Consider the following 101,482-nt stretch of genomic DNA (forward strand, 5'->3'; position numbering starts at 1 on the left):
CTCTATGCATTTTGCATAGTGTAGAAAGCGTTAATTATAATGCACCGCATACAAATTTTTCTCACGAGAGTGTGCTTTAACATTGGGTAAATTTTTATCTAAATATAAGACTACATAAATTGAAATTATATGTGTTACTCTTGTTTCGAGACAAGTTAATCTTTTTTAATTTGATGGAAAAAAATATGAATCATAAACCTCATGTTAATATTGTATTACTTTTATAATGCACAAAATTGCAATAAGATTAAATACATCAAGAATATTTTCAATCTTGTTATTAATAGTCCGAGCGTGAAACGCATCGTATCAAATCGCAAATTTTGAAAATTCGTCAAGTTATTTTATGGTGCAAAGTTAACACTGTAAATATTGCTTTCTTATCTTTCGGTATTTTAAAGTATTCGCAAAATTCGTTTTGGCGCGTTATAACGACGTTCGTTCGCCAACTGCCGCAATCGACGGCTCTACGTCAGAAATTTAAGAGGAACATCGACGAGAGAGAGCGAGAGAGAGAGAAGGAGAGTTAAACCAAGAGATGACTATGCTCGGCGATGAGTAAGGGTGAACGGAGAGGAGCATCGGCAGAGGGTAGTAGGAGTCGAGGGAGGAAAGGAAATGGCGCCGGTGATGGTAGCGCGGGGAAGGAGACGGGGTAGAGAGGAGAGACGAGAGGGGGAGGTTTTCCAGCTCGACGGAGCCAATTCAGACCCGGAATTTATCCTATCAATTTCCGCTCGGTGGAGTGGCAAAGAGCTCGACGCGGCTCTCGGCTCGCCATTCGCTATATTAACGCCGCGGAACTCGCCGCTTCTCCGCCGCGCGGATCCGCGCGGAAATACTCCACGTCTTTTCTACATCCGGAACCAACGATGATTTTTGCACATAATTTCAAGAACAATACTTTGAAGAATGTTTTTTTTCAAATAAAATTTTATTTTTTCTTTGATTAAAGATTAATTATGTTTTGATAATAACCTTTTCTTAATCGTTTGATCAATCGTAATTCTTATTCTACAAAAAAAAAAGGAATTTTTCATTTTCTCGAATTTACGATTGTTTTTAGATACTTTGAAAAACATTTTTAAAAGTTTTTATTATAACACGTCTGTTTTTAAAATAATTTTTTATCTTTTTATACTTTTTTTTACATCATTTAAATAAACGCATTTTACATGGCTGGCACCGTATCTTCCAACTTACAAGCTTGGTTGTATCTCTTGGGTATGTTATCTTATCATACATTTGCACATACTTTGTGCTATCCTATGTAATGTGTGATTAGTATACGATGATTTATCAAAAGATTGCGTGTTATAATCGATAAATACACGATTTTCCAGGCTAACATACTATCATTACAGCATCCTTGAAAATCGGTTAAAATGCGACTATCGACATCTGAAAACTCGTTTGTGCTTCTTATTATCGATATTATTATTGATTCAACGTAATTAGCCAAAATAAGTGTTTCGACAAATGCTGGACGATACGGAAATATTATAGCAGACATGCAATGAAATAGAGATAAATCATGTATTTAAGTTTAATGGAAAGAGAAAAAAATTTCGCACGTTGTCAAATTTGAAGACACACGTATTCTTTCCTTATTATTTTCTTATCGTAATTGCGACGATCGTCGAGCGGAGTATGGATAAAAAGATGGGTTATTCGAAGGCAGTAGGAAGAGAGGACGAGAAGAGAGACAGAGAGGACGAGGCAGGCAGAGATGCGCAGTAGGAGGTGGAGGAGGAGAAGGAGGAGGAGGAGGAGGAGTTGGATAGGACGGACCTCTTTAGGTTTATCGGAGCAAATAATGCAGCAGGCAGGGAGAACCCAGCCGGGTTTTCCATGCGGAAGACCAGCGAACCGATCACATTGATCTTTGCCAAAAACAATACCCGGCCCGCCTTTGAATTCCACTGGCAAAATACGGGCGCTAGGTGAGTCACCGGGTACGTATACATACGGCCGAGGGCACGCATGAGGTGACACGTCTACAGGCGTGTGTCACACGGAGGCCCGTGCATGCGCTCCTTACGTATGTATAAGTAGTATACACGTGTATATACAGCTGAGCTTCGTCGACGTACACGAGCGGGTTTATAAACACGCACGACGCGACGTACGGGGTGTCCCCACCGGATGTATACACCAATTTGTAAAACTACAAAAGTTAAACGGATGCACTTGTAATCCTAAGCGGCGGGTAAATAACAAATCAATGTTGGATCACGAAAAAGTGAGTAACATTTTAGTTCGCCAAACGTCTTTTGTCTTTGTATTTCGCACAAATACACGTACAAGGCTATGGCAGAAAGAAGATTTCGTTGCTGCAATTGTACGATATGAGAGAGAGAGAGAGAGAGAGAGAGAGACTCTTGGCGAAAATAATATTTAAATAACATTGCGCGCAGCGAAAAGACGAGGTTGTATTTTGAATAAACACGCGTGCCCCGAAGCCGTCCGGTAAACGTTCCATTTGTAACGCGTCAACATAAAAATCCGCGAATTTGACGTGTCTGGTGGAGAAAAATCAGTCGGTAAATTTACAGGCAAACAGGCTACAAAGCGAAAAGCAAGTTCAGGCTTCTCGTCAAAATACATTCGGCAACAAGGCATCAATTTCCAATCGGCGCTGTTCAATCCGGCCGTCGTGTGTAACGTACGGAGGCAAGCAGCCTGGATGCGAGCAACCGGAAAAAAATTGATAATGGATTAATAACTGCCGTCCAATTCCAAACCCGTTAATTATTTTCAGCTGTACAAGGGCTCCCCGAAGGATTGACAGGTCGACGCACGCAAAACGAACACAGATGACTGCGTGTAATTGAAAAAAAACGGTTAATTTTCAAGTTTGCTCTGTAATATCCGAGGCGATTTTCTAGATGGGTAGTTACCTTCGATAGAAACATGTGTAAAGATTCTAATATTTTGTTACGTTTTTCGTTTGATACATTTTTCAAAGTTTTTTTTTTTTTAAACAATACTTAAACACTAGTGTATTTTTAAATATTAATCTACCAGTCGAACTAATTGTAAGACCAAGTACGATGTAGAATCCTGTCCTGGTATCCCGATATCGACACGAGAAACTCTCTCTCTCTCTCTCTCTCCCTCTCTCTCTGACACAAAGTCAGTGAGCACTTTGTTCGCGCAAACAATCGATTTCTCGATCATAACCACATGAGCACATACAGGTTTCGGTCGCCGCGCGCCGGTCGCGTACCCCTCTCCGCCTCGCTTCGTTTGGCCACTTAAAAATCCGTATAATAATTCGTCGCGCGGTTCAGGGGGACGATGCCGGAGGATGAGGAAAACGAGAGGGGCAAAGCGAGCCGAGCTCCGCTCCGCCAACGAGGTCCCTTTTTTATGAATATTCGAACACGCGCCAATAAATTCGAATGAGCACGGCGAAAGGGTCGCCAGACGTTCAAGTGGTAGTCCGCTCGCAGTCGATAGGTTCGTTTTGGTCGGTCTAGTAGGGCCCTGTTGCCCCCAAAGGGTGGCAATGCGGTGTGGTGACGGTGCCACGACGTTTCTCCTTGACATGCGTATATTTGTAAATATGCAATGCATGCATGCGTGCGCGCACGTATATTTATATTCAAAGACAGAGAGATAGAGAGAGAGAGAGAGAGAGAGATCAAGTATCTCTAAGGAAGTGTGTGACCTCCTTCTGTACGGAGCTCGGAGGAGCCATATCGCCTGAAATGGCGTTGCTCCTGTCAACCATCCCGGCTGAATTCGTGCTCCTTATCCAACGGCGAAGGAAGAGATGAAACGGGACAACTGCGCCGATCTCCGCATTCCCTCCTTCTCCGCGTCGGAATTTCGTCCTTCCTTACAAGTTATTCAAATTTACTGCTCGAACGCAGCTTTCGGCTGGCTGACGTCAACACGACGAAAGGACGAGACTTGCCCTGTAAATTTCTGGACTGAAACTCGGAATCCTTGGAATCGTGCCTCGAGAAGCTTTCGAGACGATTTAAGAGACATCGTGGATTTAGTCCACGACATTTTGAAATAGCAAAGTAGTACTTTTATCCTGTTTCGTAATATAGTTTAGCTAGATACAATTTTGTTAAGTATACACAAGTTGCGAAATTGTTAAGATGTCGGCTAATCGCTCGACCCATAGAGCTTTCCGTCCCTCTTGCCTTTCGATGCGAATGTTGTGGAAAATCATTTGCGATTGTTCTTCTTTCGGCGTCGAGTGGACCGGGGACGTGCACAAATCCTTCTGTCTCGGCCGAAATACCAGAATACGAAGGGTGTATTTGCGCGGGGGAGGCAGATACGGAGGAAGGAGGCCGACGTTGAGTTGCTGTATATGGAAAGTGAAAGAGACACACACAAGCGTCTCTCTCGCTGGCTAATGCAGAACGGTGAAATATTCATCAGTCTGGGCTGCCTGCCTTGGTGGCGCGGGCCAGCCCACCCTTTATATTTCGTAATTACCCTCCCAGACCCGTCCTACCACCTCAAGCCAGCCTCCCCAACTGCTTCCTCCACCTCCGTCTCCATCATCACCAGCCAGGTACTATCCCCCCCCGCTTCGCCCCGCTTCGAATCCCTCCGCTCTCGTCATCGCCGTCAAACTCGTCGTAGTCTCGGGCCGCCTCACCATCCTCTCGGCCCTCTTTCGACCCACCACCACTCCTCTTCTCTTCTATATCGGAGCTTCCATTTCCAATCCCCGCTTTTCCGTCACCTCCGCCAATCGGGCAGCGTTCTAATTTCCGCGCCAACGGCACGGAAGCAAACCTTCGGAGTAAACTCGGGACGAATGCGTCCGGCTAGATTGTCGATTATGGTTTTCTTATGCGACGGATGTCTATAATTTATCATTTTATGTAAAATAACCAAGTACGTGAATAATCATTCAAATCACATCGTTTCACATTAAGAGTAGCAATTTAATAAGAATTTCCTCGTGCATATCCGGAAAGAAATTTTTGCTAGTAGCAAAAACTACCGCCGATGATCCAACAATTATTCGACAGTCGATCCAACATTGGAGTGATATTTTCTCGTAGCCACGATTTACCAGCACTTTGTCATGAATTTACACCATCGTCGACAACGCTCTTCCGTCTTTCATTGGTGATGGCGGTTCAAAATACTTGCCGAAAGGCGGTTCGACAAAGGCGTAATATCGTGCACGGTAGCACAGTCGATCGAGGCGCCCATATATCCCGGGCAACGGCCGGAGGTCTAAATATTTATACGCTAATGCCTATGCGTCGGTTCGAACATCAAAGACGAGGCTGCTCGATCCCTCCTGCATAGTTCGTAAAAATAAATTCCCGTCGATCCGTGTGCCCTGCGCTCTATACCTTCTGCTCCGATCCTCGTCGACGACCCCCAACGCGATGACAACAAGCGCGCCCGTCGTCGTCGTCGTCGTCGACATCGTCTTCGTGTTCCCTGCGCGCGAGGTCGAGAAGGGTTCGAAAAGTCGAAGGGGACCTAGACCCCAAACCTGTCCTCGCTGTTCCAGCGCCTATCCACCGCAGGTCTGATACGCACGCGAAAACACAAGTTGTGTGTCACGAGCAAACACTAGACGCGAGTACACGGGAGCGACAGAGGAAGGAGGCGAGAGAACAAAGAAGTCGGAGAAGAGAAAAAGTCGTGAGAGAGGAACCTCGAAGCTGGCGAAGCGAGATTCAGTGAGACGTTAAAGTAAACAGCGAGTCACACACGCAGTCACACGTCGAGCCCCGCGGCCGTTTTCTGGCCGTCTCCTTCCTTTCCCGACACGTTCCCGTCGTCTTACATTCTTGTAGAAAGCCCTCCTGAGACGTAGGGTTCACCTATTTCTGAAGGAGCGCTGCGGGAGAAAGCGATGTATATCCGATTGACATATATCACCAGCATTAAGCGAATATGTTATTTTATGAGATTGCTGATTGTCTCACGTATTATATCGACATCTCCCGTTGAGGAAAATGTCAATGTAAAATTTATATTACACATTTTCGGTGTATATGCTAGTTAAAAAATTTCGCGCTCTACAAAAAGCATATAATTGACTCTTCAAATCTTCAACTTATTTTACCAGCATACAAAGACACGCGAGTACAGAGTAAAGAAAATACACTCACAAGTTTGTGGTAGACGAGAAAGCTGAACATTGGACTAAAAACCATGATTGGTTGGTAAAAGAAAGAGAGAGAGAGAGAAAATTAGTCGCCGGGAAACATCTCGAGACGCATCGATGCGCGTCCACAATGTCACGAGTTGGACAAAATGATCCAAAGAAGGTAGGTGTGGGTGGCCCTTTTTCGCACAGCTATGCGATTTATAAAATATGGGAGCACAATGGGTCGATGGGGCCAAGGTAATTCTGTTATCGCGGTCCGCTAAGCGCCCGGACACAATGTGTCCCGGCTTGGGCTTCGTCTTTCTCAATGTCTAGCGACCGTTTCTGCTCCTACTTTGGCCCACCCTCCTTCTTCGCGGTCATGAACGTCCAAATATTTGCTCGAAATCCATATCCCTGTGGTGGTCCCTCCTCTCTTACCCTCGAGAAAGAGAGAAAGAGACGACAGCGCTTTATTATTCCGGAATAATCGTGGCGCGCTTCATCGGGCGCATCGGCTCGGAATCGGGAAACCTCAAATTTGTTTTGGGTATTGTGTCGCGGCCGATGCTTTTCTTTCCAGCGCCTTCGAATGACGAGTCTTCTCCTCTCTTAAAACGGTCCAACGCGAGCACACGTCAGGTCAACGAAACGCTCGGTCGGGATAGCGTAGCGCTCGTTAACGTTCTTGTGCTTGTCTAACCAAACGTAAAATCCTCTCTTCTCGATATTTTTTTAGATTTTTCTTTCCAACATTCATGATCTCCAGCTTCGAAAGAATTTCGATGAAGTAGCTATGCTGAAGCAAGCGATCGAGTTTCATAAACTATACGTACACTCTTGTTGAATGGAAATGATTGTAAATTTTACATTATATTATTTTAAGTTACAAGAAAAAAAAGGTTGCATTTTTCATATTAAATTTTTATAGTATACACATGCCATCTCATCTGTGAAAGAGTTAAAGAATTTTTCAAAGATTCATAGGTGCCGTGTTTACAACAATGTCGATAACTGTATTTACGTATCTTACGATAACTATGCTACGTACTTTTGTGGAATGTGCGCAGCAAGTGTCTCTATAAGGTTTTTTTTGTAGAAAACTAGCATTATCTCGACCTTTTCAATAGGACAGTACGCGTTTGTGCATTATCTCTCTTCCACACCGGTCGTTCGCCCTCGATACGTGGTATTTCGCAAATTGCGGACTTGTCACGCATGAAAACGACGTAGCCGCCGCATAATCTTGTAGGTGGAGTATATCGTGCCACGCTGATACGTCCGATCAAATATTCATCGGCGAGGACGGGGTACGTGGCTTTCGTTGTCAACGGGAATCTTGCACTTGACACGCGACGAGGAAGTACGTCCCCGTTCCCTTCTCCCGAAGAGGCGAGAAGGGAATAAGAGGAGCGGGTCTACACTGAGAGAAAAAATTGTAGTGGTGGCAACACTACAAGGGAACAACCATAAATTTTGTTAATAGAATTATAATATATAGTTAAGTGAACAATATTATAGTTATCGCAACTAAGTTAATGGTTAACAGAACAAATAAAAAGTAGTTGCAATATGCCATATTATAATATAGTTATTACAACTACTGTTTATTAGTTCTTTTAACCATGAACTTAGTTGCAATAACTATAATATATAGTTCACTTAACTATATATTATAATTCTATTAACAAAATTTGTATGGTTGTTCCCTTGCCATCACTATAATTTTTTCTCTTATTGTCAGTGTAGTCGGAATAAAAACGAGCTGCTAAAACTAGTTGGGACAATACGTTGGGACAAGCGTTAAAAAAGATTTGAAATGTAAGAGTGTATACAATATTTACAAAAGATTTATTCATTTTGTTCATGCTAAGACAATTGAAATATTTATTTACGTTTGTTAAGCTTCCGACTTTTTATCATTCCTATATCCTACGTCCTAATTAAAGGTGACAACGCTAATATTTTTATAAGCAGCAATTGATGACAAGTGTTACAAAATACCCATTTGCGAGAGCATCGCAATATTCCTTATAACCCTCCGCGACGCAACATCATGATCAGCATGACGTACCATCTTCGATGGAATATCGATATCCGACAATACCACGTATGAATTCTCTTTCTTCCTCAGTCTTTCAATTCGTATGAACCAAAAGCCGCCAATATTGGCAGTATTTACGAAAAAGCGAAACCTCTTTGTAAAAGGAAGATTAATAAAACCAGCTCATCCTCGGAGCGAAGCCGATGGGTTGCCCGCCATGAATTCGATGTTTCCGCTGACGCAGTAAAAACCGGATCGTATTGCAAGGTGCGTTTTTCATGACGTCGAGAGTATCGCATCGGAACCCCATGCTATATTCCGGGGACTGGAGTATTGATTTTTGGATGACAATTGAGTCGTTACTTCGATTGTCTTCTGATATAGGTAACGATAGATTGAATAGAATTATTAATTAAGTATTCGTGGGCTCTCATAAAATCCAGATTAATTTAATTCTATTCAAAGAGCAATTTAATTTTGCTCGAAAGTCTCATTGTTACAAAAATTATTAGACCACGACATGTTAACAAGATAATATAACTCGTGATACTTAATTTATTTGTAAAGGGAATAAATGTCTAATTACAATTGTATTTTCATTTTATTGTATCTCTTATATTTAGATATCTTTCGTATTTTTACTTTCAAATGTATATATCGGATAATTGAATTCAAACAGAATACACACAACTATATTATAAATTTTGACTACAGTTTTATGCGTATCAAATTCTAATCGTATGCTATAAAAAAAATCTGGAAATCAAAATTTTTGCGCATTTTATTTCTCGAACAACATTAGGAAATAAACGATGTCTTTCGGAATGTATCAAATGTAACAAGCATGTAAAGATATGAGGACTGAACCGATCATCCCCGGTTCGGTGTGTATGCGTTGTGTGTCTGTGTGTGTGTATGTGAAAATGGCTGAGGAAATTAAAAGACGTTTACCGGAAAGTGGTCGCCTAATGTCTTCGAATAAATCGATTGGTTATTTGCTCAAGCGAAATCGTATCACGGCTCGTCATTCAATAAAAACAAGACGGGCGGGGGAGCGATAAACTACTTAAGGCCACTCGATACCGCCGCCGCCGCTGACTCACGACGCTCGGGAAGAAGAGAAAAGCGGTAGAAACTTACAAGGAGGAAACGTAACGACGTAAGGATAACCTCAACATCGCCCCATTAATCGCACTGTAATTTGAGCCCATTATCCGAATTCGATTCATAACCAGCTAGAATTGAAGCTCACCTCTAGCCGTCTTTTAAATTTTTTCAAAGTTATCTTTACAAGTTTAGAAAGAGAGAAAAAAAAACTATAGGAGCACATTCATACAATTATATCGAGATTCTTGCGAGACTATTTTCAATAAATACGAGACAAACGACAATTCGTGTGCAACATGTTTTCTCGTTTTCCCATTGAATTCTGTATCTTCATCTCGTTACGTTGAAAACGCGTACAACACGCGTAGCGGCGCCGGCGCACGCATGCACAAACAGACTCGACGCGACACAATAAAGAAGAAATCATTAAATATGCACCTCGCGTCATTTGGGAACGCGAGTCATTATTCCACCCGCTGTCTCCTACGCTGCTTCAAGTCCATCCAGCAGAACTACCTTCATTTCATCGAACACGATGATCCTATCCTCGAGGAGTAAAAGTGAAAAGCAAGGGAGCACATCACTTTTTTTTTCATTGGCGAAAGCAAAAGATAGAGTGGAGCAGAATTTGAAATGTCTTACGTAATCAACCATTTCGTTGTTAATCCTAAATAGATACGGAATATTTAATTCGCGTAAAGACAGGCAAAATTACGACGGGATAAAGTATCATTTTTATCGTTAAATCTATGTAAATGTAAGAAACTCGCAAAAAAACGTACCAAGATAAAACTGATAAAAAAAAAAGCGGATTCGTTGTATTTATTTAGATATTAAGCGCCGAACGAAAATCCAATTGAGTTTACTTGGAAATTGTGCGTCGAAAAAAATAGATTAACCGATTTTACAGTTCAGTTCAGGTTATATTTACGCTATATCGCGATTTGTGCCGATGAATCCTGTCATAGATTGCGCAGCGAAATAAATAAACGTAGTAATTACATTTATTTGTAAGCTGGTGACTGGCAATTTAGTAAATCCGGCGAATATTTTTTCGCCTGGGCAAAATGTCGAATTTCCGGGGTGACCACCGAGTTTTCAACGGCCCGGCCGGTTGGTACGCGCGGCATAAAATAATTAAAACTAAAAATACATCGTTGCAATTCTTGATATATTTTCGACAAAAAGCCAGCGCGCATCCGGAAGTGGAGTTTTCGTTCTAATTACATCTCGCTTTGTACTTGGTTAAATTTCATGAGCAACTATAACTGGAAAAACATTGTTATCTGTCCTTTGCGCGGAATCAAACGAGCACAGATCAAATGCTCGTGACTCCAATTTGCTGAATAAAAATGTATGAAATTAATTATCGAATATCGCTAGGTAATAAAAATATTTTTTTTTATTTTATAAAATGTAAAAATGTAAGAGAATCATTCGGAATTATTTATATGTGCCTTTCCGCTCGAAACTCAACATTTACAGCATACTCCTCAATTATGAATCCTTTGATTTAAATATCAAATTTCCCAGGCATATAATTTATGTCGCTTCGTAATATATATATTAAAAAAAATAATCTAATTCATTTGTGCGACGTGAACGTATGAGGATTTTATCGAAAGTAACAAGACACAATCGACGACGAATTTGATCGCGAGGACTTTTTTCGTCTTATAAAAGACGACGACGCGATCATCACTCTCATCCTCCCGAGTCCTCCTCCTATTTTCGAGACGAACGTTTCTCGCCAACGGAAAACGTGAGGATCTTCTCTCGCGATTTACCTCGTAAATTCCTACAAATATATTCGCCGGTCGTGCATCGACTCGCGGCGGGGCGGCACGGCGCTGGTCGGTCGCGGCGAGCCGGCATTCGAATGAAATGATGCGCAGGTAAGAAGCGCGATTCTTTTCTCGTTCGTCTGGCCGTGTGCGATCGTAAACGAGCCTTCCCTCCCGATCGTGTGCGCGCAAGTCGCGTCGTTTCTCGTCCCATCCAAGAGCAGACGTATACTCGCTCGATCGCGAGATAAACGAGTACTCTTGACTTTCGCAAAAGTCGAAGCCTTCTCTCGACTCCGCGTAGTCCGCGTATATCCGGCGAATAAGATGCCCGTCGTCTTTTCGTCATCCAGGCATATCATCGTACCTTGGGAGCATAAACGGAGAAGCGGGGCGTGAGAAGAGAGGAAAAAGATTTCCCGAAGCGAGCGAGCGAGCGAGCGACGTCATAATAGTCCCCGACACGAATGGTGGACGGAGAACGGCGGCAGGGGAAGACGGGAAAGAAGTGCGGGCGCACCGATCATTAAATTGTTCCGGCTATGGTTAACACTAGGAAGAGGCGGCCGCAGCGTGGGAGGCGTACTTCCCTTCCGCGATTGGTCAATTAACAAGTGCATTAGAAAATAATGAGGCTTCTCGTTGCTGCTGCCCTCGTGCGCGCGGATGCCTCTGAGCTCGCAGTCGCGTACACGCGTATGTACGCGGTGCCAAGTGTGCGGCAAGGGCCATACATGTATGCGTGCTGCGTCTCCTACGTACGCACGATACGGTGTGTTGTACGCGGGCACTCGGGCGCTCGGGCGCTCGTTTGTTCATAGGCGCCTCCGTGCGCTTCTTCGCGTTAATTAAGGGAAATTTGTCGGGAACGCGGCTCACAACAATTATCTCTACGCGCTGCTTGTTGCCGTTACGGATATTGCCGTCGAGAACACTCTCGGTTGTTTTCTATGATCGATGATAAGGACGGAGATACGGAGATAAAGGCTTCTTATCGTAGCTATGCAAGGTATGCCAACCTATGCCAACCTATGCCAACCCAGGTAATCAAATGATCCAAACGCTTTCGTCGTACAACAGAGATTGTGTAGCTATTGGAACAACTACGTTTCTCTTTATCCTTCTGCAGGTCGATACTTTAGACGATTCTGATGGAATTTCGAGTGTCCGTGTTATTCTTTAAAAAGATTAAAGGACATTGTATCTTGAAAGAATCGGGGAAAGCCTCATGAAATATCCTAAATGAGCAAAGGAAAATTTTCTCTTTGACTTTTCTCTCTACGATAAAAATACAATGCAATATATTTATATACGCTCACATAAAATATCAATCAAAAATTGCAACATGGGTCACACTCTCTTGAGGAAGTCTGAGTTTCACGTCACGCGTTTGACGTCACGTCGATTGCGAGTCGCGAAATATGCGGTGTGATTCGTTAACGCGATGCTGCACGTGTAATATGACGTGACGTGACATTGATGTACGCCCACATGCAGCTCGCGTTGAAATATTGACGTGCCAGAGCGTCTCGGAGTGATCGCATCGTTTAAGACACGAGACATCGCGGCAAGTAATATATCAAAAATAAATGATAAAATTGATCGAACGATAAGCTATCGTTCTGTAGCATTTATTGTACAACGAATAAAAAATAAACAGATTATTCTATTCCATTATATACAATACATATAAAATGCTTTTCTTTACTGATTAAGTGTTGTACTATAACAAATGTTGCGTCTGAAAATGAACATCTTGTGCACGAACACGAGCGAGACCGGACACGGCAGCTTTCGCGCAACTGCCAAGTATTTTCTCGCGACGCGCGCGGTCGATGTATAATTTGTTTTCCTTTTATACGCGATGTCTAACCATTATCGAGTCTCCACCGTCCCCCGCTACCTCTGCTGCTACGCGATCAACGCCAACGGTTTACCGGTCTCGCGGGATCGCCGTGAGAATTTTAAGGCGCGCGCTCGACGTGCCCGTCTTTAGGAGTTCAACTTTTTCCCGGGACCGAGGCTTCTCGGATGAGCAGCGTGAACGCGACGTTTGATCTTGAGATGCATGCTAATGGAATACCCGATGCTGGTTGCCGCGAAGCGTGCGGCGTTGCGCTCCGTATGCTGCGTCGGTGCATCGGATAAAACCTTAACTGTATTTATAGCGTTGTTCGACGTTCCGTAATTTGTATTTTTTTAATTACAAATACAAATATTTGCATTTTAAAAGTCTAATCACTGTAATTATAAGGAACATTTTCCAATTTTTTTATACGCGGAAAAGAGATTATGTTTACATTTTTTTTTTTTTAGTAAAAACTAAAAAACTGATTAATTTCAAATTTTGTACGTTTATTTCATGTATATTCAACAATGCGTAAAATAATCGTATCTAAAACTTTAAACACGTTTTTCTCAAAATTGCATTTTCAAAATCTGCGTGCATATCTAGTGAAATTGTGTCACACGTGCCGTTGAAGTTTCGAAAAGTGCAGTTAATATTAATCGCGATAAGTGAGCGGTAACAAGGAAAAATAAGTTTTTGCAATATGTCCCGTCCGCGCGTTTCTACCTGCATTACGACTTGGGGTGGCGGATAAAAATAGCACGGGTACTGAAATAATTATACGCCATGATTGCGATCTCCGGACCCGGATGGAGGACGATTAGCGTGTGTGCGAACATGTGTCCCCATGTATACGCGGTTGATCGTTATTAATATTCTACGAATGGCGCTCCCTGCCATTCCTTTGCGTCCCGAGGAATATATAAGCGGCATATTCTACCTGGTCTTCCATCACGACGTTACAAATTCTACGGGAGAGTTCTCGATGATTTACAGAAAACTATAAAATACGATTCGAGAGATCTCGTCTCATCCGTCTCGAAGATTCATGCGATTTTCACGCTTAATGAATAAACGCGGATTTGCATGTTTATGCGTCATCAGTGTCTGCAGAAATTAAGATTGAGATTCTTTATACACGAATTTATCATTCTACACATTGCACCTTAAAATAAAGTATACTTTAGCCGGAAAGTTTCATGGCGATGAAATGTTTAAATGTCTTGAAACAAGTTGTTCCTCTCTGATCGCGAGAAAGTATAATTTTTGCATAATTTGCTGCACGGTGGAAATTGATGGATACTTTTATCTTGCCAAAGTGCTTTGTTGAACTTGTTGAGCTGAAAAAAAGGAACATGCGAAGAAAAATTGGAACGAGTAACAAATCAGCTTCATTGCACCTTGCAATCGAGTTTAATACAACGCAATTGTCGACGATTGTCTTTGACTTGGTTTCCTTTTCGGGAAATTTTGGGATTTTTCAAGTCAAAGGATTGTTGAAAATTTAACATCGATACGAGGTATCGATGTCGTGGAAAATGAAAAGTGCTTACGATTAAAGTTTTCGCGCGGTCGCGCGGCTCGAAATAGTTCTCTCTCTCTCTCTATCTTCTTCTCGGCCTTTATGTTCTATTTAACGCTGTGGAGCAACATCGATCAACCCCACAGGACAGTTTGCTTGGCGTCCAAGGGCCAGGCACCATCACGATCGTACACAATAGACTTGGTAGATCCGTGAATAACGGATCGCTCCATCAAAAATTCCGTTTGCTCTGTATCACGCCGCGCGGTATAGCCGGTGTTCTCTTTTCCATACCCCCGCGTAGGACAGCCGTCTTCCGAGCGACATTGCGTGTTTTGCGTCGAGTATCTTTACGACTTCTTGCCGACACCGTTAGCCATGATGCATTAGTTATAATCTTTTTTTTTTTAGAAATACTGAAGAAATGCATGAAAAGGCTCGCGCGGCTTTATATTTCGCGATAAAATAAAGCAACGGAGCTAATTTAAAAGATTCTGACTGGAAAGTATCGAAAAATCAAACGACGTCTATTGACTCTAAACATGCGAAAAAGTTGCAAAATGACGTCGCCGTGAGATACTCCGTAACGAGACTCGTTCGAGCATCCACGGGTCGTGGGTAAGGAAAAGCAGAAAAATGTGACGAGCGTGAAAAAAGGAAATTACCCGCTAGCGCGGCGGAAGCTTCGTCGGCGACAGGGGCGCAAAAGGCAGAGCGCGCGGAATTAAAGGTGAACGACGGAGGTGTGCCTATGTATGTTTAATCGCGATCGAGTATTCCGTTTGGAGAGGGTACGCGAAGAGAAAGAGAGAGAGAGGGCCCCCTCGGACGTGGGGTTGGCGAACGTGTGGAAAGTCCGCGGCGCGGTCCGTACATCCTGCGGGCCGATATATAATTTTCTCCCTCGCGCTTCCCTTTACATCGTTCCTCCCTCCCCCGCAGATACCACGCCTCGAGCGGCGTCCCTATAAAATGTTGCTCACCTTATAAAATTTCACCGCGAAGAGGACACGTACTTATGAATTACCGGGTGCGACCGCGCGATCGCTCAAATTACATAGAGCGGCGGCAGCCCGCTCTTAACTGCCCCGCGACGACCAAGAGAGGCCCTCGTAAAACATAGGTGATGAAAGCGTTCCTCTTCCTTCTCCCCCCATCACGTATTTATTTTTTTTTTTTCCTTCTTTTCCCTTCCTTACTTCGTAAACGGCGGAAATGGGAAAACAGCATTGCAAGGCGAATCGTATGATCGTCGAATTGAATAATCTCTTGTTAAATTATTATATCCGTTCGCCGCACGCCACTTACATTTCGTTATTCTTAAAGGAAGCAGATCTTCGATCGATAAATCGTGTCAATTCTCCGATTCTGAGATTTATTTTATTCGATCGAGTGGGACATTTCAATTGTTTCGTATCGTATAAAATCACGAAACGGTGTGGCTGTTCGATCGAAAGATTGTAGCGCCACGAATAATGTTGATTTAGTTGCCGTGTTGTCAGCAACGCGGAGTTGAGCCTAACGTGCGCCATGCAACATTAATGTCCCTCTTTGGATTACACACCGCACTTCGGCGACGTGTCACGCGTAGAACAGAAAGCCCGTAAGGCAGAGAGCAGAGGGTTGGTCTCGACAATTGGTCTAAAGCCAACCCCTAAACACGGCTTACATCTTTTTTACGTTATATATTTTATCTCTCTCGTATAAAAAAGATTATTTAATTCATTAATTTAGCCATCATATTTTATTGCAAAATTTCATGTCTCCACTAATCATTAAATTTCATGCCTACCAACTGAGAGTTGTTGAAAAAAAAGTTTTACACGTACCTAATGTGTAATAAAAATAAAAGCTTCACATTTCTCCATAATATATAAAATATGTATTTTATTACTGATTCATCAGTGTTTTAATTCCGATTCTAACCTAGGGAGTGAAATGTCTCGAGCCCATTAACCACGATCAATCACCCTCCACGCCGTCGCGGCGTCCGTCGGCACGGTTAAGATTTGAGAGTTTTGTTAAAGAAATGGAGGTGCTTACAGAGAAATGTGTTCACGTCGCCGCGTGGCGATATCGGAGCGCTGAATAAATACTTCTCGTGGGTCGAAACGGTGTAAGCTTTTTAAGACATGTACTTCGTGACACGTGACTAATCGCGAGAGACCGTACGAAGACCTCGCAAGGAATAAACCAGCTACAAAGAAAAGAAAAAACACTGCTCGTCCCAAACGAGTTTCCATCACACTGAGACATCGTGTCGCGACTCGGTAACGTTATCGTGCAAAAGTCAGAGTCAGAGGTATTCCGAAGCTCAATCACAGTTCACAGTTACAGTAATGTACAACATTTGCAAAAAAAAATAAAAGCTTTTCACGCGCAATTTTAGTTAAATTCTATAAATGTGCGACATACTCGCGCACGGATTTCTCGTCGTCGTTTTCTCCGAAGCGATCGCAATGATAATCGTTGGCGCTGATCCGTGAGAGGATTTTAAGTTTTAAAGACGTGGAAGAAAGTGCACGAATCAGGCTACGATCAAAGTATTTTATTCAGGGCGTTTGACGAGGGGGAAATTTTCTTGCCTCGCGAAAAGTCGGGAGCGGGAGTCAAGAAGCCGCGAGAACGTCGTATTGGCAACGAGTCGATATCCATTATAAATGCGTGTGATTCTTTCCGCGCGTGATTCTTGCCGAAGATTAAGCTCGTTGAATCCTCTCAGTGCTAGGTGATTCACTCGCAGCCATGAGAAATTCACGAGGCACGTTGAGCGGGGCGCGACTCCGCTCCGGGATAAAGAAAGGTCAGGTACAAGGTTTCGTACGAACGTGTCTGCGCTTTTACCACTACCATAATCTACGGATTTAAAAAAAAAAAAAAAAAAAATCAAACCAAAATCCATTGGAAAAGTTCATATTGCGGAGGTCGGTTTGTTGTTTTCCACAAAGAAATTTTCTACCTACAATGAAAAATTCATAGATTAATCGAATGATTGGGCACCAAACCATAATAGATTAAGATTTGACACGTTTCGTAATGGATGAAACAAACGAGAATGAAAAAAAGAATTAAAAAAAAAATAAAAGTATTTAAACCAGTATTCCAGTATATACCAGTATTTAAACCAGCAGATTTTTATAAACGATTTTTTAACTGCACGACCGAAGCCACGAATCGTATTCGCACCGGGGAAAAAAAATAATGTAGCAATACATGAAAGGGAACCGCTGATGCGCATGTAACGGCATTTTTCGTTTCACTTAACGTTTAACTAAATTCGACGTACTGCAAAATTGTCCCATGATATTTAATTTAATCCAATCACGCTTTATAACCCAAGAATAAAGCGTAACGACTCAGCGATAAAATGCACTTCGTTAATAGCGATAACGAAATAATAATTCTATCTTTGCTCGTGCAATTTTGCACCACAATGCATTTGTGAAAATACAAATTTAATTAATTTTTTTATTAATTATTATTTATTATCATTTTTCTACTGTTTGTTAGTTTTGTTATTCAATTACTTATTATTATTAATAAATTTCTATCGTTACGTGTAGTAAACTCGCAACAAAGCTATGTTACGCGAACCGTTATGGCGCATAATACTACCAATTTTAGATTTTGCAATTTGTTCTCTTCATCCCTCCGACCCATCCGAAACGTAAACTATCAACGAAACGAGGCAAGAAGACGCATTAATAATACGTCGGTCATTCCACCAAGACCGACAGGACAGTGTTAGGAACCACATTTTTCAAGTCATGCCCGTTAATGCAACGAACAAGGGGCTGAATCCGGATCCCAATGGTGTATGCATCGAGGGGCATTGATAGTGCCTTGAACAAAATTAATTCGATCACTCATTAATTCTTAATAATCATTGATGGACGTCCTTCATTGTCACATATTGTTTTGCATGATTATCGCAAAGTCAATGAAAAAAGATGCTTGTTAATTTTTTCATTGGAAAATATTACAGTGCCACATTTATACCATTCATCTTTTTGCGAATAATGTGACAGTACCTATTCGAAAATTATAGTTTGCGCCTAAATAAATATATCCTACTCTTATTGGATTTCCCTTTTCATCGGAGGACTTTTCATCATGCGCCTCGTGCAGCATCCATAGTCGTACTTGGGAATACAATTGACAACGATCCAGCAAGGTGTAGATTCAAGGATAGCGTTCTCTCCATTTCTTTCCATGCCTTCCACAAGGGCGTGTGACAAGTGACGTCATCACGTGACCCAACATACAACGTGATGGAACGACAGAAAAATTTACACGCTGGGAGAGTCCGTAATGGGATATAGTCTCGATTATAATGAAAATTCTAATCATTTTCGCGTAACTATCGTAACGTAGTATCGAAACACTACAAAATTTTTCATGCTAATATACAATACTCGCCAAATATCATTGCTATGATAACTATTGGTATTTTTCACAACCCGTTTACAATGTATAGCAATTAATGAAACACATCTATCGATTGAACAATTCGTATATCAATTAAAAATTTCTGGTATCATTCTATTCGCTACTCGTAATCGCAATTAACATCCTATTTTTTCCATAATTTAGAATTTCAATTCACGCAAATAATTTTACGTGTCTTGAATAAATTTCGAAAGTATATTGGCTTCTAACGACGATGATCGATGAAGAATATAATCTTGCACAAGGTATTGTTTCGTTGATCCCAGTTTGGCTGACGCTCCCGAAGCATTCAAGAAAGAAAATAAAGAAAAAAGAGAAGGGAAGGGAGAGGGGAAGAGAGAGAAAACAGCCGCGCCTCGTTGGTCGCATCATGAAATGGAGATCACGAGTGATCGCAACGTTCCTTTGCGGACACTGTCATTGTTTCAAGTTGAGGCAAGGTCTGGAAAGGGAGGGAGAGAGGAGAAGGAGGGAAAGAAGAGAGAGAGAGAGAGAGAGAGAGAGAAATTGCTATGATCCGGATCGATCGAAACCTCTATAATCATCCCAGTACGAAACAATGACGTTTGCAAGGCGCGCGAGAGCGTTGTGCGTTCATGAATATTCAACGAATATCCCAGCTTGGACAGAACGTGTTGTATAAATAATATAATTGAGTTATATAGTTTCGACATTGTCGCCACTCTTCTATTACTAGAACATTAAAGTGTACTCCAAACAGAATAGTGGCTAATAGTGGCGATATAGAATGCAAGGTTAACCATTTATATCAATCACTGAATCAAAAGAAATTAAAAATTAAAATATGTTAATAATTCCACATCTAACAACAATATAATAATAAGTGACAATATATTTAACGTTATATTTTAGTATTAAGGGGTAAAAAACGAGAGAGAGAAGAGAGAGAGAGAGAAATCTGTCGAGAAACAGAACGACGTTAACGAGGTTGCCATCTTGATAAAGTCGGCGTCAAAAATTAAAACTTGAAAGCAAACGAATTTCCGCGAACCTTTGACGCCGCGTCGTGCCCGCGTTCTGGCATTTATTTCACGCATTTTTTCCTGCGACGCTTTTCTCGCTTCTTCCGCGGCGAGAAATTAACGAGGGAATATTACATTTTCAAAGGATCCCGCGACCAGGAGACCGTGCGGTGACGCACTGAAGAAGATGAGAAAAGAAAGGAATTCGAGCAAAACTGTAGCCGCTTTATTCGTGCCATGAATCTATTCGAAAATCTTGCGGAAATCTTGACGATAAAGACGATAACGACTTCGTTAACATGCGTTAAACAAAAGCAAGCTTGCATGTTCTCGTTTAAATTTTAAGTTTGCGATATACATAAAGTGAAGTGAAGCTTACGATCCTTTTGAAGGAAAAGCATCTTAAAACTTTCACAATTATTTCTACAGTGCGTTTAAAAAAGTGTATATAAATATCGTTTTTAATCATGATTTTTTGTATGTTAATGTGTTTGATAACGCAGTTTAAATTTCACCAGTTACTCTGTTAATCTTTATATGCAGTCGTTATGCAGACTACATTGAAAACGAGAGAATTAATTTTTAAAAAAACATTCGCACACACGTGCGAACGCACGGAATAAAAGAGTAAAACGAAGAGGATATAGGTGATGGGCCCAATCACGCGCGGGCCACTGTTGGAAAAGCAATCCACGTGGCGCCGACGTCATACCAACGAGGCCCACGAGGGCGAGTCGACAATCGACATGTCCAATTTACATGTGAATCACGCGCTTCACGGCCAGCTTGTCCATATTCCTTCGCGTAGCGCTTCGACGTTAACAAAATTCCCGGACCGATCGTAAATCGTGGCTACGGCTGGACGGTCCGCAATTTTCGGGTGACACCGCCTCCCCCTCTTCACTCTCTCTCTCTCTTTCTTTCTCTTTCATTCTGACTACGCCATTGTACGCGTGTGAGGGACTGAAAAACGCGGTAGTGTGTGTGGTAGTTCGTCCAGGTGATTACGCTGTCGCTCGGGGCCCGTTCCGGCCGCAATCTCCCCGCCTCCGTCGCTCCCCCGGTCGTCATTTCAAACACACACACACACACACACACACACACACACACACGCGCGCGCACGCACACACACACACGCACGCACACGCACACACGCACGCACACGCACACGCACACGCACACAGCCAAGAAACCATGAACACACGCATCGCACACGTATCGTACACATATAAGCGTGACGAAGAATTGACTGGGGCCACCTTATGTCCTCAAACCACGAAGACGAGAGAAACGTGGCCAAGGGGACGACCGGAGTGTGAGGCGAACGTAGAGGAAGGAGAAAGAGGGCCTCATCTCGCAGCAATCGCTTTAGTCACGCCAACGCGCGCTCGCTGCCTCTCGCTTTAATCAGGTGTTAAATACGAGCATCGTTGCACATCTCGAGAATATTCCCACTACCTTTCGAGGAAGGCATCGAGAGAGAGAGAAGAGAGATGCTTTTCTCGCTTCGTCTCCTCTCCATTTCACTATTCTCTTTTCGTACCTTTCTCTTCACTGGTTCTAACGCTTCTGTACGCTTTCCAGGATAATCGTGATAATGACCACAGTGAGTGAGAGTGACACAAGAGAGCCTAAAGCCTGGTCGTCCACACGACAGGTGGGCCAGGGTAAACCGCTTGTTAATCGGCCAAAAACCAAGTCTCGAAGGGACAATCTTGAACGTCCGGTTGTTAGGTCGATCGGTGAACGCTCGTAACGGGAAGGAAGCGATAAAGACGACCGGCCCGAGACTCTCTAAATGGACAGCATCGTTGACAGCAACGCAGTCCATGGTGAACAAAGCAGCGGTGTGACATCGCTGAAATTTGTGTGCATTTTTTTTTTTATTGAAAATCGGTGCTCCGAAAACACAAGGCTGAACAGTTGCGCGTGCGTAAACGACGATTGATAATAACGATCGTTTGCAATGTTTCCATAAACAAAAATTTGACTACTTGATCTAAATTCCATATTGCACACGTTCGTCGCGTAATGCAACACTGTGCAATGATCCCGAGAAAAAACAATTGCAGATCATCCATCGGTGGCTGATCGCGAGAGTGATTAGATCGGAGCTTGTATAAGTACTCAAAGTGGGTGTCGCGAATGTATGACACGCGAGATCATGTAACACAAAGTTACATAGGAGGTGGTGAGTGGTCTGGCCCAAGGCGCCTCGACGAGACAAGAAGGAAAGACGCCCCGCGGCGATCGACTCGTCCGAGTTCGATCATCGACGCGCCAAGACGGGAAAGGAGAGAGGGGAGAGGAGAGGAGGGAGGACGAACAAGTATACACGCGGAGGTGCACGGCGAGGAAAGGTGAGGAAGAGGAAGGAGTCAGTCAGCCAGTCAGCCAGTCAGTCAGCCACCCAGTCCACCAGTCAACCAGCCAGTCCGTCAGTCAAGCCGTCGTGGCTCGTTCTCCGTCACTCGTTCGCTCACTTACTCGCTCGCTACTCGGTGTGTTAATTAGTTAAGGTTGTTGGTCGGGGACTAAATTACACCTCCGGAGCTACTCAAAGGAAGCAATTACTGGTGGCGCAACCCCGGAGGGGGAGTCGTGAGGCTCGCGAGAAGGTGCAACGCGAGCGTGATGAAGCGAGATGGAGAAGAGAGGACGAGAACGTAAGAGACCGCGCGCGGTAGAAGGAGAGACAAACTAGCGAGCGAGCGAACGAACGAACGAACGAACGAACGAACGAACGAGCCGACCAACCAGTCAGCTATTGTCGAGCTATCTAGCTAGCGCGGCTCGATGAGCTGCCAGTGCAGAAGTGCTTGCCGTCTCTGCTTCTGCTACCGCCGGTAACGCCGCGTAGCACGATGTTTTCCTGTCGATCCGTCTTGATGCGCGCGCGGCACATGTGACTCGCTCGTTCTACCCCCCCCTCTCTCTCTCTCTCTCTCTCTCTCTCTCTCTCTCTCTCATCGTGACCACTTTTCTGTTCAACGACCTGCCAACCCTTCTTCTTCGTCGTCGTTGTCGTCGTCTTCCTCTTCTACTCGTTTCCTCTAAATCACCCACCCGGCTGCTCGGCTTGTGCAGCGTTCTCGTTTGAGTACACACCGCAACCAACATAACACTACCCTACCGCAAGTCCCGTATAACATTATGGAAAATGAGGTCATATCGCGTCGATGGAAGTAACTTTGCATCGTGATAAGAGAAGATTTTATAACGGCTCAATATTTAAAAACGTTAATTATAACAAAGCACAAAAAGCCAAGAGATTTTTTTTTTTTTAGTTGCCAACAATGCATAATTCATTTTCTCGATCAATGTGTTACTTTACCGAATTAAATCGAGGATTATGTGAAAGATGGATGTTATTTCTACATTTTCATTAAAATGTCATGTATCAAAGAAATGTTCTTTGAGAACGTTCTTTGAGAAGTGTATTTTGATTTGAAAGTAAGGTGATTCTACGAGATTTTTTCCGCGCGTTCCATAATGGTCGTGCACACAGCAAACGACCAAATATAAAAAGAAGAAACGAAGAATTTCCGGGGATTTATTACAGGGCATGCCGCGATGCCTCGATTGAAGCCGAGCAAGATGATACCCAATCAGCTTCACTATGCTCTTTCGCGCTCGATCGATGCGCTGCGAGCACACACGTACACACACATACTCATACAAACGTGCCCAAACAATAAAAGTCGAGTATTTCTCTTCACTCTGTTACGAGAGCGTGTCCTTACCATATCCTTGGATTACGCCTGTTTTTCCATCTGTCGCGATTCATCCTTAATTCATAATTATAAGGTTTATACGTTGGCGTTGATTGTAGATTATAGTTATTTTGCCGATTTCATCTCTTGCCGTGGTTATTAATAAAGCGTAACTGTTGTAATATAAATTGATTATACGCCAAACATGGCCAAACGGAATATTCTGAAATCTTCAGAACAATCTAAAAGTGATGAGATTTCGGAATCGACTGGTGTGTCATTGTGTTAATTATTAGAATTATATATTGACACAACACATTATTTTCAGTTAAACATCTATATTTATGAAGAAATTCAATAGAGAAATATACATATAGGTATTCAAACAGTCGCGAAGGCTACTACAAGACGAGCGGTCCAGCCATGTACTGGGCGTCGAAGAGAAGAGACATTTTCTTGGACGAAGGAACTCGGAGAATCGAGAAATGCGATACGGGCTGCACGATGGCTTCAGATATTTCGTGGTAACTGCAAACCCCATGTGGTAGCACACCGGCCGGTCGTGGCCTCCAAGTGAACAACTTCCACTCGTGCGCGGTGGTTTCGAGACCGAATGCAACGTCGGAGTTCCTAGAAGCTTGGGCCTTTAAGGACCGACCGTCCCTCTCGCCTTTCTTCTCTCTCTCCTCTCTCTCTCTCTCTCTCTACCTCTCGTTCCCGCTCTCAGGATACAATGCGTGTTCCGCTTTCGGAATCCTGCCGTTCCTCGACTTACTCGGAGAGGTCCTTTTCGTTGCCGCATATTTTCCATGCATCCTCGTAGGCTCGCCTCCGAAATAATAAGACGAATTTCTAACGTTTCTAACTCAAATATTGAATTTCGAGGTTTGCAGTGTACTTTAAAAGAAATTAATATATATTTATTATTCTGGCAATTATCGACTGTCAAATTTCACAGAGTGTTAATGCAACACACGTACTTAATGATTTCTTTCGCATTTCAAGTTGAATCATAAGTAAAACGATAAAAAGAATCTCTTAAATATTCTTGGGTACACCTCTCAATTGTGGCAGATACCTTCTTGGGCGTTGTTTTCAATCGTCGATAAAAAAAAAGGGGGAAAGAGAACGACGAAGGCCAGGAGTAGAAACAATGTGGAAGACTTGATTTGTTCCGACGCGACGCCTGTTCGCGGAGCGCGACGCTTTAGATTATGCCCGGAAGACTTTTCTTTCCCGTGATGTGCCCGCCAGCACCATTTCATTTCTTCTTGTACGAAAATGCACGCACGACACGATTCGCGTGGCGCATGGGACATGCGTATTTATCGTGGCCTCGAGCGAAAGTCTCCAGCCAAGTGCATCAACGGCATCTATCTACGGCGCCACATTGGCGACCGCCTGCCATAACTCGAGGCGACTCCGACTCCAGCAACTTGGACGACCACGTCAACCACGATGAGGACACGGCAGCGTCGCCGTCGCCGCGCGCCGTCGGGGGACTTGGTGGCGCATTGTATAAGAAGAGCGACACGCCTCTTTCTTCTTTATCCCTTAGACGAGAGTGTCGCGGAAAGCGCGAATGACAATCGTGCGCGCGCGCGCGCAGAAAAGCTAGCTCAAGGGAATATTAAAAACGCTCTATAGAACACGGTGGATAGGCGGTGGCAGGAACGCTGATGGCATCCGCCGTCTACCCTCACGTGAGCGTAATGAGTAACAAGCCCCACGGATGTATGTCATCATCTCGCTCGGAGATTCCTGCATATAAGAATATAAAAGGGAACGGAGTCTAAGCTATTTAGATGAAAAGTGGAAATGATCGTATTGCAGAAATGAATATTTTCATTTCCTTCATTTCCGTAAATTGTTCCGTTTCTTCTTTTTCGTATCACTTTTATTCTCTTATTCTACTTTCTCTGCACAAATACATGTTTGTTTCTCGTATAAATGTATTTTTTTTTTGTGTATAAGAGCAGCTGCATTTTATTTTTCCGTTAATTACTAGGTAATTATGCGCAGTGTCATTCGACGCATTAATTACGACGCCCCGTTCAGAAGACTTTGATTTCTACGTACGGTCGATCCTCGAGGGATCAACAAACATCGATCTTCGAGAAAGCTGCCCGTTATGGTCATGGAGCCACGACACGTGTTGCGACGCACTCGACATCGACCGCGCGCGCACTCGTTGTCGAATCGTGACGGCGAGAAAACGCTGATTTATTTTACCAGACTTTTACGGTCGCGATGCGATTGTCACGATAATTCCCATTGATAAAATCCCATCTCCTATGTGCGCGTATCGTATATACGCTTGAAACATGTTTTGGAGAATAGAATAATAATATTAATGAGGGCGTAATGCATCGTACGTGTTATCTCTATTATGAAAGATAAAAAGTTAATGCTAGAAGTAATTATAATGAAAAGTGTAAAATTTCTAATTCCAGATACACGCAACGGCTATCAAAAACAGAACAGTAATTACTACAGCTTGTACCTTTCATTTTTTCAATATGTCATGAATATACCCGACATTCACGGTCGACGCTTTGTCGCGGTTTCGTGGGCACGATAGTGGAGATTTAACGGAATCTGTTGTACGTTTTCACAGGCTATAACCGCAACGAAGCTGAAAATTACATGCAGCCATAATATTTGTTTATAACGGTAATCAATTTCTAATATATTTACGTTTGAAATTGTTGTTCATTTGAACGTTAGAGATCTTGAAGAATAATATTACAAAAGATCAGGATACGTCCTTGACGCTCGGATCGCAGGAGAGCTTTGGATCTTGAATTCCCTCACGACGTGCTTACGCAGAGAAAGATCGAGATGAGAGTAAGCGAGCGAGGCGTAGGCAAAGCAGCCGTAATAATGGACGAGAAAACGAGACACGGGACGGGTCGGCTCGGTGACGCGGGCGACAGAGAGAGAGAGAGAAAGAGAGATAGAGAGAGAGAGGGAGAAAGAGAGAAAGCGAGGGAGAAAGAGGAATACTCGATGGCGAACAGAGACGAACAAGGCATGGCACAGCGTGGCATGGCAGGGCATGGCAGGGCAGGGCAGGGCAGGGCACAGCGGACACAGGGCCCCGAGGGCTTCTGCGCCGCACGTTCGGTAACGCCGAGCGCCGAGGAGCGGCGGCGGCGGCGGCGGCGAGCGAACGACAGGAAGCAGCAGCGACAAACCGGGCGAGCGAACCGCGCCGCCGCGCCGCGCCGCGCCGCGCCGGAGCGGAATGAAGAGTAGTAGAGAGAACGGAATGGAGCGGAGCTGAAGAGAGTCGAGCGAGCCGTTGGTTGCGGAGGCGACGTGGCTCCGGTCGTGTTTTATTTACTTAAGACCAGTAGCGAGCTCGGCGCAGGTAGAATTCCACAGCTGGAATCTTAATAAGGGTGGCCAGGGGTTCTCCCCTGGTCGCTTCATCTTTTCTCGACTGCACTTTCGTCTTCCTCGTCGACGTGCTGCGTCGCGCTGCTTTTCAACCTACCAAACTATCACTATTTAGAATTGCTACTACAAATACAAATTAGAAAAAGAAGAAAGTAAAGATACAATGGTAAGTATCTTTGAAAAGTCCATGTTGTAAAAAAACTCTGAAATTAATGTTTGTACAAGTTTTAGAGATGAGATAAAAGTTTAAAGATATGAAAATAACTACCGCATCAGAGTACAAGTTGTTTATGACAAAAGTAACAACATTTAAATAACTGGAATGTTGTTTAAAGATGAAAACACAGATACCGTCAACTACGAATAAAGCGACTATTCGCTCATTGGCACGCTTCGTTCGGGCGAAAGATAAAGATTATCGAGCGGAAGTCTAAGCTGAACACACTCGCAGCTGCCACGGGACTAGAATCTAACCAGCGAGTTTTATTTTTGGCTAGCGAGGCGCAACGCTTGGGCATCTAGTAATGTTCCTAGGAAGCCTGGAAGAAGAGGAAAGAGAAATTTAACACCAAACACGCGATAAGAGTGGATTCGGCTGTTTATATAATGACGCTCGTGGATAAACGTGTGTCGTTGCGTGTTATCTCATGAAATTTATATCCAACGAGTGGTAATCGCGTTACTCGGAAAGCCATGTTTTCCGTATTAGTTTGATAAAAGTCTAACGCTTTGATAAAAGTCAGAGCTATCGTATAAAATCACGCTCGCTTGGATTTTGAGAAATTTCGTCTAATTACTCCCCCCCCTCCTCTCCGTTTCTCCTCCTTAATGTAAAATTAATGGCTACTGTCCTTGAGCGTTCATCCATAGACGATTATGGACGCACCCCCCAGGAATAATTAAGCCTAACCGGCTGAGCTCGTGCACCGGAAGTGCGTGAAATCATAGTAGTGGCTGCTACGTGTCGATATTTTCACGGATATTAGATATTCGCATCTGTTATCCGAGTAATGTATAAAACAAATTAAGGCATGTGCTTATTAGGCACTCTCTTAAATCTTTATGCTTTATAATTACGCACATGAAACGAACGCACATGACAAACGAACGTAGAACAATTAGACGAATTAGAGAATCAGCAAACATAACCTATGAAAAACATTATATTGAAATTTACACACGTTTTATTTGCGCGAAATTCTAATTATTATTGTCGAGGAAGAAATTGCATCTAAAACCACTACGAGAAGAAAGAGCGATGCGAAATAGAGAGAAGAAGAGGAAACGTTGCCCGTGGCCGTACCGGTGAAATTATTGCGTCCGCCTAACTAATCCATACCGCAACGTATGCAACCCCTCAACCCCTCTGCGTGCGTGGAGTGCGTGCTACAGTCGAGTGTACCATCACGCGCGAGCTCATATAACGGGTGACTCTTGTACGCTTGTCGAAAGTACAATAGTGTCGTACATGATATCCGAACGGCTGTGAAAAAATTGCCGTTTTTGTTTCGCTTGCGGAATGATCGATGACAACTTAAAGTGTGCGAAAATAGAATTTCTTTACACAGATCACTGATCACTGATCTATTTGCATAAATTTAGAATGTCGATTAACTTATATATCATCACGGCAAAATATCCAAATATCGAATTTCCAGCCGTATCCGTTTAAAACAATGAGAAATGTGCAACGTTATATCATATCTCTCGAGATAGAATTCAAGGCAACGACCATCAAACGCAATCACAGTACGTTACATATACGGCGACACACATGAATCTCATATCGTGCACGTGCTGCGAGACTGTGTAATTTCGAGTCAGTCTGTACATGGCGCGATGCATACGCGCGCGCAAGTGGCGGCGAGAACAGCGCACAGAGATGCACACACGCGTGCGCACGTGCATCACGGCACGCACGTGCTAAATTGCGGGGCGCGGTTGAGCGTTGCAACACGGCGAGAGACGAGAACGACGACTGCAATTCGTTCGCGGATTTTCCTGCCGGAAACGCATCTCTCTCGCGTACGCTCGCGGATGAGAATAATGAATAAAAGGCGGAAGAGAGAATAGCAACGCGCAACGCCACGAAGATGCCTCGTAATTACGTTAATATTTGGCCACGGCCAAAAATGAAGGTTTTTGCAATTCTATATTTACAACATGCACCCTCCTCTCTACTTCATATTTCATATTTGAAAATAAAAAGCATTTATTGCCGTCGCAAAACGCGGGTGTTCTCTTGCCTTCTTCTTGTCGTGCGACATTAAAACTGGTAATCTATGAACTGGTAATCTATGTCTCGTCCATGTAAAACATACCGTTATATAGTAGAGTTTTTCTAGCAATATCATCATTAACGTAATTCGTCATGAAGATAATAAAAGAACATTGCAATTTTATTCTGCGAAATAAAAAGTCACTAGCGGCTTTCAAGCGCGATGCATCATCTAGCGCTGGATACTTTTAGATATAAAACAATGCTAAGGACAATAATTATCATACGCTGTGATCTTGCCAAATGTAACTCTACGTGTGTGTATGTTGTGTACGTGTATGTAACGCTGACATTAATATTATTGGGTTAACTATCACTTCGGGCCTGTAATAGTAGCTAATTCGGTAATGATACGTCTCGACACGAAAGCTAGAGATACGTTCTCTCGACGAGCTTCGTTCCGTCAATTCTTGAGAATACGACTCCGATTTTGATTTAAAAGTTTACAACGCCTCAGAAAGCCCACATATTATTATACATATAAAAGATATTACAACACAGTAATTGGATACACGCATGCATGTCATTATTGACAAAGGAGCATTCCAAGTAAAGATTTATCGCTCTGATAAAAAATTTTCAAAACATCTCAGAAGCAGGAAGTCGACGACCGACATGTCAGACGAACGATTCGTGCGTGTACGCTCGTATGCGCAGGGGTTGAAACGATTATCCGATATATAGTTGTAACCCTCTCCGGACGCTCTCTCTCTCTCTCTCTCTCTCTGTCTCATCGTTATATAAAATCTACTGTAACAGTAGTAGGAATAGAGGCGAGGGTACGCGCAGAATCGGGGTTGTGAGAAGGGCAAGATCTCGCATAATGTCTGTGTAACACACCCTGCTCATCACGCGCCACTTGCTTCCCTCCTGTTTGAATTCCCCTTCCGCCCCCATATCGAAACCGAAGCGACCCCAGAAAACCTACTGGCCCTGAACAGACCCTGCTGCGGTGGAATAACGCATCTCTCGTCTCTCTCTCTCTCTTTCTCCCCCTCGTTGCCATCTCGTACGTCTTTCTCTCTCATCCACTCGCATTCCTGTCTCGTTCCGTCTTACTCCCGCTCGTTATTAGTTCGCCGACTCGCACATGCGAGTTATGTTTATATTATGATATTAATAGAGAGTAATACGTGGCCTCCATCACCAGCGGTAGCACTCGTCGCAGCAGGTTGTTTGCCGGTTCTAAGAGGGCGCTCAGGGCCGTATAAACGAGTTCGCGGCACAACACGCTGATTGGTCACGGTGCAAAATGCGCGAAACCTATTAGTCGACAGATATTAACGTCTATGCAAAATTCTATCTATTTTTATATTACATTTAGAGATTTAAATGTTGAGAAAATTTCTACTAAACATAGTGGCCTTGAAAAATATAATTTGAAGATTTACTTAACGATCTGCTTACGTCATTCGGATTATTCTCAGATATAACATTACAAATAAATAAATATGCTTTGAACAATTGGAAAAAGATTCATGACAAACCGACGCCGCGACGTATCTCTACTGCGGTAAGTATTAGATATAAATTGTAGAAGAAGGTGTGACGCGGATAGGCGATAGGATTAATTGTGCGTTTTGTAGGGCGAGATAACAAGGAAAAGGAATAGAAAAAGGAAAAAAGTGAAACCTGTCTTCCGCTATAAATTATACGTGAGGGGCCCGAGCAAAGTTGACCTGTTGGTCGATGCATCTCCGGGCCACGAGAGCACAGGCCTATCATTTCGCCAGTTCGGTACGCGAAATTTTTGGCTTCGGAAGGACGACGAGGGAGAAAACACACGTTGAGAATTAGAGAGGATATCGTTTAAGTGGTCGGCGAAAAAGGGAGACTACCAGGAATTTGCTGTCCGTCCGACTATAGCCAGCCTTCCTCTTTCCGACCCGGCCTATGGCTGGGTATCCAATTCGAAAAGGGCTACCCCCTCGGGACCCGCATCTCGTTACGCGAAACATCGTGTAATTAGCACGTCGTTGCGATCCCGCTATATGTACATATATATGTATAGGGGCTCGTAAACGAATGATCCGCTAAGGATAGCGGTAGCTGTCCTCGATCCAGGATTTAATGCGACCTACGAATGCCAGTAGCGTAGAGCTGCTTTACACAATTCTCTCTTTCAAATCGTCACTGATTTCCTAATCGCACACATACACCGTAATTTTAATTCGTACAAAGTAAGATGGCTTTAACTTGTATAAACTTAATTTTCAATTATTAATTTTGTTGTGATACGATTTATAAAAAAAAAAAGATAATAAAAACTCGAAAGCCAGAGTACTGATATATTATACAATCGGTAGTTATATCATTCGAATAAAATGAACAAAAAGTCGATACTAATCTCACGTTCTATCAGCATTGCGCGGCATAAGCAAGCACGTTGACGCGTAGAATTAGAATAGAAAAAGAGAAACAAAATAATAACCACACGATGTATAACGCACAATGTATAACGCGAAATTTGACCGCTATTGTTTAAACGATATCGAATTACTGCCCCATCGCCGCCGCCGCGATGCGATCAACACAATGGAACTTTTCGTATTTCGTGGTTCGCGCACACCTCTCCTCTGTCGACCGCCGCCGCCGTTGCCGCGCCCCTCTCTCGCTCTCTTTGTGCCGCGTCAAATTCGATATCGAGTTATTTTTCAGCGTGATTACATTAATTGCCCCGGCGATACTGGCGCGCCTCTGATCACAGGCGCGATCGCTGTAATGTCGTTGGGCCGGTTATTCAGCCGAGAACGCGCGAGGTGTTTCTATTTTCAAAGATTAACGCGATTACGTTCCGTTGCAGTTTCGTCTAGCGGGTCCGTAACTATCGTTTCGCGCCTCTCGTTTTCTCTCTCTTTGGTCCCTCCTCCCCTCCCCTCCTCCCCTCCCCTCTTTAGCTCGTTATATTTCATTAACGCCGCCGCATCCTCGATCCGACGAGAATCGATTTAAAAAAAAAAAAGAAAAAAAACGAAAGATCATCATGGATGATTAAATATTTCTAGCACATTTTTCATTTTTACGTCGAAAGCAGTTCTTTGTGGTTTATATTTACATCATTCTCAGCAATTAATATCGTGCGCGATACTACATCCCGTTAACAATGCAGCGCAAGTCACTCTTGCTAATAAAGTAAATTAATCTTACAGTTGAAATCAGCAACTGCGCTCGCAACTTTTTTGTACATCTAGGCTCGAGGTACGCGGAGGTATCGTAATTACAGATTCGATAGAGATTTTATACCAATTAAGGATGCGGTGGAACAGGCATTCGATCTCATCAGAAATCGTGATGGAGAGATGTCAAAATATATGAGACGTTTGACATTTTTAATTAAGATAGCATGAAGAAAATGCAACAGGCTGTCGATTCATCTCTCCTCGAGCACAGCGTTCATCGCTCCACGCATACTGGCACGCACTTCCAATTTCTCGCGCATTCCTCTAGATAACGACGCGAGACCGCAAATTTATACGAAATCACTCTCCGTCTTTTCAATATCCTTTTCGATTGCGAAAGAAATATCTGAATATACGATTTCCGGTAGAAATCAGAGTTTGCCTGTTTCTGTAGTAGAAAATTAGAAAACCCATGCCCATCCGCTACGTGGCCTCCACGTAATAAAACGCGACATTCGTCTTGATTCTAAAATCTCTAATGACGGATGCGTACAACTCGTTAGATCAATCGCCCCGCCGACCATTTGCCGTTCGCTCTTTCCTCTATGCTCTCTTACTCACCGAGCATAATATTTATATCTGTAACGCTCTCCCTTTCTATCCACCGCAAAATACAAGTAGTTCCACACCGTTATCGCTACCGCCACCGCCACCGCCATCGTCATCACCACCACCACCACCACCATTACCACCATCATCATCATCCTCATCATCGTCACCGTCATCATCCGCTCAATCTATCTTGGTGACGATGAGCTGGTTCCTCCGAGCGGAGTCGTGTTGATGCTAAGCTAAGCGAAGGTTCGCTCTTTGATCTTCTGCTTCCTATATATAAACACGAGAGTGCGAGCGGGAAGAAACGTGCCTGCGTGCGCGCGTACATGTTAGGACAACGAGGAGGGAGGATGTGCGATGTACGTGCAATGCGTCGGGGAAGCGGAAAGAGAGAAAGAGCGCGAAGAGATGGCCTCCGTTACATCGTATCTTCTGCGTGGGGTCCGACTGTATTCCCCCACATCCATTATCAGCATACGTTACTTAGGAACACATCATACGAACGTGCTCCTGGCAGCCACCTCCTTGTGTCGTACTCCTCTTTCTGTCTCTCTCTCTCTCTCTTTCTCTTCGTATCTAGGACCGACCGGCTGTCGTAAACATCGCCCAACGTGGAAGCGTCATGCGCATGTAGCCGCTGCTCTTACTGGACGCTGATACCGTCAGTAAAGCAGACCCGTAGGGAAATGATAAATCGTTCGAAGAAGACATACCATCTAAGAGAATCTAGTCTATGCGCCGCGCGCATAAACTACGCTTCTCATCACGCTAAAAGCGTAGAGATGCTTTGTTACTCGCTGTCGAAGATTGCGTGGAATGTCGAATCACGAGATACGTTTTCAAATGAAAGAAAAAATGCGATTTTGCCAAACAATCTCACTCTTTACATTGTTATTGTACGCTATCGATAAAACTAGTAAAATACGATTATTGAGAGTTTGAAGACAGACGGTGGAAAATACAATGAATGGTTTCTAAACAAAAACCATCACAAAAAGCTGTGAACAATGGATCCCGAGAACGGAGTAGAATACAGCGCAGCGTTGTTTGGCGCGCACCGTTAATAAAGAGAAAAATAATAATGCGATAATGAAATGGCGTGGCGCCAGTTTATAGGACATTCGTGTACACGTGTGCACATTTACGTTTGCGATATACAATTTGAATTACAAATCTACTATCATGAAGTTTCCAAACAAGCGGATATATTTTTCACACATTTTTTTTCTTTTTCTTCCACAATTTATCAAAGAAATGATTTTATTATAGAATTAGAGAAAAAGTTATCGAAAAAGAGTGCCGACTATGCATCGTCTAGACGAAGAGAAAAACAGCGAGAAGATTTGCAATTGAGCGTAAAAAAAATAGATACGTGGCGATATTATCTAGCTGTGAGAGGTTTTTCGAACAGAAAAACAAATAAAGATGGATATAAAAGAAAGAGAAAGAACAACCGCTAAGAAAAAGCAACGCGACTTTGTCATCTCTGAATGTAACCGCAAACTCGTGTTGATGTCCTCTGTGTTATTTTGCATTCGAAAGAATTTCAGTAGAGTTCTTCCTCGCTTCATAGATAAGAAGCAAAAAGAGAAAAAGAGAGAGAAAGAGAGAGAGAGATGCAAAAGCAACGTTAAACTTTCGCATACTTTATTGCAACAATTCATCGAGTAAGTAAAATCTGTTCAAAGAAAATTGATTATTAAAACTTTCTCATGTCTTTATTTTGTATCTCGTATGTCCAATATTTAACTAAGAAAAAATGTTTATTTATATAAATTTAACTGTAGCACAGAGTGCTGGAAAGAGAGGAAGAAAGAGCAACATATATATGTCACAAAAATGTAAAATTAGAAATTTAAATTAAGAATTACGAGTATCGCTACGCCAAATGAGATTTTTGCGTGAATAATTGTATCACCTCACAGAATTAAGCCCTATCAGAATTATTTGTCCAATCGGATAATCTTCATGCGAGATAAGATCGAGGGAAAGAATAATGAAACAAAAAAAAAAGGGATAAAGCCAGACGTGAAGATCCGACTATACCGCCTGTCCGGGTTTTGCCCTGTGGCGCCGATTAGGCCGCAATTAGGTCGACATTGTTATGTTAATGGCGGCCGGCTAGAGGGGATAATATTAGGGTGAGCCGTGGGGAATGATGTTATAATATTTCAACACCAGTACCCCGGGGTCGACGGCGCTCAATTGATAAATCATTTCGTAAGTGGCGGGGTGCGATATTATATTCATATTCGACAGAGAAGAGGGCTAGTCATCTGACGAAACGAGTTGATCGGACACCCCAATTCTATTTATCGGGGCGCCCATTCACGGATCATAGATCATGGATCGTCGCGGATAATCGCAATGTGTAGCTACCGACGAATGGGCCAACATTGACACACAATGATTTCCGCCCTAACTCCGTTGTGACTACTCTCTCTCTCTCTCTTTCTCTTTGACCCGGTCGAGATCAAGTGGAAGTCAATGATTTAGGGTGCGAGCAGCCCGCCAACGCGTAATTCGTGATAGCTCTGTGTAAACATGAAAAGCGGAAGTTGTCTACAAGGGGTCACTTCTCCGTATCATCTTATCTAACATATCCATCTTTCGACAAATAAGGGAAAATAGCCGAAACGAAAGGATCGATCAAACTCTTTTTAATACGCGCGTATATTAGAATATCGAACTTGTGGCAAGCACATTATATTCTTATAAACAAAAGAATTTGGCATTTGGATGAAAAAAATATATACGATGTCTAAGTTTGATTAATAAAAACATAATGTCATGATCAAAATTGAAAAAAGATGCAAGGCTTCAATCAATTCTATTAATTATCGTTTTTTGTATCTTCGTAATGACAGCTGTCTTGTAAGCGGTTTATCGACGTGCCGATTGTTGTAAGACCAAGTATCATGCTACATTCAGAGAAGCATATTCTACACGGTGTATAACAGGTGGAACAATCCATTTGAAGCCAGCGCACGTGACTATTTCGGCGTTAAACGAGACACAGGTATGGTAGCTGCGTGACGATTCACCCCCGCGCGCGTGCAATAGTGGTTTATATTGCGGCTAGAACATAAGCGGGAGGTGGGGGGAGCGCGATAGACAACCGCATGCAATTGATGGGGTGCAAACAGGGTCGACCGCGCCCGACAAGCCTCTCTCTCCTCTATAACGGCTATATTACGCGGACGTTATATTTATTTAATACATGGGGTGGGTCCGCGTGCAGCGCGCAGTCGAGTATTATACGAGTTATTATTTCTGCTTGTGGCTTAGGAAAGCGCCCTCCCTCTCTCCATCGACCATCGACGAATCGCAGTTCTATTGTGCCCGTTTAAACGACTATTGGGGTGAACATGATACTTCTCACAGTCGGTTGGATACGAGGGAAGAATGATTTAGTCAGATTAGGACGGACAGTCCCCGCTAATGCTCACGGCACCACCGTGAAAATCCGTGCGGACGATGAATGAGCGGAAACGATGAATGCGGGTGGGAATCGTGCAAGTAAACGGATTCAATAAGTAAAATGGTGGGGTAAACTGATACGAATGGTAGATAACATCGGATAAATGAACAAAAAATAAGCGAATATATATACTGAAATATGTATTATATATATATATTAATAATGTGCGTGTGTGTGGTGTACACATACACACACAAATATCTCCGAAGATAAAAACATAAAATTTTTTTTTCCAAGTTTGACGGGAATTTCATTTTAGATCTTAAAAAAGCATTGATGATACTCGGCTATAAAATAACCAGTGGCGCGGACCAGCGGTTGGAATGCACTGCGAAGTGGATAGAAGCTCGTAACTGCAGTAGAGATTGCACTTAGAGGCTCTTACACGCAGGCCGATGGAGAAAACCGCGCTCGGCACTCGACCACCCACATGGCCGGACGTTACGCGTCGGTTTAGGCAATGTCGATTGATTTTGTAGGGTCGGACGCGATACTTCTCACAGCCCACGAGGATCGTCAGATTAGACTAATGCACCCTTCCCATCGGGAGTGCATGTGTTTCGCCAGCTCTAGTGGCCTCTCGTTCTATTATGACCCGGCGAACCGATGCCAGGGTTAAGTAAGAGTCCATCGACTCTTGGACAAAGCCCCCGACCGCATTACAACCGAGAAGCGCTTCGCGTACGTATACTTTTAATCCTCTAACTACATACGTGGGTCTACACCGTTTCAGAGTAAAATGTAACTGTGAAACAGTCAGATCTGTTTATTTGCCACCCCTTTAAAAAAAGTAGATAAGACAAAGAACTCTTCGATGCTCCAAAGCCGAAAGAATAATGTATTACCGAATGACGCGTATGTAAAGTCTCGCATGGACGTGTTAAATCTATATGCGACTTTTTTCTGTAGCAACTTTACTGATTATTTATGAAAAAAATGTTTTTGGTCAAAGACAATCAATCAAATATAATAAAATCTGTTCACATGTAGTTCACGTAGCAGCAAATTGACAGAAACAGAACAGCTCTACACACAGCAATTTAATGCAAATTGGCAACAGAAATCAAGCAGAATCTGTTGTCAATCTGCTACTAAGTTAATTTGGGTTTAGGTTTAGGTTTAGGTTATGTTTAGGCAGGCTCTGACGGAAGAACACAAGTTTAATGCGGACATAGCTGCTACTAATCTGGCATACTACGGACATTTCGCTGACAAAGAGATAAATAACATAAGAAAGCTGACAATAACACGCATTTATTTTATGTATGAAAATTTTTTGCGAATTACTGCTGCTGTCTATTCTATTACCGTAATGAAACAGAATCATCAATACTGTGCTGTGCAACTATATCTTATAGATCTCTCAGCCACATTATTTATTCTGCAGATTACATTAGAGAGATAACAATAATCCTTTTAGTTGAGGCAACCATATATGAAAATATTCTAACTGAATGCTATTTATTATGAGAACTATATGAGAGCTTGTAAGAACCGCATATCTAAAACAACTGAATGCAATATCAGTGTAATTTAAATTTACATACATTCCTTTTTGAAACATAGAGAATATTGTTATGACAAACATAGCAATTTTTTTCGTGTACTTTTTTCATAATTAATAATATTTAACCCTTTAAATACGATGAGTGACCATAGTCACCCGCTATTTTGCAAACAGCATGACGCGATCCGTACCATGTGCCCTATCCGTGTTTCAAATATTATACAGTACAGAGTAATATTATTAAATATTATTGTTCAATGTTATTCAAAAAGCATCGTCAAAGCAACTTTTAGGAGTAAGATGTAAATCCGACCGCTGACAATTGTCCGCGTGCAATGTACACATTTTTGGCGCGGCATCTCGTACAGCGGGTGCGTCTTGGCGGAGAAGACGCTCTTAACGAAAAAGTTAACAATGTTTAAAAAAAATGCTAAATCAAAAATTAAAAATTGGATCAAAAAAGCGGAAAAATGTTTTCGGTCCAATTACAGTTCCAGTCCATTAGCTTGCACAATATTTCAATTTCGGTTTTAGTCCGACTAAAATAACGGTCTGATTATCGGTTTCAGTTTCGATCCGGTCCGATTCTAAGAAGACTACTACAACATTTATCATACGACAAATTTTTCAAGCATGTTACTTGGCTGCAGGACAGATAAGTTATCGAGTCCCTAAAAATCTTCTATACAGCCAATCAGCACGCTTGAAAAATTCATCGTACGTACGTATACATACGTCGTACTTGCGTCAAAATGGGTATTGCTAAAGATGATCGAGCTTACCTGAAACAGAAAACGAGAAGAAAGATTAGTAAAACGGAAAATAAAATAATCGCAGGAATGAAAAATGAAATTAAGCACGAACAATAGTGCCGTGTTTAATCACTGATGGAAAATATGATTAATCGTGTGTGTATTTTTTTCTCAAATTTGTGTCTTGCGTTACCTTGAAACTAGATAATTTAAATTAAACACATTTCATATTCACAGAATAAATATATGTACTTTATTTCTATACATCACGTATCTTACATAATTTTTTTAATTATAAAATTGTATGACAGAAGATTGTATTAAGAAAAAAATAGACTACTAGATCAGTAATAAAATTAATAATTCATAAAATTTAAACGAGGTTCGCATAAACTATTTATTCATATGTCGTATGTATAAAATGTCCCGATTGAAGCAATTGGGAGTGCGCGAGACGCGTCATATTTTATCGCGGTCATTACAGAGGGTGCCGCCGCTCCTCCTTCCCTTCCGCTCGCATTCATGAACTAACGCTGGGGCGTCCCTTCGAAACGCGAGGCACAACGTGGCGAGAGAGAAAGAGAGAGAGAGAGAGAGAGAGAGAGGAGGGAGGGAGAGAGAGGAGACGCAGGAATTCATTACACGATATAATAAAACGCGCCAAAACGCCAGTTAGCCTCGATAAAAGTCAATGGCGTAGAATAGCGCGATATCGGCAGGCTAGGGATTTTTATAACGAGGCGATTCACTACCGTAGGAATCCGTTTATCGGCACTCGAAAAATTATGCGATCAGCTATTAAACTCAGCGCAACGAAGCGCGTTATATCGTCCAATGCTAATTAACGACGCGAAATTGATTTCGCCGTGATTCGAGCGTGATTCTAGAGGAGACGATCATCAGAGTAGTATCCGCGTTCGCGTTCGCCGACGCTGCAGATAAAAATTCATGGATATTTCGGTGAAGCGACGAGCGAACACGCGCGCGCGCGCGCGCGCGCGCCAAATGGTGTCGCTGATCGAATCGTTAATCAGCGCCGACGTCCTTTCGCGGAAACGCGCGGCCGGCGTAACGATTTAACGCGATTGCCGTTCGTTACATCGCGCGCAGCTGGCGACAAAAAATCACGCCGCACGCAGCTAGCGCGAAAGAGCGCAAATACTTTTCCGCTTCGTCTCGCGATTCGTACAGTGGGCGGCAATTAACCTTAGGAATATAAGTGCGTATACCTTAATTTACAGTCGGAATTGATCCTGGCGCGCAGGAAGTTTAATTTCCGGTCGATTTTTGTTCTCCAACGGTGTTCTTCAAGCCAGTGAGTAATTAATCCATTTGATGAATAACATTTCCAACTAAACGAGAATTTCTTCGGCGTATTACGGCGGCGCGGCGCGACGCGGCGTATAGTATCCAAGATATTAGTGTATCGCGATCCACTTATTATTATAGTTGCCACTGCGCTATTTGTCGACGTGAATAACTCAAAGATATTATCCATCGTCTTTCTTCAATTAACAAGTCAACTGCTTCGTTCTAATTTTATCGAATAACACCATGGTCTGTTATACAACTATAAGGAAACCGAAAATCCGTTAACGCGCCAATATTCGATGAAAACTGAGTTATCGTCACAAAGGAGACACGAACGCGGCACTTGGGCGTCCAATAAGTATGTCGTAGCCGACGCTTTCTGCGCCCGTTTGCGGCCGATATATATAGGGCGCAACATGAACTAACGCAATAACGACAGCGAAAGCGACTAAAGCGCGGCAGAAGCTCCATAATTACGGAGCACGGCAATCAAATTGGGAACACGCGTAAAGAGAAATGCGCGAAAGCGAGAGACGGGGAAGATAATTGCTCTCGTGGCAGAGCGTCGACCGGTGCAACGGTTGATAAGGGTAACCGCTTATCGTGGATTTCTCCCGTTTAAAGGTGTTTGACAAAGGAGAGAATGAGATGTGGAGAGAAAAAAACCCCGGTAGCTGAAGAAAAAGAGAGAGATAGATATCAGAATCTAGGTGGAACAACGTGAATGTATATTGTTCATAAATTAAGTATATAAAACCGTCGCGGTGTCGGCCTCTTTGATGCCAGATAGGCGGCAAACGCGTTTCCTCTATTTACAAGGCATGCCTGCCAGCTCGCGATGATGGAGGGAGAAAGAGAGAGAGAGAGAGACAGACAGAGTAAGCGGTCGTGTTGAGAGGTGAGGGCACGCGATAAGGTGCACTGATTAAGCATTAAGAATTAACACAAGCCTGCGCATACATTTCTCTCCGCTCTACGCTGTGTTCAGAGTTCACTCCGATTGGGGTATTCTCTCGCACGTATTCCTCAATACTTGATTTACTAAGTATTTGCTATCATGGACTGGTAAATCTTCAGAATAATTACGAATTTTTCAAATATATATTATAATATATCGAATCGAAATATCGACGTTATCATATTCGTTCTACACCAAACTACTACGAGTTTGTTGTAAACTATACCGGTACAACAACTTGCTGGAAAACATATAAGGAATTTCCCTGGTGCGGTCGACTTTATAAGGCACCTAAGTTACATTGCTGCTGTTGCTTCGCTAAAAGATTTATGCTTCTTGCATATATAATATTTGCGTTCACGCAGCATGCCCAATACGGTAGCGACGGTGACGGCAATGGTCTCCATATATCGGATAACGTGACGCTGCTATCGTTATCGTTCCCGAGATTTAAAACGTGTATCTTTTTTCGCTGGATAATCGATATGTCTAAAATCGTGTGGGCGGCGGCGAGTTACATAAATGATACTGTAATAAGCGTTTCAGGGTATGTCCGACGCTTATGTCAGATCCGCGACCGATAAGCACGTGCGCTTCCCGAGCGAGCTCACGTGAATCTAAGAATGCACGATATATGTGAGAGATGCAGTAAGAATTTTACCAAGGTTATAAGAAAGATCGCGAAAATTTCAGTATGTGTTGCACACGCATGTGAAATGAGGTATTACCTGCGAGAAAATTCAAATACAAAAAGTAATATTTAAATGTATATTTGTTAAATATTTAAGCAGGACTAATAAACTAAATAACACTAATAAACGCGATGATTTTTTCATTTGTGACTCGAAGAATACTGCGTAACGTCCCGTAAATATCTTGTTAATCCCGCACCATGTCGATTCGTAAAGAACGTTGCGTCAGCAAGAACCCTTAAAATTACCGACGATCTTCAATCGTGATGCGTTTAGTCGTCACTGACGATAGACGATAGGCAATTTTTTCTTACGCGTTGCGCATCGATAATCCGCCCTCTTGATACAGGGCGTCGCGAATATAAGGGCGCGTCTATATACCGAAAGAGCGGCAATTTGGCTCGACGACTGCCGCCAATTATCGACGAAGACCACGACGACAACGATGACGACGGCGGCAGTGGCAGCAGCAGCAGCAGCGGCGGCGACGACAGCAGCCACGTGGAATCTCGATCGTTAGGGCTGTTAACGAGTTCGTGCTGGCACGTGACACGAGTAGCCTCGTGGTCTCGAGATCTCTCCGCCACGGTGCCACGCGACGACGGCGATGCTCTTTACTTCGAGAGAAGAGCAACGTCGCGTTGCCGCAGTGAGAACCACTGGTTGGCACGTCCGGTGGGGACCGGCTCTCTCGGCGTAGGGACGAAGGAGAGACGGTAAAGGTGGTGAAGGTGTGGAGGACGGAGAAGAAGGCAGCAGAGACTGAGAAGGACGGAAGATCGGGGGAAAGGCAGCGGGAGAGAAACGACGCAGGACTGTGTTTGAATTTCTATGAGCCCGTTGCTTGTTTGAACGAATTGTGTGAAAATTCGACAATATTTTTCTATTTACGGGATGACTTGGAAGTGGAAGGCGCGATTCCTCATGAATGATCATACGGCAATCGTTTCCCTAACGTGTATGCGATAATGGAAATCTTTGAGATGAAATCAGTATAATTTGAATTTGATTTTTGATACTGCAGATGAAAAGAATTACGTCAATCTCAAATGTAAAAAGCCTTTTTAACTCTATCGATATAAATTCAATACAATTTCAATGAGTCGATTCCGATATTATTATTGGAATCACGACTCATTGAAATTATATTATCAATTAAAAATGTAATATTTAACATTTAAGAGAATTAAGAGAACAAAGGATTTTTGTCACATGTCAATTCTACAATTCTACAATTCGAGAATGAAAGTGACTGATGTAGAGTCAAGTGTTTTTTTTTATTCCTCGCCTCAGCTCTTATTTTCTCTTTCGGAGTATAATGAATGTACGCCGTATTCCGGAGCAAAAATCTCCGGGAGCGGTTCTCATAAATGGATACGCGAATCTCGTGAAATAATTCAGCGAGACTAACGCGACTTCTCATTAATCTTCTCTCGCGAGATCCATTCCCCTCGCGTCGAATCGGCCAGCACGGTCGCGCACATGCACCATACACACTTGGTCGTCCCTGAACACGAAGCGCAGCGTGCGTAGGGCAGCCGAAGAAAGAGATGCGAAGCGTGCATCGCGCCGATGGATCGAGGATCGAGGATCGAGGAGACGAAGCAGCAGACAAAGAGGGAACGCCACGGCAAGAAGGGAGACAGCGTATAGTAGTAGACAAGGCTGATAGATCATGTCGTGAGGGTCGGTGGAGGGCGTCCAAGCAACCGCGTCGGTAACGAGGAACGGCAGCGTCGTCGGCGGCAACAGAGGCGACACCCACTATACTCACACAGCCATACAGATATATGTATGTACATATATGCAGATGTACAATTTCCCTCTCTTTCCTTACGTCTCTTTCTCGGTCGTTATCCCTCTCTCTCTCTTTCGGTCCTGACCATCCTCCTCAAGCGGCCTCTCTAACCATATTTCTCTGTACGTTATTCTCCTCTTCGGCGCCATCTCTCTCCTTTTCTCCCATTCCTCCTCTATCCTCTCCTCTCCTGTCCTTTCCTCTCTTCCGCCGATCTCTCTTCACGTCTCCCTATCTCTCGCGTACTCCTCTCTCGGTTACAATGTTGCCGCGTCGGGTGCGCGCGGCATCATCGCTGGCTGCGTTCGTTCTCCGAGGCTTTGCACGGCAGGCGCAGGGACGTATTATGCGAACGTGTGCAACCCGTTATGCGCTTCGCGGATCCGTCCACCGCCGCTTCTCTCTCCCTCCCTCCCTCCCTCCCGCCTTCCCTCGATTCGCGACGCGAGCGCGCGCCTAATTCAATTCGCTCAGTCGGGCAGATAGATGTGCGCCACTTCCATCTCTCCCTATCGAAACTGACGATCACTTCGTAAAATCCGATTGCAATGGACATTAGAGGATACTCGTACGGAAATCGCGTCATTCGATTTTCAAACGCGCATTCTGCTTTAAGGAAACAAATGGAAAACGAGCCGATGAAAACGTCGTTACCGATGTGTAATGCTAGTTTGCTAACTAATCACCAAATGCAAATGCGTCACGTTGCAACAAGAAGCGCTTGTAATGCATTGAGTAATTGCCAAATAGTTATACATCGTGTCTGCATCATCTTAAATATCTCGCGGTTGTGTATAGAGAGTTAGATGTATGTGTGCTTCCACTTCGTAAGTTTGTTGGAACGCGAAACCACATTATTCGGCTCGATAAATAAATCCGAGGTTTATTTGAGCTCGTCTGGTCGACGATAAAGCAAAGGAAACGCAATAATTCGTCACATGTATCTCGCATCCTATTTTTAATCGTCGATATTAGACGCGTCACACGTTGCATAGTGTCACATTTATTTTATATTTCACAAGGAATCGTTCTACGTGGAATGTATAAAATCGATTTGGCGAGAACGTAATGCGCGGTTCTTTGCACGTACGACGACGCTAGATCGGATTCTCGTTGGATTCAAGTGGGTCGTGCTAGAGCTTCATCGGCGCTGCAGTGCTTCGCGTAATCGCGAGACGCCTCGCTGCGCTGCCGAGAGAGAGGCGAGCAGCCGAGACGAGACGAGACGAGACGAGACGAAACGAAACGAGACGAGACGAAGGGAAGAAAAGGGAGAAAGGGAAGGGAAGGGAAGGAAGGTGAGGTGTGGTGAGGTGAGGTGAGGTGAGGTGAGGTGAGGTGAGGTGAGGTGAGGTGAGGTGAGGCAAGGTGAGGTGAGGTAAGGTAAGGTAAGGTGACGTGAGGTAAAGGGAGGTGAGATGGGGTGAGGGAAGGAAAGATGGGATGAGGTTAGGTGAGGTGAGGTGAGGTGAGGTGAGGTGAGGCGAGACGAGGCGTGGGCGCGCAAAATTGGGAGAATACCACGACGCGCGGCGCAACGCGGCTCGTCCTGCGCGGAGAGACGAACGCAGAAAAGGTGGTCCGCGTGCGCGAGCTTCGTGTCGATGCAGCTTTCATGGCGAAGCCATCGTTGATAGATCAGATGACCAGCAGCTTTAGTCTGTTTTATATATATATATATACACAAAATATATATAGTTTAGAGACTCCTTCGTTTTCTTTAAATTACAAAGACAGGTTCTATGCACAAGATTGAAAACTTTAAAAATGTATGGCGTCTACAATTTGTACAAAAATAAGCTCAACCTCAGTCTTCACGGAATGAGTCTAACTACTGACAATGAGAGAAAGTGCGCCATGGCACCTCACTCTTGTGACACAAGCAGTCATACCTCTCCTTTTCTTATACACATCCCTGACCGCGAAAATTTCTCATGTGGATTGAAAATGGTACTATTTCTGCGCAGCTATAGATATGACACGGTACGAACGAGTGCTTTTCCACGCTACTGGATGATGGATGAGTGCGTACACGCCGCCGTCGTTAGATAAGGAGCTACGAGTGATTGCGATACGCGGTTCTACTTTACTAAGAGTGTGCACGCGGCAATTGCCGCGCGGCGCAGTTGCCGCGGCAACGAAAGCAGTTTTACCTCCTTTTCTTCCTCCTCTTCATCTTCTTCCTCCTTTTCATCTTCCGTCTCCCAACGCGGTGTTGTTACCACTTATCGCAAAAACTGATCCAACTCGCGGGTTGCAGCCACGCGAGTCGCTTTGCGGAATATACTATGAGGCGGCGTCGGCGGCGGCGGCGGCGGTCGCCTTTTAAAGAACACGCGAATATTCGAATGAGAGAAACTTATAATCGTTATAAGTTTTTGAAATGTATCAAATAAATACTTTTGTTTTAGATACATTTTCATGTCTGCGTCGCTTGGAGAATGAATTTTATAATCTGACGCAGTAGAAACTTATTCTCTTTAAATTTATGACAACCTCTTAAGTAAGAGTAATTAATTTTCATAGTATTCAGGAGACGGAAGTTGATTTTGAGAAGGCATCGCTCCAAAGCACTAGAGACATCGTACGTTCATTTTAGCGACCGGTGGATCTGGCTTGGGGAAACGAACGGAGGTCCGATTACGATCGGATTCGGGGAAAGAGCGTCGTGAAACTGGCTCGGTACGGATCCGGGCACAACCCGTGTGTGTGGACGCAGGAAATACAATATTTATGTTGATGCTGCGCACGTCGGGCTCGGTATTTAAGTTGTGTAAATCCAATATAAACGCCAAACCTGTAATAAATAACTTCTCGGCTAGCCGAGGGGAAAAATTCGGGGATGAAGAAGAGGCGAGAGAAAGAGGAGACGCGCGTCAAAGTGTAAGGAGGAAGAACAGATTCTACAATGAGAAAAGAAGAGAGAGTGAAGGAGAGAAAAGGACAGGGATACAGCGAGGCGATGGGAAGAGGTTATATTATACCTGCCTTGAGGCTTTCAGCCTTCGCCTTCGAGAACAAGATGAGAAAGTACGGACCTCGCTCGGTCTCGCTCTTCCACACGTTTCGTGTGGACAAGGACAATGGTGGGCATGGAGAGGAGAAGTAGGAGGAACGTCGAGGTATCCTCCGAAAAGGGGCGGAGGAGTTTTGACCCTGCGCTAACGGGACCCCTCCTCGCTTCTTTCTCGCTCGTAACGCGAATCCCTCGACCCTCGGACCAAATAATAGTCCTCGGAGTCGACTCGATGCCCACATGGAAACGAGGAGACATCTACGCTCGCCTTGAAAGCGAGTGAGTGAGTGAATGTGTGTAGGGGGAAGAAGGACTACTAGAAGCTCTTCGTCACTCTCTCTCTCTCTTTCTCTCTTCTTTTCGCCAGCTTCTCAGCTTCTCCTCGCTCACTCCCTTCCTTCTTAGCCAGTTAAATTTCCGTGTTACGCAAGGAGAAATCGCAAGACAGGTGCATAGACAAGGTCAGCGACGAACAAGGGGGTCTCGGGAAATCAAACAAATTTAAGTTGGCATGGTGAACATCCGCAACTGATAAGAGTAGGCTCATCAAAATTTTTTTCCTTTTCCAAAAGAAATGGATTAGTTAAGCTATAAGGAAATGTAATTCTCATAATTATAGAAACATTTAATAAAAGATTTCTATATCACGTGATGGTTGGTGTGTATGCATATATGCGCGCCTGCATGCGTGTGTATGCATACGTGCGCGTATGTGTATGCACGTACTATCAATAAATGAAATGCATATCGTATTACGTATTTTGTGTAAAATTGCGAGTCATATACGTGTCATCGAAACTCGTAGTAGTCAAATTCACATTTAAACAAATGCATTTATTTGTTACCTATAACAAACAATTTTAGGTCAACAATCCTCAGAATGAAAAAAGAACCAAGATTTTGCATTCGGAAGAATTGTCGTATAGAAAGCAGCGCATGTCAGGGCTCCTCTTTGGCGCAATGATCGCGAATTCTAGACATCATTGTCAGTCGAGGTCGAGCATGGAGAGCGAAAGATTGCGAGAAGCGGGGTGTGGCGTGCAAAGCGCAATTACGTGAAAGTGTATGCCCTCGGTACCGATGAAAACGAGCTGTCGCGCGCGTCCGAGATCGTCTACCCCTACGGAATACGACTATACATTCCCCGGGAGCGGAGTGTCGCCGGATGATCGCCGCTCCTAACACGAACGAACAAGAGCCGAAGCTACAATAATACGCCCACGACCGTTTTCTCGAGTCGGCCAGCCGCGGCGACTAAGCGTTTCGAGGCGTCGTACTCGCGAATAGTCGGCATTCAAGTTGCGCCTCCGTCCTCTCCACGCGCGCGTGCGTTCGCACACCGGCGAAACTCGATTTTCGCATTGTTTGATGTCGCCCTTCGGCAGGCGGCACGATAATGGAAATACGTGTAATTGCACTGTTCATACTTGTAATTCAATTCCGCATTGTGCATTCTGTGGCAGATAAGCCGCACTCGGAAGATCACAGATTAATCTGACGATGCTAGATGTTGCTCCGAACGAACAAAAAAAAAAAAAGAGACTAGCGATAGAAATGCACAAAAAATCGCGAGCGAATGAAACGCGAACGGACGTAAAAGGTGGTGCGATGTATGATGTAAATAATTACAACACAATATCCAACTTGAACAAGTACAATGATTCACGCAGATTTATAAAAAGACACAAGCTACTTCGGTTAACCTACTTTGAACTGATAAATGATCAGAGCATGTAAAAGTGCATACTTGAAATTGTCACATAATCGCGATGGTTTCGCCACACATATCTCGCGGCTAACAATACAATCACAACTGTAAGCAAATGGAGCGATTCTTCTCCGAGCGAATGGCCGACCGTGGAGAGGAGTGTAATAATGTTGCGCCCGCTGACTATCGAAGGCGTTTCGCGCTCGCTTTGCAGCACTGATATACAAGCTGGACCCTAGTATATAGGGACTACCCGTCGGTAATTACCCGTCGTAAATCGTGCCGTTCACCGAGGTCGCTCCCTCAAGTAACAAGGCGGCCAACTTTGAAGACAACACAGGAGGAACTAAACTTGGCTACCTTTAGATGACCGTGACTCTGTCGGCAGAAGCTACGTGAAAGAAGAAGCGAGTTGGCAGCAAACTGCGCAAGTATCAGAAAGCTCTACAGTACACTGTACGAGCTCTTTAGTACTGCACGATCGCGTGTTAAATCTTTCAGTATATGTAGCTACATTGTTGCTGATCATCAGATTTCACTGATGATCGTCAAACTATTAGTGGTTGTTTTTATCGAAACCGCTTTATCGGGACACGAAGTATGCATACATGGAGAGATTATTTTTTCAATGCGAAAGAAACTGAATATATAATGCGAGCACGTTTCAACCGTCGCGTTTCGTCGGCGTCGCGCAATTACGGCCTGTTAATGGCACGGTGTTATGGCGTCACACGATTTCGTAGCACGTATAGACGGTTATAACGAAAAGTGCGAAGGTACCAAAGTTACAAGAGGATAAAAGGATGCATGCTTCAAGCTTTTACGGACGAACGCGCCAGTGAAGTGCGAAAAGAGATAGGGATACGATGGATGGACAGAGGGGCGAAGGAAAAAGAGCAGGGAGGAGGAGGAGGAGGCGGAGGAGAAGAGCTCTGAAGGAACATACGCATTATCTAAATGCGCGACACTCTGTGCGCTCTATGCAACCACCTCGTCTCTATGCACCGAGCTACCATGCTCCCTCTCTGGGTCTTTCCCTGTGTCTCTCTCATAGTCATCTCCACTGCTCCCTCCTCCGCTTTCTCTTTCTCTCTCTCTCTCTCTCTCCTGATCTTGTCTTTTTCCTTCTCTGTCTTTTGTTCGCCAAGTGTCGCATATTCCGAGTGCTGTCCAACGATTGTCAAGAGGGCAATCTTCGGCTCCTCGGTACTCGGCCTCGACGAGGCGGCGGTGGCAGCTTCTTCCAGGGAAGAACGTTTTTAAACGAAAGGGATAAAGCATTTCACGCCAAGGACGTTACGTATCAGATGGTATCCCGTGAACCGTAAAGCGTGGCAGAGAAATCGCGATTATAAAACTCGCAGTTGCTAGTGCGTACAGCATTCTTCGAGTGCTTCAAACGGAATAGGATAAATCAGTTCGGCTTAATGTCTCGTACGATGATCTAACTAAATTTGTTCCACCGTCTATTGGGCTCAGTCTGTTGGCTGTTTATAGGAACAACTAATCTCGCGGTTAATTAACTTTTAATTTTAATTAACTTAGCAGTTTGAAGTACGTGACCGACGGGGCTAGATTTAATTTGCCAAAGGCATTCCACCTGTCGCTCTACACCTGTCTGTATTCGAGCCGATGGAACACTTCAGTGCTAATAATCCTTCAGATTTTTGTCAGTATTTGGAAAAAAATTGGATTTCTTAGAAAAAAATTACTCGATAGCATAGCTCGTGAATTGCAGATGCATTTAATTAATCGATTTATTGTAACGTTCAGAAACTATCAGTCAATCGCTCAGCATATCGCTTATCGATTTGCATGGCGGTAGATCGTCATTGATATTTACTGTTGTAGATCCTATGTCCGCCATGAAATAAATAATTTGTAAATATAACGCGTGGCTAATGGCGTCATAAAAACTATAGGAATATCGATCACTGACAAAAATGAATCACTTAAACAGGTAGAGAATAAATCATCTAATGAAACTATTGGATTATGAATCGATATTAACGACATTCATGCCGCAGAATGAACATTGTTAAATGTGCATGTATTCGTGCGTGTTGTTAATAAAGGCGACGCGCTTCTTCCAGGTACTTATAATTTTTCGACGAGACGGTTGAGACATTGATTGCCCCTTTTGGCCGGGCTATAATTAACGTAGAAATATTCGATGCTTTCGATGGCAGATCAACGACGGCGCAGAAGGTGTCGAAATCGACGGAGGTGCGATATACGACATTGCAGCTGCGAGCTGCAACTGGTCAAGAGCCCGGCCTGCAAGGCAGAATATCATCGGCGAATTCGACGAACGATCGCTCGTAAATTACTACACCAGCGGCCCCACGGTACACGCGTGCGCGCGCGCGCGCGCGCGCGCGGTTCGTACCGAAAAACGCAAACTACGAATTCTTGAGGTGCATCAGCAACGTAGTCAGAGTCCCGGTCGTTTTTCTTTCCTTTTTCTCTCTTTTCACTCCTCATTTTTTTTTCCTTACTTTTTCTCTCTCTCTCTCTCAAACGGAGGAGGCTCGTTGCCGAGAGAAGAAAGTCGGAACATCGTGGCCACGGCCTACGGCATCGGAATTCCGAGACTATGGGTGGGAATTCATAAAATTTTCGTTCGACGTTTAACGATGACGCGCGCGCGTCGCTGTTTTTCGTGCGCATAAAATATGCCCAGGTCGTAGCACTCTTGATTCCTTCAATCCTCGTTCTTTAATGTTCCCGTTCGAGGTTTAAACGATTTTATATTCGAGTTCTTCGAATCAAATCCTCGACGATGCGTTAGTTGTGTTATGAAGAATAAATTCGATGACCGATATATATCGGCAAAAGTGAGAATGGAGCGTCGCGTTTCATGTTAAACGTGCGGCAAGAGAACGCGGATCAAAGAGGCGAAAAAGGAGTAAGCAGCGCGAAGAGCTAGTGCAAGCGAGAGGGTGGCGAGAGGTGCAAAGGAGACGAGAGGAGCGCGTTCTAGAGAGAGAAAGAGAGAGAGAGACAATGACACCACACCGCGGTGGCTGGTTAGGGGAATGCAAATAACAGGAGGCGCCGATGTTTTCGAGCTGGCTAGTAAGCCCGGGAGGGGAGCCTGAGCGTGTGTTTCACCGATGGTTAGCGTCAAATATTTGGTGCGTGCGCGAGGTATGGCAACGCCGCGCGCGTATTGAGAGAGCGAGAGAGTGAATGAGTAAGTAAGGGAGAAAGAGAGAGATCCTCCTCTTCCTCCTCCTCTTTGGTGTTCCACCACTACCATCGGCACCTTCCCCGCCGTCACCGGCGTCACCACCACCGTCACCATCGCCACCACCGGCCGCCACCTCATGCCTCCACTGCCTTTTCCTCCTCTTCGTCGTCGTCGTCCAACGACATCAACGACGACGACGACGACGACGACGACGACGACGACGGCGACAATGATGATACGCGCAACGCGCGATAACGTCACGCGCCCCATGAAAACTAATTAATTAGTTACTTTTCTAGCGCCAGGCGCTAACCAACAGCGAGAGAAAGATAGAGAAAGAGGAGACGCAAGTGCACGAGATAACTTCCGAGGTGATATGTAGACTGGAACTCGAGATAGACTAGAGACTTTTCGGACGAACGAGTCGCGCGACTACGCTACGACTCGGTTAACGAGCAAGCTCTCAGCGAGGAAGGTTTAACGAACTGCTCCAAGTTTGGCGCAGAGAGGCCGCGAGAAGAGAACGAACGTCTGGTCGCCGTAAGAGAGATTCGTTTTTGACTAAAATATTATCCATGAATGCGCGCTGCGGCTATTCTACAAGACTCGCGAGAATGATCGGATCACAACTGATTTTTCTAGAAGAAGCAAAAGAAAACTTGTAAAAAAAGATCAGAGAGTATCCGATGCCATTATCAGAAACTCTCAAAACTTATTGAAGGCTCGATTAGCAGTATATTTCGATCGAAATCCAATTAGTGCAAATATTGATTTAACATGAGCATTATTACGATGTGTACGTGACGTGAGATGAGGAGAACGTTCATCTTCCCTGACAGACGCTTGAGGACACGTATTAAGGAATAACATCGAAACATCGAGAATTTTCTCATTTATGTAGACTAAGCTCCCGTAGAAAAGTTCCATCGTCGAGCGTTGCGTGCTCCTTTGTAGCCGTGAACTCTTTAGGACTCAGCCCCTCCTTAGACAATTTGCCGGTCGCCTCCATAAGCGGACGCGCGGTAAGCCCGCTGGCGTAGTCGACTCGTTTCCTGTCGTTAACGCATTAAGGGTTCACAGACGGGGAGAATACCTTTTGTCGTCGCGACGGATTAGGAGAATCTCATTGATTTCGCGGGAACCAACTTGATTTCGATCTGCTCTTTCGATCCTCCTTTTCACCGCAGGAATTCCCAACGATGACAGTTAAGACTTTATTATCGTTATCGATAACAGAAAAATGTGACTTACCATGCTGATAAAAATTCCTTTGGTGTGGTGTCTAGAAAGTTATCTAAAACTTTTCCGTCTTTGAGTCGTCTATTCCGATAAGCCGACGCCCGCGCACATGCGCAAGGGAGATTGACAAAAATAAAGACGCGAGCGAAGAAGCATAGTGCGATGAGACCCAAAGGACCAGTAATACGAACAAATTGCGAGGGACACTGAGACCATTAAAGGAGCGAAAGCGGCAAAAATACGAGCGAGCGCATCTCCTTTCCTGTGTGTGTGTGTGTGTGTGTGTGTAGGTCTCGTGATGAGTTCTTCTTGTTTCACAAACAATCCGCATCGTTTATCGTTTCCGCTTCATTTCGATAAAATGCGTGAGATACAAAGAACAAACATAAATTATATGTCTACATACCGATATCGAGATGTTTATTAAAAGATTGCGATTATGTAACATTAACGAAAGTATCGCGCATTAATGCAATAATCGTTTATGCTTTGTAAAGAAAATAAAATAAAAAAATGCCGTGACTGGGAGACCGTCCTAAGACCTGCTACATGCGCAAAATGTAATATGAGATATGTATATAGTCGTGGAGTAGTAATAGTATATCCCAGTAGATATAAATTTCAGTCTTGTTCGTAACAAACATGACTGGATTTTATTATTAATTTTCCTATTAACTTAATTGTTATATACTAACTTGAGATTTTACAATAACATGATAGCATAACAAATTATTTCTAATAAAATTCATACAAATAAAAAGAAAATAAATATTTTTTTCTATAATCACATAAACTCGCGAATACATCGTTGCTATATTTATATAAATAAAAGCTATTAAATGCTTGTATTTTTTTTTTTACAAACTCTTTAGTTTTCGGGGCGCAATAAACATCGCGGGCAGATTTATCATTTGATGTGTTAGCGAGGCGCGCGAGATAACGCCGAAACGAGAGCCCTTCGTCGATATAAATCTCGGGTCTCATTACGAATACGTATATAATGCATCTCGCGCTTATCGATATTGATTTATTCGTAACTCGCCTCTTCGTTTTAACGTCTCGTTAATCTTCCCACTCTGATTACCGCCGGGTCGTGACTCGCCACAGCCAAGATTGGCCGTTCTTCGGCCATTCTCAACGCAGAGGAACACGCTGTGTGTTGCTGCCCTCCTACACGGAGAAGCAGCTCGCCTTAAATCACCACCGTCCGATAATTGAGGGGGTCCTTGCGCCGCAACGGCACCTCGTTCCGGGCGCACCCCGCGAAATTGGGAGAACGAGCCGTGAGCCGCGCCCTTGTCCCGCCCTCCGTGCGTCGGCGCCGAGCTTCCGTGATGCCGTCGACGTCGGATCATCCTCGACTGCCGAGGACCGCGATGAAATTTTTACGCAAGGAATAGACGCGCGTCGCCGCGGATTTCGAAGCTTTGCGATGTCGAAGAGGGCGAAGGAACGCATTGCAATTTTGCGACAATGACTTACTTTGTCAAACGTCCTTCGTCGCGCCTAGTATTACGCTTTTGCCTATTGGAAAAAATTATCCATATCTCGTGACACTTGTCAAGATCAACGGAAGGAAATTTCGATCTATTATATTATTGCAAATGCAAATCGAGATAAAAATTTTGACACATATATTTAAAACAACATAAACATACGCGCGCGTATATTTCTGGCTTAAACAGCGTATATTTTCACGAACGGAAGAATTAACATTCCCAGGTGCGTCTAAGATGATACTTGACTCAAACGTACTACGGCACGAGTAATTCTAGGTAGGATTTTCTCGCTTGTCAGACGGCAGTGAATTAACCAACGCGTGCAACGTGTAAGCGATTATCTCGCCAACAGCCAGCGAGCCTGGAAGCTATCCGGATAACAGGCCAACCGTGCGTATCCGTTTAGCTTCTCTTGCTTATGTAAATGGCAACATTTACATGCGATGTTTGTTAAAACCAGCCATCTTCAATTTATTGTCAACGAAAAACCAGTTCGTTATAAAAATATACTGTTTATCTATAAATATTATTATTGTTCACATTTATGTTGATTCAACTATTCCGTTTGACTCTCGCTTTCTACATTCCTCTTGACTTCGTCATTTGCAGTTATTTTAAACAGAATTTTTCATCAACGCAAAAGAAAAAAACCATAACATTGACCGCGTATAAAAAAGTTCAACTACTCTTCCGTAAAAAAAAAAAATTGATTACAATTCATTGTTCCTAGTGATTATTATTTGCAAGTGCGATTAGAATTGACCGATTATTGCTATCGACTGGCATCACCTTGGCCTAATTGCCGGTAATGTTCATAATATCGCTTATCCTATGTGCAGCCGGAAATAATTGCGCAAATAATAACGGACGACGATAAAGGGCGAGACACACGAACGCTATGACTGTTATTAAGCAAGATTAAGCCGTGTTAACAGTCACGGTAGTGTGAGGTTGCTTCGCGCTGGGCCTGACTCGACATACCGGGTGTTCTTTGATGTAATCACTGTATTAAGTAGAGCTGTATTAAGCGTGCCAAAGCTGTAGTCAGCAGTGTATCCGGACTACGACGATGAATATTGTTAAAAAGTATCGTTATTAAAACTGAACACTACGCTGAACTAATTGTGAAAAGTAACGATTGCAGCGCGTTTCCGTGACTGTACGGCTTTGATAAAGAATAGATATGTGTAAACCGGTAGCATCCGATAACAAGGACTATGGCGGTATCCTTATTCCGCGGCGGAATATAAATGAAACCGCTGCGCTGCGAATCATATCAATTGAGAAAGAGATGAACGAGACGCGGGATGCCATGCGATATACACGTGTTGTTGATTGAACATATTTGTAAGCGCGAATGACAGAAATCCTGTTGTTTAAAACAGTATTATCAAATTATTTCCTACCTATACTTATCAGTGACTTGTAAATCGCATTAAAATATTACAAAACATGTGTTTTATTACTAAATCACGTATTAAATTGTGATTTCTGATAATAAAATTATAACTATTAGATAATTATAATTATCAATATTAATTGTAATTAATTAGCAGAGAGGAAAAGTTAGAATAAATAAGAGCGTGCCCGTTATATAATTTTCTTGAAAGAATCTCTGTATTCGTACCGATCTCAAGTGCATAGTCTGGAACGTCTTTTCTTCGAACGCGTGAATCCGAGGGACAATGTCTGAAACCTGCCAACCGGTTCAGGATTTATTGAATGAATAAACCAGCATCAAAATCGGGGGCTTGCTCAAGAGAGAGAGAGAGAGAGAGAGAGGCCTAGGGACCATGTGTGTGGACACGAAAGGGCGTTTCGCCCGCGCGCGCAGTAGTGAAAGGGAACGAGCGAGAGGGAAGGGGCAGGAGGACCCGCGCGTTCGCCAAGGGCTATAATAACAACTAACGCGAGGTTGCGTTAAACGCCGCATTAGTCACATCCGATAATGATAAAGCAGCGCCAGGAAGTTCGCCGAGCGCCGATATATACAGACCACCGTGCACGCGCGTGTGCCGCGTGATGACGACGTGTCCGTACACCCGTCATACACCATGTAAATGAAACGTGCATCGAAAGTCACGCAGCATTGCAAAGAGTAACCGCATTTTCCACTTCTTATTCTTATGTAATTTACATTTTATTTATTTTTGTCAATTTGCTTTCTCAGCCAGTTCGTTTTCTAATGGCAGTCGGATGGATAATTAATGTTCGAAGGCTCTCACAAGAACATAAACTTACATTAGCGTGCACGAAAAATATAATGTAACGTTTAACCATTTTCCTTGTGAGTTAACATAGGTCACGTAGGTTCACCGTTACGTACAGATTTAAGTTTGAAATCAACACTTAACGTGACTTTTAAATGCGTCACGGATATTTTTGTGCCGAGAGCCTTCGAACATCAATATTCGAATATCATTAGAAAACTATTTGCTCGAACGTTATAGTTATTTAAACATATACGTGTTACTTTGATAATTTCACACGTATTCCCGATAAAAATAAAAATATCGCCGCCGAATTTTTTGCGCATTTTTCGGGTGCGTTCTTTCGTTCCTGCATCCCGGGATTTCGATAAAAATTACGAGCGTCACGAGCTCGGTAAAAATCCAGCCGTTCCTGGTTGGCGAGTTGGCGTGCTAATCGACAAAGAGGCGACTGTGTTGTAGCACGAGCCTCGGTTAACCATGAAGGGCTTAACGGTCTCGTCGAGGCGAAGCGATTTAAAGCGGTGGCCGTGTCAGCGTCGTGCCACATGACGTAGCTACGTTTGCATTGATAACAATGATAGCATTGTCTTGTAGTCGATTTTTCGATGACAAAATGCGCTTTACGAAAAAGTATTTCGCGCAAAGCTAAAGATATTTCCATGCGAGCTAGAAATATTTCAATTTTTACAAAATTTGTTATCAGGAAAATTAAAAAATAAAAAATAACAGAAGAGCATTATTTTTTTTTATTCAATGTCAACAAGAGTGCTCCTCAATACTATATTAGAGGAAATAATTATAATAGAGCATCCTCATAAGAAAATAGAGAAAACATAATATAGTTATCGAATTATAAAAAAACATAAACGATGAAAATAATAGTACTGCACAATTTGCCCACTTGAGTACGAAACTATGTGCATAATCTATTTGTTATTAATTTTAATAATTCCAATAATTTTTTCGCGATCAGAAATAATATAAATTTATTATTCTTCGCTTATCTGACTTAATGCGCGACAATAAAACATTAATCGAAATCAATTAAAAATGTAAAAAATAAATTTGAAGGAGAGAATATATTCATCTTACATTTTTATATTTTGTGGCAACGCCAAATGGCAAATGCTTTCATTTTTGCAACCTACAGCATGCACGTGGCCTCCTTATTGTTATTCACGCACTAAAGTTCGACAGGCAGCTTCGGTCTAATTAAAAATCTTGCTTTTTTCCTTCAAACGCAATTGTGATAAGATACTAATCAGAATATATCAATTGAAAGAGAGAAAGATTATATCATTATTGCAATTAGAGATTGTCAAACTATGTGAAAATTCCCACAATTAACCAGTTGTAAATGCGTCGAAACAATACTATAAAGTATTTGAGTTATTTTTTCGAATCGAATCACCAGAATATGCTATTATATGCAATTTTAGACTTTCTGTATGTATGTCAAGAGAAAAAAATGCGGTGATAAAAATATAAGCGTAAATTATTACACGCAGAATTATAAATGTTTGACGATAATAGTTGTAAACTTTATTTTAATTGCTCGCTGAATGCTTTCAACATAATGTAAGCGTTGCTTTCTTTTCTCGGGAACTCGGCCTAATCAATTATTTAATGCAAATACATGAATACTAAGTAATACTTTCTTTACAACTACAAGATAAGTCTTGCTTGTGAGAATGACTGTGAGAATGTAGTTGGCAAGTAGCAAAATCTAAGATTAGAGATCGGAGAGAACGAAATAGGAAATTGTCAAATCGCAACGTAACACGACGCATCCCGGCACGACGTGGTAATTATATAACTCGTCCACGGCAATTACCAAAGTTTTAATTGCCGTAAGCTGCGAGTGGCCCCGCAATAATGTCATTATTCTCGGCCCACTCGCGTGGCTGCCTTAACCGCGAGTGCACAAGTGAGAAAGAGAGGATGGTGGAAGGAGAGGATGGTGGAAGAAGCGGACAGCAAGCCTGAAAACGTGCCCACTCTTGTCGAATGTTTCTTCTAGTCGCGTCTCTCTCCGATGGACAATTCCTTCATCGTCGTCGAGAATTAGCAGCGAGATCTTTTTGCGGAACGAGCAAACCGAAATAACGAGTTACGAAAGTTTTTTTATCCTCATGACCCGTGGAACCATCAGAGGTTTTTCCTGCCGCATCTCGTTACGACGATACGGTTTAAGGATTAAAACGCTCTTTTTCTCTGAAGATTCGTTATGAATATGTATGTATTTATTATGACGACGATATAGAGCAGGTGCGAAGTTTTGCGAGGCCTTCTCTGACCTGGGTGATTCGCCCTTAATGGGCACTCTCTCACTATTATCTACGCCCCAAAAAGCCTCAGCTCTCTCGCTCGCTCGTGCTCGCTCGCGCTCGCTCTCTTCCCGCTGCACTTGGACAGAGGAGAGATGGGCGCGCTATAGTGCTTCTGAGCATCAGAGACTAATAGCGACCATATCAGCTGCCCAACTGAGCACCTCGGAAACCGGTGCACCCGCCGCGCCAGCAGCGGCACCCCCATACCACGCATGCCGAACCATCGATATCGCCGTTGAATTTCAGCGGCTCTTACTACGTCAAAAAGCTCTTCGCTCGCACCTTACTCGCTAGCATGAGTAAATTAGCGTGTGCGTGTGACCAAGCGAGCTTTTTTTTCTCAGCTCCGAAAGGCTTCGTCGGACCTGTGAATTAATCCTAGAGTGCCACATTGGAGCGTATTGAATTTTTTCATTTACCTTATCGAATTTGTGTCTTGCAACATTAAAGTGCCTTTAGACTCTTTATTTTTGAAAAATGTTTCACACTATATATTAAATTAAAAACTAGAGAAAGAGAGCAAGAGAGGGAGAGAGAGTGAGAGAAGGGGGAGATCGATTTAAAGAGACAAGACGCGGATGGTGTTCGAATGAGAATTTCGCGAATCGACGTCACGTCATGTAACGTGCGAGCAGGTAGAACAGTCACCTGTAAAGGTGGGTAAAGCAGCAGTCTGAGTCACGCAAACTCCACGCGAACCTAACCCACCCAAGTCTTTCAGGTCTCCCTCCTCTCGACGACTTGCCGACTGTCATTAATTAGAGACACCCAGCCCGTCATCTTCGTGTCACACGAAGGCCGCGATGATATCGAATATATTTTACCTCGCTAATGCATTCTCCCTAAATTTCTCGTCATTCGTGAGCCTTAATTTACCAATGACGGTGCGTGCGACTTGTCTAGTCTTCAATGGGAATTGTTCCTTTTTATTTAATCTTTTAAGTTTCTCGTTATTAGTTTGTAGCATGCAATACAGATTAGGAAGTATGCTGACATGTAGAATATGATGAGCATTAATAATCTCGGACAATATTTCGCATTGCAAGAATATGGATTGGATGCTTTAACGAACCTTGCATAGCAACGTTTATAAACTCTTATAAACTTTAGCAAGCTCACTACAATATTAATAACAGAGAAAAGTACAATCAGAGAAAATTACGAGAAAATTTAAAATCTTTCAAGTTCATTTTCAAGAATCGCGTATGCGAGGACTTACTTAAAGATCGATAGTTGAATCACTGATTAACGCGCGCGCATAGTTTTCGCAAACTGACGAGCTTTCGGAGTTGACGCACAAGATCGAATGACGGGCGCAACCCGAAGAAATTAGTATTGCACCCGTGCATCAACGATAAATATTAAACAGACGATAAAAGCCGTGCGCGCGGACAAAGGGCATAATGAAGCGGCGGGAAGCGCGCGAGCAGCTAAACAATAACGGTGAGGGATGAGCGGGGAAAAGGGTCAGCGATGGCCAATTGCGGTAAACAATAAGAAGCGACGAATTGTAATGCATTTTTTTCAGCTTTCGGTCAACCGCAGGAGTGGCCTAGCGTGACATCACGTTTTTTTCGAGCCGCTCATAATAGCACAGCTTACCGGCTATTACCGCGACTGGCACGCCTCTCTCATCGTTCACTACCACAGTAACACACAGCACTCTCTCTCTCTCTCTCTCTCTCTCTCTCTCTCTCTCTTTCTCTGTACTTTTTTTTTCTTCTCTTTCAACTCTTCTGTTTTCAATCTACTACTTTACTACATATAAGATGTGCGATCCTCTTTCATTGCGAATCTTGTGAGAATCGCTGGAACTTACTAACGAGACTAATACGATCTTTCGATCATTCCTCGCCCCATGTACACACGCGTGCGTGTGCGCGTTTCAGCGTACGTAAGAAAATTTTAATTTCCAAGAGTCAATAGTAGTGGATCTCATTAGCACGCACTTTAATGATTTCGATTACTCGACTGACGAAGAGACAATTAGAGGCAATAATTTTCTTCCGCTTTATTAAAGGTGACGAAAATTATCGTATCGTGGAAAAGGATTTACTTTAACGCGTAGGAAAACTATGTCAGATGTTGTGCAAATGTTTAAATTCACTGAGCAGAATATTTTAATTGAAAGACCGTTGAAAATCTCAACGAGATAGACCAGACTCACGTAATTTCTCATGAAACATCAAAATACCCACACGCTCAGTGAGAACAGAAAGTCAGTCAATTTCGTTGTCGCGATGTTAAGAAAAATTCTCTCTCTCTCTCTCTCTCTCTCTCATACGGGCACGCATACTTTTTGCACGTGTTATTATTTCAACACTGACAATCGTGCACTATCGCTTTTCATGATACACAGTGCCGACGGAATTACTGATGCTCAACGAAATAATGAGCAACTCTTGAGTGAATGAGTGAGTGGGCGAGTAAGCGAGTAAATGCGAGAAAGAGAGAGACAAGCGAGTGACAACACGCGGATCATTACGGAAAAATAAATCATCATAATCGCACCGTCATTTATATTAACCGCAAATAAAAAAAAACGAGTAAAACAATTAAAAAGAGACAGCGCACGAACGACAAAGATCACGCCATTTATGTCAGATTAACGTGAAATTCAACGAATCTCTACAGATTATCTAAAATATTATTTATTAACAAATTAGTGTTTATTGAAAAAATGATAAATCCGTTAATAATTATTTTCTTAATTAATCTTGAAAAACTATTTGTATCGTTATAACACGTCGTTCCATGCAGTTGGCAATTATTCAAACACTAATTTTTCTAACTAAACTTCTTGATGATAGAATGATTTATATTACGAAATAATGATACAACTTTGAAAAGATTAACTTTATAGCACGGAAGAACTTTTTATAAAAACGGCGAAGAGAAAAAAGAAAAAAAAAGCGAGAGAGGGAGAGCGCGAAGCGCATCGGCGTTACTAGCCGGGCGATAAATTCCCTCGAACGTAATCCGCGGTGAGACACAAGGCTCTCTACTCGCGGTATCTGCCTCTCAAGGTGAATGATGCAAATGCCACTGCGGTCGACGGTCTTTCCATCGGCGCGCGAGTGCTCATTGTATCCGTTCACTTCTAGGTAATCTACTAAACAAACGACTATCATTTTCTTCGACTCTCACGATTTCAATGGCAATCAACAACCTTTTGTCTTGTATCTTTCGAAAAATAACGATTTGTTAATATTCTTTCATTATTCTCGTTAATAAATAATAATCACGATAATGCTTGATTTAACCTGAGCAATGATTACAATAAACGCACAAATTTGCAATCAAGTTTTTCATCTAATGCCACTGCGATAGCCGATGCATCCGTAACAATATATCAGTGGCATTAAAGGGAAATTAATTTGAGTTGCGAACGAGGCTTGAAAATGACGGTGACTTAGGTCTCGAGAGAGCGGAAACCATAAAATCGTCCCGCCTTTGCAAACGGAAAGACCACCCGCATACTCATCGGCACGGAGACCCACTTAACGTTGGATGAGTAACGTCCCGAAATTGTAGCATCTTGAGCAAGTTCCCGGGAACGTGGAACGTCCCAGATAAAAAACTTTGAAACTTGAACTACTTGAAAAATATTATTTCAACGTCTTATTCGTTGGAAAAGATTCTTCGGAACAATCTCAGATTTCCGATTGAATTTAATGTTACCTCGTCCAAGTTTCAGATAGCGTGAATGACGAAATGTCCGCTTACTTGGCTGAACGTCTATAATATTCATTCGCAAGGCTGAGAGGAAGAATCACGATGAACGCAGCGAGTATAATAAATCGCATCTAACGCAGGCCGAGTTATATTAGCGCCGCCTTTCTAACTAATGAGACGACCTCATGCCGCACGTGATATAATGAACACGTCATTTCCATTTACTCACCGCGCGTGCATATAGAGAATCTGATCTGGCCCGAAATTAACGTTCGACGAGGTACGCCCGATGCTCGTCGAACGTAATTTTCCTACCTTTGCAAGCTACGATCGATCACATGACCGAACGGTCGGACAGACTCGGGGATTTCGATATCGCTCTACAATGACATCTATTATCGAGGTCATTATATAAGTTCTTAACGCTAAATTTGAAATTACATCTCTCTCCTTTTATCACCTAAATTTTGGCAAAACAGCAAAGTGATAAATAACTATTCTCCGTTTACATTCAAAATGTATTTTCAAACTTGTTAAAATCTATATGGAATTTATTGCATACATCTCTAACTTAATTTTTACTAATACAACTGTATATACGACTATTAAAATTCTCACGATCTAGACAACGTTTGTTGAATACAGTTGCATTTCTCTTACATATTCCTTTTGTATCCGTTACTACGATGCAACATTGATTTTATTTTTTTCAAATTTGCCAATGTTAAAGCTGGGCTCTACCAGGGGCTTTCGAGGCGCTTCTGCGCGCAAACGACGGCATGCGCTCAAAACGGGCTATTGGGAGTTCGCACTGTAATAACCGAGACTCGTCGAGGGCCGTTTCCATCGCAAAATGGCCACGGGGGAGAACACAGCGGTAAGAAGACGCGGAGGAAGGCAGCAATGAGGGAATTCACAGGCAACAACCCCCTTCTTCTTACCGCGAAAGAGTTGCGCGTTTCCATCGTTGCGCGAGGTCGTTCCGTCTTCCTTCTTTTTTTTTTTGCTCCCTTCCTCCCTGCGCCCAAGTGAAAAAGCAAGCGAGAGCGGGACTTGTTTAGTGTCCGAAGCGAAGGTATCAACGATCTCAGACTGCAATTTAAAGGAAGCAAAATGCCAAAGCACCCGCGTAAAATCTAATCCTTTCCTCTCATCTATCGTCACGCATTTTTTTCATTCCACCACCGTAAAAATGATGCTTTACGATTTCTGAAAACTGTTCGGACTTGTGTAGGGTTCTCTCGAGGTAGTTCTCTCTTCCACAAGTCCCAGACGAACCGTGACGGAATCTTTCGAAGGAAAAACGTACTCTCATCGAACATGAAGTCCAACAAATAGACCAAGATCACTCGTAAAGTTTCCAACTCGCGAGTTATGAAAACTCTTATTCGAGGATAATCGAACGATCAATAGTCCATGAAATATTTTTTTTATTTTATTTTATGACTTAATATTTTCCAGGATATTCATCAATGAGTCATTTCAACTGAAAATATCACGTATATGCAACTAATTTTTTTATATTCTTTCGAAACTCTCTACAATTGTTTTTCTGTTTAATTTATATATATATAAATATTTGGAATGATTAAAGCTGAATGATAAGCATCTGAGGCAAAGAAATTACGCTGTCATTGATTGCGATTGAAATACGTTTCTTATTTGAGAAAACGTCTCTCTCTTTCTCTCTCTCTCTCTCTCTCTCTCTCTCTCTCTCTCTCTCTGTCTGTCTCTCTCGCGTCTTTCCCCTTTTGCAAGGAAGAAGTGAAACTACTGCCTCTCTTCGAAAGGCCTGAAACCATACACGCTATAAACTTCCTGTGGCGTATCGCTTAAAATAGTCGCGCTAGTCGAAATAAGAACAAGAAAAAAAGTTATGGGAGAGCTGACTCGTTTTCGTACGCCGATTAAAGGGTTTTCGTTGAATGAGTCAAGTCTCGATTCAATCACGGCGCCGATATTTCACGAAGATCTTTTTATATACTCTGCGCTTTAAGCATCTTATTTTAGTCTTCTCTGTCTTTTTCTTTCGAGAAAGAGAGTCGGAGCAATCGAATTCGATCGAGGGAATACTTGACAACCAAAAAATATCTGGAGACGTCTGCGATTCGATTCGTTCACGATTCACGCTTCGTTATTGGCATTAAATCATGAACAGCACTCTGGGGATCCGCGGGCGGATCCAACTTCTGCAAACAGGTTTGCCTTCGCGCGCAACTTTATTTTCTCAGCGAGGTCGATGAGAGTAGATTGAATTTTCTACCAAAACAAGAGTACACGCGCAGTGATTTTCTTATCGAGTGCTAGCGTTACGATATGCATGGTGGTATTTATCGGTAATTCAATGGGTTATCCTTTGATACCTAATCCTATTAGGAAACAATTATTTTATCACGCGTATTAAAATTTATATTATAATTACGTTAACCTGTCGTGAGTTTTTTTCAAGTTATTTATTTGAAAGTTATTTAATAAATGTTAAATAAATTAAAGAAGAAAATAACGGACGGTGCTGACGAGTTATTCGCCGAGTCCAGTTTAAGTGGTTATCACGCGGCAACGAGACTATACGAACGTGACCTACTTGATCCTACTGCCTATAATGTGTCGTAACGGTAGTGATCGCGCCTGTCGATAGCTCGGCCACGATCGATTAATAAATATACGCATCCCGGCGCAGTTAGCCGCCACCGAACCGCATTACAAAAGCGCACATATCCCGTGTCATGGTGAAACTAGAATTATGGTCGACATTGTCCTAGTTTCTAACACCAGGAGACATCATCAGATTCCCTTCTCCGATGCAATAATGCGCTACCCACACACGATGAGTCTTACTTAAATGATGTCTGTAAAGATAATCTCGAGAAAGAAAGAGGAGAAAAAAAAAACGTCACGAGATTTCATCTTAAATCGCTACCAACGTGTAGACTGTGTAGAGCTGCATTAAAATTTTATTATCTATTGATTTACTTGAAAAAAGAGTGCACAAAGTAAATTTCGAAATAAAAGATGGAGTTAAACGGCGAATACAAGTTCACATGTCGATAGTTACGCGGTATATTAAAATACATATACCTTGCCATTAATTCATGGCATTAATTCGTTCTAGTTTAACGCGTGAGGCTTTCAATGGTTTTCGCATCCTCGCGCATGACACAGCGGTGTTTATAACGCTAGAAAACAATGATGGCGCGCCCGCGTCGCTTTGAAGTTCGTAATGGGCTAGAGTGGATTTGCAATAAATTAGTGTGTATGCGTGTCGGCGAGATACGACGTATCACCCGGCAGTAGCGGTGGCCAGGTGTTCGATATTAATTTTCGATCCCTGATGTATCGAAACGTGAAATTATTAATTGGCAAATGTTAAAGGCGCGACGACGCGGCTACCATTGTGAGATTGAAGAGAATCTACTTGTCGATGTCGAATGAACAAAATCATTGAACGGTAAGCGATTGTCGGGAAGAGGTTGTCGAAAAAAAAAAATCGCAACATTCGCGTCCCCTCGGTGAAATTAAAACTCGCACGCATTACATGCACAAAGAGCTTATAAATATTCTGTAACGATACCCTGGCACTGGATTGATTCCCCAATTAAATGTAAATGAGCGACGGGAGTAAACTAGTGGAACGAGTTTTATAATATCCCGGCAGCCTAGAGGGGTGGGAGGAGCTCGTGAAATCCTACCTAAGTAGATAGCACGAGCGCGGCCAATAAATTAATTATTCACCCAATAACCGAGCTGCAGCAGCTCGTGTCCCTCTCTCAAGATTGCCAGCCTTCCTCTCGCTGTGTTATTTATGATTCTACCTGGTATTCATTTTCGCTCATTTGTCGCTTTGAAACTGCCTCATCATCGAAGTAAAGCTTTAATATTTATTGTCTAATATATCCCTCTTTGAAAATTTCGAAAGAACAAAATATTATCATTAATTTAGCCAACGATATCTTGTTCTCGTTATCCTTTTTCTTTTGTCATAATTTTTATATCCGCCGCACGTGAAAAGTTGCATTATTTTCGGCGCATTCCGCAAAGAGATTCGATTAGAAACCTACAACATGTGTTTGTAAAGACGTGTAACCCGCGTAGCGAGAAAAGTCACCGAGTCGTCACTATGACAACTCTTCTTTGAACAAGCATTCCCGGCCACGGTGATCGCAAACATTCCCGTTTCCGTTTTCAGGGTGGTTAGTTCTGGGCATTCTTCGGCGTTCACGGTCTACCCTAGTATTTATTCTGGCTCATTTGTCCCGCAAGAACCGCCGCGTCATCGAAGGGAAGCCTAGAGATTCTTTTTTGGATTTATACGCGGGGCGCAGTCCCCTCGGAGTTCTACGGGGGTCTCAGGTGTTAAATACAAACGCTTTGATTGTCGATGCGATTTCTCGGAATCTATGTTTGAGATTCTTCATGGGGGAAAAGAAGTTTTGAAAAAGAAACGCGACGAGAAAATTGTGAAAACAACACGATCGCATTGGTCCAGTTATTTAAATTAATACGTTCCGTGTCGTGCCGATCTTGAACGGCTTGTGTACCACGCCGTGTGACCTCACGGCATTTTTGTTTGCGCTTATTATATTTGTCAGGTATATATTTCATAATTTTCTTTTTATAGCCACAAAATATCAAACGGCCACGGACTGTAGAAAGTTCAGAGTATTTTTTTCAGAAACCCACGTGGCACCAAACTTTTTGCACAAATATAAATATTCGAACGTCAATACTGAGAGTCAAAAGTGTTATTTCTTTGCTCTAACAACAATTAGATAAAAATATATATTCACTTGTACATATATTATGTACATAGATATTCTACTATGACATCTGGAAATTTATCGTTTCGTAGACCACGATGCATAAATATGTTTCATCGACAAACTTGATCGAATATTAATCCTGATTCCGCAAAAAAAAAGTATATAAAGTGATAAATAAATTGTATCAATAAGTAAATGTATAAAACAAATGCAGAAGTATATCGTGACGGAAGAATTCATCATAGGTTGCACGGAAAAAAATGACTTAGAAGTAGTAACTAAATATCAGTAGCTAGTTCGATATTTTCTATCAGTGCTAAAAATTGGCTATTAAAGATAAAATATATTTGCTGCGAAATACAGTTTTATTAACTAAAATAAAATGTGTGTTTTAACACGTGTAGCTAAAAAAGTGGCAGCTATTCCTCAATATCTTAGTCCCGGTCTACAATTAATGTCGTAAGCCTTAAATCGTAAAAATTGACCATGGTCAATTATTCTCCTCATATTCAACTATGATTGGTCAATTTCTTACGGCTTATAACCTATTGTAGACCGGGACTTAGGAGCGTGAAACTATATACGCATTCACTAAACATTATTTGATTCTGGCAGCGAATATTTCTTGCTGTAACTGCTAATTTTAATAACTAATAAATTTAGCTGCGGCAGCAACGATATTAGCTGTCCCTATTTTAAAGACACATCTTAGTTGCTACAACTAAATTTTAGCTTTGTTGGCTAATTTTTTCTCTGCGTGTGCTGAAATCGAAAAAAGTGATGCCGATGGTGGCACTATTCGCTGACAGAAGATAATCATCCAGTTAAATAATAATCATCCCAGTTAGATAAATCATTTTTGCTGTGACAAAAAAATTGCGAAAGAGACGTCCAGATCCTAGAATTTGCTAAATGTCATCGTCACCGTCATCGTACGAATAAAATTTGAAAAATCAAGTCTTTGCTTAGCGATTATACGTCAAATGTGTAGAGTACCTGTGAGAAAATTCAGACACAATGCGACACGACGCCAAGACACGTTGTCGCGTGGAAAGGATATAAATTTCATCGCGTGGGCAATATCATTATCGTCGCTACAATTGCTGAATAATGAGAGAAAGGATGTATGCGAGCAAACTAACTTGGTGACGACGACGACCTTGTTTGCAGCCGAGAAATCGCTTCAACTGTTTTGAAACTCGAGTCGAGAAATCAAAAACTAAGATCGTATTTGGATTTCATTATTCTGTTTTAATGTTACTTGCTATAGACAATTTAATAATCATATTTTATTTCCACTTATAGAATACTTTACCAAATTGCTCTTATAATTAATAACAATTCAGTATAGACTTTTTAGCAAAACAAATCTACGTATTATATAATAACAAAAAAAATTTTTTTATTCTAATTATTTGCATAAGACGAATCTATCAATTAATTTTTGTACTTTTTTCTATCAAAGCGGTGTTTTGTCAACGTTTTTCAGCGGAGAATGAACAAATTTAGATAGAATAATCCGCGCCGCGAACTCGATCTCGATCTACAAATCCGCTCGTAGCTTTTCCCACGTTGAACGAACAGACAGGAAAACAATTAGTAGGGTTCTTGGGACAAGGAGGAGTAGGTAGCGTAATGGAGAGATCGTATCGCATGGCCATCTTAACGGTCTATGTGGTATTATCCCTCTGAAAAAGGGCAATCCCTCGATTTATGCCTCGGCGTAAGAGAAGATGGAGATTTCGAGAACACAAAAAAATGCTTGAATACGAATGCTAATGTCTGGAACTAATGGCATCTCTGCTTTTTCTGATAAATCCTACGATTATCAGATATAAGCCTCCTTCTTCGACGCAAATGTTCCACAGATTCATGTTTTCGCAAAATTCGTGCAAGAATTTTTTCTCATCACAGCGTTATATATCTCATTACAACATTTCAAGAATTCCGAGAGACTTCGTTGCGACGGAAAAGACTTCTCTTCTATCGCAAAGCGACCAAATAATTAATCACGATGCTATTCTTCACGAGTATGCGCGCGCGCGATTAAAAAGGCTGGTAAGAAACGCGTTGAACGTCCGTGCATCTAGTACATTCATTCTAATCGAAAGAAGAACACTCTCAAATTTACGCTGTCTCATCAATCTCAGTCTCGCCGGCGAGCGATAGCGCGACGCGGCGTAAAATCGCTGATCGGATGCGATCCGGTGTTATCGGATGCGATGCGACGCGTGACATCGCATTTTCTCTCCTTTTCCAGTTCCACGGTTTGGATCGAGCTATCCTGATATGGAGAAGGAAAGCAGCAGAAGACCTCTCACGAGTGTTAGACGACGGTACTTGATTGGCAAACAATTAACGGCTACGACAGGAGCGATGGAGATGATGGGGACGGGGACGACAATGGCGAAGAGAACCGAACGAGGAATAGGTATGTATCACGCGAGCATCTTTGACCGGCGTCACGCATTCTCCTTACAACCCTCTCTTATCTCTTTTCCTCCACCTCCTTGGTAAGCCGCTCGCTCGCCCCAATATCTCTTTACAATGAGAACAATACCATAGGTCTACTACCGGAGCGAACAAACAAAGGGCATTCCTGAAACAAAACCGTTGTCACCATCGTCACCGCCATTATAGAAAAATTCTAAAAGATCCTTTACGAACACGCTAAAATGTTCTGCAGAAAATATAGAGCACGGATTATAAGATCTTTTCTTTTAACTGTACTTCGGCACTATTTCTCGTTAATATTTAAAGTTCGACTCACAGTGCAGATCACATGATACAAAATAATAGATACAGAGATGAGAGACTGAGTGAGAGAAGATGAAGCAAAGTGTGTAAAACCAAGCCTTCTGAAGCAAGCCGTTCAGTTAAAAATAATATAATAAAAATCATAAGTTGCTCATAAAAAAATTAATATATTAAAATTATACGCAAAAATATAATTCTTATACCGGTAGCTGTTTAGCGGCAAGTGATCTAATGGAACGGAGAAATGGAGCAAATGGAGCAGCTCTGACTAAACTGCTGCGCGGCACATTACATTTGTTTTAAATTAAATGCGCCGCGCTGCGTATCCAAGAGTTGCGTGTTTTACCATAAGATTTGTAAATTTGTGAAATCTATGTCCAGACTCCCTTCCAATCTTCGACGGAACCTTTCGTCCTCTACGATGCTTCGCGTCCATTTTTCCACTTCCACGGATCTTTCCTTCTCTCCCGCCCTTTTGCTATTGTACACTTTCCGTTCTCAAAACTACGCTCCGTTACATCGGTTATTTTCGAGAAAATCTCGAATCGCGTTCTTTTTAATTGGTGGGACAGATTTCGTTGTGCGCGAACGTACAGACCCGTGTATTTTTTATATTCTTTTCCGTATATTCTCCTCTTCGACAGTCGAACGGTATTTTCTACGAAGTTTTTCGACATTTCGCGTAAAATTCAGCAACATCGTTCCTTTGTCACGGTAGCAGCCATCGTCGGCAGGGTGTAACGCGACTCTTGTGTCCGAGTCGATGTCGTCACGAGTCGGATGTACAAGAGATAGAAAAGCATTCGGCAGTATTGCATTGTACGAAAAGCTGGAATAATCGACGATAAAATTCCGTCGTTAGCGGCGAACCGATCGTCCATTAAATCCATAATCGCGAATCAATTATTTTTTAAGCGTCATCCAAAGTGGCGACAGGCCAGTTGTCCGATTTCTATTTCTCGCGCCGCGGTCTCTCTTATCGCGAAAGTGTCGCTTTCCAAAAAACGATTATCTGATATAGTCTCGAACGCGAAAGGCGTTGTCCTCGCTCCTAAAACTCTTTGTATGCCAGAAAGTACGCGGGCAACGAGGTGTACGCGGACCGTTTAGCAAGTCGTTTTCACGACGACGAATCGCAATCGGCGAAGATCGCGCTCACGCGCGGAACATGGGGCACGATCGTCTTTAGAGCTACTTAACAGTCCCACGAAACGGTCAATTCCTTGATCGCGACACCTCGCGACGAAGCGCACGCGCGCACGTGGTCGAGATGGAAAGAGAGTGCGCGCGTGTGTGTCCTCCCGGCATGCGGCATTCCGGTGAAATGCGTTTAAACGGCCGCGCGCCGCGCCGCGACGAATCGTTAACAGGCTTCTAATCGCCCGCCGCGCATTGCTGAGGTTGGCACCTCCGAGTAACGAACGACCTGGACGAACTCGGAATAATTATTACCCTTTTCTCATCGCCGCGAGGAGGTCAAGCGAGATTGGCAATATATTCGTTGTTGGCGAGCGCTACGTGTGCCTTGACGTGCACGACATACTTCGCGAACGTACAGGTTTCTCTGGACAGTCTGGACGATTAAACACTATTCTCGCTGACTATTCTCGTTGAATGTCGCGCTTGTGATTACCGCCGTAGTAGCAAGTGCTTTCTCATAACATTAATATTAAAATTAATTCATTACGTACCGAAGCGTTATACTTCGATTAATGTGTCACGATAGATTGGAACCATTGTGAATAGCATGACTTTGAAAATGAGTAAATAGATAAGTACTATAATTGCAAACTCCGCGCAATACGTTAAGATCTAGTTAGCGCAACTAACGATTCGGAAGTGCTGTTTGCCGTGAGATTTCGAGCGAGACTCGCTTCGCGCCCCGTACCCGCGTCGAAGCGGAGGTGAGCGTACGCGAGAGAGAGAGAGAGAGAGAGAGAGAGAGAGAGAGAGTTCGCCGAGACACGCTCGTTGTCGGAAATAACGACATAATGACATGGTAGAGGATGAGTGCCCCAGGTAGGTAAATCCAAGCATACACACACAAGCGCACGGCGCAGCCAGAGAGAAAGAGAAAGAGAGATCGGGAGGGATAAGGAAGGAGAGAAAACCAGACCGGGATATATCCAGCGAGCGAGAGGAGAAGGAGAAACGAGGAGGAGGAGGTGGGATCATCGGCGTGTCTCGGCAGCATCCCTGACCATCGCCGGTGGTTCATCAACTCCGAGGAGTTGAAGAGGCCTTAATAGGCTCTCCCGCTAGAGTCTGCTGGCCCATGTCACGCACCCTTTTATCTCACGTCTCGACCTGATTTCGCGCGCGATTCTCGCCGCTCGACTGTCAGCTGCGATTCGACCGGATTTATTAATCGGCCCGAGTACGCCCCGCGTACGCGTATAACGAAGTAAAAGATGCACTTGCCGGTACGTATTCGCGTAAAGGGGAATCGTATCGGTGTAATTCTGATGAATGCGGATATCGATGCGCGCGAGTTTACATTTTCGCACTTATATCCGTTCTATTTGTCACGAATTGAAAATTAAACTCAACAAAGTCGACATCGTCGATAATATACATGCAATTTTTTTTCATTAGACGTAATTTCTACAATCGTAAACTCGGTTAATACGAGCGACGAGCTTTCTTTCCACGGAACGTATAAATTGTCTTCACTCTCATTCTCTACAAACGTGCCGAGTGCGATATTCCGTCATTTCTCTAATTATTGACCTTTGATAGACGCGCGTGGACCACGCGCAATCGCAATAACTTTAATAGCGCTTTATCGCGTTAACGACCGGTATAAATCGCCAGCGGATATATATTGATACAACGTGAAATTCCATGGTAAATGAAACAACGGCAAAATTGAGTGGTCAACGCGCCGACGCACATTACCGCGATAATTCCCAATAATTTATCATCGTCGCGTTGCGTCGCACGCTCCGCGCCGTGTAATCGTCGCAGCCGCCGACGCCGCCGCATTTCGAGCGTCATGAAGAATTGAACGTCGCGCGCGGTTTGCGTCGCGGTGTTTATCGGCCGTAAAGAATCGACGATGGGTCGTTCTCTTCTCTCTTAATGGGTTCACGCGCCGTGGAATCGTGCACAAAGCGCGACGCGGCCCGCGAGAGATCGCAACGGCGGCCGCACGCGTCACGCTCTCTTTAACATCGAATCGGCCCAATTTTGCCCACTATTTAGCGACGCCATGCTTCGCCGCAGCCGAATTAGCCGAATCCGCGGAAGCACGCTCGCATGAATCGATAACCGCGTTTCGCGGCTCAACCCTTTCGTATATTGTATTTCTTTCATACGTGTAGTATTACGTTAGTGTGAAAGATTAATGTTTTCATCTTTATCTAGCGTATAAACTATTTTTATACGAGTCTAGACGTTAAATAGACGCTCAATATATAAAATTAAATAATTTTATTAACGTTAAATTGGAGCAGTTTCGACTTATCGAGTCGTCTTCGGCCAATAACATATATGAATGAATCATTGTAATTAAATTATAATGTAGGAATCAACAACATTACGAACGGAACTTAAGTAAAAAAGAATATGAGAATATGATAGAAATTAAAATTCATGTCGTAAAAGGTAAAAATTATAAACATGACAAGAAAGTGTATACAAATAGTGTGAAGTCATGAAAGCCAATATCGTTACAAAGACATACGGTTTGTCCAGTAATAAGTAAATTCTTGCCGTGTATGTGAACTTATGAAAATCCCCTTTCCTCCATTCCCATCTTGAAAAAAACTCACTGAGTAGTCAAACTGTCATGAATTTGTCTAGAACCCCCAAGTCGTCCTTCTCAAGTCCAAGATTCTTTTAGTAAAGATGTCAAAAATTAGAAGTTAATTATGTTGTTAAAAAAAAAATCTTTGTCAAACTTTGTAAGAACTGAAATCTTTGTAATAAACTGAGCGTTTGCTATTATTTGTTGTCTTCATATATATTCTCTGATGACTTGAGAAGACGGTGTATCCCTTTTGATGCTCTCAGAGTAAACCGTAAATATAAAAAAAATTTATGTTTATTGTACAAAAAGTTTACAAATCATTGAAATAGAAAAGTCGGAGTTTTTCAAGATCATCTCTTATCTTCTTTTGCTGTTGTATTATTTCAGTAACTTACAGCGTCGCCAAACATTATTTTTAACTAGTTTTCTATAAAATAGCCTTACGCAAATTATCATAATAGAAGCAAAGAGATAAAAAAGTAAACCCTCTGTAAACTTCCTCTAATTTTATCTACAACCTGGAATTAAATATATACCTACAGTCTTAAAACTTTAATTAAGATTTTTAAACTTTTTTTGCTATAAGAGCCGGAAAAATTAAAATATAATTTATAAAGCTTCAAAAATAATTTAGTTTTACCATTATAAAAATCTCGTTCTTTTGTACTTATATTATGTTCAGAAATTGGAAGAAAAATTACTCTTTAAAATCAACTACATATATACTAAATATATTATGAATGTAAGATTACGAGTCATCTTTCGTTAGCTCTGACCAACAGTTGGACTTCTAGAATTGTTTCATCGATGTTTATTCTTAGCGGGAATAGAACAAATTGTAACCCCGAAAGTAGCCTTTTGACGCTGACTTGCGTGACTGGTACCGCCAGAACAACTGTCTTTAATTTGTACAACTCTGATTAAATCATTTTTTTTCGTGATTATTGATATTTAACAATGTTTAAAAAAACCCGAACCAATAAAAAAAAAAAATCGGAAAAATGTTTTACAAGTTTTGTTCCATTAACCTGCACAATATTTCGATTTCGATCCGGTTTCGGTTCGGGTCCCTGGTAAATATAAATCGTGAATCCAATTTGCGGATGCCATAAATCAATAGCGTGATCATGATCCAGTTAGGAAGGCATGTAACACAACATATAAGCAAGAGTAACGGTCAGTTACGAGCAATAATAGGTCGTATCAAACGAAGAAAATTTTGCGAAATGATATTTACATGGCAATACGTTTCGACTGTACTAAGTCTTTATCAGTTGTACAATTAAAGTTAAAAAAAAAAAAAATTATGAGGAGCCACATATTGGAAAGTGTTTTTAAGACGCAAACATTATACATTAAGATTGAGCATAAGTTAATAACCGACGTGAGATAACTTAGGTTATGTGCAAAAAAGACTTGATTTGTAGGCATGTAACAGTCTGATGAAGTCAGAAGATCAGAAGATCAGGGCTCGAACAAAAGACGCAATACGGACGCATCGACGTCGAGAGACAAGAGGGACGCGACGGACATATTCGAAGCATGCAAAATTTTTAATGAATATAAAACCGAGTAAAGCATAATCGGACTACTCACCATAGAAACGGGGATGGGTCCTCCAGCTCCGTTGGGATATGGGTATGGTGAGACGAGGTAGCCCATGTTGAACGAGGAGGTGTGCGGGGTCGGATCCACCTTTCCTGTTTCGGAAACAAACGAGAACACGATTATTATTGCTATAATTACAGATCCCTTTAATAACTAAGCACGAGGATTGATCAAGTAACAATTACAACATTTTTTTGCCTTTCGACTTTGATCAAATCTCTCATTCGGAAAGATACAATTGTTATATAAGATGTTCACTTTTTGATCCTATTTATTTTCCCTGAAATAGTCGAATTTTAAAAAATACACCGTTATTATGACGTGCAATAAGAATAATATTTACATGAGTTAAACCAGTATCGCACGGGTCACAGATTGCTACAGATTAGTCAGACGTTAAACGGACCACAGACGAAGAAACCTTCCTTTAAATGGCAGCTTGCACGCGACGTGACCGAATTGTAGAAAGTAAAAAGGAGTTCTGAAAGGAAGACCGACTGCGGTACGACAATTTGGGTTTCGTGCAACACTGGCCTTAATTATATGTTCCCTATACAAATCGCTTTTATTTTTCTTTTACACATAACAATTTGCCAAAAAATGCAAGATTGCGTGGTATTTATTTTACCTAGTTTCATCTCAACCTCCCAATTCGCACCTGCTCGATTTTATTGTGTACACAAGAGATTCTTCGCAACTTTTGCTTAAAACTATTCACAATGTAATTAAAAATATATTTTTCGACGCGATACAAAATGCTGAACAAACGCAATTCATTACAAGTCCGTTTAAAGTCGCTGGAGATTTCGCGTCGCATTTTAATCGAATTAATAACATCCGCTTGATTCGCATGCCAGATATTATTTTTTCACTCTAAACGTCCGTATAAATATTACATCTACATTAAAACCAGTCTTCGTTTAATAAGATTCAACGTCGTTCGCGCAGAGAAGACCGATCCCGGCATGCATGCGAAACCTGCTTCAAAGATTCAGAGGCGATACCAATCGTCTATCGTTACGGCTAATCCTCAAGACGCGAGATGGAGGCTGCTGCGGTCGGAGAAACCTCTTGGGCTTATCCTTCCGCGAAACTGGATCGTCGTCCTGAGCAACAGGAGAAATACACACGAAGAATTCACTCCGCGATACCGATCGTCCCGAGGCTGCGTGCTCTCTTCCGCCCAAGATCGTCTCCGTATAATCAAAACGGATTCCACTCTTGCGAAATCAGCCGAGCACTCTCTCTCTCTCTCTCTCTCTCTCTCTCTCTCTCTCTCTCGTCCGTTCCGCGAAACTCGATAGAATCGATAATGATCGTTGGTCGATCGTTGGCCTGTGAAACCGAACGTAACGATTTTCGCCACATAGATTTCATCGTTGAACATCTTTAGATAAGGTCAATGCTATCATAGACTCGTACATTTTAAATATAACGAAGATAGATGTAACGAAAATCGCATTCTTTATCTCGATGATATTTGCAAAGTGGGCGACGAAGCTGCAATTATCGCGCCAAGTCGCGAGAGATAAAAATCTCTCTCTCGATGCTGCACGTTCAGAAAAATCAATTGGTACTTTAGTCCGATTCCATTCTCAATAAGAACGAATACACATTGCATATGTTAAGAGACATTCTCGAATCATAAATAACTCACGTATTTACACCGGTTATTATTTTAATTTCAAACAGGACAATCAACGACTAGTGCTTTAGTTTAAATGGACGGTTAATAAATAGCACATATTCGGTTAATACTTCGGCAACGAGAGGCGCTCTCCTTCGCGGTCGTCCCGACCGCTCCAGCAACGACCATGAAAGAGTTAATTCTTCATACTGGACCTTACGCGATCCCGATCGTCGCGCGAGACGTAGGACCATTGACCTTTCCCTTTGGAGTGGAGAGGCACGAGACGCACATAGCACTCGTTTGTCCGTAGTTATTAAGACGCGAACGCTTCTGCAGCGTGCACGCTTCGATGCAATTCACACGAACGCGCGGACGATTAAATTGTCAGCTACGCGACTCTATAAATAACGCAACGCAGCGCCGCATACCATCGAGTCGAGTCCCGCGATTCTCGTTTTATCAACGCCCGTGAGTCTGCCGATGGAAAGCTCTCGCGAGAGCTGGTTTTATCGAGGTTCCCTCAACGAAACGCTTGACGGATTTTACGTGAAATTATTGAGAGAGAGAGAGAGAGAGAGAGCGAACAAGCGAACAAAGTTATTAGCAAGTAAAACAATAAACTCTTGGAATTTGGATAAATGACGATAAAATTGAATAATGCAAACGCAATTACGTGTATCCATGCGATTCTCGAGGATGGAACATTTATAGCAGGGCACATTCCGCGGCTTGGAGGGAACCGTGTAAAAACGCGCAAAAAAGGGGCTGCTTGTCTAGCGTTTTAACTGTAACTTCAGCCGCGTTCCTCTCATTCATTCGCCACCGAGTGCATATCCTGGGTACGCACATGTGCGCCACACTCCTCGCGCCCAAAGTTTATTGCCAGCTCGTCTCCCCTGTTCCTCCTCCTCGCCCCAACTGCCCTTTCCATCGCGATCGGCGGCGTCGGTGGCGGCGCGTCTCCTCCCTCGTCCATTCGGTCTCCCTTGCGAGCGTTCGACGCGTTCTACCGGCCTTCCAACCGGCGCTACACCAATTCAAAGTTCGTGCACTCGATCCTTCTCCTTGTTTTCTATCCTCCCTTTCTCTCTCTCTCTCTCTCTCTCTCACTCATTCACTCACTCTCTCTCACTCTCCTTCGCTCCTCTCCCGCGGGTTTGTTTACTTCGCAGTCTTGTTGGAATAATACCCCGGCAAGGTAATTATAGATACCCGGAGCTTCACAATGCGACTCCGACACACGTTTACAACCGAAGACACACCCGTGAATATTTCTCGGTACTGATACGCGTGGCGGCAGCTGACAATGAAAATCTCGACACCCGATATGAACACCCACTTCAATTTCTTCAGCGAGTGAACAAGATCTGTCTTAATTAAAAATGCATCTCCTATCGTGTGTAATATCATTACAGCAGGATTGAGTAAGTTAATATATTTATATTATTATAATACATTCTTCGAACTAAATTCAGTTATAATTAATGGTTTATAAAATTTATTTAATTACGTTAAGAGTTACATGAACAAAATATTAAATTAAAAGTGACGTTAAGATTAAATTAAGTTAAATTAAAAGTTAATTTTGAAAAGCATTATTTGTGTTAAATTAGAAGTTCGTGACTTTTTTAAGTAAGATTACTTAAAACAATTATGGATCATCAAATTTAATATTTTATTTGTAAATTAAATTTATACATATAAAATAACAAATATTATTTTTACGTAAAAATGCATTTTTTTCTTTTACATAGGTAAATTTTTAGCGTAGGAAAAAAGTTAATAAATTACAGTCTCAAAATGTGTTTCAAAAATTAAATTAAAAATTAAATCATTTAAAATTAACTAAGTTAAATTAAAAATTATTAAGTATCAGTAATTGAAATATTTAATATTACTGCCTTAGTGATATTATTTCAATTTAATTTCGTGGTATTATTACAGTTCTGATTCAATTTAAAAACTGTTTGAAATCAAAAGTAACGGCGCACAGTTCGAAAGAATTAGAAATTGTATGTAGAATCACACAAGAAATGTTATTTCAACACTAAGATCTAGCTATGACTATGTTTAGGCTTTTTTCAATTTATTTGTTTTTTTTTCATATATCGATCGAAATATTCTTATTTAAAAGTTATTAATATTGCTATTTAACTTTTGTCGTTTTAACTAGTTACTATTCAACCCTAATAATTAACATAATAAATATTTTATTAATTCAATACGAAAAATTTCTATTGAAATTTTTCACATTATTAAATGAATAAAATATTATCTTTACTAATTACACTAATCATCTGAATTAAATACACAAAGTCAACAATTAAAAAAATTAAGTACAATATTTTTAAATATTTTTTTATTTAATTACAATTAATACAATTTCGCAATAAATTTAATTCAAAATCACTTTAAATGATGGAATTCAATTAACTTAATTTTGGTAGTAAAAAAAAACTACAAAATAAAACGTTACATTTTCTTTCAATATTTTCTGCCGTGCAGCAAAGGAGATTTTTTTTTTCATAATGTATAAAATCATTAACTCACATGAATTGCTAAATCTGGAGCACCATTAAAAAAAATCGCGCACAAAAGTGTGTAAAGAAGAAAATATAATTTATATGAGACTACGTAACAGTCATGATTGTAATTCTTAAACAATGTTCTAAGTTATCTGCGATTTCGCATCAATGATTTCTGGAAAGATCCATCAGAACGCAGAAATCAAAGAGAGGAAGCCGTGAAGTGATTATTATTGGGCTCGGTATCTCGAAGCGCCCTCGATCTCCCGCCAAGTGCTTGCGGGTATTGTTTATGTCTGAGGATTGTTTTCGTTTGACGAAAAGCAAGCGAGGTTTCTATCGCGCGTATATTCTCGCAAACAAGATCGGTCGTACATCTCGTTTGCATATTGAGACACGTTATAATGAGTGTTATCGGGAAAACAAAATTTACAAACGCAGAGTAGTTGTACTTCAATACGCAACCACCACAAAAATAATGAGATTCCCCATATATTCTTTCAACCGCTTGCACAACAGTTTGCGTCCAAAGTTTATTACGCTAGCTCGTATGTAGCCACCCCCACGGAAAGGGTGTAAAAGACGAATAACAAAAATATGATGAGACACGATGTAAAAATAATTAACTTCGTACTAGGATGAAAAAAAAAGCAAAAAGGATATATCAGCCTTGCCAATTATCATTCCCTGCGTTATCTCATTTCACGAATGAACGAGAACGATAAGGGACGAGCTCGCACCGCCTAATCCGAAGATGAGAGGATGCGGCAATTATGGACTTCTTCCAAATTCGAGCTTCAAATCATGGTCGGATGCGAGAGTTAAAAAGGACACGGGAGCGAAAGAGCGTGCTGTTAATGCCATTACGGACGAGCTTGTGTATACAGCTTGTTGTCGGTTGGTAAATTACTATAATTGTGAAGTTCCGGCGATTTTTAGATTAGCTCTGGTCCATCAACGGTATATACCTATACCGACCTGCCGACACTGTCCAGCGACTCTCAACTCAGCGGATAGATTTGCGTGTCCCCATTAATCTTACTATACGTGTACAACAATCGAGCGTTGAACGCAGTCGCATGAATCTCGTAGCATGTTTGCGTTAACTTAGTAAAAGATCACATTTTATAATAGAAACTCGATATAAATTATAAATTTTATTTGATTCGAGACATGTAAAAAAATAAAACAAATGTAAAACGCGTTCAACCTGAAAAGGAAACTTGCAAAAAAAAAAAAATAGTAACATAGCAATTTGATAAAAAAGACATTCTCCAAAGGAAACACGGATCTTCGATTAAAATCGCGCGAAGGTCTGGTTATGCGACGCGATGCACAAACGGGTCTCTCTATCGATTAATTAATATAGCTGATTAAGCGAATTAAAAACACACCGTTCAACCTGACAATTAACCCAAATTAATGGCGCTAATAATGCGTGGCCGTCGTCATATAATAGCATCGCGCTCGGCAAGAAACCGTACAATTATTTTCAGCCGCCCTCGAATTTAAAGACAAAACTCCGCGAGCGATTATTACGAATTAATTCCATGTGCGTGTGTGCGTGCGTGCGTGCGTGCGTGCGCGCGCGCGTGCGTGTGTGTGTGCGTGTGTGTGTGTGTGTGTGCGTGCGTGCGTGTGTGTGTGTGTGTGTGTGTGTGTGTGTGATATGTGCGCACTGAGAAATTATTTTTTTCTTAATTCACACACACGCATGTGTACGCACGCGTGAACTTATGAGCCATTTTGTTTCTCGAAGAAACAACAGAAAAATTGTGAAAGGGAAAAAAGAAAGAAATTGAGGATTACTATAATTCCATTTCTATTTCTATGACAATGTGAAGAAAAAGAATGTTTTCACATGCTAATGCATTTCTGGTGATTCTTAAAAACCAAGTTTTACACACACATTGTCCTGTATAAGTCTCACTTTTCTTTCCAACATGTTTTGTGGCCTTTGGTCGGCGGGGGGTTAAACCTTTTTTTCTCTAAACGGAAAGGAAAGAATTAAAGAAAAACTGCAGGGTATCAAGAAATATTAAGAAATTTAAACGTTCCCAAAGGTTTTGTGTAGTAAAAATCCATGCTTACAATAAATCACAAATATATATATTTTCAAAGAAATTCTCTAGTGTCCATAAAATAGATATATTGAACTCGACTACATCTTTATAAGCCATAAAAATCGTAAAATATGAATTTTATAACATGACAGATATTTAATCTAAATATATATGTATCCTTCCTTTCATGTAATTTAAAAACTTTTTCTAGATACCCAAAATAGTTTACTAGAAAAATCCTTTTCTAATAATAATTAAATGAATTTTAGTAACAAACTTACATTTGCAAATTACTAAGTAAGTGTTTTTTAGATGTTCGTATAAAACAATAAATTTATTAATCAATTCGACACGTTTCGACTCTATGGAGTCTTATTCCGTGTGTGTATAACACTCTTACATTAATGATGCAAAACGCAAACAACTTTTTCGAAACGGCATAAAACTTACATTTGTATTGTGTATTGAGATCATTTTTCAAAAAAATTCACAATAAAGAGGGAACAATACGACTCTCGTTGCGGGAGTTCGGAAATTAGGGAATACAAGAATATTGAGAAATTTAAAACTCTAACACGTTTTGTGGAATAAATAGTGTGTCTACAAGTATAGCACGTTTCTTGATCGTTAAGTTCCTAGAAAAATCAGTTAAATTTCTTACGTTAACAAAGAAATGTACGACAGGAAGACACGTGACGCAGAAATAATGGAAATTGTTTTTGAACAAAAAGATGAAAAAGAGATACGAAACGTATATTTAGTTTTTGTTTAAATTTGCTTTATTTCTTATTGCAAGATATACATTCCATTATATACCTAAAATATTTCTAATATATAACTTGGGACGTTATTTAAAAACACATGATTAATGAAATATATGGATTTTTGTAAATTGTTTTTATCTTTTGTTATATTCGATCATATACTCGAAAACATAAGTACGCATAGCGCAAGCAGAGAGAGAAAGGGGAGGGGGGGGGAGGAAGAAGGGAAAGAAACGTATTTCGCCGCATAAAGGTCACCAAGTAGACGCACCCTTGTAATGGGTCCCAGAGATTCCTGACGGGCCCCGAGGCCAGACACACTGTCACGTAGTCGGGAATCGAAGACGTAGTTGTTGGTTAGAACTCGAGCGTGCTCAGAAAGATCACGTGCAGGAATCAAAGCAATCAAAAGCTCGTGGAAGTTAATGTCCAATCTGGATTCCAAAGTCGATGAGATCCCTTGCGAATGAGTTCACAAAGATAACTTCAAAGATCGATTGTATATCTCTGGTGACCATATACAATTAAATAACAGAATTCAACCTTACTACAGAGTCGAAAGATCGACGAAAGATCATAAGAAACACCTTGTCTGGTGCAAAATAATTGTTGGCTGTAAACTAGCGTCAATTTAATATTGTGATATTATTATTCCGGTTTAGAATTATATTTTAAGATCGAGAGTATTCGATGCACAGTTTGAAAAACTCAAGAACACTATGGTTCATTTGTGAAAATTCGTTTAAAATTCCTCTATACGTACTTATACACTATTGTTAAAATATATTGTAGTGAATGTAAATCGAAAATGAAACAAAAACTAAATTCCTGTGACTGCAAATCCAAAATTTTGTCGTGATATATACGAAACATTCAGCGGGCGAGTTGACCAGAGGTCAAGTCGGACCCCAGCGAGAGAGAGAAAGAGAGAGGGGATGAGAGGGCGCAAGATCTCGGTGAAGAGAAGAAAAGAGAGACCCTGAGGCGAGACCTACTGCCGGGGGCTTCGGTCAGCACACGTAGGTAGTTTTGACTCGACGCGGCTCGGTCTCTGGCACGGCAAGGCCCGTGCGCGAAGGAAAGCAACAAGAGGAGAGGTAAAGACGAAAGGAAGAGGAAGAAGAGAAGACACGAGAGAAGGAAAGAGAAGATCGAGTCTGCCTGTTTGACCGCCGAGCGCCGAGCGCCGAGCGCCGAGCCGCCTGGCTAGCTGCTCAACTGCTGCTCTTCGTCTCGTTCTTTCCTCTGCTCTCGCTAACTCTTTTCCCTCTGTCTATCTCTGTCTCTCTCTCTGAGATTTTCTCTCTTGCTCGCTCACCGGCTCGTCTCGTCTCGTAACAAGAGACGGCGCGGACAATGGGTGCTGGTACCAGCGCGCCTTCGGCCAAGGCTGCCATACGGCCCCGCTTAGCGTATAGTCTGGAAACACCATGCTCCTCACCGAAATTGTCAAATAGTGTCAGGTTGAGCTTGTGCTATGCTCACCGCTGCTTCCATTTCTTCAATGACGAAAGTGACACATTTTACGATGCAAACGCAATACGTGCCATGTTTTTCTATAGATTCAAATTTATAGAATATCGAACTTAATAGCCGCAGTGTGATCATTCACGTTAATTGATAACCACAGTAGCTTTGACAAGCGTAACCCATAGTCGAGGGATAGTCTTTGAATACGTCGAACATCAATCAAAACTTTGATTAATATTATAACGTTTATTTTGTTTGTTTGTTTGTTTGTTTTTGTTATCGTGCGTACGTCTTTCGTCTAGCCAAACTAAAAAAAATATATAATAAAGGGTACCTTTAATATTTTTAATGAGTTCTTATCTCGATCAAGATAATAAGTAGCTTGATAATTGCGGGGACTTGGAGCATATTTGTCGCAGAGACACGAGAAAACGAGTCGGTTCTCGTTCCGTTCACAGTCGAGGTTCTTACGACGGTAATGGGGCGAGATAAAGCCGAGATAAAACTGGGCACGCCTCGAGAAGAAAGCGAGAGTCTGCGATAACCATACGCTGGGAGAGCGAGAGTGGCCGTTATTGCCTAGCGATGAGTTTTTAATCGGCCGAGATCTCTTTGGACACTCGACCGATCAAAGTACTACGGTAAGGCATGTTGAGGCCAAGATTTTCCCCCCCAACGTTCGCGGATCTGCCGTGAACTCGGCTCCGCTCTCCGAGGAACGTCGGCCGGGAGTCCCGTTCGAGCGACTAGTTTAATCGCCTCGTAATTTTTTAATAAGCAACAGTCGAGAAGTAACTACGTTACTTGCCGTTCAAAAATCGTTAAACTCTCGAGTGTTATATTCCATCACACTACATTTCTCTTTTTTTTTTGTATTTTAATTTATTAAGCTCTAGTTGTAACAAATTGTGACACGTTTGTAACACGTCAATTACCAAAATGTAATTTTCAAGAAACCTTTTCCGCTGACGTGAAAATTGAAAAGATCGTTCTATTTTAAATGTGTAAAATTCTATAACAAACTACTGCGTACGTCGACGATAATTAAACCAACAAAGATCTCTCTACCTGTATACTACTTATACGCAATCTATAGGCTATTCAGAATCACAAGCGAAATACCGTCTGGAATCCTTGTATCGTATTAAGGCAGTGTACCACTGACACGGCCAGACCCGACGCGCTTCGACGCCTTGTCGATCGTTTCCCCCCTCAACAATACGTCTCTTGAATGTAAGCGCATTCTTCGGGATACCGCGCTCACGCAGGTAGTGAGCGATGCAGTTTTGACAGGTTTCGGAAGTGATGGAGGTCGCTGACAAGGACCGATTTCTACGGACTATTATGTTCGTTTCCGAGAAAAAGTGCGCCCACATGGGGATTGAGAAAACATTTATTGCCCGCTCTCTTCCAGATATTTTTCTCTGGAGATAAATAAGCAGTCTGTATTTTGTATTGGCATAGGCGATATAAAAATTTAGTTGCTCTATTTGTTGTAAGATCGCCAATGAACCGTATATTCGCGCGATTGACGAACATTTCTGGAAAACGCAAAACGCATGGACGAGACGAGGAAAGGGAAGGAAAGGTTCTCATTTAACCGAGCCTCGGCGTTAGAACAGGCCCGGCGAATAATATCCAGAAAGAAATAAACGAATTCCTCGCTGGAATTCCTGGGACGCGCGCGTGATATTTCAGTCCAACGACCTGCTCCTCCTTCCGGGAAAGCGATATTCCGAAACTTCTCTTCGCGCCTGTAGCGTAAACTTGAAGCGTGACTTTCAATAGTTTACGCAATCCGCGATTAACGCGAGATTAATCATGCGCGACTTGTCCGAGAGATCAATTACAACAATAACAAATATTAAAGAGACCCGATGGATTATTAAAAGACGTTATTGATCATTAATTTTTGCTTTTATAACAAATGTTTACAAGAAACGTTTGAATCTATAAAAAAAAGTGCACTCGAGCAGTAACGAACCGCCACAAGATCAAGTAACCTAATCCGATTAACCTTGATCTGGCCTAATCCGACTATTCCTCCGGATTTCCGCTTCATTTGTAATGGAAAATGTATATTGATGAGCACACGTATTCGATAGTACACACTCGATAGGTAGTACAAGCTGATCGAAGATCCAAGACAACAATTACAAACTGCTACTAAATACAAATACTCATGGAAGAATATTGTGACATGATCGCCGTTCGTAAATTTCGCGATACTTATTCCTTATCAAAGTAATTAATTTTGAAAGTTTTAGAAAAATTACAAAAATTAAAGATAACCGCGATAAAGTCCAAATCCAAGATTGAACCTGACATCAATATAATTTTGATAAATTGCAACTATTGATTGCTAACAAAAGAGCGATATTCAGAGTCCTATCTTATATTCAAGATGGCCCTTAAGTCTGGTCGTAAGATCCCACTAACTGTATAGTTATATTATATCAAATAGAAAATTGTATATAAGATCCTATCAAAAGACTATTATTTCCAAGTCATAACAGTTTATGACTCGGAAGAAATTAATTTGAAAATTTCTCGTTCCCCCATATGTGCATATCACGCAATTTCTCCGATATGGTTTTTTCTTCTTAGAGAGAGCCACATGGTCCTTTGGCTCGCAATTGATAATTTATACAAAACTGGATATTGTCTCGCTCAAACGGAAGAATACAACGAAGATACGGCAACGTCGCATACGGCTATTCGTAGCCCTGGCGGTGTGGCGAGGCCAGGGGCCTACGGCCCTGCGCGCTTGGCCTCGGGCTCTGCCCGTTGAGGGCCGCGGGATGGAAAGAAGGTGCCCCACCGGGTCCAGAGATCGTCCGCAATGGAGGGGACAAGGAGACACGCGCGCACCCACTCGTACCGGCATACAGGGTGTCTCTGACTAACCCGAGTTACTTTAACGATGCAGTTTTATGCCGAATAATTAGAAAAAAGTAAACAATGATAATTGTTGTTGTTTTTTAATCGAAAGAAATTACAATTACCTAATTTTTAACTTGTAATCTTTTTACGCTTACTTTTTTCTCAGCTACATACACAAGAAATACCCTGAAGGTATTCTTCCTTATATCTCTTTTATTTTTATATATCGCCTTATTGTTACTCTTTATTCTTGTTTTCTTTTTTTATGATATGGATATACGTGGGACAAACTGGTCCAATTCGTAATACAATGCGAATTCGATCGGCAAAAACGCAAGATGAACACAGAACACCTGAAAGTTTGAGGAAAGAATTTAACATTTCTGTGGAAGGATAACAAGACGATAAAGTCGCAAATTGGATGTCCGCTTATCCGAGTATCAGAGGGTCAGAGAGGTGCAGAGCGCGCAAAGTACTGCAGAAAAAATGGTATTTTCCAGAAAAAACTGGCAAAAATAATAATAAATTTAATACAATTAAATATAATTAAATATAATTTAAATATAATTTAATATAATTTTTTTTATTTTAAATATAATTTGCCCGAAGATTTCGTTAATTTTGTCATGCATTTACATAATTATCCAGCGAGTTCAGCGTCAATAGAGAGAATATTCTCCAATCTAAGTTTCATCCAAAACAAAATTCGTAATAGATTAGGAATTGGCGTAACAAATAAATTAGTTTTTTCTTATAAAATGTTAAATGGCGAACGCAAACACGTTAATGATTGGTAAACATTGGTAAACATAAAATTTTACTATTTAATTATTTCTACTATTACTATTATTACTATTAATTACTACTATTATTTACTATTACATATAATACTATTTTGCATTTAATTACATACATTAATTTAGAAAGATTTTATTGGTTAATTTTATTAGTTCATATAAAATTCATTAATATATATATATGAGATTATATATTTAAGATTATATATATAAGATTCATTATAAGATTACAGCAAAAATATTTCTTTTGCATATAAATATATTTTATTTAATAGTCATTTTTTTAGTTCTTGCCAGTTTATTCCAATTTGCCAGTTTATTCCAATTTGCCAGTTTATGGGATAAAGTCCGGGACGGTAAAATCCGGAATTTACCATGGTTTTTTCCACTTACTGGACTTTTCCTGCCAACCCTGCCATTCACACAGATTCGCAAATATCATACGAATAGCTAATAACGAATTTCAAACCGTGTCCCGAATGACGAATCACGCACAGTCTGATGCAACTTTACAGTTAGATACGTAAAGAGGTAAAGATATTCATATTTTTCTATCGAAATATCGTATTGGACAGATTGTCTGTTACTCTAATGTCGCGGATCTCTTATAGCGGAAAGCAAAGTTGGTAGGAAATGTTGAAAATGGAAACGGACAATCATGCGTAGCACGTGTCGGTCGCTCGGATGCGTGACTTCCGCTAGAGTGAATTTCTATGCTTTATACGGACGTCTTCTCATTGTTATAAAAACTCTAACTCGATGAGCCAATCCGGTTGTTTCACGAGAGTTACCGCAGTATTATTATCAACTCTTGACTGCTATCACAGAATGACAGAGCAGATATTCATTAATGATATTTATTATCCTGTGAGACTGGCCAAAGCGAAGAAAATTTAAGACAATCGTGTATTGTACGTGCAAGTTGATTTGTAATTAAAACATTGTAATTAAAAAGATTCAATATGACGTATTATGTGATAGTTTGACCTAATTAATTCAGAAAACGATAACCGTCGAAAGTAACTCACGACTTCTCTTTTTTTTACTGTAAAAAAAAAAACAAACCTATGTAGAAAAAAAGCAGCATCAATCGGTAATTATATCATGGGCATGGTGCACTATCTTGGTGAGAGATAAGATTAGCGTATCTATAAGCGGAGACGCGCGTCGAGCGCACGCAAAAGGCTCTTTAGAGCTACGACGCGACGGCGATAACTACGGCCGAGCCGTGACTAATAATCTCCGCGAGGTTTCTTCGTGCACGATAATTAATTTCCCAGATCGTTGATCAGCGATCGGGGCTTTTCTTTTTCGCGCGTAAGCTATTTTTATGCCGAGTCCCCCGCGCCGCGTGGGAGTAAAGGGCGCAGCGATGTGCATCGCGGAAACTTTTTAATTCCATTAAATCGCCACCGAGAAATCTCGGGCGGAAGAAAAAAAATTTCTTGGAATCCCCCGTTTCCCTCGCGTATCATACGACGAGATGAGCAACGAGAAAAGAGGAGGAGAAATAAAAAAAAAACACAATGACGACGACGACGACGACGATGATAAAAGAACACGAGTGATCCTTACGTTCGAGATTATCGAAAGTACTCGTAATTCGTATACGCATTCTGCGGTCGAGAGATCGAAAGCGTCGAAAAGCTGAATTGAAGATGCTCGCGTTCACGTTCGAATCTCTAGCAACTTTTTTTCGACAAATATGTGTATAAAAAGAGCTTCTGTAGTTACGCTTGGAACAAAAATCCTGACAAAGTGTGATCAAGGTGTAAAAGGATGAACCGAGTTAATTAATGTATAAAAATGTACGCGATTGTATGGAAAAGCAAAAGTAGTAATCGACTCTGAAAAATCTTTTCAATTATTATAATCAATTCCAACACAAATATTTTACATTCTGCCTCTTTGAAGAGTTAAACGAGAGGAACTTGTTCATCGTTGACACACATTGCAATTTTTCACGGTCGTAGCCGTGCGACAGGGACGAGGCAATTAAAAAAGAGCGAATTGTCGCGAGCGTAATGGGCTACCTTCGAGGTCTCTCGACGGTTAATTTGCATGACTAAAGTTAAGCCTTTGAAAGGTCCGCGTCCGATACAACATTGACCACCAGAGAGGAGAAAGAGGAGAGGCACACGGTCCCCTCGGCGACTGCCTCTCTTGCCACGTGTGCGCCGGTGTGCGCGCCACTATGGTACTTGCAGGTTACGTTCGTTCGAAGAAAGGAACAAGGCAGAGGAAGGACGTTAGGGAAACAAGAAGAGAAGACGCATATAGTAAGATAAGAAAAGAAGACGAGGAAAGATGGAGAGGGAGTGGAGGCTGTTATGCGCCGTCGTGTACCCAAGTAGCGAGTGTCAGCCCCGTCGGCTACGCCCATATAAATCCTTAGTTACCTAGTCGCTTTACGAGATACAATTATTTACGGAGACCGCGACCGGCTACCTTATTTAGCCTTAGTTAGCTCACCGGCGAATATCGCGAAGCCGATTGATCGGCCCTCCCTACTACATCCTCGACTTCTCTCTTTCTCTGAGCCTTCCTATCGTTCTACGTCTACCGACTCGAACGAGATTAGCGAAGTTCCTTTCATAAATCAATTGATCATTATCGTATTAGAATAAGTATCTATTCTTGAATAACGTAGAATCGGTAAGCAATCGATATTAATCTTTAAACCCCGTCCTGGATTTGACAATTTCAAAACAAATATTTACGTTTTATTTATTTGCAACTTCCGGATAAAGTTCCGAAAATGGAATATCTACGATTTAGCTGATTTTTAGTCTAAATACTTATTTTATACAGTAAATGAGATCTCCAAATGGATTTTTAACGCGAATGCTTTCTTCGTTCCCCTCACCCTTCGAAAGAAAAAACAGTTTTTACTTATTTCAAAAATTATTCATTCGACGAGAAAGTTGTTAAACAAGAAACAAAGCTCATAAGAAAGTCTACAAATAAGGTCTTATACATATTTTGCTACCCTATCTTTAATTCTTTAGTCCTTATAATCAAAGAATAGTACATTTATAGATCTTGTTTCGCCCCTAAGCAGGGAACGGGGGTGGTGTGATGGATCCATTTGGGAATCTTATTTACTATATAAAATAAGTATTTAAGCTGAAAATTAGCCAAATCGTAGGTATTCCGTTTTCGGAACTACATCTTAGCTTCCTCTTCCTCATCGGAACTCTCTAAAATTAAAAAAAAACATCATTAGCTGACCTTGCTGCTACCAAATACATTTCAGAAATGTCTCTGATACAATTCGTTACCGCTGTCTCACCGTAAAGAGATGCCCTGGACGCGAAGAAATCTAATGAGATCAATGGTACATGTTACAATACATGATGGTTATAATAGCGAACTTTGGACCAGCTCTACTAGCACTCAGAGGACTCATTTTATAAGGCTGTGCCTAGGGAACTTTTGAATCCTTTTGTGATGCCCTACAAATCTAGCCACGTCTCAATGTCGTTCAACGAGAGTCCAAGAAGAAAGTGGGCAACGTTCTTTCTGAAAAATTTGACACCGTCGAAGCCATTACATCTTCCTTTTAGCATAATGATTACTCGGTCACGCGAGACGTTAATTACGTAATAGCAGAAGTCTTCCAAATGGAAACTAATCATTCGAGTGGCGCAATATTTACCCATGCGGTCGATGCATCGGTCAAGAACCGAAGGTAATTATAATTAAATGAGCAAGGCCAAATCCGTGTATATAGAGAAGAGAATCCTAAACGGTAAAGAATACTCTCTTCCTCGCTTTTTCTCTCTATCTCAAAATCCTGAGTATATGCATCTCTTCGAACTCACCGCTTGTAAATCATTCTCACCGCTTAACCTGACATTAGCGTGACAGCCTGCTATCCCGGTCCCGGTCGTTTTAGCATATGGTTGGCAGATGCGACCGCCGCTATGGGCGTTCTTTTTTTTAATTTTATTTTTTTAATTAAAGGTTTCGGCAAAAATGTTTACGTGCAAATATCCTATTGTCAGAGACTTTCGGTTCCCTTAAACTTGGTTTCCCCTAAAGTCACAAACAAGCAAATATACACTCTTTATCGGTTATTATTCTACTTGAATAAGCGATACGTAATCGAGGACTCGATGCCCGAAAACTCAATGATAAACGGAGTGCAAAACAGAGCAATGCTCAAGTCGTTTACTCTCTCTAGAGCCTAAATAGTCTCCGAGAGCGGCAGCGGTGGCAAGTATACGGGTAGAGTTTCGAAAGCCGGACTAGCTGCTCTAAACAAAGAGTTTTACGGCCATATTTATAGTTGTCATAAAACACTACGCAGATTGCTAACCTTCGGTTCACACAGACAGCCTGCGCCTCCTCGTTTACCATCTTCCCTTTCCTTTTTTCTCCGTCTCTTTCTAATCCGTTATCTTGACTATTTTCCTCTCGTTCATCGCATCTCTCGCTCATTTGACTTTTATCATCTCATTCTTTTCTCTCTGTATCTCCGTGTCTTTTCTTCTATTACTACACAAACTTTTTTTCTCCCTCGTTCTCGTCTTTTTACCTAATCTCATTCTCTTCGCAGGATTTCTCCACGCATTCTAATTAACGATGTTATATCTCTCGGTTATTATTTTCTTCATTTCTATATAAAAACGCTGGGGGCTAATTTCTGATTATCTCTCGAGGAACACAAAGTTTACAAACATCACTTTAATCGTAACTACCTCGTAACTTTTGCTCTATCCACAAAAAGAACATAATTTGCAACCACAGGCTAATGAAATACATGTATTTCTTCGTTTCTCTTTTCTCATTTCACACTTTCTTCCACGTTTCAAGAAGAGGCATGAACAACTCAAGACTCGATAACGGTTCGACGACGACGACGGTCTGTTGGCGTTAATTGACTCGAGAGTTGTATGGTCCAACGACTTTGTTTGACGAAAATCGGTTCGACTGAGCTTGGAAATGGGCGGACAAACCTGAATCGTAACCATCCGAGTCTTTCGAAAGGAAAACCGGTATTTTGGGCGAGCACAGCTTATTAACATGCGTCCGCTTTTTCATTCTTTCGCCAGTCGGGTTTTTTTCGGGATCTGCGTGATCTTCGTTAAAGTGTCGCGTTGAAAATGCATTTTAGGGAACGGAAGCGAAAGATCCAAGAGTGAGAATATGCAAGCTTATGTTAATCCTCATTAGCACAGAAAGGAAACCGTACTTGGACTTTTACATTTTATAATGAACCTCTATCCCGAAAATGAAGTGTTATCGGAAAGAAGTGCTTACGCATATTTCCATATACATGGAATATATAAAAATATATATATTATTACAATATATATTTACAAGTCCACAGCATTTTTAAATGAATAAAAAGTTAATGAAATGCATATCTAATTTCGCTCACGTTAAACACATTCGCAAGATCAAACTTTGTAGTGTGTTAACTGAATCCGCAAGATTATTAATCTCGCCCAGAGCGAAGCGCGATAAATGAGTCGTTTGCATTTACCTGTATTAATCTCGTCAAAGTACTCTGTAGGCGAACATTTCAGCGCGTTTATATACGATAGCATGCGTCACCAGGATCACGCTATTTTATTAAACGGCGGTTTACTCCTCTCGCGCGCGCGAACAAGGTATTTGCGTGTTTGTGTTCACGCAATGCAAACATCACGCTTTAAATGAGTATCGAAAGTAACGTTCATCGGTGCATTCACTGTTCATTACTTATATCAATACTTGCAATATTTTTTTTCAATTTCCATCTTTTTTCTCCCTAATCTTTACTCAATAAAAAAAATCACGATACAATCGATCAATAAAAGACATTTAAAAAGGAAATGCTAAGACAAAAGCAGAGCTCTTCTCTCAAATGGCCGTCTCGTGTTTAAGATCGATAGATTACTATTAAGAGAATTACATTTTGATGTAACTGTTTACGTTAATCTTGATCAAAGAGAATGATTAAAACAATATTAAAGTTTAAGTGCTGCACGATGGTTCACCTAAGCTTATCTATGTTGATTGAACCGCGATTATCTCACTGTTAACGCGCATTCGCACCATTCGCACCAGGATTAAATTTAGTAATTCGTAAAAGTTTACGAATTAGTCACTCACGTTTATATCTCATTAAAATTTTTATCACGTCCGATTTGAAAGGAACGTTATTGGATCAATAACGAATTAAGCTTTCATTCCTTCTTTTTGCAAATCTACATTTGTCTAACGCACATAAATTTTAGAGGTGCTGTTAAATATATTGTATCTTTGGCGTCAATATTTGACGGCTTCCTTGACCTCGCTTTCACCGGTGAAACAACCGCTTATTAATTTCAACATAATACGCGAGAAGAATCTCGCTATCGCAAGTTTGTTTGATACAAAAATTTGGCGCGTAACATTACACTGAAAAAAGTCTAGTTATAACTACCAAATGTATAGTGAAATAATATCAATTAAATATTTTGTCAATATAACCAAAAATAATTTTGTGTTTCTAAATGTTTAGTAAGTATTATCAAATCTGGTGTAAGTTACTGAATATTTAGAAAACTAAAATTATTTGTGGTTATATTAGCCAAATATTTAATTGATACTATTTCACTATACATTTGGTAGTTATTAACAGTCTTTTTTTTCAATGTAGATGATGACACGATTTCAACTACCACGCGTAGAGTAATCTTTATGTCGCGGGTCATGTACCGATATGCCTGTATAACCGTTTGTCAAAATTTTACGTCATTAATCGGTGCTTGATGTCATGTCTATCGATTTTACAGATATCGAATCGGAAATAGGAATCGACGATCTGCCGAGCGATAAGATACGGAATACGATGAAATGTGATGAAATCCACGAGAGAACTGTAAAATCTGATACGCTGCTCTCATTGGTATCGCATCAATTGCGATTTCTTGACAAATTCATATTTTCGCGTTCGAATAAAAAAAAAACATACTGTGAAAACACGGTTTTATTTCTATTTTATTGTAGGAAATCGAAATGCTTAAAATACTTCGAGTTTGGTATTAGAGAATTAGAATATTTCGAGATTCGTGTGCACGTTTCTTCAGTAGCGTGCGACCGAGAAATCATTTTGTTTTATTTTCAAGTTACAAATTCCAAACTTCGCCAACGCCCATGAAATCATAATAGTTTTAGTGAGACAAACGTATTTTCCAAGAGAGTCATTTTTGCTCGTGGCGCACGTACGTATCTGTTTCTAGGAAAGGTGTTTCGCAAGAGGAATTTGTTTAACCATTTATAAAGGAAGCACCACCGCGGGGTGTAGTTGCCGAACCCATGGGGATAGGCACCATGGGCGGCGAATCGACGGAACCTTGCCTTCTTTCTCTCTCTCTCTCTCTCTCTCCCTTCTACCCCCTCCCCCCCCCTCTCTCTGCTCTCTCGGGCAACCTCTCCGAATGCAAGAAGTCCGGCAGGTAGGCTCGTTAGCGAACAGGTAGGTAGGTAAAGGCGAGTCAGGGTAGATGTATAATGCTGACTGTAGCCAGTGTGTGTCTGTGCTTACATATCGGGTGTACCGATGATACGCATCGCTTTATTCATTCAGATTTTACGGTGAATTCAAACAGAATTGCCGTAACGGTTGTTTATGAAAAAGATTACACAGTGCCTTACAAACTTTTCCGACTGCATTGTCAAAAAAATGACGCGGTCGTGAGCATTTACACTCTATAAAACTGTCATAACAGTCTTTATAATGATATCAAAGACTCGCAGATACGACTCGGAAGGAGACAAAGTTGCCACTTATGTAAACGGAATAAAAGATATTGCAGGAATGGCCAGTTTTTATTTCGCATTTTGTATTTTCGTTATGATGCAACTTGTTCCATTAATTGAAATGTTAATGAAATTATAATTAATGTATAAATGCAATGGCTTTTCTTCAGTTTTCTTTTTGTTCAGTTTACTTTTGAAATTTCCATCATCTTATTATCGCGATTATTAGATGAGATAGACCATAAGATTTGCGAGTATTTCGATATACCCGGTATATGCTACGGAGCGTAAGAAATGGGTGGGTTAGCTCCGAGAAGAGACGAAGTAAGAGAAGAGGAAAGGAAAGGACTAAAGGAAGGAGAGCGAGAGAGGTTGCGGCGGGATGCTACGGAGAAGGAGAGAGGAAGAGAGAAATCGAACGCGAGAGCGATACAAGGAAGGCGTGAAGAAGAGAGTAGAAAAGAATAAGCGAGAAAGAGAGAGAAGAAAGAGAACTCGCTTGGGTGCCATGTGCATTGGTGAACGGATACACATCGTACGGTTCGGAGGGAAGGTATTCGGGCAAGTTCAGGGTGATGCAGCAGCGGGGTCTCTCCTCTCTTCTCGTTATGCTTCTCTCTGCCCTCTTGCTCTCGCGCATCGTCTCGTTTCTTCGCCTCGAAGAGAAACTCTCCTCCTCCTTCTCTCTCTCTCTCTCTCTCTCTCTCTTTCTCCGCCCGTCACGATTTCGCGCTCGCCCGTCGGGACTGTTCGTTTCGTTTTTCGTCTCTGGGGATAAGCCTATGGTGTGCTCGAGGCGATCTAGGCGCCCGACCGCCTACACGCGAACTCGTCAATTACTTCGCACAACGAGACACATCGTTTCTACTCTTCCCTACCTCTCACTACCGTCTCACTTCTTTTTTCTTCTCTCTCTCTCTCTCTCTCTCTCCATCTCCGAGGCACGCCACGATGCATTGCGCATCGTACAACCGCCGAGTCCGAGGTGCAATTCGGACGCGCGGAGGCGGTTTTCCGAACGGCGACAAAGTATGTGTATCGAAAGGCACGCTTTCGCAAGTGCCCACGTACATACCACCGGAAGAAATCGCGTGCAATCGCGTAGGTATCGCGCGTATGCCGCACCGACAATGGCCGAACGGAAGCGAGTTTCTTTCATCTTTCTAGTTCTTATATAGGAGATTAACTAAATTCGATTGCTCGAAAAATTATCAAGAGAAAAAACTCACTGTCCGTGTACACTTAATAAAAAAGTAAACTACATATCGAAATAACTTTTATAAAGATTTACGGTTAAAATAGAGAAGGCTTCTACGATCTTCGCCAAAATCATACTTTCGAGATGTCAGTTCCGCTAACTTGAATGCGTTAAACACGAGAAATAAAAAAAAAGTTTGTACGAAACATTTCGCGATCGCCTCAGCTTCAACTACCACCACATACGTTCAAAGGAGGGTGTTGATAAAGTGTCCATTTTTTGTCGCCAAGGCACTCCTAAATAGACCTTAAAAAAAATCATTGCTTGGGTCCTCAAATAACAAAAAAAAAAAAGAAAAAAAAATCACTTGTCGAGAGAAGTGGTGAGAATATAGTTAATGGTCATAATTAATTAGACAATGGCAGACTCCAATTTATCAGTTCATCAAACACTTTTTTCAGTGTACGCGCACGCGTCCTGATATTTTTGTTTCACGGTAACCGACAGGTGTAGCAGGCAATAGTATCGAATTGTCAAAATTGTAAAAATATATATGTCGCGTCGCGCGTCAGGCGCAACAAAAATTCCAATATCAAAATTGCAGATTCTTTTGTGCGAGTTATCGCGTCTTTGTTTTACATTTCGTTTTTAATTATAAGCACAGAAATTGTACGTATGATAGAAAATAAGTTTTAATGCGGGCGTCACGTATTTTGCTTCGCCAGTGCTTCGCGTGTACGTACAATATGTCAACACGGAGGAATGAATCGTGTTTGGTTAAAAATGACGTCAGAATGTGACGCGTTACACGCAATCTCAACTTTCTCGGCATATCTGAATAACTAGTTTTCATGCGGACAAGCGACAAAAAAAAAAAAAAAAAGAACACGTGAAGCGGCTCTAGTGAAGCCGGCCGATGCCAAGATTAATTCCGCTTGAGCCTTGCGCGCGCCTTCCTCGAAGAGCCATAATTAACCACTTAAGCGATTACAACGGATCCCGATGTAACGTTTTACACGTTTTCTGACGGTGAGGGCAACGAATCCTTCTCTCTCTTTCTCTCGTTAGTATTCACGCGTATCCTCATTCTTGTATAAAACGAAAGTGATCCACGACGCGATGACAGAATCTGATGAATGAAAACTATAATCTCCCGAGGGGCGACATGCATAACTGACAATCGCAAATTCCATTCATATCTATATTTCAAGTGACGTAATATGTAACAGATGACGAAGAAGATAGAAAATTAAAAGCCAAACGAATTGCTGATTAATTTCGTACGGCTACGTATTGCGTAAGGCGTAAACGTGATAAGGTATTTTTAAGAGTCGAGATCTCGGTACGTTCGATAATCACGTTCTCCAGTCACTCGTAATCGTGCCCGCGACATCTCGAACACGAGACGCGGCGAGAGACGTACGAGCGCGTTAACTCATTAAAATGTTTTGGCAACGGCACGACAGAGCGCACGGTAGCGCGACATCGATTTGTCAGTGACAATATCTGACAGGGAAGAGGAAGTATAGTGCGGCCAACGGGGACTATAGGCACGCACTTTATTGTATATGTTACCGACACGTCCGCGTCGGAGCGATTTGTGCTCCGAACGAATCTGTCACTCGCAAACTCCGACTTTGACTTCCTTTTTACAACTGATAAATTGGAGTCTGCCTTTGAATCTCTCAAAGAATGGGAAGACGTTATGCTAACATTTAATTTTGGTGGATACAAAATAAAAATTTGTCAAATTTTTTCTCATTGTGGGAGGATGGCAATTTGAAAAAAAGAAAAAAAAACCTAGAGGTTCTTAGAAAAAATGACGACTCTCAAGTACTAAGACTGATCCTTAGGACCACATAAAAAAAAAAACAAAAACAAAACGTTACGTCTTTCTTATTTTCGCTTTCAAGTGTTTTATTTGTTACTATTGCTATTTTTTACCTCAGTACTTAATAAAAGTTAAAATCCCATGTGCATTACAGATGGCTATTAATAACCATAAATCTTTTGCATTAAACTTAAGTTGATTCTAGTAATAAACATTTTATTCTAGCTTTTTAAGTTTTCATATTCATGCATTGGGAGAAATGTTTGGTAAAATCAACTAACGTTTGATTGAATAGTGATCAAATGAGTTTCATAGTTACTAAATATTTAGTTACTTTGACCAAACAATTTGTAGCCTTAACCAAATAATTATTTTCATACAACAAATTACAAAAAGTTTTTTCAAATGTAACCAAGTTTTTGGTATCAGTAACTACAAAATTCAATTAATCACTATTCAACCAAACGTGAGTTGATCTTACCAAGCAATTTCTCTCAGAGTAGGAACAGTGCAATTGCGATATAATTGATGTCAAGAAGAAATTTCTGATGATTGTCATTTGCTCCATAAGTTTGTAGATGACATTGAAATGCGAGAAACGCGATCCTTTTTGGCCTTGATGTTTCTTCTTTTCGAAAGGCAATAGCGCGCGGAACTACAACACGCGCTGCATCTCGAGTTCACTGCATTGTTTACATTAGTTGAATTTTTCTGCGAGACGCTCAGCGATGTTATCGCGTCCGTTTCACCTCGGCTACCATTCGTTTTTACAAAGATTGCCCTGTGACTAGCGATTAGTATTAATGTACTCCGAAATATCATTTCTAAAGAATTCCGGGTTGATAATCCTAAGAATGTAAGTAAACACTGCCTGGCGCGTTCACGAAGATACGTACAAAATATTCAGCATCCAGACTACGAGGTAAATGTTGAAAAACAACGCTAAACGAAAGCGAGATGAAATCAAAGCGGTTAGAAATTTTTGGCACATTGGTCGCTGCAATAACTTGACACGTTGCAGCCTCGGCTTGCTTTCAAACTTGTTCAATACGTTTCCGTAATCTATCGCTCGCACAACAATCGGCTGTGTTTCGGCGACGACCTTTAAAAGAAGGAAGGAGAACGCGATTCGAGACGACTTACAAAGCAGCTTTTATTGACGTCGTGCCAATAAAAGCAACGCGGCGTATCTTTCTCTCTCTCTCTCTCACTTTCTCTCACGCGTAGAATTGTCCAAGTGTCGTTGTCGACGCCTCCAGCGTTCGCGATTATTGCGACGACGGGAGAGTGTGGGCAATAAGGCCTCTACCGTCGTCGCCGCTGCCGCCGACGACAACGACGACGACGACGACGACGACGACGACGACGGAGAAGAACCTTTCGAATGGTGACGACGTGCAACGTAATGTGGCATAATGGCGAGAAAATTAATAGGAGCGCCGTGGCCGGCTGTCCAGTGGACAGCCAGCCGCCGCCGCCGTCGTACGCCGGGAATCCGAGTCACATATTTTCCCTGCCGACACAGCGCGCGCACACATAGGCGCGATTATCATCGGACCGTGAAAGCGGCTACGAGAGTAGGCACTTATCGTGCCGCGATCGATTTCAAATGACGTTAATCTAAGCGCGAGATACCTGATGGCGGCGTTACGACGGCGGTATCGAGGCTAAACCCAGACGTGGAGCACCATTAGCAAACGTACATACGTCACGTCCCGTCCCGTCGCATCGCGCCGAACCGTTCGTATTTGATTATTTAATTCCTACGTGCTCCGCGATCAATCGCCGGGAACTACGATATTCTCGCGCGTCGCTCGCAAAGTCTACTTACTATAGAATTATTTCTATATCTGCGTTACATTATTTCTTACGTGACGTGGATTTCAGATCGGAGCGAGAGAGTTTCCACGTCATGCGTCGCTGTCGTACAGATATTTAAAGAAAGACGGCAATTTGTTTTTTTTTTTCCCCTTCTTTAAGGAAAACTCGGCAACGTTTTGTAATACGATGCAAGGTAGAATTAAAATTACCGTACACCTCGCGTACGCGAGAGTGTTCTTACGCATTACTTCCGTTTAAGTAGACCTCTAGCCAGCTGTTTACCACGACGCAACGGAATGACGTATCGATCCTCCCCTGTTGACTCGGTAGGATTACAGAGCAGGCTAACGAATAATTAAACTCGACGCGACGAAGCTGACGTCGATATGATTTTCCCGCGTCGTTCGCCAACTGCCTGGAGATCGCTACCTGTCCGCGACGAAAGCGAGCCATCACGAGCCGTCACGAGCGGATTTGATTACGCTTCCGCGCTGAAGGACAGAGTCCTTCGTCGCTGCGCGACAGGACGCGGAACGCGACAGGAAGAAACGTAGGTTAGGCTCGAGAGGGATGTAAACAAAGCGCGGTTGAACGGAAAGAGAAATGGAGGAAACTCACCGAAAACGGGACTGAGGTCGGATCTCGTCGGCGTTTTTCCCGTCGTCGCGTAGGTGCCACCGGCGAGCGTGCCCTTTTCCTGCAACACATAGGTTCACACACTTAATACTCTCTCGGCGTGTCGCACACCGCGGTTACAATGAGATATACGAGGTTATACGAGTGAGGAAGAAACGCGTGTGTGGGGGTGGGTGTCGCACCTCAGACTCCGTGAGGTCGATGAGGTCGCTCTTGTCCTCGGTAAGATTCTCCGAGGATCTCTTCTCCTCCTCGCCCTCATCCTTGAAGACCTTGACCTCGTCTTCGCTGCCGAGATCGTCGCCGCCGCCGCTGCTGCTCACGTGCGGCATTATTGCGGGCACGCGAGCGACGGCCGCCGTCTTCCCCGCTGTCTCTCGTCAATCGACTCGTGTTCGTCGTCCGTCGGCGGGGGCGGGATCGAGGAGAAAGAAAGAGAGAGAGAGAGAGAGGAGTTTGAAGATCCCGGACGATGGCCGACGGCGAGACGCGGCGGGGCGATTCGTCGTCGCTTGCACTTTCAAGGAATCCCGATCGCGATCGCGAATTTCACTGTTCACTGTCGACGAGAGTAGTTGCTCCGAATCGCTCCGAACGACGATCGAACACGAAATAACGTGAATAGCACCACAGAACCGTTGTCCGCACTGTTCACCGTCACTGTTCGCGCCAACGTTCACGCCACTGCGCGAGATTAGGCCGCGCGCGCGTCGCTCGACTCCAAAGAGAGAGAGAGACAAAGAGCCGGCGGCGGCGGCGGCGGCGGCGGCTGCTGTTGCTCCGATGCCCCTCGCGTCGCGCGCTTCCTCGGCTGCGTTGAGCACCAAGGAGCGAGTTGGAACCAAGCGCAACCAACGCGTAGCTAGGCGGGCGAGCGAGCGAGCGAGCGCGATGCGCGTCTCGACGCGACGCGACGCGACGCGACGCGA

General features: G+C 42.2%; 1 protein-coding gene across 1 annotated transcript; it reads right to left on the minus strand.

The window, feature by feature from the left end:
- Positions 1-37,534: 37,534 nt before the first annotated feature.
- On the minus strand, positions 37,535-100,975 carry LOC120359210 (protein pangolin, isoforms A/H/I/S-like). The gene is made up of 4 exons (XM_039455985.1): positions 100,736-100,975; positions 100,536-100,614; positions 75,190-75,293; positions 37,535-38,723 (listed from the first exon to the last, which is right to left on the minus strand). Exons 1-4 carry the CDS (start codon positions 100,883-100,885, stop codon positions 38,613-38,615), a joined length of 444 nt encoding a protein of 147 aa, XP_039311919.1. The 5' UTR covers positions 100,886-100,975; the 3' UTR covers positions 37,535-38,612.
- Positions 100,976-101,482: the final 507 nt, after the last annotated feature.

Source organism: Solenopsis invicta, chromosome 12 (genome assembly GCF_016802725.1).
Source record: "Solenopsis invicta isolate M01_SB chromosome 12, UNIL_Sinv_3.0, whole genome shotgun sequence".
NCBI lineage: Eukaryota > Metazoa > Arthropoda > Insecta > Hymenoptera > Formicidae > Solenopsis > Solenopsis invicta.

Bases quoted from the DNA above. Each gene is read 5' to 3' on its own strand.
- LOC120359210 (XM_039455985.1), bottom strand. From the start codon at position 100,885: ATGCCGCACGTGAGCAGCAGCGGCGGCGGCGACGATCTCGGCAGCGAA. The intron at 100,615-100,735 runs GTGCGACACCCA...TATGTGTTGCAG, and splicing joins TCGACCTCACGGAGTCTGAG to GAAAAGGGCACGCTCGCCGG. The intron at 38,724-75,189 runs GTGAGTAGTCCG...TTTCTGTTTCAG, and splicing joins GACCCATCCCCGTTTCTATG to GTAAGCTCGATCATCTTTAG.